The following is a 122,058-nucleotide window of genomic DNA, read 5'->3' on the forward strand; positions in this document are numbered from 1 at the left end:
TTTGGGTAACTGTCCCTTCCTGTTCTTAGTAAAGATAGATGTGAAGTAACAGTGTTTTATGTTATTTCAATGTCCTGAATTCCTGTATTCTCAGTGTCATTTTTCAGGGAAGACCTTTGTTTAACCCTTTGTTTACAGCAGATACATTTGAAAAACCCTTCAATGTTCCTTGACCTGATCCAGACTCCAAGGCAATCACACACTCTCTTTCTCGCTCTTGGCTTCTCAGATTATCTTAATTTTTAAAACTTTCTTTTGCTTGTCTTTATAATTTGCCAATCCTCTATACCAGATCCCTTGTAGCAGTGTTTTGAAAGCCTCTTTATTCCTAATACTATTTTTATCCCTACTTAACCGCATTTGCCTCATTAATCCGTTTTGCTTTGGTTGTAATGAACATTATATCAACTGGTGTTATATCCTTAATTTTGGCCGCTTTGGTAACTGTTCTTGTGTCTTATTTTTCAGGTCTCCTTCGTGATTTGTACTGCCTTCAACTTGGCCTGGTCTCCCACCCCATCCCCCACCCCGCCCGCCCATGCAGTTATCTCGATGTGGTCTGCTTGTGGTTACAATGTCCAGGTCATCATCAGTAGTTCTGTCTGCCTCATCACCATTTCTGCCAGCATTTATATCCCCATCATCTACTTTGGCACGAGCCCCAAATTCCGCACGAATGTTCCAGCTCTCTTCTATTGCTTGAAAGAAGAGAACAACACAAGCTTTGTTAAGCCAGTAAACCACATCAATGAAAGGATGAAGACAGATCCGCTTAACCAAGCTGACAAGCACCAGGTTCCTAAAGTCCCTGTAGCACCTACTATGGCTGAGAACCCAGACTTGCCTGAGATGCCTGCTTCAAATACTAATACCCCAAACATTGGCCTAACCTCTGGTCAATGTGATCTGCACTTATCAAGGATGGAGGGTGATTCCGACCTTTGATCCAGAAAGTGTTATTTTCAACTTGAGCTTGACTTTAAAATCTGTGCAAGATCTGTGATAATTGCATTGTGTTTTAGAATAAATGGAAAAAGTAATATTTCTTCCGTTTAATGCCTATGTTTAGGTAGAATTTTAGTAAAACAATCATATGGTTAAATGTGACCTGATTAAGTTTGCGTCTGTGTGATTTAAAAAAAAATGTATTGGCTGGGCACCTGCTGCAGAGCCATATACCGGTCAGCAACACACACCTGAGAGGCAATATTGCTGTGTTGGGTACCAACACTGTGAAAATAAGTGTGGCTACTTTATTGCGATGATACACCTGCGAGTTAATTGTCTCACTGTAGATGGAAATCACAAGGTATTGGTCCACAGTGTTGTACACGCAAATAAGGCGTAATTATATAATATATAATAATAATAATCCTTGCATTTGATATAGCGCTTTTCACATCGGGAGGACGTCCCAAAGCGCTTCACAGAACACACTGTAAAGTGAATTGACTGCATATTTGTGGGCGAACGCGGCAGCCAATTGCGCACAGCAATGTCCCACAAACAGTCATGGATTGAAAATGACCAATTTATTATTGTTTTGGATTTTTGGAGGGATTATTATTAGGCTCTGTGTGGAGTAAGGAAACTTGCCCAAGGTTTCGCCCTCTGCCTGGAATTGAACTCAGGTCTCTCGCTTGCAAAGCGAGTGCTCTAACCATGAGCTACAGGACTCCACTAATTAGTACTTGTGTTACTGAAAAGCAGATCACAGAATATAGAGGTGCATTTTAGAAAAAATATAAAATAGCTATAAATGTCACCGTAAACATTGGGCAGATTTGCTCCTGCAACAAGTCACTCGCCAGGAACCAAGGCGACGTTCTGAAGGGAACATGAAAGGTTTCTGTCCACTTTGGGCTGCAAAAGCAGAACGGAAACCCCTCTGTTTGAGAAGTGCATTGAAAGAAGTGAGTTCACAGTATACTGGAGCAAACCAGAGGAACGTGTCTTCCCTCCTGTCTTTCCCCGTGTGGACGAGAGAAAAAAAAACCGACCAAAAAGTGAAACTGCGTGTCATTTAACGTCCATTGCCTCCTGGTCTCTGTGATGGGACGATCCATCTCACATGCTCTAAGCAATGGAAATGTTTCTGAAACACAGTGATCCAATTACTTTAGAGAGAGGCAGAGACAGAGAGATGTGATGTGTCTTTTTTTTCTTCTTCTTCTTCTTCTTCTTCTTGTTCTCGTTCTCTGATTGTGCTTCTGTAAACCTTTGCTTAAAATCTCCAGTGGAGTTCATCGCATCAGTGTTATTTGGCAAAGGCTGAGAAAGGAGGGGGTGAGTGAGCAGAGTGGCTGGTGGGCACCACTGGAAATAAACAGGACAGGCAACTTGGGTTGGAATTAAATAATAGAAAGTGACTGTTTCAAGAAAAGAAAACCGATGGTTTCCCCGAGCTGCCGTGACTCTGGCAGCACTTGTTCAAAGGTTGCCTGGGTCGGTGTGTTAAGAATAATAATAATAATAATAATAATTATTATTATTATTGTTATTATTGTCATAATGTGGTGCACCATGCACACCAACCCAGGTGGTCCAGGCGCCTTCACAGTGCGGTTCAGTGTCAGTGTTTGAGCCGCAGTCGGTCTTAATGTTGCTCAAACCGATGTATCTCAAGACCCTTCATATCCCCAGAAGCCTTAACCATGAGCCGCAGCCTTCTCACCCCAACACACAACCTTTTGCATTTCAAACGTAGGCTCATATATATATAGTCACCCCCTGAACATGCAAACGCCCTGTAGGCAAATGAGTATGAGCGCGTTGTTTTGCAAGTTGGTGTAAGCGTATGACCCAAGTCCACAGGAGATCCAACTCCAAACCCAGGGAGATGATGGGCAGCCTGGTGACTGGCTGCCAGCCATTAACATGAAAATCCAGTCATTCGCAAAATTGCGCCTTTCGTAACGCCTCGGCGTGACGCAACCAGACGTATTTAGGTGAATTTGAGAAGTTTGGGTTGAAGTTGACTTGCTGCCCGCAGTCCAGCAGTGCCTGTGGAGGTTCAAGCATCCATCTGTCTGCTCAGTGCATTTCAGAAGCTCCTGTCCTGTGTCTGTCTCCCTTGCGGTGGAAGTCCTGTACACCTGTAAGTAGGATTGTGTTCCTCGGGCATTTGTGCTGTGGAAGCCTTGACCTGGGTGTTGTTTCCAGTTAACAAGATTCTGCAGTGTGTGTGTGTGTGTGTGTGTGTGTGTGTACAGTGAGTGGGTGGGTGGGTGGGTGGCTTTGAGGAGAGGATGCAAACTTTCTAGGAAAAAAAAGTGAGTGTCTTTGCAGTGGCTATTTCGTTCGTTTTTGCTTTGGGGGTGGGGTGGGGGGGGGGGGGGGGGGAGCAAGATTTCGTGTCAGTGCAGCTAAATAAAGCAGCTGAGAGCGAAATAAACACAGCAAACTTGCTCCTGAGTGTAAAAGCAAGGGCAGTGCATTGCTCACAGCTCCTGGTCTGTTCAGAAACAGTAAAGCTCAAAGCTGCTCAGTTCTGCCCCACAGATTGGTTTCCATCCCACAGCTCCTGTGCTGGAGATATTTAACACAGGGGGACTGTTATTGCTGCATCTTATTTGGAGAGAGAGAGAGAGATACACTAGATATCTATTTTTCCCATCTGTTTCCGATCACGAAGGATCTGTGCTCTGGGTGTTATTGTCACATTGAGGAAGTGTGCTGGTGTCCTGGTTGTAAGGTGTTTTGAGCAGAGAGTCTCTGGAATATCACTTAATGGCTAATCCATGCAACCGTTGCATTTTTCATATTATTAGTAGTAATTATTATTTTGCTTGCACAGTACAGTGTTTGAGCAGAGGGTGTCTGTATGTAAGATCGCTTAATATCAACAACAACAACAACAACAACAAGATTCCATTTATAAAGCGCCTTTCACGTCAGGACGACGTCCCAGTGAATGTTTCCCAGTGAAATGGCTTGTTCACACTCTGAGATTTCTGTGTGTTTTTTTCACACACTCACTCTCTCCTTCCCTCCTTCTCTCTAGCTCTAAAGACTTCGAACTGTGAGCACCATGCCAGTGCTCGCCACTGCGATTCTCTTTCTTGTCGGTAAGTGTCTTGATCCAGTGTTGTCAGCGAGTGAGGACCGTGTTTCTGAACCTGGTTCAGTGAGAGGCTGCAGGTAAACCAACAGCTGCCAAAGATCTGAACGCTTGAACAAACCAGGTCCAGGTTCTGCTGTGTAAAATCAACCATCGAATCCGCATGGGATAGGCTCAGGGATGGATTTGACAAAATATACAGTCAATTCACTTGACCGTAGATTTTGTGAAGCGCTTTGAGACGTCTCGAAGAAGCGATAAGGCGCTGTATTATTATTATTTGGGTGTAAGGGGTCCCGTATTATTATCCGTTTCCAAATAATACTGTACCATCCAGCTGAGGAGAGACAACACAGCACAGGGCAGCACATTCCACCCAAGAACCTAGGAAAATCAGGTACTTTTTCTTGAAATTAGACACAGATCACCTGGAACTCACCAGTAAAGTGTTAAAAGAAAAGTAATGGGACCTCACAGGGCCTAGAAATGCTAGACAGGCCGAATTATTGGTGGAAAAAGAATACATCCAGTGTATTATTTTTCAGCAATAATTAATTATTATTGCTTATTGTTAAAACAATACATGTTGACTCATGGATGAAGCTGAGATTTTCCCATCGAGTTGCCTTTACATTGGAAGAGTTCTGGACCAAGCGTTAAGTGTTGTGGCTCACTTTTGCTCGTTTGTATGAAATGCATTACTGATACCTCCCCGGAATTATAACATCTCTCTTAATGTGTGCAGGAGTCCTCACACTTACCTCATCAGCAAGAGGACATCAGGAATCAGGTAAGTCGAAACTCGACTTCCAAACTCACACCTATTATAACATTTTTTTCTGTTGCTTATCTAGTGAACAATATAAAAAATAATATAACTTTTAATATAAAAATGTAATGTATTCTATATATTCAATCATATTTATTAAATCTATATATAATGATATATATTTAATATCTATGTTACATAATATATATTTAATATCTATACACTTAAAGTATAGACCTATCCTAACATTCACTAGGTGTATACTTTCCCCCTATTGACTCAGGCAATATAAACATATTGCGAACAACACTGGACAATTTAAATAATCAACAGCATGGTTATGTTGAGACGTCTCAACTACGTGATAAGGTGCTGTATCAGATGCAAGGATTATTATTATTATGTGTGCAGATGTTGTAACTTTGTGCTGGTTTGTTTGGGGACATTACTTTCCTTTATTTTAACGTTTTAAAAATGCTTTGCTCTTTTAAATTCCATTATCAGTGATTCTTACAGAAATATTTTGTTCTTTAAAGTGCCGGTTTCCATTGAATGTACCACCAGAGGTGCTCGCCTTAAGGAGAAGGTGGTGACCGTGCTGTGCCCACCTGGTTGTGCCTACCCCCAACTCTCAGTCTGGGGATCTGGAGTGTACGCCTCAGTCTCCAGTGTCTGCGCAGCTGCCGTGCACAGGTGAGGTCTTAGTTACATCTGAAGGAAATTTCTTAAAGTGACTGCAATGAACACACAGTATTGTCTCATAATGCACATGAGTTATATCTGAAAGAAACGCTCGCTGTCGTAGGCAGTATCTTTGGAAGAATGTTAAGATCTGCAAGGCAATCCCGTCGTGTAGTTGTTTGCTCGCTCTGTTTACCTAGCAGTAAGTAGGAACCTGGTTGTTAGTCGATTGGCCGATCACTCTCCAGAGGTGGTAATCCCTCAAAAAAAATATTGTTCACTAAATCCACGACTGTTTATGGGACACTGCTGTGCGCAATTGGCTGTCGTGTTTCATCCACAATATTACAGTCAATCCACTTTACAGTATATTCCTTGAAGCATTGTGAAACGTTATCCTATGCGAGGGGCTATATAAATGCAAGTTGTTGTGGTTGTTAAATGAATGGCTTTTCAAAAATGCAGTTTCAGTTAACTATTAGGGATTGAATTGTTGAATTTTTAACCATTCGTGGGAATTTTTTTGAAAATACAGTATCTACATATTCATATTCATAATTTTCTCCCATTGAAATAATGAGTTTTGTGACTAAATGTCCTTCAGTGTACTGCATGGAAATTTAAGAAATTCAGTTCACTGAGCTCATTCTGCCACAGACATTTCCAGCCCGTATTTTATCATCAAAATACATTACTTTACATTTAGTTACATTTAACAGCATCTGCCATATATCTGCCCATTCGCCTAATTACCACCATGTAACAAACTCTTGGTGTGTAGTTTGCAGATCACTGCATCACTGCTACTAATGTCATTCTTTTATCAGACTGCAGTAAGGCATGATTTAAGTAGGTCAACCTCCGTAACATAAGATTTTTCCCTTTTACACTCATTCTCTTCAACCCCCTCCTTGAAAAGAAAAACAAAATCCACCCACCAGACCAACTGTAAACCAAAACAAACTGAAACAAATCAAGATGAAATTATTGAGTATCAATGGTGTGCAGCCCTGGAACTCAATCCTTTATATTTAAAAGATTTGAGTCAAATGATCAACAGCTTGAATTGTCCCCATTAATATTATATCCTCACAGCTAGCAATTGCATAGTCAAGTGATTCCAACTGTCTAATCGTTTAAATCTTTAGACACCAATCTACGAAGGTACTGGAGTATGAACCACAGGAAAGTCACCAAGGGAACATTAAGGACACCTGATTCCACATTAACTTAATAATAATAATCCTTGCATTTGATATCGCGCTTTTCACGTCGGACGGATGTACCAAAGCGCTTCACAGACACACTGAAAAGTGAATTGACTGTATATTTGTGGGCGAACGCGGCAGCCAATTGCGCACAGCAATGTCCCACAAACAGTCGTAGATGGAAAATGACCAATTTATCATTGTTTTTGGTTTTGGAGGGATTATTATTAGGTGTGTGGAGTAAGGAAACTTGCCCAAGGTTTCGCCCTGCCTGGAATTGAACTCAGGTCTCTCGCTTGCAAAGCGAGTGCTCTAACCACTGAGCTACAGGACTTGCAGCGTTTTGGAACGTCCTCCCAACGTGAAAGGTGTTATACCATGTAATTTGTTGTTGTTTAAAGGGAAGCCCCAAATATTCCTCCTGCAAGAAGTAAATGTTAGTAACGCTTCCTGCGCACAATGTGAAAGAAGTGACAGTAGCAATGACCTGACAACCAGAAGTTGGATATTTTTTCTTGCCCTGTAACATGGCTGCTGAGACATTGGACCTTTAGTGATATTTCCCTGTATTTATTTCCTACTCAAGGTTCATTTTCAGTTGGCATTTAACCTTTTGGTTACAGCAGCTCTCAAGAAGCTACAGTCTCCCAAGCATGCTATTTTCAAGAGCCTTCATTTCACACATTGCAATAAAAGTTGCATTGGAACTTGTGTGTTTCCTTTATGGGGTATGGTTATATACTTTGGCATCTTAGAGATGTAAAAATCTACTGCCAACATGTAAAGCAAGCTTGCCAACCGCAGGTGAGCTGAACCTCTGTACTTTATATCCCACTGGCTTCTTTATTCTGTTTCAGTAATACACATGGTTAAAACAACAGCAAATTACATTTGTATAGCACCTTTCACATCAGGAGGATGTCCCAAGGCACTGAAAAAGGGAAATATAGGGTTTGGTAATAGTGTACTTATTTTTAACATATTGCAGATTATTCTTTGCTAGCAACCACTGTAGGCTTACATCCAGCTGCTAAGCTCACTGAAAAATAAATACAAGCATAAGTAGGTTTTGTCATTGGAATGAACACTTCTATGTACATCAACATGGCTCTAAGATTAGTGGAACTGAAAGGGAACTGTGTAAGGATTCATTAAGGCGTAGCACAGAACTTTCTTTAACATTGCCGGTGACACAAGTCTGCTTTTCCTCTGTATTGACACCCAGTTTCTGGTAATTCTGTGGATCTCCGTAGAAGTGTCTAGAAAATTCTAAGATTTAAAAAAAAAGGGTGAAATTTATAAAACTCAGATTGTCCAATTGTTCTTTTTTTAAATATTGGACAAAGTCATAAATGTGGATTTCCCATACCTCAGTCATCAACTAGTGAATTCTGGATTGATTGATTGATTAATAAATGGACAAGTTAAGATCACAAATATGAATGTCCTCTTAAACATCATTTGTATAGTATTAAACAGTGGAACAGTCCAAATATCTTGCAGAGCAAAACTGTTTGATTTCATGGTCAAATGCTTCTAAAGGTAAGCTTTGGAAGGATGTATTGCAGTTCTCTTGACAGGCCACTGGAGGGAGCAAGAGAGGTCAGCAGAGTGTTTGATTAGAGGATCACAAATGTTGGGATTAAGCAGTGCTGGACAGACTGTGCTGGACAGACTGTGCTGGACAGACGGTGCTGGACTATCGGTGCTGGACAGACAATGCTGGACAGACGGTGCTGGCCTGAAGCGTACCGGTGAAGCTGATGTAAAATAAATCTGATTAGATCCCAGTATAGTGATGGCTGAGTCATATAATCCGACTTCATTTGAATCAGTCAATTGGCTGATCACTTTCTGGGGGTAATAACTCCTCCCCCCAAAAATAAAAAAATGGTCATCCAATCCGCAACTGTTTGTTGGACACTCCTATGCGCAATTGTGTACACAGTCAATTCACTTTACGGTACATTCAGTGAAGTGCTTTGAGATGTCTCTAATAACATGATAAGGCACTATACCAAATGCAAGGATTTTTATAATTATCTTTAAGGATCAGTTTGATGAGGTGGATTTCTGGCAAACTAGACTTCACCAACTCACACAAACTGTCTGCTCTATGTTACTGATATAAGAGTGAACTGGATCCCAATTTTCTTTTCAATAGCAGTATTCTTACAGAAGCTTTTGTGTGAAGTTCACTCAATTGAAACGGTGGGAATTGTCCTATTGGCATGGACTAGTCCAATCTATTTACATATACAATCTATAATCTTGAATAGTCCGTGTTTTAGACAATCGCTATTGTCAGTCACTTCAGGTAGTTCATTTTTTTTTCCCAGCGATGGCCTTTCAGATGAAAGAATTGGAATAGGATCTAATACATAACCATGGAAATATGTTATAGATGGAATGTAGAGAGTGTCAAGAGTCTTAGAGCTAGGATGATTTTTTTTTAAAAAGCAGAAGAGCGTTCACTTCTATACAGACCTTTTTATATACGATTCGATTTCATATATAAATGATACAATTTTATACACAATGGATATAATCTTCCATTTTCTGTTCAGACAGTGTTTTTGCCAGTAGCACAATGTTCAGTATCGTATGTGTGAGACATTTTATTCTTTCACAATTGATGGATGCTTGTTTGGGTTTTCCACTGGCAATAGACACCCTGAGCTCCTTTTCCCCCTGCTGCTCCTGGCAATTACTGTAACATTATACATGGGAAATGATATTCAGAATTGTCTTTGGTTGCCACAGAAACGGAAATAACAAGCTGTTCAAAGCTGTTATTGTAAAATGTTAAAAATAAAAATATTACATTATTTTCCTTTTTGGCTAGCTCTGAAGCCGAATCGAAATCGAATTTCATGTTAAGGAAGGAGTGTTGCCATGAGAAACAACATGCCTTTTAAAAATATGCAGAAAAGACATGATCGACTTTGCCATATTCTGAAAATAATATGTTAAGTATTTTTGCTATTAAAGGTGTCACTAGGGATTGAAGTAACATACACAGCTGAATGACAAAGTTAGTACTTTAGTTTTCCTTGGCTTCAGTAACATTTCCAAGCTGTTTACCCAATGTTTCAACTAAATATACAGAAAAACAGGAGAAGCATTAAATTAGACTATTCAGCAGGGGATGTACAGGTCACATAGACTCAGAAGGAGTCTATTTTGCAGAATGTTAGTCAGACGCCATTGAAAATGAATTTTTGAGTCTGATGTGTGGTTTGAAGTGCCGTTGTCACCCTCTAGATGTCTCCCTAATGCAATGGCCCGTACATCTAACTGCTGTACCACTAAAGATTATATTATGGTCTGAGTGTTGGATTTAGCCTTCAGGAGGGGAAAAGTTCATATCTCTGTTCACTGCAATAGATCAAATTGAATTTGTTTTTGTTTTCTTTACAAAATTTAAAGTAAATTACACAACAATTAGGCCATAAAAAAAATCCAATTTCTCAATTGTAAATTCCCTTCTTATGACCTCTGAAAAATGATTTTTTAAAAAACAAAGTAAATAAAATGTAATTGATCTTAAACATACTGTAAAAATTTTGTGAAGTTGGTTTCAGGAAGTTGGAAAGCAATTTGACCTTAAAATGTTACCATTGCCTGCAGACTGACACTCAATTGAAAGTTTATCTGGAAGAGTTCAGTATTTTAACAATGCAAAGAGTTTGTTTATGGCAGTAATATCAAATGTCAGGATAAACTGAAGTGCTGCTATTAATAATGATGGTATCATTTAGTTACTGTCTATTTGATGGTCTTTAATTAAACAGCAAGTGCGTCGTGATTTGTACCATCCAGATATTATTTCCCTCAATTTAACCTCAATGGAAATTAGAACCTGTCCAGGTTGATGTATTTAAGGTTCTCCTCCAGTAAACTAGTACTCAGTAAACTAATTAATTGCTTTTTATGGTCTCTTCCAGTGGTGTGATTCCCAGCTCGGGTGGAGCAGTTCACGTTCAGAAATTAGAAGGAAAAGCAAGCTATCAGTCTTCATTCGCAAATGGCGTGCAATCTCTTCCACTCTCTCAATGGATCGGCTCCTTTTCTGTTTCCAGTAGGTGGTGCTGTTTTCCTCTCCAGACTTTCATATCATTCATGAACAAGTGAAATGCATTTATACCTTTTCACTCCAGGTGTGCCTTTACTATACAAAGAAGCAATATGCTATCATCCGTGAAAAGGCATCGCTTAGTAATACATACACATAAGGTTGGCTATCATGAAGCATACCAATCACCAAGACATTAGCCTGTAAATCAGAGAAACCTATCTCAGGATTTGAACTTGTACTTTATAAATACACACGAGGGACGTAGAACAACAGCAAATTATGTGCCAAGAACAGGCTTAATGCGATGAATAACCTCCTCCTGTTCCCACAAGGTAAATGTATTTCATGCAGATGAAAACTGCCATTTGATGTGTTGCATTTCTTTTAGTTGGACACTGAAGTTTTACTTTAATTGGTTCTGCAGAGGTCCAGACGATAGCACTTGAAGTATCTGGGCCCCCAAGAGCAACAGCAATTCCAGCTTCAGGTCTGTGATGTTTCACTTCAAATTTCATGATCTCCCATCTTGTCAGTCTTTAAGTCGGCCCTGATATTATTAGGTACATTGATTGTATTGCTTGATCGACCAATTCATCTCGACATGAATTTGTCCAAGTTTAATGCTTATCTTAAACTTATACAGTATTTTCCCTTTTTCTAGTATATGCAGATAATTTTTTCAGCACTAGCCCAATGTCAATAAAATATAGCAGAAGTCAGGTTAACAGTGCTTTTATCCAGTTTAATGGGCGATGAAGAAAAATTGCCTGTTGCTCCTGGATTCAGTACATCCAAAACTATGCAGACGAGTGGATTGGATGACAATCATTGTTCCTTGCCAGAGTTCACTAACTGCAAATCAGAGTTGTGGCCGGTGTGAAATCCATGAACAGAGATGCACTACATGTGTTCTGGTGGTTATTCCAGACCTTCACGTTGAGACTGGGAACTAAGGAGCTGTCGCAGTTTGTTAATTCTGTTTCTGTACATCGTCTCAAACTGTGAATAATATAGCATTGCAAGTAATATTGTCCTTTATTGGAATATTTTAGCAAAAAAGACAAAGAAAAGATCTGGGAAAAATCATTCAGCACGTGGAAACAAGGGTAAGGATTCCCACCTTCTTTTAAGACTGTATGTTTTAAGACATAACCATCGAACAGATTGGAAAATAATCCTTTTTCTATCACAGATTGCAAGGCTGATATTGTTTTCTTGCTCGATGGAAGCTGGAACCTTGGTAAACGCAGGTTTAACTTGCAGAAGAACTTTGTCATTCGGATTGCTCAGTTGCTTGGCATTGGACCAGAGGGACCCCTTGTAGGAATGGTACAAATCAGGTAAACAGAAGTAGCGAGAAACAGCGCAGAATCTCTTCTTTTGTCGTTGATTACGTCTTCTTGTGATATCAAAGGTATTTACCCTCAATACAGCTGATGTAGCAATTTTGCCTTTATATAGAAATAATTGTAATTTTAGCCACCAAATATGACCTTGCAATACGAGATATAAAAAATGTAATACTGTATGCTAAAGACATACATTGTGTATCTAGCTCAGATATACAATGTGGAAATGCTACCACCATTTGATCAGAACAATTTATTCAGACCTAAATTTAATCTGTCTGATCAGACTTTTGATCACCAGCTCCTCTCCTGTTGATAATGAAAGTCCAAAGCAGAGCCTTTTTTAAAAAAAATGAAGTGTGACAACTAATCACAAGAGTGGTGTTTCCATACTTGCTTTGTGTTCTTTATGTTCATGCAGCGATAACCCTAAAAATGAGTTTAATCTCAAGAACTTTACAACTTCAAAGGGCGTCATTAGTGCCATCAAAAATGTAACCTTTAGAGGAGGGAGCACAAATGTCGGTGAGTGACTCTTTCAGATAAGTCTTTATATATTCTTGTCTTTTTATACTTGTGTTTGTAGGGATCTTTGAATGCTCCTAGCGTAGAGTGGCTGATCCACTCTGCAATTAACTGCTTCACCTCGACTCCATACAAGTCCATGTGGGTGCTTAGCATTGGAGTAGCACTGGACCAGCACTATCTGTACCCATTTCCAACATAACCGTTGGAGAGAGTGACTCAGTCACTCATGCACTACATAAAATCCAAGCAAGCATGTATTGAAACCATACCATTGACTTACTAGCAGAACCCTTCTACCACAGGTACATGAATGTAATATCTGAATAGCAGGGTGGAATGAGTGCTGAAACAGAACATTTCTTTCCCTCCTCACAATGCACAGGTACATGATATAACCTCAGCAAAAAAGTTACATTGTCTGCAGATGACAAGATCTGGTTGGTTTGAATGAGGTTCAGTTGTTTAATGCATGTTCCTTGTACTTCATTCCACCATGCATTATTATTTTCTCCCATTAGATTCACCCACAGCATCCACTACTCTCTGACAACCAAGAGAGGACCATGCTGTATGATAATGACATTCTAACCAGCTCTTGGGAAGTGTAGACTTTTTCTACACTATGATCCCCCCGGGAGTACATCCTCTCTGTTTGGTATGTCTTGCATGTAGTCTAGCTGTAGCAAGGAATTACTCTGTGGAGAAATATGATGTTACTCTATGGCACAATAAAGGTTTGATTTACATTAGAGCTTCATAGATTGTAGGTAAGGGCTGTAGTCTTAATGTTCTGGGAAACATTGAGTAAGAATAGCTGACAACATGATGGGACTTTTGATTTCAGAACAGTGAACAGGAAAAATTGTTTTTATTTTAGGGGAGGATGTGTTCAGCAAAACTGAATTGTGACTTAATAGTCCTGTCTGAGTGGTACAGTTTCTCCTGGTGCCTGATTACAGGGGGCATTGCCATAAGTCTAGAGCAGGTAGAAACATGGTGGGGGTAGGGAATTGATTGAAAGTGTTCCTCATGTGGGAGTTTCTGGAACTATTCTCAGAAATCTATTGAAAGTATTGGCTTCATACACCAGGTAAAGCATTAATCTACACAACGGAAACCTTTTTCACTCGTGAGAAAGGCATACGTGCCGGATATCCAAAGGTTGTCATTGTTCTGGTGGACGGGTGGCCCACAGACAATATGGAAGAAGCTGCACATCTGGCCAAAAAATCCGGCATCAATGTTTTCATTGTCTCCGTTGCAAAGCCCCTTCCTGAAGAGCAGAAGATGGTCTCAGACCCCAATTACATTGAAAAGGTAAGAGTAGATTTCTGGCTGCTCTTCAAATAGAGTACAAAATAGGGCCCGTTGCTTTCTGCTTAAATTCTGCATTAACTAGTTCACAAATACACAAGTCTGATTTAATTAAATGTCTGCTCAAAAGATGCACCAAAATATCTGAATTAAAATTGGTTATTCAGTGGGTCATATAATTCTAGATATACCAGTTTTGTGGTGATACATTTTAGATTTAGCTTTACTGCATTACATCTACCCCAGACGTTGTCTGGATTCAGTACTTGATTTCTCAAACACCCAGATAAAATTGTCTTGCACAAGAACTTTACTCTCGCAACTGTGAATTGGTTTGACTTGATTGTTTTTTTTTCCCCTCTTTCCCCAGAGTGTTTGTAGAAACAATGGATTATTTTCCTACAATATCCCCAACTGGTTTGGCATGTACAAATATCTCAAACCTTTAGCACAAAGAATGTGCTCCTACGAGCAGATGGTTTGCAGTAGAACATGCTTCAATTCAGTCAATTTAGGTTTCCTCATCGATGGGTCAAGCAGTGTTGGCGATGCCAACTATCAAACCGTTCTGAAGTTTGTGGCTGAAATTGTGGAAGCTTTCGATATTTATGAAATCGGGGCAAGAGTTGGGGCTGTGCAGTTCACATATGAGCAGAGAACTGAATTCGAATTTGAGCAAAATTTGACGAAGGAAGACGCCCTCTCTGCTGTCAGTCGTATCCGTTACTGGAGCGGAGGTACAGCCACTGGTGAAGCGCTCACTTACACCAGAAAGAACCTGTTTGGCAAAGTCAAGAACACGAACATGAAAGTGCTGATTGTTATCACTGATGGGCAATCCTATGATGATGTGAGGGGTCCAGCTGCTGAAGCTCACCAGTCAGGTAACATCTATTAGACAATAAAATCCTCTCAAAATCAAGATAGGCACAGCAGTAAGTATGTTCCTTACAATAAATCAATACACACTGGGGCCCAATTAGGCAGCAATTTATAAATCTTTAATAAGGAAATCAGAAGTACATCATGGGTGCTTTGCTCTGAGATGATCTACATTCAGAGGGTCATTTCTGTGCTTCTGCAGAACTGGTGAGACATACTTCCAGTTACCAGGAGTTCCTATTCCCTTATTAAGGAATCCCATTAGAAATTGTTGCATATTCAACACCATGTTCATAATCGTATTTTTTAATATTCCGGTTTCTTTTTTTTGTTCATTCTCTGCTACGTATCATTGACCAATTGAAGTGGTCTGTAGGCTATCAGTTCCTGAAGATTTGACAATACAAACACAAGGCTTAATTCCTGTGCACTTTCCCGTTATTCGGAAAGCACCTGGCTTCGTTGCCTTCCCTTGAACAGCAAGGTCCAAATTGGGAAGTTCTCATGTGGGAATTCTGGGAATGGCTTGAATCCTGGCACCACCTAGTGCTGCAGTGATTGAGCCTAAACGAGTGGAGATAAGTGCTGTTAATTCCTGTGTAAAGGATGTCTACAGTCAGCTTCAGTAAAAATGTTTGCAAGGAGTGGAGCATGTTTTAGAAGAGTGTTTTTTCACACTGTGCTGTTTATATTAGTTGCTGATTTTTTTTTCAAAAACAACTTTCTTTTATAGGTATCACAATATTTTCTGTTGGCATTTCATGGGCAATAGAAGCAGAACTCAAAGCAATGGCATCCGAGCCCAAAGAATCCCACTCTTTCTTTGTGCGAGATTTCCCAATGGTCAGCAAGCTTGTACCTGACATCATTAAAGGCATTTGCACAGATTATTCAGCAAAACAGCAGTGAAGAAGTGGATACTTCCACTTGTTATCCAAAGAGAAGAAATTGCCTTAATGTCAACATATTAAATCTCTTATGACAATACTAACAAACATGCTAGTGCAACATTTTGTAGAAACGTAGACACAACTAATATACAGAACTGCATGTGCTTTTCTACTACTATACAGATTATCCAACAGGAAAGGGAAGTCTTGTTCTCCAAGATATGATGTAAGAAAGTACCTTTATATCACAGCTTGTTATGTTTAACACATTTTAAAAAATTGATAATACTGGTTCAGTGAGTGATCTGTCAAAAAGCACTGTGTTGGCTATTTGATTTTGGTGACAAGTAACCTCAACTCAAAACTGGCAATGTAAGATGGAAGCTTATAATGTGTTTTAAATATGCACCTTTTGACAAAATGTTGTTTCCTAAGTTAATTTGCAAATACCTTGCAATTTAAAATGAAATGAATCCTCAGAGTGTTATGAGATTTGATTAAGAAAGTGGGACATTGTATTTTTCTATGGATTTGGTTCTGGGCAATTCAGAACAATTGCAAATGTATTGTTTTTTGCTGAACAGAAAACGAGCCTGGGGAACTGATGTCCAAGTGCAGAAAAAATAAATCCCAGCACTAAGCAGCCACCAGGAATGGAGCACTGTTTTACACTCAGTATACATCACCATTTGTTGTATTCTTACTATGTGAAGCAATTTTTTTTTCCTAAACGCAATTTAAATAGCTATGGTGGCATGGTTTATTTTTCTTAGCACTGAAACTATGTAATTCCTATGTATACTTTTGGAATAGGACTGGTTATGTGTAAACTACATATGCAGCCAAACGTTACAATAACCTAATTAATTGATTGCTAAATATGTTCATAATAAAGTAAGTTTGGTAGATTAAAGGAGCAGTTCCTCTCTTTTTTTCTTTATGTGGCAGATGTATTCAGGGCCATATGTATGAAGTGATTCCCTATAGCACTAGAGAAATGACTAACACTCATTAACATTCGCCCACAAAACACAGTCACTACAGTATTTTCTGTGAAGTGCTTTGAGACGTCTGAAAGACATGATAAGGCACTATATCAAATGCAAGGATTATTATACATTACATAATATTATCAGGAAACTATTTTCAAATTCTATAATCTAAATATAATTTCACATCATATTAGGATATTTTAAGATAGTTTGATACAGCAATACATACATCTATAAAGTTAGAGACATAAGTATTTTTAAGATTGCATAATTTAGGTACAAATATAAAATTAACCAAAATGATGGAACACCAATATATACTATATCCCATTTTATTCCACATTGTGAATCAGTCTGATTCAAACTTAAGGTAAAAGAACTGAACGTCAATGTTTTACATTGAAAACAATAGTAAGCAGTTTCACTGTGACTGCCTATGAGTGTTGGGGATGTATTCTAAAGGAATGGTTTTCTCAAAGTGTTTAAAATTATGAAAAGGATAGATACGCGAGGATAAAATATTAAAGGAAATGGTTTGAAGGAGGTGGTAGAAGTAGGAGAGGTTGTAGTTTATGGTGAAGCAGATTCGATCAGCCAACTTATCTTTTGTTTCTAATTACTTTGATTCAAGGCTGCATCTTGAGACAATAAAAAAAACAGGTGTCGACATATTAAGAGTCCTGAAGATTGACCACTTTGTATAAACAACTCATATACTTTAATTTGACCTCAATAAAGATGGCTTGTCTTTTTCTATTTACTTGACAACCAAACCATCACAATTAAAAGTAATCAGAACTTTGTGAAGAGATTTTAAACAGGCATTTGACAGATATTTGGACATCTTGGGGACTGACAATGCTCCAAGAACTAGTTGGCATTGACACAGGATATGAGTTATACAGATGTGTACAAACTCTGAATCCTGTAGCAAGCTGGCACATTCTACTTCAATGGCAGAACACATGCTAGCATGACCACTTTGATATGCGCTGAGGAATTTCTACTGAGTTTGGTACAAAGGACAATTTTCCCCTTAAAAAGCAAACATTTGAATATCTCCAAAGCAGATATCAACCTGAAAATGAGTAAGGTTTCCCCATAAGAGAAAATAATAAAATAATTTAATGAGAAATGCAATAAAATAGTCATTTAGAATAGAATATGAATGGTTTAGAACCGCAAGCCTTATCTAAAAAATCGTATTAGCAATTGATGTAAGCAGTTTAAAGAAAGCAGCTTACCTGCTTCTTGCCTTTTAAATGCTAATATCTCTTGGGTTCCTTGTGCACACTGACTTCTTAGTCAAAATGAACAAGGAATCCTAGAGACCTATTAATTTGACATTTTATAAGGCAAAAAGCAGGTAACTGCTTTCACTGAAGTAGCAGAGTGAAACCAAATTGTCTGCACAAATTAACAAATGAAAAAGATAAATTTCTATGAAAAATCCAATAAGCTGCCAAGAGCAATAATTTGTCATAAACACAACTTCAATGAACAACTATTTCAATACAAGTTTTAATTTATATCTTTGACTAAGTTTCCAAAAGGGAATTGTAATACAGTAGAGAACATTAGGTAAGGAGATAGCTTCCTGTCTGTTGAAAAGTTTAGAAGCCAACCAGAAAGTTTTAACCAATCTTATATCTTACTGAAGTCAAGCAGTCACAAAATGATTAGAATCATAGATCATTTACAGTACACAAGGCCATTCGGTCCCTGATATCTGTGCTGATGCCAGCAACTTCACTGCAACTCTTTGCTCTAATACCCCTTCTCTTTCTGAGTACACCTGAATACTTTTTCCCCAGTATTTATCCATACCTCTCCTCCACAGAATTGGTGGTAGATTTATTAAGTACTTTGTAATATTATTGGCTTAGAGCAGGGTGGTCTAATCTTTTGGCTGCTGAGATTTGATGCTGGGTTTGAGAAATGTCTGTAGGCTGCATCATCAATATTTTTGTGTTTCCCTTCCAAAAACATAACCTGTAAGATTCATATAGAAATCCTGGGTTTTAAATTGTCCAAAGGAGATTCACAAGGATGATCCCAGAACTGAGAGGTTATACCTATCAGGAAAGACTGAACATGCTTGGACCCTTTTCTCTTGAAAAGGAGAGAGTAAGGGGTGACCTGATAGAGGTCTTTAACATTAGGAAAGGTTTTGATACGGTAGACATAGGGAAGATGTTCCCACGTGGGGGAGACCAAAACCAGGGGCCTACAATATAAAATAGTCACAAATAGATCAAATAGGGATGTTAGAAGAAATGTCTTCACACAAAGAGTAGTGGGAATGTGGAACATGCAACCACAAGGAGTTGCTGAGGCAAATAGCATAGATGTATTTAAGGGAAAGCTGGATATGTACATGAGGGAGAAAGGAATAGAAGGTTATGCTTGAAGGCTTAGCTGAGGAAGGGCAGGAGGCGGCTCATGGGAGCATAAACACCGGTATAGACCAGTTGGGCCGAATGGCTTGTTTCTGTGCTGTATATTCTAATGTATTCTAACTGTATTGCTTAATTTTCACTATATTTTAGTTAAATGCTAACTTTAAATAGGAAATGTAAAAATTCATAGAAATTTTAAACCAATATAGCCAGTGACAAGGTATCTGTCTCCGTATTTCTGTGTGTGGGTGTCTCTGTATCTTTCTGTGTATCTCTCGTTGTGTGTGTGTGTCTCTGTATCTCTTGCTCTGTGTCTGTTCTTTTATCTTTCTTGTTACTTGTGTGAAAGTGACTGACAGGTCTGCTGCTAACCAGCGCCTTGCACAGCTGTTTTTCCCGCTGGGTCAGTCTAAGCCTGGGTTCCAGACACACAATGTGACTATGTTCTCGGGCCAGATGGAATCATCCCCCGGGCCAAATGAGACCTACGGACCACCCTAGGTTAGTTTCTTCAAAATAATTTTTTAGCCAACAAGTCTTCACTGGCTAATAAATATAAAATATGTGTCAGATTGGTGAAATGAGCTGCTTGCTGACAATTTCCTGGATACTTCACCGAAAATCCCCTTTTAATACATGCCAAAGTCATTTACAGGCAGAAAATAATCTTTCATTTTCCACTGCTTGGTAAATTTACCAAGCTTGTGCATTTATAATAATGGAAAAATCTTATGAACACAGCAGTTAAAACGATCAACGTATCTGTGAGAATTATAATATATATAGTCATGTTAAAAATGTGATAACTAGTAATACAATATTCCAAAATCAGCAAGACCAAACTGTAAAAACACAAAGTTTAGCTCAACTCTTATCGTTTGGGTATCTACTCACTTTGATTTTTTTGGTAGGGATATAAACATACACCATTGTGAAAATTATGAATGGTTCTTAATGCAATCCAGAAACCTATCAGATTTAAACCACTAACCAGAACCTATAATGACAAATTAAAAGCCTCCTGACTTGTCTAGATTTAATTACACATGTAGCAGAGGGCCAGGATAAATAAGATAGGTTTGTTATTCCAAGAAGATGGAACTACACAGCACTGATTACATCCTGCCACAACCCTAAAGTACCCATTAGAGTTAAGTGGACTAAAGCCCCCCGAGTCCAATATAGAATGTTTACCAAGAAATGGATACAGATCACAGCCCACACCACATGGTTAAATGATAAATTATAAAATTGTTTAAAATTCTACACCAATCCAATCTGACCTCTAAGAGGGTTATAGACAACGAGCAAGAGTGATGAATAGATAATGCAAGCGGTAACCCTCATCTATTACACATGCTGTGAATGAGGACAGTTATCAATGGATTGTGGTAAGATGAGGTCGCATTACTAAACATGTTCTTGTGTTAAACAATGGCATATTCTAAGTTAGCAAACGGAGGGAGGATCAAATTCATTTATCCAATAATGAGGAAGTGGTTTGGAGCATGGTTTACCGTAAAATGGGTAGCATCCCCTTCTGCATAAAGTGCTTCATGCAAGGGTCTGTAAACCTTAATCTCAGATCTGGAGTTACTAAATGGTAATGATTACAATGCATAGGTGATTTTAAATTTGCCTAACCCTAGTTAACAGCTGGCTTTCGCTTTTTAAAAAAAATGTTGTCAGTTTATTTTTTGAAAATATGTGACTCTGGTTTCCTGTTTAATGGATCAACGAACACTGATAATCTTTTGTATCTCATTCAAGTGCCATTATTCATAAAGATGCATCACGCTTTTTGACCATGACATGAAGAGGTGGGAGATGAGAGCATTACAGGCAAGTCTGATTCTGTCCAAATCCCCATGAGGGATCAATTACCAAGTTAGGGAGAGGAATCAATTAATTTTGCACTCTCCATTGCAGCAAGCTTTAGTCAATGGTAGCCCCTCTAGTGTCACTAGGCTGACATCATTAACAATTGAATCTGGGATCTTCTTCATTAATCTTTTTGCCTCCCAATAACCTGGAGAAAATGTGTTAGCAGAGAGTAAAGGTTCAATACTTAAAAGCTTTATTTTCCTTTAAATCTCAAAATTGTGAATTGAACAACAGAGATTAATCTCTTGATCAGTTTATTTCCACACAGACAGTATTTGTGCTAATCACCTACAGTTGTGGCTGTAGATAGCAGTATTGTGGGATTCTATAAATTTTCCAGTTAGGTCTTGCTATAATGGTTGAGTACCATTATAAAATTGGCAACAGAACACATTTACTATACCAAATAAGAAAACATGCATACCTTAGATTAGAACAGCAACACCACTATCTGCAAAAGCTTGAGTGAATTACCTGCATCTTTGGACACAAAGAAAACAGCAAAGGTAACTGATCTTCAGTTTATCCACACTTATAATGAAGGGTGAACTGTCATCTGAAATTGGTTTTCTTTTCTATGGAACCCAATTTTTACACCAAACATTATGAAAAGACTGGAGCAGATTATAACAATTTTTAAGAATTTGTGAGGGATATTTCAAATTTGCTTTTTTTTCAAAAAGAACAGATGGTGCTTCTCCAAACCACTACAGTATACAACAATTTCATTAAAATAGATTTATCAATGTACATAAATGAAAATGCAGTTACACCCAGAAGATATATTTTTATTTCCAAATCCCCTTTCTAAGTAGATAGATGATAAAAGAAGGGACATCATTTCAACATGATCTTATTTTACACAATTAGGACACTCGGGATTCCACAAAATACTAAGGAAAGCATTTTTGAAGCTATACAACTCAAGTAATGTAACAAACACTAATTTACAGGTACACCATTTAATATTTATTATATGCATTTTATATACATTACTTTTAAACAGCTGTATTTTAGCTATGTGGTACAATCTTAAAAATTTACTTAATCATGTATTTAAAACAAAAACCTTACAAAACTCATCAGAACTCGCAAACTCATCAGAAATCTTTCCGTGGAAGACTAGAAAAAATACTTTATTGTATTAATCATGCATTACACAAACAAAATCTTTAGTTACACCATAAAGTGAAGCACTTCTGTAAAGCAGGGGTAGCTAGACCAAACACAGCAGATTTCTGAATCTTGATTTGGCTATTTCTGTATCCTATATTTTAATTCAAAATAAAACCTTTTTCACTCCAGATTTCACACAAATTCTTCAGTTCCACGGATTAGGGTCAACCCCTAAAAACAAGTAAATCGGACAGGAAATCTTGGGCTGTGATATAAACAATGTTCCATCTTAAGCCTATATTTAGAACTCTCTAGTCTTCTCCCAGAGTCCCATGTTAGACAAAGATATACAGGGTCTGTTAACACACACAATACATGTAGGATATAAAGACCAACAGAAAAGTGAAATAAATAACAGTAGGCCAATAGCATTAAGATGGCTAACCCTTGATAAATAAACTTGTAAATACAGTAAGATGTACAAAATATCACATAGTGATAGGATGCTATAATTTTTTTAAAAGAGTTAATAATGGGCAATAAACCCTCTGTGTTCCATTTCAACACATTTTACAGTTTTCAATGATTACATTTAACAGCTTTTATTACTGATGTTAAAGTAGCATCCACGTGGAAGGACTCACTGAGGATTTTTTTNCTATTTAAGCTGGAGAATGGAAGAATGAGGTTACATAATAGTGGGTCAGTGAGGGTGGTTTGATTGTGTTTAAAGCCAATGAAACATTCAGTATTAACCCTGTTTGGAGCATTATTCTGACAGGAAAAATATACAAAAGACTTATAAAAACTAGACATCCTGTCAAAAAATTCTGTAAAATTAAGGTTAAAATATATTTTAATTTCTATTTTCTTTTTAATGTTGAAAGTTGATTAAAAGTATGCTTGGTGCTGCAAAACTAATAAAGGAATTGAAGGATGGCATTCTATGGTTTATCTGAAAGCTCACTCCCCACCATTGCACCACAATCCTAACCATAAGGCAGGACACAAGAGCCCAAAGAATTTACTGCTGTAAGAATAAATTCCACATGACTTTGAATACACCTACATAACAGTAAATTAGCTCAGTTCAAATCCAGTCAAGGCTACAAATACTGGTTTATTTTTTAATTACAGTAATTACAGGTAAATGAGTTAGCCTGACATTATTCGAGGATTTGCTGATACTTGACCACTCAGCACCTGCCCATACTGGTCTACAATGAAGACCATTGTTCAGGCAGAACATACGGTACTTAGTGTCGCACGATAACCGGGTAACTAATGGCAGTGAAATGATTCCTGTTCATTTCCAGCTCACCGCTGTTATGGAGGCAGACGTTTTTAGCAATTGTTACACAAACACTTTAGCAAGGGCATCTGCTCCTGCACTAGCAATATACGCCTTGGATGGATGAAAGGCTACATCATAAATAGATTCATCACACTTCTTCCGATGGGCAGTAATTTCTTGAACACATGTCTTGCTATCCAAGTTCCATAAGCGAATAGAACAGTCATGACCTGGGTACATTTGGAAAGAAAATAATGTTACTTTTTCAGTTATTAAGCATAGTTTAGTGTGAATAACTAGTCACACGTTTTTAGATAGATATGTTGAATTCAAAAACACATTCAGAAACTGGCCAGAACATTTAATAAACAGCAAATGGTATTTTAAAGGCTTTTAAGGAAATATCTTTAGAAACAATGCAGTTATAGGTGAAGAATGTACTATTTGTTGAGATTTCAGATATTTTGAAAACTTTGAAGGTTGATTTAGAACAAAAAGGAACACAATCTAAACTTACGGAAAAATACTATATCTCAATTTACTAGACATATTATTAAAGAACAAGTCACATACTTCCCGACATCAAATAGATTCCATTCGGATCCACTGCCAGACTTGTTACAGCATCCAGGTGAGCGACCATAGCATGAATCAATTTACCTAAATAAAATGAATCATGTGTTCAGAGAGAGAGAAGATTTTGTAACTTTATACTCATATTCCTCGCAAATTTTTTAATAACTACTAACTTGGCTGTCATTTTGTTAAACTAACTTACCAAACTAAGTAAAGTATTCCTGCTTCAGTCTGAAGAATCATAATTTTTAAGAAAAAACCTTTAACGTTTATAAATCCATATTTATTTCACACACCTAGATCTGTTTTTGTTCAGCCAAGTATCTGACACATATGGAACACATCATCATGCTTAGGAGCCTCCGAACTAATGAAAGTTCTACATATGCATGATTTCCATTTGACTGGAAAAAGTGGGCAAGAGGGTATATAATCCTCTGTACTATTGATAATTTTCAGAACTAAAACATCACCACAATTACAGTAAGTGTTTGCACAATTGTTTAAATAAAATATTACTCAGAAAGGATAATAGGTGATCATATTTTTTGATATTTGTAATGTTAGCATACATATTTATAGGCTTACTCTCTGCATCCTGTATGAGAGACAAAGCAAAAGCGACAGATTACATGAACATGAATTAGTTAAGAGAATACTATAATCAGCCATTGAAGCAGTTTGACACATTAAGAACTATAAAGCAGACCCACAGTTTTAGCGTGCGTCAGATCCAAAATGTGCTAATATTACAATATTAAAGTTTGAGAAAATGCCATTTTATATTAAACACATTAGACTTAGACTTTCTGGAATAACGAAACTGAAATTGTAAAACTTATAAGAAGTTGCATGGGTAATTAGGATACTAATGTTAGCTGGCTCGGGTAAACTAATAGACCTAGAAATGGTATGGTTCTCAACTTTTAATTACTTACCCGTTTTATTGTCAAAAAACTTAATGTGCCTGTCTTCATGAGCAGTGATGGTAACAGGCAGGGTGGGATGGCTGACAACCCTATTGATCTGATTGGCTAAAGGAGAAGCTGTAAAAACAGAGCAAGACAAAAACTGAACAAAACCAATTTAGTCAAAAAATAAGAAAGTTACAAATAATACCAACACTGTCTCATATTATAACTACATCAGGAAATTGCTGATGGATATTTTGACAAAGTATGAAAAATGCAAAAATAATCAAATTCAGTTGCAATAACAGCCTCAGAATTGAAACGTTCTAATAAATTATACAGTTTTATTTAAGCAAGGGAAGAACCTATTTCAATCTTAAGGCAGTGTTCCTCAGACTGACCTTTTTAAAGCTGAAGTGAATTGAACACTTAGTGTCCTGTCTAAATGAATGAATTCAAAGGAATACTATTTATCCAAAGCCCATTCCACTATTTTCTTTACTAGGAAAGCAACCAAAGATTTCAGAACTTATTTTTATTTGTATAAGCAGTTATTGCAATCTTCCAACAGGATTGTGTTTGTGTAGTAAGTGAATTGGAATGTAGAAAATTTCTAACCAAAAACAATGTAATGACAAAATGGCTTCAGATTGAATTGCTGAAATGTACTGTAAGAGAAGTGATCGAGCATTTTGAAAAGTATGCTTCTCCATAAGGTGGAAATGCAAACAGTAGAGAAAGTCATCCACCCATCTTTCCACAACCCCAAATAGCTGGATACATAACTATTAGTCAGTGCTCAAGCTATCCACTCATTCACATCCAAGAGATGACATAAGGTGTAGAAATGAAATGCACAATTCTATCAGGGCTGAGGCAACAACAAAATTACATTTGTAAAGCGCCTTTTACGTCGGGAGGACGTTCCAAGGCGCTGGACAGACAGAGTTATGGACCTGAGCTGGGGGTCAGGAAGGATGGAGGGCAGCGGGGGAAGGCAGTCTACAAAAAGTGAAGCAAACATATTTTGTAGAATTTCTCTTTGGTTAGGGGGTAAACGTTAAAAAAGTGAAACTTTAAAATGCGTGGACTTATGCTTTCATGATTCAACAGGATAGGAATTAAGTGAAAGTAAATAAAAACAGGCCTGAGATCCAGCTGTTTGATGGCTGGCAAACCCACTCTCATTAGTCGAATGACATCAAGCCACCACAAACCAACACTTGAGATGATTCAATTGGGAAAATTAAATGATACCACCCAAAGAAGGTTCTCTATTCAATCAGCAAGGGAATGAAAACTTACAAGCAGTACCCTTAATACCACAATGTTAGTGATTTAAATATTTTTTAGGATGGTCAGGGGAAACAAAATGAAACAGTCCCTCTTCTTATCATTCTCCTCACTGGTTAACTTGGCTTATCTAATTAGTATGTAAAGGATACTGTAGTAAAGAACATGTGTGTCAAAATTGATAAGAATTCTTCAAAGTCTTTTAAAACAGGCTCATGCTGAATATCTGTTTATTTTCCGTGCACTCACCAGCATCCACCTGGGATTCTAGTTTGACCAAAGGCTGAGATGTTTCCAAGTCATAAATTGTTGTGTTGCCGGTATTGAAAGAGCTCACAACCTGGGCAGGATCCGCACCTACAAAGTCAACTGATGTAGGAATTCCATTCTCTGAAAAATAAATTGAAACAGATTAACTGCTTAGCGTGGACATTACTTCAAAAATAAATTAAATGTAAACTGCAATATACCACTCAGCACTTTGCCAAGAGATCCATCATATTTAAATTATGGTATTGTGTTATTTCTATTTAAAAAAAGAAAATCGGTCCAACCAACACGCACATACTGTGACTGAAAGAGTGGACATTACTAAAATTGCATAATCTTAAAATTATTCTGGAACGCTATACCTCCAATTGCACTCAGAGAGAGGACTTTATACATCCATCAGTCAACAATGGCCTAACGAGTCATTGCTTTAAGTCTAAATTTAGCTTTTTAATATTTCAACTAGAATCCAGAGAATACAGTATTCTACTTTGATTTTTTCCTCTTATGCTTATAAATATAAAGACTCAAGTACTGAAAATATTATTATACTTACCCTTTTCTACATTGTAAGTGCTGAGGCAGGGTGTCTTCTCAGTTGGGTTCCATAACCTGATAGTGCCATCTGCTGAGCAAGATAGCAACCTGTTCTTTATACCACTAAATGAAAGACCCCATACTGCATCTTTATGAGCCACCAATGTGTTTAATATAACATTTGGATCTGCAGACAAAGAAGAAACAAAAGAAGTAACAATCTGTCAGAATTATTTAATGTTTACTTGAAATAATTCTTGGGACCATAGCCTCATGAACGTGGTATTTAGATTCAAATATCGATTTCAAGTGAATGTGACCTTGGTAATGGGTCATTGGAGTTTTAAACATTTGTAATATGTTGCAATAATGAAACAAACGTTTTTAGCGTGCTAACCAAAACGAGAATAGTCACAACCTTTTTTGTCCCTATAAAGATGACGCTATTTTAGGATTCCAAATAAAAATACTCCAGGAATGTCAGGCTAATTGAAAAGTAGGACGGCCTAAAGAACATTTTCCTGTTTGTAGTATGTTCGTACAAGCTACTTGAATCAATAAGAGTCAATGCCAAGTTTATATGTGGGAACTAAGCAAGATTGTCTACATCCTTCAATTTGCAAACAGGCTGAAAAATGGAACCAACTTTGCCTATCCATGAAAGCTATTTTTTTTCAATCATAAGGCATCCAAAATTATTATGCCCTGTTATTGTGTCCTGGAATCTTCAGCTTTCCCAAAATGTGGGAAACTTAACCAGAAGGTGACAATACTTGATTATAATGTCCATCGGATTTTTTAATCTTCATAATTTTGTTGATACTGACCACTTTCATCTGGCTTATATGTAGAATGCAATGTTGTTATGCATTCACTAAGGCAAAGCTGCCATTGCGCTGCCTCAGTTTCAAATTCTGCATTACACTTTATGGCACTAATAACTATTAGAAAGTCACATTAACAGTTAAAAAAGCATTTCAGTTAAAACTTTCTTTCTTTAGTGATAGATTGTACGTGTATTTTTAATAAAAATAATAATCCTTGCAAAATGAATAGAACTACAGTCTGCCTAAAGCTGCTAAAACATTAGGCTTCAAATATATTTCTGTGTACGCTGATGTATCAGCAAGTTCAAACCTAACCTCCAGTGCATGGAATAATTTGATTCACAATATGAATTACATTATGTGCATGCAGCTAAATGCTCACTTTTTAAATGATTATTTATAAATAAATGAATTGAAAATCCTCTTATCTCTCCACCCTTGCCCTCTTTGACTTTTTGAGCAATTATTCCTATCAATGGGTAATTCTTACAATATTCATTAAAATTCACTCAACTACACAATAAGAAAATTGCACACTGGATGATGTTCAAATGTATTGTTGGCTACCCTTAAGAAATATTATGAATGTATTAGAATAAAACAAGTATAGCTGCTGACCTTAGTTCACACAAACTCAAAGTGTTTTCTTATCTTTCCATGTTTCAGTAAAATTCCACTTGATTGAGCCTATGAATTTAGTTTGAGGAAGCAGCAGCAAAAGCTATAAGGGCAGATGCTATATTTGGAAAAAATGCTTACAATCCAAACCCGAGGAATTGCACACATTTTTCTTTCCCAGCTATGGGGAAAAGTAGCATATGCTTTAGGCTTATCGGTCTCATAAACCCTGCTGACCGAATTACCTGACCTTTCAAAACTAGGAGCTTGAATCATTTGTTATATTTATAAACTGCTCATATTGAATCTTGAAAATGTATCAAACAAAACTAATTCTCAAACCACTAAACAAAATGGGCATGTTACAATTGAGAGAGAAATTTATAACTCCCTACTTACTAGAACAGCACCTATCAGTCGGATGAGAGTCTTTTTGTTTATCTAATTTCGTTGCTTGAAAATACCAAACTATTCCAGAATAAAGATCATTCCTAAATACATCCTGTGTGCTGACCACAAAGACTCTTCCAGGTAACCAGTTCCTGGTTACAAATAAATACTTAAGGATGCCTTTCCCAATTTGCGGTTTACAACCCTAAATTGGTATGCTTTCAGAGAGGTAGGCCAGACATGCCAACAGTTGAACAGTTATGTCAAGCCTTTTAAAAACAAATGAAAAGAATGTTTTGATTTTAAAAACACAATTTTTCAATCAGTACCTACCGTATGTATCATACGGATCAACATTGGGGCTAGGCATGTTCCAGCATCGTATAGTTGCATCAATTCCACCACTGAAACACTGTTCACCATTAGGACTGACAGCCAAAGATAATACAGGTCCACTAAAAAACAAACAATAGGAGTTAGAAGAGTGTACACAATAATTTTATTTATTTATCCTTGCATTTGATTATTATTATTATTGACATTGCTGTCACTGTACTATGTGCTCTGTGTGACCACATAAATTACAGATTTTTTTAAAAATCCTACTATATCTCAGCAAAGGCTGTTGCAAGTGAGGCATTATTCAGTCATATTGTTGAGTTACTGTTACAACAGGGAGAATGAACATAAATATATGGAGCTCATGATCTTGTAATGCCTAACTAAATTTGGAAGAATTAACAGAAAGATTGAAGTTATCAGTCATTCAGGGTTTGGTTTGGAAGTCTCAAGTTATAAAGAGCTGTCTGTTCAAGTTTTCAAATATTAAACTCAACTTTCTAATAAAGGATAAAGATTGCTGGGTTACACTACTCTAGACAAACCACCAGTTGATAAATAATGAAGATGTCTTTACATTAGGGTTATTTTGTTTCACATTTTTGTTCTTACTTATTTACTGCTTTAAGTTTATAATCTGAACCTTTATACTTGCTATATATTAGTTTTCTGAATATCCAAGTAAAAATAAGAGTATAAGTATTTACATGCATTTTTGAATCACAAAACTAATTTCACTTACATATGGGCTCTGAATGTGTAAATTGGCTCCACATCTAAAGAGGCACTCCTGAAACAAAGATCAGCATTTTTAGTTAAAACACCATATGGTTTCAGATTATTATAGTTATGCAGGCAGAAATTATAATCCAATTCTATACCCTTTACTTTATTATAGATTTAATAAGTTCTACAGATGTTAATGGATCTAGAGATTACCCACAATCTATAGATCTATTAAGATTATCACAGAATCATAGAATTAAAACCCATGAACTTCAATAGGTTATGTTTAATGTAGTGCAATGTTACCATGTATCCCCTTCCTGGTAAACAAGTGTTAAAAACAGTGTGTGTAATCTAATGGATTTTATAAATAATGTTTTCAAAATTAAGTTACTGTTTTATACCAAATATTTACTCTATTTTGGGAATAACATTTGCAGAAGCAAGGATAACGTAATGTTGGCTAAGGTGGCAGAGCAAACTGTGTTTGACTTCATGCTTCATAAATGTAGAGAACAGTTTTGTGAGAAAGGTCAAGAGCAAGAGATGAGAGGGGAATGACAGAAAAAGGTGAATCAAGACAGAAGACATGAATAGAGTAGGGCAGACTGAAGTAAATCACCATACTGTTCACGCAGTACACATCATGTTTTACTGTCCTACGTATTGGAAGATTTACAAACTATTACTACATAGGCTTTTGATCCTTAGGATATGATATCAAAGCTTTTAATGTAATGTGTGTAACTCTGCATTATTTCAACTGCTTTCAGATGTCAAAGCTTATCTTAGCAGGAATTTGGTAACATGGAAATATATGAGCTGCAGGCTGGCAGCTCAAGCAGCACAGGATTCTGACCAGATTCTCCCGGTTTTAGCCTCAACTAACTTGCTTTGGGTGGGTAAGTTTTGACAGACATTGGCTTTGTTGCTGCTTAGGGACCTTGCACCTGCCCCATCTGCTTTGGGGCAGGTGCAACATAAATTGAGCACAGTGCTCCAGTTAAATCACGTCTCTTAACTGATGCTGAAATAATATTGACAGTAAAACATGTTAAGGTCCAGTTACAGACTTCATTCTTGTAACGAGAGGGACAAGATGTGGTTGCAAGCAGCAGTAAGGAGGGGGGAGGAAAAAAATTGAAGCAAGAAAAGTTGAGTTGAGGAAATCATATCCAGCTCTGTAATAGGTGTGTGCAAAAAGTGCCTTATATACATGGAAACATTATAAATGTATATAATTATACACTATAGACAACTTTAAAATATCCTTACTTTTTGGCAGGGACAGTTTTTTGCAAGTTCCAAAGCTTTAGGGTATGGTCTTCAGAGGCTGTAACCAGCACAGGCTCCACAGGATGAAAAGCTAATGAGCGAACTCCATCAAAGTGACTACGAAGTGTGTACTTGGGATTCCATGTCTTCCTAAACGCATCCTTATTAGATGGTAACTGAAAGTGAAGATAAAAAATAATGACATGACTACATGTTGTATAAAAAGATAGAAAAGTAGAAAAACGAGCAATCCTAACAACCCATCCCTGCAAAAGTGTCCACAAAGTACTTGATATCTAGAAATCAATTAGTACCAACTCCATTACACAAGAACAGGAAGGAATGTTAGAATAGAATTCTAACGGTGTTGCAGTGCCTTAGATCATCCTGATGTGAAAGGAGCTACACAAATGTAATTTGTTATTGTTACTCTTCTATTATGCCACTGAAGGTACTTGCTTGACTCCTCTCTTATCAGAGCTGGAGATATCTGGGTGGCAGGTAAGTCACTGCAAAGCTGTACCAGAGTATACACCAGTTTCAATAAGACCAGAAGCAATCAAATTCAGTCTGCTCTAATTGAAATTGTGTGTAATATTTTGGTTTCTCCTTCAGCATCACAACACATTCTAATATAGGAACTGATATTCCCAGAAGTTGTTTGTTTTAGATAGATTAAAAATTATTTCACCTTTAAGCTGTGTGTAACATCTAACCCTGAGTGTGTCATGAAGAACCATAATTAGCACAGCACAAAGTATTGGTTTGTAGGTACAGAAATGTGCAGTCAAAATCTACTTTGCCTCATATACTGTACCTATCCACCTTGAGTGGTTGGGTGGGGGGGGTAAGTGAGGTCTCCTTGGAACAGAACTGGCTCCAAGGTGACATGCCTGGCAATGGAATGTCAGAATCGAGCCTTGTGGCAGTCTCGGTAGTCTGATTCCTGAGCTAGTTCACAGTATTCCAGGGCACTGCTGATGACAGCACAGTGGTTCATCATTAGGACCTGGGAGGGCAAACCATCATCCCACTCAGCTCCTGTTAACCCAAAGCCCTAACAGGTAGGATGATCCTAGCTGGAAAAGCAGCGGGAAAGCTTGCCGGACAGCCATATCAATGGCAAGCTATGCAGTTTTAGCTGGTTAGACTCCAGCAGTTACCCCAACACTCACTCTGGGGTCCCCAAGCCTTGGCTCTTGCCAACCGGCGCCTAATACTTTCCGGAATCACTCCAGAGAGAGTGTGCATTCCATTCCAACATCTATCTCTGGGATTTCTATGCGCAGGTGGAACGCATGGAAATATCAGCTTGGTTTGGATACTCTTAACCATGGCGATGGTTTTCTGAATGTATCAGACACAAATAAAATACCTACATCATAGCTGAAATCTGCATCATTCGCCACAGTCAAGTCTGCGAGGTCACCAAGGCCCAGAACACTTTCCAGCACGTCATCTGAACCCATAATAAAGGATTTCCCCGTTCCAGAAGGAAACGTCAATGGTTCAGCTATTTAAAAAAAACGAGATAATTCAATCCAAAGGATATTATAAATCAAAAACTGGAACTGTATAGATATAAACATACCGCAGAACTGTTCTCAACTCCTTTTAATTTGCAAACAGACTATTTTCTTAATGCATCTTTAGCAAAATGGTGGTGGAGAGTAGAGTCCAGGCAGTTATCCACAGAAAGCAATGAAGACAGGAGGAAAAGTCAACCCAATCAATGGTACAAGCATGCATAAAATGGCAAACCTGAACAGGATATGAAAAGGTTTCTATACTTCAATAAATAATTCATGCAATATGTTATTGCTGTTGGTTTTTCAATCTCTGTGTGATGTGAATACCCTAATTTGCCTCCAAAACTTCACAACATTTCAGACACATCCCAATCATTATTTAATTAAGGATTTTACATCCTCCCTTCTAATTTTTGAATATTTTATATGTGTACCCCTCTACAACTGTTACTCAACTCCTGCTAAAATATTTTAAACCAAGAAAGTAATACCAAATGACAAAAGAATAAATAATACAATCAAATGGAGAAGTTAGGTAGAATAATGAAAGCACAGATAGGAAAGATTGAAAATGTAACATTGCGAATCAAAAAATGATTCCAAGTCAAACTAGAAAACAATTCCATATTAATGTGTCAATGACAGACCCCACATTTAGAAAATATAACACTGCAAATGTAAACCTTCAGTTGGTCTCCTGATTTTAAATAAAAGAAATTAAGATTATTTGAACCGAACAAATAGCAGGCCTAAGTGGAAGTATATACTCAACGCACACAAAGTTTATGTAGCAATGTGGTGAAACACTAATTACCAGAAACAGATTTGCACCGATTCTCCAAGTGTTGAATTGCTAATCTCAGTTAGTTTGGGGTGGGGAGTGTGGAAGCAGGAAGAAAGGAAGAGGAAACAGTTGCCTCACAAAGGAAGGATGCCTCGTCTGAGGATTTTTAGAAAAATATGCAAAACAAGAGAACTAGTCATGTATCAACAAAGGCCAGTTGCATCCGCATTCTAGGAACCAATTACAAGGTGGCATTGAAACAGGTCAACAGTCTGTCCACTCCGAAGTAGAAGAGTATGGGGCATAAACTAAATAGCAAAAATGAAATGGTTTCACTGAAGTATAAGTGACATGTTTTAGTATAATATTTTGCTCAAAGCATATATTATGATTATTGTAAATACATTTTGATGATCATGTACAGCTCCTTGTAAAAATAATTTACATTTTGTTTGGTCAGATGGGTGTCTGGTACATACAGAAACCTATCATCTTGCTTTACAGTATCTAAACCAGAGAGAGTTCCTCATAAGTACTCCACTTGCACATAGAAATTTCGCTGTCTGGAATGGATTGCACACACTCCCTGGAGGGAGGCACCTTGCATACCTAATTCCGGAATTTAAGGCACAGGTTGGCAAGAACCAACCAGTCTTTGGGAGCACAAACCGAGTTTAACCAGCTAATACCTATAGATTGCCATTACGAATACTAGCATGCTTCCAGCTAGGATTACCCTACTGGTTAGGGCTTTGGCTTGCAGGGTTAACATGAACTGCGTAGGAAAGAGTCCTTGCACCCAGTGACCAGTCTGCCATTCCACGTCCTGCCAATGAACCAATCGGGCTGGTCTCTCACTTCAGCAGTGTCTTAGAGGACTGTGGACCTGTATGGTTCAGAAACCAGACTCCATCTTGGAGGACTGACTCGATTCCAATAGTTTGTTACCAAGTACGTCATCTTCGAGCCAGCCCAGCTCCAAGTAGAACCTGATAAACCTCACCACTGCCATCCCTCAATGGAGTATAATCAAAGTTATACATACGTCAATTCTTCACATTTGGTTAGTAATACAGATAATACTGCCACTCATCTGCTTTCACACAGCTATTAAAGTATGTTATTAGTCACTTAGAAGTTACAAAAATTCACTTAAGCTTCACATTCAAATACAAAGAGGAAACAAACTGGATCCGAGCATCTGAACATCCAGCATTTTCAAATGGAGAAAAGCACTGCCTATTTTCTCTCTCATTTCCTGAAGGTTTCAACTAATGCTGGACTAGTATTTGCCTACAAATATACTCACTACAGTTGCAGTAAAAATCCTAAAAATCACCCTGATATATTTCAACAGCACAAAGGCTTTAGTAAACGCAAGAATTATTACTCAGAAGTACAGCTCCACAGGTTTCCAGTTCCCTCTTGTACTTCACCCAAGTGGGCATTCTTTACTTATTTCACTGTATGGGAACTTACTAAACAGTGGGGTGGAAGTATTCTTCATCGAGTCTGATTCTGTTCACCAATATCAACACATGTGCATTTTGCTGCAGTATTCACTGAATAGCAATTAAGAGCACAGCCCAGATATCCTTTTGGGACCAGAATTTTAGCCCCGCTGTGTCTTCATTCCCAATTCTGTTGTTAATGGCTCAATATGACCATATACATTTCAATGTTTTTCCATTGATTATTTGCTTCAATAATCTCACCAGTTGGATCTTGTCGAGATCCATTTCATTTGATTTTTCACAGAATGTGTTTAAATGTCAGTCATTTTGGTCAACAGAACCATCCCAAAATCCTTAACTTACCAGACAATTTATTTGAATACATAATTCTACAGCAGACGCTGAAAGGTTATTCTCCCCCAACCAACTGAGCAAGAATTCAAACTGAAAGATCCTGACTGATATTTCGTGTAATATTGCCACATGTTGATTATTGTTCAGTTGTTTGATTTGACATCTTCAAAATTCCATTTTATTTTTACAAGAGTTCCAACATCCTTCAAGATGCATCTTTCAAGTAGAGTTCAGCCAACAAACTGGATTCGCATGGCGCACAAATTCTTTCCAACAGAGTATTTTTTTTTAATGGAACATGTCAAAGCATTATACCTAAACCAGCATCTATAATTTTATATGTTGTTTTTGCAAATAGGTAAGGAAAATAGATTGGGCTATTTTAAAAACAGAGAAAATCTGAGTTTTAATTACCAACGATCTTATTTATGCTATCCACATAAACACTGTAAAAGTTCATTCTGACACTCACACTTCAAATTTGGATAGATACATCTTTAGGCTTGCCTAGAATCAATTAAAAAATGCAGAAACATTAATGTTCACTGTTTATCACAATATTCGGCAATCTGACCAAATCAATTTACATCAAAAAAATTAAGAGTTGTGAAAAACAAATCAAAATATGGCTAAAGCCTTGGAAATGTGTGTAATGGGTTCAAAGGTGAGCATAGGGGAAGGAGACAAAAATGCATGCTTGCAGTGAGTGACTCACCAACGGGGTCTGATACAAATGTGCCCTTGGACTATTGATTCAGAGAAGGATTGGCGGGTGAGCGATTGACCCAGATAAGAGCCACAGGCGTCCAATAGAAATTCGAGCATGGACTATTTCAGAGGAATACATGTGTAATTGATTCAGTACAAGAGCCAGGTGTCCTTAGCCAGTGAAGGTGCCATGAACATCCATTTGTAGTGGAGGAGGAAAGAGTGCCCTACACAGTTACATAATTGCATAATTGTAATTGTGTCAGTGGAGGAGTCCAACATTTGTTCAAGTCTTTTTTTGTGGAAGAAAGCAAAATCTAATAATAATCCTTGCATTTGATATAGTGCCTTATCACGTCTTCGAGACGTCTCAAAGCGCTTCACAGAAGATACTGCAAAGTGAATTGACTGAATATTTTGTGGGCGAAATGCGGAAGCCAATTGCGTGCAGCAGTGTCCCCAGACAGTCGTGGATTAAGTGACCAAATTTTTTTTTTGAAGGAATTATTAATCTCGGAAAAGTTATCTGCCAATCAACTAACAACCAGGTTCCTACTTTACTGCTAGGTAAACAGAGGTTTGTGGAGTAAGGAAACTTTTCATTTCACTCTGCCAAGAATCAAACCCAGGTCTCTCATTTGCAAGGCAAGTGCACTAACCACTGAGCTACAGGACTCCAATCTGTAGTGATTAAGGTTTTTATATTTGTGATCTCCAATTCTTCATTCATTACAAATTAAACAAGTTGTTTATGCCTTGCTTATCAATTCTTCTCGAAGAGCTTTACCTTTTCCAGCCTTGCAAAACCAGAACATTTCATGACGGAAAAGGAAGAGCAGGATGAGCTCATTTCACACCACTGCACTAGAATACATGGTCCTTGAGTAAATCAAGCCCAGCTATTTATTCAAATCAAAGGCAAACAACAAATGATCCGAAGTAATTCACAGTTATAAGCTATAGAGTCACCTTTGTTAAAATGTATTTATTTGGTCTAACCCTGCTGAAAACGGTATTGCATTCCAGATGCTAGTTATTGAAAACAACCTGGTCCTTTATGTTTAAACTTACTATTTCAAGGCTGTCAAATGCCTCACCACCTATACTGGATACGGCTTCCATGGCAGCCCAACTCTCGGAAGGAAATTCTGCCTGGAAACAAGAATGCAGTGGACGTATCCTCCAAAGCTGTTTCATGCTGGCCAGCATGATGGAATAATGCTTTGACCCAACACCCATGGCAAGGCTACTCAGACAGCAGCACAGTTGTCAGAGATGATTTACGTCTCGGATCTGGCGCAAAGACCTCCTTCAAATGATTTTTCCAGCTGAATCAGTTTCCATGAGAAGACATTGCAAATGAAGGGATCTTTATATCAAAAGAACCACATTGGTTAATTTAGTTTTAATAATGCTACCGAATCATAAAAAGTTCTTTGCTTTTACTCCTCTTAAAAAAAATGCAGCATAATTCATTTCAGTTCATAGTGGCAAGTTAGCGGAAGATGCAGACTCATAGTGTCTCTGGAAGATGTCACAGGAACACTGTTTTCAAGACTTGACTTTGGTAAACAAGCACTGAGACCAGCTAACTCAGCACTGACCAAAAACTGAACCTTGGACTGGAATATTTTCAACTTTTGGGGGGAAAAATTCAAAGAAGAAACATATTCTTCCCTAGTGAGATGTGTTTACAACAGACACGGCATCTGCTGTGCTGATGCCACTGCTAACTAGTTTTGTTTTGGGCAATTTTTGGTCAGCAGTAATTAGCACATGGCCAACGACAGCTGGTGTGCTCTGCATTGTTGATTTGCATTGAACTGTGCACAAAGATTAACAATTGTAGTGCAATCACTGAAAGTTTACCAAATGAGACTGATCATCAAGTTGATTACCTAGAATAACAATAAATATAAATGCTAGCTAATTTGACAATGGCAACTGCAACAGGCGGAAATACACCATAAACTAATCTGGAGTTTCCTTTGTGCCATTAAGATCCAATGCACTCTGATCCTCATTGTTGCATTGATTCAGATACACAAAATTAAAATGAGGTATGTAGCCTGCAATGCCGTGCTTAAGCCAGATTTAGTCAAATTAGATATTTTAATGCTGCTAGTACGTAATGAATCTTGCTGGGGAAAGTTTCCAATCCAGATATAAAAATTACAGAGATATTAAAAATATTTATGTGGATATTTAGACATTTGGCATTAATTCAAAAAAAAAGGAGGGAGTTCCTCTTGGTGTCCTGGCCAACAATCCCCACAGCTAAAATTGGACGTTCACTTCATGGTTATTTGTGGAACATTGCTGTACACAAATTGGTTGCCACGTTCACTTTACAGTAAAATTGATAGGATTCATTTATGTAATGGGACACTATATAAAATACAATTATTTTCCAAAATCATCACAGAAATTGGTTTACAATCTTGAACTTTTATAATAATTAGGGAACTCTATTGAAGGAAGCAGGAATACTGAAGGAAGAATCCAATCAGAGAAATTGAAGCATTTAGAAATCTAATTATGTATTTAAAAATGTATAAAGCTAGATTAGAACCTGAAAAGATTTAACTTAATCGACATATTTACTTCTAAATAAAGGATATTCATTATCTGCAATGAAGTACTTCACTTGAAACGTAGCTCTATGCATTGTTAAGACTATTAATGTTGCCCCTTTGCAGGGTCTTGGATCAAAATAAATCCATCAATCCTTTTTTTATTTTTGTGACTCAGATTGGAGCTGAAATAGATATGGCTGCCAACATGATTATGCTGGGATTAAAGGCAAGTATTGGGATGTGAGATTCTGACAGCCCAACAGAGAGATACAGTAACAGCTTTAATTATACCTTCTTCTGCTCTTGAGCTGTCATGATCAGCCATTCTGGAAGAGGTTGGTCTGGACTGATTGATGGTTCCAGATGGGATGTGAGGCAGCTCATCATCTCTGAGATCTGCAATCATATCCTGTAGTTTTGACCTGTTTACCCCTGTAAATGAAAGCCATCAGTAGCTAATCAGTGAGATACCAAGCAGTCTCGTTAGTCTAAAATAGGTTCTTCAATTCGGGGTGTTTTAGGGGTTCATTGTAGCCAAAGGAAATCATTTGAAATCATTGTTATCCACAAGATCCAACCAGCCTTAGATAATTTATATATACAGTATATGCATGCTGTGCATACCACAATCTAGCTGATCATTAAGCAGTCTGATTTTCTGCTGGCAAGAAGCAGTAATTCAAATGCATGATATGATCACTGCTGAGATATTTTAATATAAAATGTAGTTAAAGAGAAAATAAATTTGCATATTTTCCCGCTTTCATCTAACAAAGTACATTCCATATTGAAACCGGATTTCAGATGATCAGGTTTCAAAATCAAACTGCAGGAGAGGAAAGGAAAAAGAATAGAGAATCAAGGAAATGGTTCTTTAAACAACGTGAATGGAAAAAGATTTAAAAATTAGGATGTTTACACTAGGGGTGCAACAAACTAGCACTTGAAATACATTTGCAAATTGAATTGACAAAAGTTTTGTTCATGTTAATTTAAAATTTTAATATCATCATCATTATATAATCCAGTTAAAAACATCTTGGAACATAAGAATGGGAGCAAAAATGTGGAAATAAACTCTCTTCTTAAGACCTAGATGTTTCAGTACAAGATTCTCCAGCTACCTCCAATTTTCATCCAAGAACACATCAAAAGTTCAGATTATAACAGGAGACACTCTGATGTTAATTGTTTTTAATTTGAACATTTTCAGATAGTAATTTCTTACCACAGTAATTCTTGTTCTCTGAAGGAGTTCATTCAGACAAGCCTGTTTCACACCAATTAATATTGCAGTCTGCTTGAAAAATCTCATTGTCCATTTATAGAATTGTTACCCCTTTTGCAAATGTTCAAAGATCAGAGAAAATTTGTCCACTGCAAGATATGTAGAAATCTTTCTCATGCTTCAACCAGTCCCGCACCATGAGATATATCAAAATAAGTTTCTTCAACCTTATAGAAGGCCATTTGTAACACTGAAGAGAGAGACCTCTACCAACTAATAATATTATTATTATTAACACCAAAGGATTGCTCCATTTAGATCAGAGGAGTGGCATTCATCACATCTAGACTTGACTACGCCAACCCCCCTGCTTTGTCAGCCTTCCTAACTCTTCCCTCCATAAGCTGCAAAACATCCAGAACTCTGCAGCTCGTGTCCTCTCCCGCACCAGGATCTGCGACACCATCACCCCCACCTTCGCCCTGCTCCCCTTCTCCCAGAGTTCAAAATCCTCATCCTCGCCTACAAGGCCCTCGACTGCCTTGCCCCTCCCTCCCTCTGCAACCTGTTTTGACCCCATATCAGCCTGTCCACTCCTCTGCTCAGCAGGCTCTGGCCCGCTCAACGTCCCCTGCCCGGCCCACTCTACCTACGGAACTGCATCCCACAGTCCCTTCGTCTCACTCCCTCCCTTGCCTCCTTTAACATGTGTCTCAAAATCCTACTCTTCGACCAAGCCTTCAGCCAACCTCCCACCCTCCCTACCCTCCCCGATCCCAATCCCAGTTCAAGCCCAAATTCCTGACTGTCCAGTGCCGCGGCACAATCTTCCGACATGAAATTACACAAATGTAATTTTATTGTATTTAAGTGGCACAGAATATAAGCAAGAATACTCTACTTGCAGCAACAGCTGGCAAATGACAAACAAGAGAAAATACTGTCTAATTAGTCAAGAAGCAGGTTCTTTTATGGAGTGTCTAGTGCCAATTCATCCTTAAAGTGTAGCTAACATATGACTCAGTGAAATCTCACACCATGTGAAAGGAAGCATAAAATGCTATTCATTTAATTGGATGCACTTACATTTACTAAATTAAACTAGTCTCACTATAAATTTCATTAAATATTGTAATAGGTAATTTTGCAGCTACTAATATTAATATCCAAAGATGACTTAACGGGTATAATTAGAATGTAATCAAACTGAACCATACAAAAGTGAAAAGGTCCCAGATTTAATACAAAACATAGGTGAAAAACTAATATAATTCAGACATATTTGAAAAGGCCTTCCAATCAGGTTCCTCTGGTCTTAGAATTATGGTTTGAAATCCCACTTGAGCAGTTAATACGTGCACAATCCAGCAGTTTGATATCCTTTTGTTGATCATGCTTAAATATACATTTTAAACATGGATGCAAAGCCAGATGACTGCATTATACAGTAATCAAAAGACAAATCCTAGTGAAACCACTTGAAGTGCATAGAGTAAACTGACTGGACACCTAAACTATAAGACACCTGTTTATCTAACTGAACATTAAAAGACAGGGTGGGTGAGAGAAAGTCAATGAACACAACTTAGAAAGGAAAGGCTATTACAAAGATACTGTTCTGATGCAAGTGGTTATTTGAAAGTTCAAAACACACAGTAGGAACAATACCATTGGTCTATGACATTGGTGGTCAGTTAAATATCTCAAGGAATTGTTTTTAGATATTTTTAAACCAGGGATCACAGTTTACAGAATCACAGAAGTGTACCAAATGTCTCAGCACTCAACAAACCATCACACTGCTGCCTGCCCCAATATTTGTGTTCAGCTAGGTGTCTGACTCTTGTGGAAACCCATCACTCTGCTTAAGGGTATCCAAACCAAAGTGAGAATTCCATTCACGCCACCTTTCCATGGAAATGCCAGAGATGTTTATTGGAATGGATTGCGCACTCTCTCCCTGGAGGGACGCATCCTGTTTACCTAGTTCCGGGAAGTATTAGACCCCACTTTCGTGGAGGATAGACTGCTGACCCATTTACCATCCTTAACACAGAGAGGGCTTGACAGGATGTTTCATGTGTCACTCACTCTGCACACCAAGCCAACAAGACTAGAAATGACAACTACCGCCCATCTGTCTTGTTCTAAAGTTTGAAACCTATAAATACGATCCTCTCACTCTTTTATCACTCAATCACTTATTTTACCAAAACTTTATCCAGTTCTCTTAAATGTGCTAATATATCAGTCTTCAACTGCTCTGTGAGCATGAGCTTCCAATCTGTCAGTTTATGTTTAAAGATCATGGGTCACGATTTTGAACAAAAGCAGGAAGATTGCTCAGTGGTTGGGCCAATATTCCTTCATCATCCAAATTCACCAACAAAAAATAATTATGGTTACTCATATCATTGCTTTTGTAGCCACGACTGCATATTAGCTGCCACATTTCTCTACACAACAGTCACTACACTTCAACAACAACTTGGACGGCATCAAAGTCACTCATTGTGTGAACTGCTCGAGACGTTTTAACTTTGGCAAATATTAAACTTCTAAGAGAAACTGATCATTGTAACGTTTCCTGTAAACACTAAACCACACACTTCAATTAGAAATAAACATTAGCAAACCTGCATGCTCTTCCATTTGGTTAGCATAAAATACCATTATACCTATTATATTTCTCTTCGACCGTGCCTTCGGTTGCCCCCCCACCTCTCTGCCTTCCCTCACCCCTACACCACCCCTCCCCCATGCTCGGGCCCCGACACCTGACTGTTCAGTGCTTTGGGACGTCCTCCTGACGTGAAAGACGCTCTATAAATGTAATTTTGTTGTTGTTATTATTATCATTATGCAGCTTTTTGTTAGTTTTAATGCAATTGTTGAAATTAGTCAGTTAATCCTGAAATTATCATGGTAAAAATCTCTCTCCTCTCCTGCCTTTGCAAAGATTCAAAATATAACATTTCCACCATATCCATAAATGTTGCTTCTTTATAATATTGAGAACTTGATCATAAACTTAATATTCAGAATAATTTAATCATTTTATGCAAACATCAAAATAAGTACTCGAGGAAAATACAGGAAGGTCCCACATTTGACTTTGTTAACGTAGCTGAGGCTGTGAAAGGTAATAATCATTCTTGCATTTGACATAGCGCCTTATCACATCTTCGAGACATCTCAAAGCGCTTCAAAGAATATACCGTAAAGTGAATTGACTGTATATTTTGTGAGCGAACCAAAAAAAACTATATTTGTAATGCTCCTTCTCCCATCTCCCACAAGATGGGAGAAGGAGTATTATAAATGGCCTCAACACTCCTGATTTGGGAAGAGGACAATCAACCAGATCCCATTTGTGATCAACATTCAGCATTCTCTACTGGAAAAGCATCTATATGAACGTTACACAGGATGCGACTGAGCTGTGATGGCACCCACAGTAGAAGATGGCTACTATACTCAGTGTCAAGGCTCACTAATAAATAATGGTTGCTTAAACAAGGTATAGAAGGACAACCAGCATCCATGGCATCACAGCCATAGAAGAGGAGACGAGGGAAAATTATCCAGAACATCTGGCGAGTTTAAAAAAAAGTGAACTACTTAATGTTTACAACTAACCAAAGTACACTGAACATATCAGCAGACTCGCTCAGTCAGTCACAATACAGTGATTATAATTTACACATTCTGCAAAGAAAAAATAATATTGGATATTTTTTTGAATTGTATGTTTGCTCTCTTAAACATTCTGGACTTTGGCCAATCTCATTAAACTTTTATTGACTGGTGGAGTTAAAAGCTGTCAACCATATACACAAGGATAACGTTTTGGCTAGAATTCAAATTCTTCCAGCAATCAAAATTAAAACTGAAGTAGTCAAAAACAAATTTCCATGAGCGAATTAATCATTAATGGCAAGTCAAGTGAACTCACCACATTGTCAGTGTAAACTGTCCCTTCCCACTTTTACAGATGTAAAAGTTGACAATATGGCAGATGACTAATGTTTATACGGACTGCAAATATTAGCATTTTACACAGCCATGCTTTATTCTTATAAAATGCCACCATAAATCTTTTCAGTTAATGCACTTTTTCCAAAGTGGCTTTCAAAACCAATATCAAAACCTCCCATTGTGTTTGTTGCACCCCTAATTCAGAAACTGGGATTTTAGAGAAAAAGGAAAGAAAAATATTGGAGAAACAGAAATATAGCTCTTAAGAGACAAGTACTTAGTAAAATTTAAAAAAAGTGGGGTGTGTGGAAAGCATTTTTAAGTAGAAGGGAAAGTTCTACATGATTCAGAATCATCTGCACTTACTCTTCACCCCCTTCTTGCCCTTCCGTTCCTTCGTGTACTGATCCTTCAGTTTACTTATTAGTCCCTGGTCTACAGCCCAAAGCTCCGAAGATGGGCTCAGGTCATCTTTGTCTACATGCAGCACATCATTGAAAAATCAGCAGGTGGGAATGCAAGCAGTCACTGTTGCCATTTCAGACAGTTAGTATTTTAATTAGTCTTTAAAAATCACTAAAGTCAGTGTTATTTATTCTTTAAAACACATTTTTAAATTATAGCAACTCGTTCAGAAGTAAAAGATTAATTACAAATGTAACTTCACAGCCAATGCAAGTTTTTTTAAAAAAACAGAGAGCAATTACATGCAACTGCACCAAAGACAACAAAGAACAACATTAAGCCAGTGTGAATATAAAGCAGCATTTTCCTTCCAGGAAATAAGAGAATATAAAGTAACAAGGAGGTTCTCCCTTCACCCCACTTACAGAAGTCACCAGAGGTAATTATCAGTCAATGTCTCTCATGAGAGTTAGTCCTTTGACAGATTTTCTTGATTAAGAATCAAGCAGAAGAAAAAAATCTAATGATTCTGAGGCTCCCCTCATTGTGTTAAGGAGATTTCCAGTTCTGTTTGGGAGATTTCCTTTAGAACTGTACCCAAACATTGTAGTAAATTATTAAATCCATCAATACTACTGTGAACAGACACACACTCAAATTAGTGAATATCTTAGTCTAAGAAAGATAATTGTAACAAAGCACCGAACTGCCCAAAGGGGTATTAAATGCATTAGACTCTTCATGCATTGGAGATCTCACATCACCCAATATGTTTAAGACTTCAGATTCCATTCCTGGGTATCCCCAAGCTCCAATTCCTCTTTTATGATCTGATAATCTTATTACCAATCTGTCCTGTTAAAGGGCTCATTCATTTTGTTATAATAGACTCTTATTGCTCAGCAAGAGGGAAACCATTTTATACTTCCAGTCATTACATTCTTTCTCAGCAACACTAAATTTCAACTCCATCAACTTTCAAAGCTTGTGGTAAAAAGAGATGATAGGATTGACTGCATTAGTATTTTGGACCAACAGATTTAATTCATCAAATACCAAGAAATAACCTGAGCATAGGTGAAGGAAAACGGAGATTATGAAGGGACAATAGCAGTAAAAACAAGGAAGAAAATCTAGGTGTCAAAGATATACAAACAGGAAGTTATATATAGAAATATAGAAATGAGGCAAAGAATGAAAAATGAAAGAGAGGAGATTGCTGGCATGACAGATGATGGCGCCCACTCAGGTAATAGTGCCAACCATTATCCTGTCCTGAATAGCCAGCAACAAATCTGTACCATTTCCAATTTGTTTCAAACAACAGTAGTTAAGAGAAATTTCTGGCTAATTTTGATCAATTCAAAAATCAGTTCTTAGCCATATACGGTGAACCCACAATTGAAGAGTACAAATCAAACAATCCATTTCACTCAATGCTCTCACACGTCAAAAGAAAATGTCAAATGATATTATATGCAACTGAAAATCAAACCATCAGAACTATCGAAGAAATAAACTATGGTTCAAAGTCAGGATTCATTCAATTCCGAGGAGCTAATGAGGTAACAGTGTACGAATCCTGAAGCACATTTTCTACACAAAATATGCAGCTTTCATTAAAGGAGTTAAAACTTTGGAAAACATCAGCATTCTTCTTCAATATCCAAAGCAAAATAAAGCATTCTTAACATCAATTCACAGGTTTTATTTGTCTATGATGAGTCACTTCCTTCTGTAATATTTTGTGTAATGTTGCAGTTAGATTGGAAGCTGAAGACATCTGTGCCTGAGTGAGCATCAGGCTCCGGATCCCATCACTCCCACCCTCGCCCGACTCCACTGGCTCCCCATCCCTTGGAGGATCGAGTTCAAGATCCTCGTCCTCACTTTCAAGGCCATTCGTGGCCTTGCCCCCTCCTATCTCTCTGACTTGCTGACTCCCTACCAACCTACCCGCTCCCTCCGCTCAACGGGCTCCGGTCTGCTCCATGTCTCCCACCCGACCCGCCCTACCATCGGTGGCCGGGCTTTCAGCCTCTGTGCCCCCACACTCTGGAACTCCAACCCACAGTCCCTTCGCCTTGCTTCCTTGCTTGCCTCCTTCAAGGCCGGTCTCAAGACCCATCTCTTCGACTATGCATTTGGTCAGCCTCCCACCTCTCTGCCTTCCCTCACCCCTACACGACCCCTTCCCCATGCTTGGGCCCCGACATCTGACTGTTCAGCAATTTGGGACGTCCTCCCGACGTGAAAGGCGCTCTGTAAATGTCATCTTGTTGTTGTTGCTGAGGATAACAGTAGGTATCGTCCGTTAGCTGATCTGAGTGACGGTAACAGTAGATATCATACAAGTGGTCCCAGCGCCCGAAGAAAGGGAGTGAGGGAATGGGGGGGGGCATTTAATGTTTCCACTTCTGATCACCACCCATTGATCGCTGCTGGGAATTATGCACACCTGGATGTCAGCTGTTATCGAGCTTGGGTGCAATGGTTTAGCTTTTCTACCTAAAACTAATTTTATTTGGTAAAATTCCAATACAAATGAAGTACAAAACAACTTCAAATAATCTATGTGCAAGAGAAGCTGAATTTTAACTACTATACAGGGCAGCAGGGAGAACTCCTCCAAGCAAGTAAAGAAAAAAGCAAGGTTGAAAAACATCCCAGAATGACACAAAGAAGCCATAGACAACGTAGATTCAAGTTAAGACTTGACACACAGCTATTTTGCTGTTATTACACCAACCTGCAAAACTGAACATTGGTCATTTGCTGTTCCAGAACTGCATGGACTGCCTGCCATAATCTTGACATAAGCTTACATTATAACTACTGACCCAAGTGAAAATATTTCCTGGATTACAGATGAAGAATTCTGCCATAGCTTAGTGTTAAACTCAGTGGCTTTTTTTAAACCATCAATGAATTATTTAGAAATTTACAAACAATTGGAAAAAATTAAAGATGCTTCTTGTTTGTCTTAGTGTGAAAGTGTACCAGAAACAAATAAATAACACTGGATATATTCATCGATTTCGAAAGAACCTATTATCCTAGACAGCTGACACATGTCAGTAAAACAGGAACAATCAGCTCAACCAAACAGCAGCGAATGTCAGAGCACATATAAACAAATAAACAGACCGTAGAAGTGGTTTGCCATGGACTCCACCAATTTTCTTACCCCATTCTGTTCCATCCCCAGAGCTTCTGGCTTCCCCAGCTCCTTCTCCATCTTCTGTTGTTACTAAGAAATCAAACTCTTTCAAAGCTTCTTCAGTGTCAGGATCATCAGGCAAGTCAGCAGCCAGCCCCTCGTTACCAATCTAAAAGCGGTGAGAAGTAAAGTTTGACATTTATTCAGTAAAGATTGAAGAATTGTATGATCAACTTTAGAGATAACATTCAATAATTTAATAGCTCTGACTGATATAGACCCTCTCAAATGAGCGCAGGAGAGAATCAAGCTATACCATAGGAGAAATCAAAAATGTTCTTTAAGAAAGGTGAGCACAATGGGGACGGGCAAGTTATCAAAAGCAGCCAGGTGAGGCTATAGATAGAATAACTTTGGAAAGATTATAAGCAGAACAAAAACAAAAGATGAACTGAAAATTGGAAAAGCAACAGGAATATTGAAAACTTAGAAAAAATGAAGTCAAGAGAGTAAAGGTACATAAACAATAACAAGAGATTGCAAAGCCTTCTGAAATATTGAAATGCCATCTACCACAAGTTATATAAATCCTACACATATAGTGAAGGATTTTTAAAAAAAATTATGGCCAGTCCACCATATTCTGTAAAATAATTGTACTTCATTTGCTTACAACCAAGGTGAGTTTAACGGAAATTATAGTGGAGGAAAACAAATTTAGCAGTCTGATGTTGAGGTAATATTTCAAATTAGCTTCAAAATGGAAATCAAAATAGAAAGATCAGAAAAGGGGGAGAATGAAGTCCTGAATAGTGAAAAGTTAATTGAAAAGGGATGACTGATACAAGTGCATAAAAAGAAATAGAAAAGTCAAAGAAAAAAGTGATAAACAGCTCAGTTTTTCATAAAGCGAACCTTTCATTTAAAAAAGAATGTAATCACTGGAATTTGTTTCATCTGTTTATAAACACGTCAATTTTATTATGTGAATGGAGATCCTCAAGTCATGTCCCCTTCATTGAGCAACTCAATGGAAAACATCAGGGATGCACTTTATACCTGGAGCTTGAAGGTCGATCTGGAGCCACAGTAACAGTTCAGGATACAGATTTCCCAGCAATTATTTAAAGTTATTCCTTACTGTAGTTTTATTGGATCTTTTGGCATTGAATAGTTTAATACCAAAACACATTGCACTAATGATATTTTTAGGACAAGCGAACAGGCAACAGAGGGACTTAATTATCCTATAGTGTAGTCAAGAAAAATACATATAATCTTCAAGAAGTTACAATACAGTGACTGAATACAGAGAGAAGGGAACCAATATTATTATGGAAGCAGGTTTAAAAAATATCTCTAAACAAAATTTTAAAGTTGTCTCTAACATATTCTATCATTTTAGGCTGCTCTATATGCAGCAGGAAGAATTATACATTTGTGCCTGGGACACTAGCCCCCATGAAGAGCGCAATATAAAAGCAAGTGGTTATTGTTGCCCCATATTCTCCAAAGAGTAAATTGTTGATCTCACCAACTATTAATATAATATTATAACTATATTGTGGCGATGTGTAGAGTAAGGATCAGCGTCTTCCCAATGGGGATACAGGAACAAAGGGGGAGAGCTATCAATGACCAGTCAAATGACAAAACACCATCTGTTCCAACTTTTTCTCATGAATTGTTTAGCAAAAACAAGTACATGGGGAGAGGGAAAATTTCAATATAACATTAAAGACAAAGAAAAAGCACCTGATTTCAGAACAGGAAGATCAGGTCAAAGTTACTTTGGACAGTCGATGAGAAAACTATGCCCTGAAACTCCCACAAACTATAATTTGTGCTGCTAAATAGTTAGGATAAATTCAAACCTTTACTTTATGTTTCTTGTTTATTCTGTGCTTTTCTTTGCCATCTGTGATGTCCTCCACCATGTCTCCTTCCTCTTCGTCGTCTTCATCACTGTCATCATCTGCATTTTCTAAGAAATTAAACGTTTCAGCGTCTGCAACCCTTGGTTTATCTCCTGAGTTCCTATTTTAGGAGAAGACGGTAAGAAAAATACATTACCATGCCTTTAAGTACTACATTTTGCTTCAGTACATTTTACAAAAAAATTGTATTACAAATTCAAGAAATGTATTTTTATATTAAAGGTTTCTTTGTGTCCTTTAACTCTTCAAACCCAGATGAACTGAAGATGGGAGGATTAAATGTAATAAAAAATTATATACAAACACACACACGCATTTATGATGCATTTATGTAGGTTATGTACACACAATTATATTTTTTAAAGTTTATGGTTTGAAAAGTTTCCTTTTAATTTGCTCTTCTTCGTACTAATTATTTCTCATCTGTTGTTGCCAAGAAGAACATCGCTATATGCCAGGAGTGCTAAGGATCAGTTTGACTTTCTCCTCAGATTTTTTTCTCACTCCCTCCCACTAGTGAGACAACTCCTGCTTGGCACTTTCCAACTCTCAGAGCAAACTAATCAGAGTAGGGTTTGAACTAGGCTGATCCAAATTCCAAACGCTTGGTACCACCATGCCTTTTATAATGTTTAGAATTTTGAGAGGCTGCTAATAATCTTTGGTATGGAATTCTATAAGGACTAAATTAAATCAGTTTATTTTTATTTCCACTTCGTCTTCCAGGCTATTCCAATCTTGGCCAAGAGGATGGTCTAGGCAACAGGTATGCCATGCTGTGATTGAATGACAATTCAAACACAATAGGTTTTATGTAGTAGATCATCCTTCCTCCAAAGATGAATGCTTTGCCTCCATCACACACTCTGCCCAGCAGTAAAGCTAATGACAAGTGAAAACTATCAAGAATAAGTGAATTAATTTTACTGCAATTGCTGCAAGAAAAACATACAATTTTTAAACATACCTTTTAACTTCTTGTCCCTTTTGTTTAGATGGAGAGTCTCCACCATTAAGAATCTGTTCCAAATTTTTTGTTTCTACTGATCCATTCTGCTCAGAGCCAGAAAGCCCTAGCAACGACCGCACCCTCTGGGACCGTACATCTAGTATTGTGTCTGTGTAACCAACTTCTTGTAAATACCTGAGATTTAAAAGATGCATTTAAGTACGTATCTGATTTCATCTTTCACAATAATATTTGAGCAGCAAACTAAAGTTTTCATTATCAAGATTATACATGAGAATAACTGGAAAAGTTCCATATATCTTTGATAATTCAATATAATTAATTGTACAGATTAAAATATGACACTGCAGAATACTGTATTTATGAGTGCTCTAACCACTGAGCTACAGGACTCCACAAAAGCTTCCAGAAACGTGGGACTCCGAGCTTCCAGTGCTGACTTCCCTAAAAAAAAGCTTCTAGGCTGTCAGGTCACTTCTAAGTCAACTGCTATGCATTGCTGTTAATGTTCACTTCATGCATGCTATGAACAGGAACTGCAATGAAATCACTTGGCAAAGGAAGTGACGCAAGAAGCATGTCTTGCACACAGTGGAGGAAATGGCACAGCGGTTCTTCCTCTGCAGGAAAAGACATCAGCAGCAACCCAATAATGCAGTAAATATAAATTTGAACAACTCCAAAAATGAAGGAAATGAGCAAAAGTTTTAAGACTGACATAATTATTTGTTTCAAATCCTGCCAACAAACACTAAGAACAAATTAAAATTCATATCACTTACTGTCTGAGTAACTGTCTGCCTTGTTTCCAGGTCAGCTGGCTGTTCTGAGGTACGCTTGGCACCTCTGTATCTTTGGTTTCTTCTAGAAAAGCAAGCAAACACAATCACAAAATTATAACAGCAAAAATATATAATAATTTTATCAGCTGATTTATAATATTGGAATTCAAAAAACTAATACATAGATAAGTTACTTAATGCTAAAGACGTTAGCCAGGTTTCGGAGGAAATTCATTTTACTTCTTAATATTCCAGGAATGGGAAATGTTTTGTGCTGCACTACTAACTTTAAGGAGGAAAAAAAGATTAAAAAGAAATGTTTAATATATATTAATTCAGGAGTCAAACCCATAAAGTTGCAAGCAGAATCATAAAATCTAAAACAGTGGACTAACTTTATGAAACTTTTATATCTTACTATAGACTATATAATTTCAATTAAATCTGACCAAGTTAGACACATTTAAGATAACTGTTCACTTTATATTAGCTGGCACAGGGCCGTCTCAGTTAAAATGCCTGGAAACTCTGCAGTGCAGTTTACAACTTTTCTTCTCAATCAAAGTTTAAAACTACCATACAACAAAACAAAAATCCTTTAAAATAATTTGAAACTACATTCAATCAGCAAAAATTTTAAATCTTCATTAATTACCTGATTCAAATGCTGGCATCTTTAAGTCACCTTGATTCAACTCTGTGCCATATTTTAATTTATGATATTTTGCCCTAAAAGAAAAATAAAAGCGTTCTTAAAAGAGTGCATATGCAGTTGTTAAAATTTCAAAATGGCATTGAAATCAAGAAATTTACCAAAAGCAGTGGGGAAGGTTTTTTTACATATTACACTTCAGTATTTACAAGTACTCAATGTTGGTAGTAACATGTATCTTATAGATTATAATTACATAAAATCATAAGAGAGATACGAGTGAATATGGTCTATTTGATTTAATCCTTCCGAAAAACGACTCCTTATGTTTCCTGTTGCAGAATCAAGTGGATTCTTAAATGAATTCAGTATCCTGACCTCTACCACCCTTCCCGGTAGCCCATTCCAGCTGTTGATAACCATCTGTGTAAAGATATACTTCCTAGTATCTGTCCTAAAATTGCTCTTTTACAACTCGAATCCTATGTCCTCTTGGAATACAAAACACACCACATTGTGCACTAGGTTAAACTTAAACTGGAACAGACTGTTCATCTAACACAATTCTACATTTGTTTTAATGTGCTCTAAGACACAGAGACTGGTTCTTGTTAGGTTTATACTGCAAAGATGCCCACAACCTTTTCAGTGCCAACACAAACACAATTTTCACATTTTGTTTCTGGAAATACTTTGAGAGTACTGCAAACGTCTAAACCCAAAGAAATAAAACTGCAGTACAAAAAGCACAGTACGACAAATTACTATAAGAGTTAGAAGAGAAAAATGTTACATGAAATGAAATGTGTGCAAATCTGAGATTGTACTGCAACTCCAAACCTAATACAAAGATTCCCATACTATACGATTTAAGTTTGTCTATAATTTTGAACATCGTTCCCATTCTCTTCAAATTGCTCTTCTTCTCAAGGCAGTGGATTATGGGGTATTCAGTCCTTCACTGTGAATCTAGGCAAATTTCTATAGGCTGTTAGAAGGTATTGGAGTGAAGCTGAGTCCTGTCTTCCTTTAGTGTTCACATGCTGCACAATAATTACAATATATTGATGAAAGACCCTGATTGATTTACCCTCACCTAAACCAGTCATACTGAGAGAATGGTTAATGGCCTTGCCATAAATGTAACGGAGATGAAATTCAGCATAGACAGTGGAGAGAATCTGGTACTTTCCGAGTTAAATAGTTTCACTAAAACTCTGCGCTGTGCGTTAGTGAAGCCCTGCAATTCATTACTGCAATTTCATCTGTAGTAAACAAACAAAAAAAATCGGTAAACTTGATAGTTTAATAAAACATAGTGACTAAATATATATATAATCCTTGCATTTGATATAATGCCTATTACATTGAGAACTTTGTGTCACAAAGTTTCTGTAAAGTGTTTGACTATATTCGTAGGCAAACATATTGTGGGTAGTGGATTTGACAAGAGGAAGAAAACACCAATACAAATGTGTATAAATACATGTACACATACAGACCATAAGCATCCAACAGAGAAATACCTCGATCGGCAGGGTAAATAGCCCTGCTTCACTCATTTTTCCTCACTTACACAAAAGAAGATCGACAATACTGCCACATCCACACTCAACAAAGCCTACCTAACATAGATCAAATCTAGGCTAACCAAAAATAGAAAACACAATTAGGTAGTAATGTAATAACCTCACTGTCATACTTAGGGACCTGGACTGACCCTTAGAGGCTTAGTTGCTCCACAAAAAGTGGATAATTTCCGACTCAAATATCTGAGTTTGGTATGCAGAATCTAAACCAGAACTATTGCATCAAGTATGATATTCTAAGCAGTGCACTAATTTTATAAACATTAGCACTGCACAAGGCAACCTTCAAGAAGATGACTTTTGACAGTTTGTAGGATGAACAACTGAAGTGAAAGGCATCTCAAATTGTAAAGAAGCAAATGGTTTCATGTCAAAAGATTGGTCTTCGGGATACGTTATTCCGTACCCTATTAGCAATGATGATATGAAAAAATACAGATTTAAAAATACAGCAAGGCATCAGCTGCTTAAAATAATATTGTGTTCTAACTCAAGTTCGAATCTCATGTCCACTCAGAAACTTAAGTCTACACATGAAGTGGCCTGAGGATAAATCCTACTTTAGGCTGTGAATGGTAAGAGAAGTGCTGTCCAAATAGAGGCACAAGCAACAGAATGGCACTGTATCTTCTTGCTTATTTTACGTACTGAAATGCATATTACGCCATTCTTTGCCTAAATAATAAATGGAGCCCTCCAGCATATTTATATACATCACTACCAGAAATGCTAACAATGTAAATCTCTTGAATATTTGGACTCTACATCAGGCACACTAGCATGTTCAGGGAGCTCCTGTTTCTATAGCAGATCGGAGCAGTTGGAAATCAAATAGCACAATGTTTTCATTATTGCCCTTGTGATGTTTGTCCTTGGTTTTGATCCGTTGGCACCTTAAGTGTTCTGCAGAGAATGTTCAGAACGAAGAAGGATCACAAACATCAACTAAAATGAAATTTAAAGCTCTAATTGCAGATAATTTAAAGCCCACACTCTTTCATGCCTTTTATTAACTTTTCTCTGTGACATTTAATAGTAAGAACATTGACATTTAATAGAAAGAAAATAGAATCTTACAAATTAGAACATAAGAGAAGCTTCTGGTTAGATTGTAGTATGTTGTTCAAATGCTTATGGTGTTGATAAAAGTGCTTACTTTATAAAAACATTATGTAGTTGAAAATGTTTTGGAACAAGACACAAAACACTCACCTTTCTTGTTTTAAAGCATATTCTAACATTTTTATTCTTCTTACTAGGTCCTTCTTTAAATTTTCCTGACCTTTCCTCTCTCCTTGTAAAAATGCTATCCGAGCCTGTAGAAAGAAAAAGCAAAATGAACTAAACCATTACTGCAATCCTTTGGTGCCCTTAAGCACACATATCTCAAATCTAAAATATGATAGGTTGATCTATGTTTACAAAACACTGCTACTCATGTCAATTTGATGTCATATTGTGAAAATGGCCATTTCATCTACAACTGAGGTTGCAGCAATTATTTGATAAATGTGTAAGTTCCTGCAATTTATCCAACTCTAATTCTGTTGACGTGTGTTGATTAATCCAAATTCAAGCTGATCTTTCTTATATTTGTGCACTGCTTTTATTGACCATCTCCACCAAAATATAAAATTATTTTATTTAACAAACTCCTGTATTTAGGGATAGTTTTGTCATATTAATATATAGGAACGAATGGGCATTTGGAACACCATTGACTTTCCTTTGTGTATCTATCATCCACTTTAAAAAAATACAAGACCTTGAAATCACTGTTATACCAGCGCCTATGCTCAGTTTTGGAAAACTTCTATGAGTAATGAGAACAACCAGGAATGAGGGAGTGGTGGGAAAAAGAACAAGCTTTGGCTAGGCATCAAGCCTTTGCTACATAAATACAAGATGAGACAAGCACAACTATCACTAGGTAGCCCTCCAGGCAGACACTAATGCAGCAACCATTAATGACCATGTTAAGAACATAAAACAGAGTTTTATCTTGAAACATTCTTGAGTACTTACTCATCAAATAAGTGATCCAACAAAAATGTGCTCACACAGTAATTGAACATAGAAAATTTTGTTTTTAAACGTTTTAAAATAAATATTTGTGCAGCTATGTTTTCCTTTCATTTAATAAAAACTGTGTGTGGACCACAGGTAACATCAGAATCAGGCTTAGCTGTGAATCCCCGTCTCAAAACCATGCCATAATCCTTGCATTTCAAACAATGTTTTATCACATCAAAACATCAAAAAGCATGTAATGCATCTAATATAGCGACTGTATATTTGTAGGCAAACATGGCAGCTAACTTTTCATACAATATACCACAAACAATCTTGATATGAATGATTTTTTTTATCCGGGAGCCTACTGGAAAGGATACCAAAAGAAATTCTCTTTTTTTTTAAATAGTGCTACGAGATCTTTAATGTTCATATTAACACACTGGTGGGACCTTGGTTTAATGCATCTCCTCTACACTGTTAAGATGTGGATAGCACCTCTAACAGTTAGAGAAGAATAGCAGCACCTCTAACTTGAGAAAGTGCTAGCAACTGAGCCAGGCTGACATCAATCAAATATTACCAGCTAGGATTTTGAATCAAGCCAAAAAGGTTGAGGCAAACAAACCACCAGAGGGTACATCAATGGAGCAGTTTTTTAGAAAAAATTAAAACTCAATTCATATTGCAAATAAGGCTCCTTGTTTAAATAAATAGCTTTTTTTCTGCAAAAATGCAATCCACCATAAAAATATTTTTAATATAAATACAAACTATTAACTTATTTTCACCTTTTCCTTTCACCGCTTATTCTCTCTTCATATTCCTTCTAGTTTAGAGTGAAAGCCACATCAAAATAATCAGCTTCTAACTGGCTGAAAACTGTCTCCTGTGCACAATCAGGCCTGGAACTGAATATTGACAGGGTCATGTCATAGACCCAAGTGGATCAATCATTGGCATGAATTTTCCATGTCAAATGCAAGCGAAATTCAGCTGGACAAATTAATCCATCTTTGGAGAGTGCAGCGCAATAGTACCAAGAAAATAACTTGCCCACAGCAAATGGAAGTATTAATTTACATGCTAGATTATTTTAGAGCGATAAGATACAAGATAAACCCAAAAAAGACCATTGGACAAAATATGGGGAAAAAATCCGATCAAGTCCAAATAGTTTGATCAATTTGTTCAATTTATTGACTATTGCACTTTATTTCAGATCATAAAATATACATTTCCACTTCCACTCCAGAGACATCACTCTCTTGAAGCCAAAATTGGGGCATGTGACATCGGTAAGACTGAGTAATATATAGTGTTACTGCTAAGATAAAACATCTCATGAGGAAGAATAAAGAAAAAGATAAGACTTCAAGGATTCTACTTTAATGAAAACATAAGCTTTTACTAATTAATATTTAACAGTCACCCTACTGTGAGTAAACATTATTCATTAGCACAGCAAGCAGGTCTAAAAGATAAAAGCTATACTGAAGAAAACACAAAGCTCTCTGTAAACATTGCAATACCATTAATTCTCCAGCCTCACTATGCACACCAGTGAGTTCATGCCAGAGAATTGCTTTGGCATTAAATTATTGTAACTTTCTTCCTGTAATTAACTTCTGAACTTATTTGTAAATGTTCCAAGTAGCAGAAAGCAAACGTGGCAACAGATCATTGGATTTAAGAGAGTATATAAGTGAATAGAGTTCTTTAATTCTGCTCTTATGCTATCACAAATCTAACAATTTAATAAAATGCAGCAACACAGAATGAAGTACTCCGATCAGGAACAAGTACATAGTGTCCAAGTGAACTTTACACGTATGCATGTTTGAAAATAGAGAAATACACAAAAAAGGCAACTGTGATTTTTGTATTCTGATCAAGCATTTATCCACAAGGGAAAGTGACTTTGTTTTATTAACATATTTTTTCATATTCACTGTGGAAAAATGGTGCACGTACAACAATTGAAAATCTGGATAAAGCAAGCTAAGCTGTAAAGGAATTTCATTATACATTCCATTAAAATTTATAAAATTTACAGTTGAATTATGCAAGTTATTATTGCTGTGAACTTCAAAGATAATCCCAGAATACAAAATTATTCATGAATTTGTATCCATTGCAAGATTAAAAACTGCAGTTGTGTTCTAGTTGTATTACTTGCACTAAAAAAAGTAAGAGAATTGCACAATTCTCAGAAATGTGATAGGACCAGGGAGAGAGAAACAATCAACCTTCTTCTTTGGAGTTACAAAGGAAACTTATCCCCTTCAACCATATTCAAAATCATTCCCGATTTTGGAACCACACAGCATTAGATGTATAAATATACAAATTCGATGCCACGATTCACTGTGTTGGAAAACCAAAATCTAATTTCATCAAAGCTCTTGCTCAACCCAATTGATCCAAAAAGCAGCCAAAAATAATCTAATTGAGGAAAGTTAAAAAGCATGACAAGTTCAATTTAATTTTGTGATTTATAATGAATTTAAGCATTCGTGTACGCTTAACACACACACCTACAGCTAAAAAATGCCTCATGACACTAAAGATAGTGACATGACAATGTGCATTCTACTACTGTTAAGTGTTAGTGACTAATGTCTACATATGCAGTTAATTCTAATTGTCCAATTATCACATCTATTTTAATCCTTACTGTGTAATATCGGTTTCCTTGCAATATTGTGGTTTCATCTGATTCTTCAGTTCATTCCCCCTACCCTTAAAACTCTTATTCGTTTTCCGATTAGACCTATAATTATCAAGTAGAGAAGGAACAAACACACTTAAGCTTTATTCCAATGGAAACTGAGCTGTCAGCTGGGAAAGATGAAAATCAACAGCTGTTCTAATCCAACTGCTATCCAAAATCTACATCTGTTGTATAGACTGAAATCACTCTCCACATTTACACCATCGTGTAAATGAAAACATATTTCCTTGACTTTCATAAACCGTGCAGGAGGGCAGATTTCATAACATGACTGGAGTCTCTTGAATACAGAACAGAACAAAGCATTCAAAAAGCTAATCATTGGTAACATATTTATTAAGACTCCAAGTCGCATTTAGTTCAGGTGACTGAACATTCTTTTTACATATCTTCTATGTCCACCCACAAAGGCTTCAACTCATGTTGTGGTATAGTTTCATGGGTGCTGACCACGCTCTGGTGAATTGCCAAGTCGTTCTTCATATCCATAATGTTAACATTTTATAAGGAAAAACATTTTGATCCATCACAGCATTATTTTACATTATAGTTTAAAAATAGTTTTCATAGAGATGCATTAGATGCCTCAATTCCCCAAAGCCCTCTGAGAACTCAAGAAGTTTCACATTTTAAACTAGTAATCAACATTTTGCTCCTTAACATACTGGGAGTTTTGCCTATAAATTGGATTCCAACAATTAAAGTATAGCGGAAATACAAGGGAATGAAAATGTCAGTGGAGTTTAACAGAATAAAAAAACTGCCAAAATGAAAATCAAGGCTCTAAGAAAGTAAACATGTATTGGATTATTCAAATTCTATTCTTGCAGTCAATACATTTGAGTCATCTTCTTAAATATCACTCTCATCTTACAGGGTGCAATGTGAAGTAATGATTCATCACATCCTAGAACTTATTGGCACTTTTTTTTATTAAACCAGCAGGTGCCACACAGGAAGAAAATGTAAGATGGCGAGACTCCAAACAAATGACATTACTAACTATACAAAGTTCAAACTAAGCCCTGAGCAATACCAATAATAGTCATCAACATTATTTCTTGCCAACAATGTGATAGTAGAATTAACTGTTGCCTGTTGTGATGCAAACCCATCTGGATCAGATTCAGGTACTTTCCCTTTGGAATATATGTTTCAATTCTACATTATATCAAGGCTTCACATGACTGAAATAGTTAGCAGGGGAGCCATATCTTTAGCTTTCCTTAATGTGGCTCTGACAATTTAAAAACATTTCCAGCACATTTCAAGCTCAATTTACAGAGAAATGTGACCAAACATGAATTACGTATGCAGGAAAGTCTGAAACATACCTGAGCATAAAATTATGATTCCAAGGTTCAATTACATAAAGTACAAAAAATAATTATTTAGATTTACTGCAAAACATTGCAAACACATTGTTGCGGTAGCACTCTTGCCTCAGAAGTTTGTAGGTCAAGCCCCACATTGGGACTTGGGGATAAGGCAGGGTTAGGTTATTAGCTGGAGTTAGATTAGAAGATCAGCCATGATTGAATGGCGGGGCAGGCTCGAAGAGCCGAATGGCCTACTCCTGCTCCTACATGTTATGTTATGGAATCACATAGCCTAAGATATTAACCTTGCTTTTGATATAGCACTTTACCATGTCAAAGTGCTTAGAATATATTGTAAAGTGTAGTGACACTCCAATGCCGTTCCGGGGTGGGGGGGGGTTGCAATGCCAGAGGTCCCGTCGTTTACGTTAAACCACAACCCCGTCTGCCTGTTCAGGTGGACGTTAAAATCCCATGACACTATTCGAAAAGAGAAGGGAGTTTCTCCCAATGCCCTGGCAATTATCCCTCCAAATGAAACCGGTCAATCCTTCTGTATCCATTTGTGGGGCACTGCTGTATGCAAATTGGCTGCCGCATTTTGTCTACAGATTACACAAATACAGTGCAGCAGATCCCCCAGCTCACCAGACTCCAGGTATCTGGAATTTGAACCTAAAGTGACCGGGCCTGAAATCTAAATGTTAGCTAGGGATATCAACTTTAATGACTCAGATTGTTTGAATCCTGCGAGCAGGATAACTTATTCGCTGTCTTCTGTTCACGGGATTCAAACAATTACAATGCCAGTATCAACATTTATGAAAAATGGCAGTAAATGCCTGTATCAGCAATTGTAATTACGCTTTAATCAGAAATTTCAAGTCACTAGACCAGATCTCCCCTCTCCCTTATTAGCTAGCCTAGGTTTAAATGTATATCCTGTGAAGCACTTTAAGACATCTTGAGAAGTTGCTATATCAAATGCAAGGATATTATTATTATAACCAGTTACCTCTGCTGGAAGGCACACATATGTGCAAGTCATAGGCTAGCGTATCACGCAATAACAGAAGGTTGGAGAGGACATTAAATCAAGTTAGGCTGCAAAGGCATTTACAATTAAATAGCCTGCCAATATTTGCAAGAGAATAATTGCCACCAGGATCATATGGTTTAATGATTTTGAGAGGCGAAATAAATGACTTGCTAATTGGTCTTCCAATTCTGTCATTTGCATGACATTGAAGGAGATTAAAATGCAGTTACATCTAGAGGCACAACAAATTTGGGTAAAGAATCTTTAAACAGGATTCAAATCTTAAACCACCTTAGTTGGTGGTCCTGCAAGTATGCAGCTGGTGGTTAGCCTTGACCCAGAACAGTATGTTTCAAACTGCATTTGATCAGTTGATGAGGGAATACTGCAAGTTAATGACTCAGCAATCAAATAAATTGGAAGGAGGAAAGGGAGGGAAGAGTAAAGAGAAAGAGGCATAACGAGAGAGAAGATGGGATGGAGGTGTAAGAGGGGGGTGGAAAGGGAAGGAGACAAAGAGGGAATGTAAAGAGAGGGAAAGACGAAGCATAAAGAGAGATAGAATTCAGACGCCAGTGGCTGTGCTGCGAGTGTGGCTGGAAGACCCTATAGCTCTTGGAAAGCAGTGGCCAGAAGGCAGAAATCTCTGTTCCTATTTTTGAAATTAACAGATCTTCATTCATTTACTTGATCAATATCCATTATTTGAGGACTTCGGCTGTATAGGAATCAGGAGCAGGAAACTTGGGGAATTTCTATGTTTCCAATGCCAAAATTGACCCAATAATGAGATCAGCTAACTCAGTAAAGGGCAGAGATCAAACTTTGCCTGGGATGTTCGGTTCAGAGCCATGCAATGTAGTCTATTTATCCTAGATACAATAGGGCAATGTCTATGCCACAATCATAGGGTCACCTGCTCCCTTTCTACTAATCGAAAACTACATCAGTTTCAAACAACTATAAAAGTACACAACTAAGTTACCTTTGCGAAAATTAGCTGATCTTTGTTGGGGCAGCTTTACTAGCATTACGATTTGACTTAGCAACCATGGGCTTGAGAGGAAAATATTGTCTGGTTGGTGCTCCTGATCGCTATCAAGCAAGGTTCACTGTTGAACAGCTTTGAGCAGTGACTGACTAGACTCCTGTAGGAAGACGTTCTGGTATAATCTAAGGAATTGTGCTCCAACTTGAGTCAGTGCATTCAGGATGGGAGTGTGAGAAAAATGGAGATGGGAATAGAAAAATTAAGGAAAACACTTTATTCCAATCACCATTTTTAACTCCAAATTTCTTAGAGACTTCAGCAATAAACTACCCAATAAACTACCCAATAAAATGACTATGTTTGTGCAAACAATAATTAAGATAAAAAGATATTGCCCAAATATTACTAATATAGGGTGACCAAAAAATAATGAAGCTACCCTATCATCTAAAAAAAATTATAATTTCTTTAAGACTTATTAGACATTGTAATGGTATCACAATTTTTTGGTCACCTTGCAGGATTGACTTTTGTTAATATGGTACAAAAATTCTGAAGATAGCTTTGACACAAATATAATACGTGCACTTTAAACCTCCTTAATAACTATTAAGTAAGTCATTTCTACACTGGACTTTACTATGGTTAGCAGAGGATAATAAATCAACAATGGCAGGTTTTGTGATAACATTTTAATAATACTTAGAGCGCTACATAAACTAATACCAGCTCTATTTTAAAGTCTAATTTCATTTTGATATTGAATGAACAAGAATTTTTTCAAAGTACTGTAGTTATGCATGTTTTGCAATGCAAAGTGGAAGCTGCCTGCAATCACAGCCTCTTGGAAAATTCCAACATTTGCTGGCAACTAAGTTACTTGATGTGTAGGAAACACCTGAATTCTACTAAAGTTGCTCAATCACGACTTTGGGCATTTCCTTCCACAAGGAAGATTCCACCCAAATCACACTGCAATATAATAATGGGCAAACTCAAAAAGCTGACTTTCACAGTTGGCTGTACATAAGTAGGCAGAATCTCTCTTTCCTCCTTCCCATCACTCACACACAGACATACATATATCAGATATACTGTTCATAGTGTAATAGCATGAAAAAAATATTTGTCACCAGGTAGCAGCAATATATTAGCTGTACCCTAGAACAAATGAATGTGGAATCAATATCAAAGGTGTGAACAGCTAACAGTATTTTACATCACCTAATAGAATCACTCAAATGTTAGTTTGTGAAGATTAATTGCCTCTGATGAAAAGCACTTTTAGGTACACCCCTTCACATTCAAGCCTTCTTTACTTCTGTAGAAATATGAGACTTTATACCAAAAACATTACTTCTTCAGGGTGGTAAATCTCACATAAAATCACTCTTAAAAGCTGCAATTTGTGGTTTTTTAAAAAAACTCAGATGACTAATGGTGGAAAATAATTTATACAAATACAATCCAAATTGCTCAGGAAAGGCCAATTTGTCTTGAATGCTAGACCCAAAAGAGAAATTAATTACAAATGGAAAGCTCTCTAGTTGACATCATGTGTTTTTGGGAACTGTTCGTTGATTGAGCAGCACCAATCATATTATGTGATCCCGATTGCTGGCTGTATTCTATATTTCACCTGATATTGAAACAGTTTAACTCTTTCAACCCTCTCTCCAAGAGAACCATGAGATGGAATTACAAATCAATCACCTAGATTTAAAGCAATCAGCAAATAAAAGATTTGGGGTTTTAGCGCTTTGTGAAATTACTACCATTTGTATAATTTAACACACATACACACACATGCATTGTTACCTTTCAAAATTCAAGGTGCTTAAAAACAGGTTGTCCTTATTTACCACTCTAAGTAAACTACTACTGTACATTCAATCTAAACTACCTTCTCTTTTCTGCGTTCAGCATAGAGCTAGGATGTTGAAATATTGTTTATGTATCACAGATAACCTGGAACACAAAGTTTGGGAACTTCTTACATATACAGTATGTAATATAAACATAAATTGCTGCCTTTTTCTGGCGAAAAATGCTGCACTGAGAAAATTGGGCACTTTGAAAGCTTACGTGCTTTATAAGTGCAAATTGGAAATAATAAATAAATGTTAGTGCTTAATTTATTAGGATAGTAATACGTTTGGAAATAAATACAATTATATTAATGTAGGTATTTGCAACTAATGTTCTTGCTAAGTTTCGTATACAAAACCTTACTGCACAATAAGATGTACCTCCAGTCTTTTAGCAGCTAGCGTAAACCTGGTTTCCCTTTGAATCCCACAGATTGTTTCTTTCCTGTAAACTAAATATGGCCACTTGATTCTATTCTTCCTGTTTCCAGCATTATTCCACAACCAGACGTGTGAATTGTAACTAAGTACCAGCGCATACAATATGTCACTAAAATGCAGTGGCAGTGTTTTGAATTTTTTGATACGTTGTACCAGAAGTATCAGATATCTGATTTTTGCCTCTTCGGGAATTTCTGGAACTGATGAGGCAGTCAAATTCCCTTAGGACCTGGAATCCCTTTAAAGGGCACTGATCCAGCTTTTGTTTGTATGCTTGTCCCACAGAAAAACAAACAGAAGTAGATTTAAACCATAGGCCAAGTAACACATAGTTCTATAAGAGCTATTCTTTGCTGTCAATAGCAAGATTCCGCATCTGATGCCATGAATTTCAGTTTAGATCAGCTGCAAAACCCATCAAATCAACATCTCTTGCTGTTGATATGAGTGGGGCTCGAGTCAGCTGGTCAGGGACACAGCCAGAAAATCACAGGGCCACTCGTTCATTCAAAAGTTCATAGTTCTAGTTCCATCTATATTTGAATCCTACACTTTTCATTTCAAAGTCAAAATGGACTTTTCATTTCAAAGTGGAGTCCTGTGGCTCAGTGGTTAGAGCACTCGCTTTGCAAGCGAGAGACCCGGGTTCAATTCCAGGCAGAGGGCGAAACCTTGGGCAAGTTTCCTTACTCCACACAGAGCCTAATAATAATCCCTCCAAAACCCAAAACAATAATAAATTGGTCATTTTCAATCCACGACTGTTTGTGGGACATTGCTGTGCCCAATTGGCTGCCGCGTTCGCCCACAAATATATACAGTCAATTCACTTTACAGTGTGTTCTGTGAAGCGCTTTGGGATGTCCTCCTGACGTGAAAAGCGCTATATCAAATGCAAGGATTATTATTATTATTATTAAAATGTTTATGCTTTGGATATATTATGGCAGGAAATGGGCATGGCTGTGAACTGCACTGTAGCTTTCAACTACAATATGTCCTTGTTTTCTGCCCATTTTTCTCTCCACTTTCTTTTCTTGCTTGATTTCCTCTTCACCTATTCCGAACTAACTTGTTTTTCACGTTTCATTAATTTCTTACCTATTCTCCTTGTCCTCTAATTTGATCTGCCAGCTTGTATGAGCTGATCATTACTACTTGCTACTTTACTTCTAATTGTCTCCAACCCAGCATCTCTCACAATTCCATAATACGCCTCTACTGCAAAGCTCTATAGACTCTGTTTCACGGTAAGCTCAACATACTCCTTCAATGAAAATGCATGTACGTCTATTTTAAGTCATGGAGTAGTTTCATTCTTGCTGAGCAATATGATAAGCTCTGTTTCCATTAGTATGATGCAAACCTGCCCTATAATCTTTGCAATTAGAGAAATTTAGAATATGAAAGTGGAGAAGACAGTGAGGCTCAATCCTCTCCAATAATCGGTGTAACCTAAAGACTTGAAATTTGGGCAATCCGGGTTGGTTTCTAAGATGAAATGTGTGATGATGTTGTTGATCTCATTCCAGCATAACCAGTAGCTGCTTGAACCACTTCTCTTAGGTTTGGAACCTGTGCCTGGCAGATTTTAAGATCAATATGCTCCACCTTCAAATGGAAATTCCTGTGTCTGGAATTCAAAACGTTTCCCAGAGGGATGCTTCCTGCTTACATAAATTACCTAATTCCAGCAAGTATTAGGCACAGTTTGGCATGAAACAAGGCTTTGGAGATCACAAAGTTTGCAACGGTGTACTTCTGGAGTTTAACCAGCTAAAATTATATAGCTTGCCATTGAAAGCATTATATGGCAAGTTTCCTGCTGTTGTCTAACTAGGACCAACCTACCTTTGAGATTTTGACTTGCAAGATTAACAGGAGCTGGGTATGAAGAATTACTGGCCCCAAGATGTATCCAGAATCCCTGTCTGCTGGATATCTATCTAACCTGGGTGCACAGAACCAATCTGTGCTACAATAACAATATCACATATATCACATAATCCTTGCCATCCCATTACAAGGTCTTGTTCTGACAATGCTATTCAGTTTAAAAAGTGACAAAAACAGTGAGTTGATAAAAAGAGAAATAAATAATGAAGGCAGAAAGTCAGAGAACACCAAAAAGAGTGATCATGGAAATAGATTACATTCAAAGTTTTAAGAAAATCATAACTAAGCTAAAGATTCAAAATTCTACTTTCATTTGTTCGATTGATACACTCAGGCTCATCGAGTACTAGTACACTCTAGATAAACCAAACACTCCATAAAACAATCTGATACATGACTCAACTATGCACCTAGCTGATAGACCTTGTACAGAGTGGTATTGTTTCTCCCAGTTAAGGGTCAGTTTCCACCAAATGACGTAGTCTTACCACATTCCTGAACAATGGGTCAGCAATTCTAGGATATAAAGTGGTTTCACTTTTGTTAAACATTAACTGCAAAATCAAATTTATAAATTTTCCTTTTGATATCTACCAATGACTAATATTACAACACAAGAAATGAGAAAGAGTCCTTCAGTCCATTAAAATGGCATTTAATCTTGTGAGGAAATGTTTCGTAAGCTTCTCTCCCACCCCCCCATAATCAAATAAAACTGCAGATTCTAATCTTACATCCTACATGATTCAGTGTTCACCAATGCCTTCTATCATCTATCACATGACATTTGCCAAAGAGAGCTCAAGTTCCCTGTTTATATGGATCTTTACAAACCTCAATTCTCTTCCAAGCAAACATTTACCTAGTTCTTTTCAAGTTGGCAAAACAATTTGCTTCACCATAATGAATTAAGACATCTTTTATAAGAGACAGTATGTTTTGTTGTTACTACATGCACTAATCCAATGTATTATTAAACCTGAAAGTTAGATCACTTTATGCAAATATACTGTACTTGTATAAATTCATTTCAACACTCAATATGTTGTGCTCAACAAACATTGGAACCTCCTGGTTTGTCCAACTCAGCACCATAGCAAGCAGTGCATATAACGACTAGGTCATCATGAGAGCTCCTCCGTACAACTTTTGAGTTAGTTATTTCTGGAGATAGATGGTAAGGAGTAACAGCTGCTTCACCCTCCCCCCGTTTTAGATTTCTTCCCACACAAGTCATCCCCCAACACAGAAGCCAAACTGGTAACCCAGCCAAAATCAGAAACAGTCCATGTGGACACGGGTGAAGATACTTTGGTGTAGTTCCCATGGAGTAGCCTATCTTGCCAATTCTCACTGTCTAATCCCACACAAGGAAAATAACTGTTTTAAGTGAAGTACCAGAGTTATAGCACCCTGGAACCACACCCAAGTAAATAAAGTGCATGCCCACATTTTGTTTATTTTGTCAAAATTGTGCTTGCCTGTGTAATATTTGGTCTAGTGTGATATTTTTGTTCTGGCAGAGTATACTGTAAGATAAAACCTAGAGTGTTTACTAGCAGTCACCATTCCAGCGATCCCTGGCAAGTGATCAAAAAGGATGCAATGAAGATGTATGTGCACCAATTAATAGGAAATAACTGGGAAGTTTATTTAACTGAATTATGCAAATGTTCAGTAACTATTTGAAGGCAGGCAAATTTGGTAATTTGTCTTAATTCATTTTACAATTTTAATTGTGCTGAATAATAAATAGGAAGAGTGAATTAAATTGACAGTAACACTAACATATCCTACATTCAGGTTCTAGAAATGTACACAATACACGCATTAAACATTTTAAAACTGGAAAATTGCTAAGGGCTAAATGTTTGTTTTAAAATTACTTATTAATGGGATATTGAAAAGTTGTTTCCTGTCATTTGATTTTGAACGTTTTTTGCTGCAGAAATGTCTCATCGTTTGTATGTGGAAATTTTCACAGATGGAGTGATCAGAAAAATATGACGCTTCGGGTGGCAGTAATAAAGCGGTTGAAGTAACGTATTCCTGTTGTTTTTTTAGCTGGCATCACATTTGCTACTTTGTGATACACTTTTTCTGTTAACTTGAAATAGGTGCCTTATGTGTGCACAATATAATGGTTGTTTTCAGTGAATTCATGTCCCACATACTTTTTGGAAGCGTCACTGGTGTACGAGTAAGAATTATTTTTAAATCAGGAAGTAAGAAGTATAGTTCCATGTTTCAGGTTGTCATGCAAGTATGAAATGTTGAGTGCATTTCCCATTGGCACCTGCCATTTATTTTAACTCATGTTACAGTTTTAATTTGTGTCCTTTTAAGTATTGTGAATAGTGTATGAATTGTTCTGAGTTTTTCATCACTTCTTCATCTCTCCACAAGATAATATTTTTCCGCTATATCTGGCATAGCAAAGTCAAAGACAATGGCTAAACCTAAAAGATTTAGTATGGTTCTTCAAATGTATGCTCAAGATAGTTTATCAGTTCTTCCCTCCCCTCCATTATTATACTCTGTGTGCATTTGTCTGCAACCTTTTTTTTCCAATGTGCAGAAAAGTCTGTGAACTGTTTCTACTTGGATTTCAGCCGCTTTGCTGAAGTATTTATGTGTTGCGATCTAGGATGGGTAGTTCCTCTGTTTTAGTTCTTTTCAAAGACTAATATACACTACAGTATTAGTTTGTGTATAAGCTATTGTAAAAGGGAAAAAATGTACCAAGGTGTATGGTGGTATTAAGCAGAGTTTCCCAAACATTCCCTCAAGATACAATGCAATATTACATTTGTAAAGCGGCTTTCGAGGCAAGAGGGGAGCTGAAGGCACGGTCGAAAAGGAGGGTCCTGAGGCGTGCCTTGAAGCAGGCAAGGGGGGAAGCGAGGTGAAGGGAATATGGGATGGAGTTCCAGAGGATGGGAGCAAAGAGGCTAAAGGATTTGATGAGGTCACGGAACCTGGTGTGGGAGAGAACACGAACTGCAGAGTTCTGGATGATCTGCAGCTTCTGGAGGGAAGAGTTGGAAAGGCCAACAAGTAGGCCTGGTTGTAATGAAGGCATTTATGAGGGCTTCGGCAGCCTGAGGCATTGGTTCAATGTTGCAGAGGTGGGGGAAGGCAGAGTGGGTCATGGCACAGATGTGGGGGAGATAGAACAGTTGAGGGTCGAACAGCACACTGACTGGCTTGGTGAGGTGGAGTGTGCATCCTTGGATGCTGGTGCTGCCAGTGACCGAGGTTCGGAGGCGCTGGCACAAGCCAATCAGGAGAGCCTCTGTCTTGCTGACGTTCAACTGTAGAAAGGTGGCTCTCATCCAGGACTTGATGTCTGACAGGCAGTCTGTCGGGACATCGATGATCCTGGGGTCGATGCATAAATATTTCCTTAATCAGGTTCACTTTAGTTCAAAATAGAAAGAAAAAAACATGATTCTTTATTAGCTGTTTGACTATCAGTTCACGATGGGAAAAGTATTTTCATTTAGGTTTTCAGCTGGTGTATATGTAAATATGTACATCATGTATTACGTTAGCTAATTATCGATGACACTGCCTCACTGAACATGTTTTACAAAAGTGGTTCAAACTTATAATCGAGGAATTCACGTAATTGATCAGAATTCAAATGAAGTAGAAACATCTGCACTAAAAATTAGAATGCAACTTTATTTTGTTGATACATTTTTAGAATAGAAGGCAAGAATACAGTCTTGAAGATGAATTAACATCCTAATTAAGTTTACAATGTCTGATATGTCCTGGTTAACACTAATAATTTGTGGAAATCCAAGCCAGGTGGACTTCCCAAAACATTGTGCATTTTAAAAATGGTGTATTGTCAAACTGATCTGACAATGCTTAAAAAATTATAAAACCTTCACCTATTTTCACAACATGCATATCAGTCATTCTACATTCATTCACTGCACCCCAAGGATTATAAATCATGAAAAATGCAAGTCCATGTTAATTTTTTAAAAACACATACATACATACATGGACTTGGATTTCTCATGATTTATCAAAATATAGCATATTTGCATATAGCATATTTGCATATAGCATTGGAGTCCTGTAGCTCAGTGGTTAGAGCACTCGCTTTGTAAGCGAGAGACCCGAGTTCAATTCCAGGCAGGTCAGGGCGAAACCTTGGGCAAGTTTCCTTACTCCACACGCCTAATAATAATCCCTCCAAAACCAAAAACAATAATAAATTGGTCATTTTCAATCCACGACTGTTTGTGGGACATTGCTGTGCGCAATTGGCTGCCGCGTTCGCCCACAAATATACAGTCAATTCACTTTACAGTGTGTTCTGTGAAGCGCTTTGGGACGTCCTCCCGACGTGAAAAGCGCTATATCAAATGCAAGGATTATTATTGTAGGTTGGGTATATTTGGCGATATTTACAAATGTCAACTGTTAAAGACAAAGGCATAAAATAAATGCTCAAAAATAATTTGAGTAAAAATTAAAACTCTCCACATCTTAGTTCTATTTTGGTGTGAGAGTTAAAAGAGTTTAAAAAAAATCAATGTTTCACCACAATTTTAAAATGTCTAATGCTAAAATAATTCACAAATCAAGATCAAATGTTTACAAACGTACATGGCAATTCCACTATCAACCAGTGGTCACCCACAAGACAGGAATCCTTTGGTGAGTGTACAGATTAAGATGCTACAGTCAGAGGTTCAAGTTCACAACCAAACTCAGACCTGATCAAGTCAGTACCAATTCCAATATTACAGCAAATGTTTGACAAATGATGGTTTCAACAATCTAACACTCTTCGGTAAAATAAGCTTTTAACATCAATATTCGTGAGAAACTATACTGGAATTTAAACACAATGAGCACACATGAAAGCTTAAAAAAAAACTTGCTTCAAAATATATTCTCTTAAAATAATTTCACAGACTGCAATTTAAAAATACAATGCCATATACATAGGCCACTTATAGAAGCGGATCAACTGCTCCAAATTGGATGGTTATGTGTTTGAGTCCCAAGTAGTTCATCACTCAAACTCACTTGGCACCAGTGGTAGAGTGTTTACTCAGTCCTCAGTAAAGCCAACGGATGAAGACACTCAGAAGTGAGGTGTTCCATCTGAGTGGAGAAATAAAAATCACGAGTTGTCTCATCCTCCTGTAAGTATGCAGTCATTACATTGCAGCACATCATAGAACATCAGAGCTCACAAAACTCATTTTGTCCTTGCCTCCTCATTAAAGGAAGCCCTGTGGCTAGATGAAATGTCTGCAGAGAAATTAAAATGGCAACAAGAAAAACTGAAATAAAGATGATTTTTTTTTGAAAATCACTTTTAAGAAACCTGACAAAATAGCTGCTGCACAACATTTTCTGAAGATTAATAATGATCGAATATATCACTTCAATCAAATTTAAAAATTTTAAAACAATGAAATAAGCCAATACCTTGTTGTTAACTTTATTCCTGAATACTTAATAATACTTGCATTTGATATATCGCGTTATCACATCTTCAAGATGTCTCAAAGCGCTACACAGAATTCGCTGTAAACTGAATAGACTGTATATATTGTGTGCTAATTTATCACACTTTAAGTAGGCATCTACTAGTCATTAGCCCAGTATTACTCAACGCCTAAGTTACTCATCTTGAATGCATTCTCTTGTGAAATAGTCTTTGTTCATCTGTCATCTGCTAGCTACTCACCACCCATCACTGACAGTGCACACCAAAGTGCAAGTGGTGCAAACACTTTAAATTAACAAAAATAGCAGGTTTTCTCAAAAAGAACAACAAAACTACATTTGTAAAGCGCCTTTCACACCGAGAGGATGTCCCAAAGCGCTGAACAGTCAGGGATCAGGACCCGAGCATGGGAGGCAGAGTTGAAATGAGGGAGGGCAGAGGAGGTGGGAGGGCAGCTGAAGGCACGATCAAAAAGGAGAGTTTTGAGTCGTACCTTGAAGGAGGCAAGAGGGAGCAAGGAAAAGGGATTTTGGGATGGAGTTCCAGAGAGTAGGGACAGAGAGGCTGAAAGCCTGGCGCCGATGGTAGGGCAGTTCGAGCGGGACACCTGCAGCAGACTGGAGCCGGCTAAGCAGAGGGAGCGGACGGGTTGATAGGTCAGCAGGTCAGAGGTGCAGGAGGGGGCAAGGCCGTGGGGGGCTTGAAAGTGAGGACGAGGATTTGGAATTCTATCTTCTAAGGGATAGCCATGCGAGAGTGGGGATGATTGGGTCATGGGTGGCTTTTCCCTCATTTTAACTTTCAACAAAATTATAAATTAAATGACCAGTTATTTGTTAACTTATTCAGAAAGCAAGACCACAATCAATAAAAAACATTTACTCATTCATATCAGTATCGAGACTTCATTGAAGTAGCTTTAAATAATTTAATGCAATGTATAATAATAATATCCTTGCATTTGATATAGCGCCTTATCACATCTTCGAAACATCTCAAAGAGCTTCACAGAATATACTGTAAAGGGAACTGACTGTATATTTTGTGGGTGAAACCAGGCAGCCAATACTGCTAGGTAAACAGAGGTGTGTGGAGTAAGGAAACTTGGCTAATGTTTTGCCCTGCCAGGAATTGATCCCAGATCTCTCACTTGCGAGGCGAGTGCTTTAACCACAGAGCTACAGGACTAGGACTGTCAATTAATACGCATGAGTTAGGGTTAATCTAGCTATTAATTTGCCAATTGTTAGTCTAGTTTGAAGAAAAACTTACATTTGTTTAATAAATCAGAAAAACATAGTAAATGATAAGATTTATTCTTGCTCCTTTTTAATTTATATATCAAAATAGCGAATTCACACTGAAATGTATCAAATACCCATGGCAAATCCACTATGACACTATCTGTAATTCTCCTACTAGTGCAGAGTACTGTTAATCCATCACACAAAGGATCAGTTTCTACTTTTGTTTTCAGTAAAGGTAAAATTTCATACCGATGACAAAAATGAATATAATGGATGGTTCTCAAAATTATGTCACAATGAGCATCAATAACTAGTCAGACCCAGTCAACATTTTACTCGGGTCAACACCCCTTTATCTTTTTAAAGAAAACAAAATCAAATAGAAAAAGTACTCTATAAGCAAAGTATCTCTATTGTCTTGTTTTCTTTGTCTCAATTATAGCACTAATACAAACACAGGACATGCGTAACCAAGAGTAAATAGCCTTCCTGCCAATAGCCTTCTGCTGTATTATTAATGAAACAATGAAACAAAAGACAGATAGCGCCTGATAGAAAATGGCACAATTGAGCAAACATTCTAACCATGAAACAACCAGCACAAAATAACCTACATGCTACAAATTCATAAAACCATATCAAGCTGTTAATCACTTAACTACTGCTGCAGACAAGAAAAATTGGTTCATTACTATTGATCTAATAAGTTCACTGTTCATTATAGATTATGTCTCTTTCATCTATTAAATATGCAGACATAATGAAACAAGGTAAATGGGCCAATTGTAAACATTAGATTAAAAACGGACTGAAAATGAAATTACTTTCCTGTGCCAAAAATGAACTGCTTTATTTTAAAATAGATGCTGTTCAGTTATTCAAAATACTATTTAATTTCATTACAATACTGTGAAGCAGCACACTCATAGAGAAACTGTAAAATACATGTGGGTCAACACATCAAGTGCAGTGCAGAACAGAATACTGTACTGCTAAAAATGCCACAATATAATTAAATACTAAGTATTTGGTTTGCTATTTCATAAGTCAAGTACTGTGTAATCACATTATAAAATTGGGAAGATAGTCAATAGAAGCAAAGTACTGGACATCATGTTTCACACAGCACAATTTTAACAGCACACTCATTTCAGGAGTGATGGAAGTAACATGTGAATCTGTAATTTCTTATTTCATAAACTATGAAGTAGGCTTAACTGATACATTTGTACTGGCTGAAATTAAGCAATGACATCCCTTCTATTGGTTGCCATCAAGACGTCCGCCCGACGTGAAAGGCGCTCTATAAATGGAATCTTGTTGTTGTTGTTTCCTTTCTTAGGTATATGTTACTGAACAGCTCTTTTTGTGAGTATCCACTGACATTTAAAAACTGTTCATAACGTCTAAAATTAAATGCAATACAATTGAATTAAAATACAATTTAGACACGGTATGGAAAACAAACTTCATGACCAGTTAACTCTGATTCACCAACGCGATTAAAGCTTGTTTACTTTTGGTCTTCCACCCATCAGGCTGTACAATCCCTTAGGTAAATGTACTTTTTAAATCTTAGCTGCCAATTGTCGGTGCTGTGCTTCAGAAACGTGAATTTAAGTGTTATAATTTATACACAGAAAGCACTGGGCAAACAGATCAGCAATTTCAAAACAACTACAATTTGGCTGACACCTCTGGCGAAACTACACCATTCGCTGTGGCAAAACTTTGCCGTCACTTTCCCCACTTCCCAGATCGTGACGGAACGGTTCGAAGCAGAAGTTTAATTAGTTAACACCGAGTTTCAGGTAAAACTGCAGAATTGGGAGCCCTGCGTCACACGGACGGTTTGCCAAATGCGGACCAAGCCAGGATCACACAAACAACCCACATCAGACAGGTACCCTGCAATCACAGCCATTGTAACCCAATAAAAACACGCCGCGCGAATATACCGCTGCTCCGTTACCTCGCGCAGTACAGACCGGGGAGCTCGGCAGCATGAGAATCAAGCGAATAAAGTTAACACATTGGGGGGAATACGAAAGTAAAGAGCAGTCGAGGGTAAGGCCTGCGAGCGCCCACACAAAAATGTTACCAGCTATTTACAGTGAACAGGCTGACGCCATATTGGAAAGCAAAATGGCGGCGGCGGCGGCGGCCAGGACGCTTCCACATTTGGGTAAATAGCAACTCGCTGTTGCTCGTTTCTCTCGCTGACCGGTCGTTTCACCCGAGAGCTGCGCGACCTTCCTCAACAGCTGTCTCTGCCTGAACTTATCTCACATCTTCCCTCCCCCCGAGAGAGAGAGAGAGAGAGAGGGAGCGCGCGCGAGCGAGCGAGCGAGCGGGGGTGGCTTTGACTCCCAGCCTCTGTGTGTGTGTGTGTGTGTGTTGCGCGCTCACTGCCTCTTCAGTCAGTACCTGCAGCTCGGCCTTCTCCACCTCCCAGTGCGCTCTCTCCATCTCGAAGCGGGCCCACTCGTGCTGGATATAGTGTAAGATGCCGGGGATGGTGTACTGCGGCCGCTGCAGCTCGCCTTCCTGTCCCTGTAGCGTTAGCGGCGGCGGCTGCTGCTGCTGTGGCTGCGGCTGCCTTAAACCACCACCACCTCCTCCTCCTCCTCCACCGCCGTTATTATTCCCGCTCCCCGGACCCAGCGGCGGGCCGCCCGAGTTGTTATGCGACCCCATTCCTCCGGCGAGCTCGTCCATGGTGTCTGGCAGCCCCCGCCGCGATCGAATGGGGGGGGTGGGGGGGGGGAGAGAGGATGGCGCCGGCGCGTCAAGTAAATGGGAGAGAAGAGCCCGAGCGAACGAGACTCTCAACGCCGCGAGCGAGCCGCCATTTTACATTCTTTCTGCCGAGACGGAGCCGCGATGCATGGTGGGGGATGGGGAGGAGGAGGAGGGAGGGAGGGGGGGGGGCGAAAGGCTGTCACCCAGTGCGCAGGCGCGGCGCACACCTGCCCCCACCCCATACCCCCCCCCCCCACACACAGATGCTCCAGTGCTCTCCTGCAGCTACAAGCCCCCGCCCCCGCCCCAGATGCGTACCTGGAATTCCACAGCACGAAATGCAACAAAACAAACTCGATTTAATCTCTTTCCCACACACCTCCTCCACTCCCCAGTCGCCCCGAGTTCAAAGCGCGCGTTGCTTTTCTGCTTTTTTTTTTCCGCCCCCCCCCACACACACACACACACACTTTTTACAAGGCGAAGCTCGCCCGGAATCTATTGCCGAAATTAACAGATTAGCGTGAACGGCTTCGGTGGCTGATGATTAATGACCCGCACGTTTCGTCGTATGGCGTTGTCCAGATGTCTGAAAAGCGCTTCGCGGGAGCTTTTTTACGGCGGCTGCGCAGTAGGCAGGCGAATGTGGATGCGCTGGAACGATGATACAACTTGGATTTAGCAAAACATTTGGAACGCGGTTTATGCTGACACCGTGACATTATTCAAAAGGAGAAGGGCATTTCTCCCAGTGTTCTGGCCAACAATCCCCGGATGGAAAATTGGTCATTCGCTTCATGGTTTTTTGTGGGACATTACAGAGTGCAAATTGGCTGCATCTTTGCCTACAAAATACACATGGATGGGATAGAACTTGCCAAGAGAGAAGCTGAAAGAGATCGAGGTGTGTTAATTGACTCATCACTCGCAATGTCAAAACTGTGCAAGGCCATGATAAACAAAGCAAACAGGATGTTGGGCTATATTGCTAAACCAGTTGAATTTAGATCTCCAGACATCATACTCAGCCCGTATCGTGAATGTTCTGTTCAGACCACATATTGAATACTGTACACAGTTCTGGTCTAGAGGCAGTGCAGAGGAGAGCAATGAGGATGATCCCCAGTTTAGAGTATTGAGCTATGATTGAGCCAGATTAGAGATGCTGAGGCTCTTCAACCTTGAGGGAAACAACGCAGAGATAACTTCATAGAGATATATACATTTAAATGAGTTTGAAAAAGTAAACCCAGAATACCTTAGTATGCTCCAAGACAGTAGAACAAGAGAACATAGGTTTAGAGTTGCAAAGGGCAATTTCAGGAAATATACCAGGAAGTTTTTTTCTTTACTCGGAGGGTATTTAATAACTGGACCAGGTTGTCAGGAAGGGTGGTTGAGGCCAGGACACTGGACTAATTTAAAAAGCAGCTTGATGCTGGGATGGGAGGATGGATATTCTAGAGGGATGGAATAATAATAATATTAATAATAATATGGTTGAGAATCAGATGGGTCAAAGGGCCTTCTTCATCAGAACTAATCTTGTGAGTTTACCTGACATGAACACATTTTACAGCAGGAGTCTCAAGGCAACAATCAGGATCCACAATCTGGGCTGAATTTCTTTCACTCAGTAGCACAAGGACAAGAAGCTGTAGAAGCTCCCCCAGTACAGCGCTAGCTCAGATTGGGTCACTTAGCATAGATTATTAATCAAACCTGAGACCTCCCTCATCAGTATAAACTACTATTATTCATTGGTTTCCTAAAGCTGACAGTCTTCTTTTTATTACGTCTTTTGCAGTTCCAACTTTTTTTTAAAGTAACCATACGCACTGGATGCTATCACTTTGTGTGAAGGCCTAGAAATTGATAGTTTTTTTTTGAATTGGGAGAGAAGGAAGGAGAGAGTCTGGACATGTGCACAGTGATGACTAAGTATTTAACATATCTGCAGAATTTGGCAGGAATGCAACTACAAGGAGAACTGGAATGAAAGTCACAATAACCATGAGTTACATTCAAACCTGCCTAAGGCAGCTGTTAATGTCTATACAAGTTACCCTTCTAATTGCCTGGGAGATAGTGTGTGGTAGGTCAAAGGATGGTGGGAATCAGAACATTGTTCCTTTGTATCAACTAACCAGTCAGGAATGTCTTGAGGGTGTTTATTTCATACTAGTGCATGCATATTACATTTTTCTGTGTTTTGTTGAAAAAAAATAGGAACTTACTCACTGCACTTATAAAAACTGGTTAGTAGAACTCTTCCAATAATTCAGTTGCAAATCCACAAAGCTCTACTTGGCTCCTTTGAATGTGAATTTGGAGTGGAAACTGTAGTATAAAGGTAGTTATCCACTCTGAATGGCTTTCCTGCTGTAAATAATAAATTGATCCCTGCAATATAAACTGGGGATTAAAAGCTCTTTTCACTTAACTATGTACTGTGCTTGACAAAAGCTGTTGCTGAAACATTGAGAACATTGAATCATAAAAAGGAATAAAATGCATCTTTGTTGCAGATGAGTAAGTAGCCAAATGGTAGAGAAAGCTACAACAGACGACATCGCTGCAGCAAGTAAACAGAGAATATATTTGTTGAAAGACAGGTAAGGAGAGTCTTAATTGCAAGCTGGGAAATTTCTTTGTTTTTCAGCTTGGAATAGCTCAAAACAAATTAGTCCCTGGCTTGTTGAATTTTCTGTCCTTGCAGGATGCTGGATATCAGAAAGAACTCCAGTGAAGGCTACAAGATATTTACTTACTGTGAAGAGATATTGTTGTTGCACATTTTGGTGATGTTTTAAAATATCAAACCTATTAACTCAAAAATACCCCCAAACAATACAAAATAAATATGTTCTTATTTTCTAAACCAGAGTCTTTGTTTCCAGTATAGCTTTGTTGAGATATCTCTTTGTTTCTTTTCAGGAATACGCTGAACCACAAAGAACAGGATCATTTCCCTCAGTTCAAACATTTTTCGAACATTGCGCCAAGATGATTAAGTTTTTCCTTCTAGTGAACAAGCAAGGACAAACAAGACTCTGTAGATACTATGAAACTATGGAGATCCACAAAAGGACCCTGTTAGAGGCTGATGTCATTAAGAAGTGCCTGTCACGTTCAAAGGACCAGGTAAAAATTAAATGAGATTCAAACTTTGCTGAATCTCCTTTTGCGTGAATGGAGGAATCTTTCTTAAAAAGGCAATCAATGTCTGCTGCTCAAGTGCTCCAGGACTCTACCTTGTGTGAAGGGCGCTATATAAAAGCAAGTTGTTGCTGTTGTTGTAGTGCATCGTAAACCATGATCTCCTTCAGCTACGGTCTTCGAGCATGAGATTCTCACCTGGGACAATCCCTTTCTCAATGAATATTCAAACTAAAGGTTTTGTCCTTATGGGTGAGTTCGGTATGAAGTTTGGGACTCTTTCCCCACCACTTACATGTAGTGTCTGCTATGTTGATTGCTATATTGGGAAGCTGAGGCATTTGTAGAGATTTCCCTGGTTTCATCAATGCTTTTGAGATGAGTACAGTGTGGGTGAACGCCATGGGGAAGGAAAATTACAACATCAAATTATCTCTTAAAAAAAATAACAACACAGGTCTTCTCCAGAGGGTAGGTTGAGTCAGCCTGGGTTTCTCTTCTGCGGATCCTCTCTGTCCACTTCTAGATTACTACAGGCAAAAGGCTGAATGCTGGACAGCTTGCCTCTTGATAAAGGAATGGTTCATGGCTCAAAGGGATCGAAAGAGGGGAAAACATATTAAAACAAAACACCTTTTTTTTAACAAAAGTCTTAAAAATAAACGTTTTTTTTAATTAACAGAATAGTTAATACAGATTCCAACATCTCTAAAGTCTTTTCTTTTTTCCATAGTGTTCCTTTGTTGAATACAAAGATTTCAAACTTGTGTATCGTCAATATGCCGCCCTCTTTGTTGTGATTGGAATTGATGCGACAGAGGTAAGCAGCACTCGTCATTCTTTTGTAACTACATACAGGAACTTCAATGGCTCAAGACTGAGAGGACCACTTAGGTCCAATGCTAGGATGCTAGAATACGCAATTGGCTGCCGCATTTCGCCCACAAATATACGGTCAATTCACTTTACAGTCTATTCTGTGAAGCGCTTTGAGACATCCAGAAGACGTGAAAAGCACTACATCAAATGCAAGGATAATTATTATTATTATGCATCGTCTACATCTCTATCTATCCAAATTAGGTTAAGTAATAGGCCAAACACTACAGAAATATGTGTCAGTGAATTTGTGTGTGATGCAGAATGTGCATTAGGCTCTATGTTTTGTCGACCCTCTTTTACATAGATCCAGATTCATTTTGATCCATATTTAGTCCAACAATTACAGATATCAGAAATTGAAATGTAATCATTTGATATCCAGTTACCTGTTTTGAAGCGTCCTAAGTGGATCTAAAGTTGGAAAAGGCACATAAATGATGTGGTGCTGCTTCTAATTGAAAATGATTAATATGATCACCTTCTATATAGCAAGTAGCTTCCAGAGCCCCGAGAGAGCACCATCATTCTGACACCAATGTCCAAAGTAATTTGTAAAGTCATCATTTGTAAAGATGTAGTAGTAAGTGCTTCCGTGGGTCACAGCACCATCTCTTTCATATTACAGCACAGCTACTTAAGGCAGGCTGCCATCAGCAGCATCTGTGTAATATAAACGGTGTACGAGACTCAGCACTGAGTCTGCCCTTTATTACACCAGCATATGTTTTCAATCTCATTTCCATCTTGTGCATATTTGGCCAATATAATATACAGCAATTCGGGCATCTAATTTCTGCACTCACATACAAAATGCGTTGATGCAAACATCTGTATCGCAAATGCGCCAAGGCACAAAGATAAATTAGCCCATTTTTAAAAAAAAGACATTTTATATGTGATATCAGAGGTAATAGAAAATATTTTTATGAAGTCAAATGCTACCAGATGTCACTCCATCTTGGAGCTGTTATCAATCAATTAGACAGAACGACAAACAGAGAAGCAAAAAAGCGCTCAGGCTACTTTTTGGACCTTAATGGTAATTTGGAAAAATAAGCAACACCAGACAAACAGTCACTATTGTTGCTCGACTCTTGTACATTTTGACAGTAAAACTGACAAAACAATTATTCCGATTTTGATTTTCAGAATGAACTGGCTGTGTATGAACTTATACACAATTTTGTAGAGGTTCTGGATAAATACTTCAGTAGAGTGGTGAGTTAATCAAATTTATATTATTCAACACTTTTTAACTTATTCTGTAGCTCTCATTCCAGCCTTGGTGGGCACTGCAGCATAGGTATGCACACCTTTAGCTCGGGTCTCAATTAAAAAAATGCAATGAAGGTTCTTCCAACAGTGATGTGGTATCACAAAGGTTAGTGAAGGACTGCTTTGGACGACGTGAATCAATCAAACCACATAAATCAAGTAGGGAAAGAAGCAGCATTGACATAAAAGTAATGTATTTACAAAATATTTTATGTAGTGAAACCTGTTCTCACCCAAAATTAACATAGATGCACTTTCTTACAAGGGTCACCGTACAGCAACCAGGAACATTGGCTAACTTTCCCCTCCCTCACCCAAGGCGCTAAGGCTAATTGCGGTGCACAAACTGTTGGGAGTTTGTCTTTCCAGACTGAAATTCTCAGCATGGCAGTTGTGCGCATTTGATACTGTATTTGTCCATAAGGGCATTGGGTAGCCATTCTGTGACTTAGTCAAAGTCTAAATAACAATTGTAAAGTTTATGTAATGTATTTTCAACACTGAGTTGGGGGAGGAGACAATGTTACTTTTGGCATGTTAACAGTATCTATATTTTCTTTTGCAGTGCGAGTTGGATGTATCCTTTTCCAAATTCTGTTGTTGAAAGTTATTTATTTGTAATAGACTGTATATCAAAAACTATTGCTTTTGTCACTTAGTTGTATCCAGTGAATGCCTGATTCGTTGTTTGAAAATAAACTACTTTAGTACATGGATTAAAAACATGGAAACGGTTTTTTTGCAAATATACAGACATTTGCGGCAACTAATGCTCTCGGGTTCTCATAAATAGCAACATGTGCATTTTGCAGTAAGTATTAAAAGATATGATCGCAATTTGTGTGTGGCCCTCTTGTTTGAGTTGCAGTTACCAAAACTAGTTTGGAAGAAATTTGTGCTCTGCTGTGAAATGTGATTTGTTTCTGCTCGTCATACTGAACTTACCTCAGTAAGTTCATACTGAACATAAATATTTAATGGTTGGCCACAGTATGCCTTCTGTTCAACATCTATGAAACATTCTGTTGCTTTCTGTGACTCCTTCAGGTATGGAGACTAAGTGCAGATGTTTTATACAGAGCCAAATACATCCTAACAACAGTTTAACCTTGTGAATTAGTGTCTCAGAGTATATGGATATTTTCCAAGAACCAGTGGACAATCTGATCCAAAGCTTTTCCCTGCTCCTTTGTCTTCAATCAAACTTAATTTTTTTTTCTATTAATGTATTTAAATGTGATTAAATACATGAATAGAAGCTGATTTTTTTTAAAAAAATTGTGCAGCCCATACTCTTTTCTCTTAAGTTATTTTAGAAACTATGATTCCTCCTTTCCTAAAGGTATTTAACATGTTTTTCCTTTTACTGTCAAACAGTGCTACAATCCTCTGGTTTTACAATATATATAGTGTATTAACCCAATAGGCCATCAAGAAACTATTTCTAAATGTTAACTAGATACACAGTAATAATAATAATAATAATCCTTGCATTTGATATAGCGCTTTTTACGTCGGGAGGACGTCCCAAAGCGCTTCACAGAACACACTGTAAAGTGAATTGACTGTATATTTGTGGGCGAACGCGGCAGCCAATTGCGCACAGCAATGTCCCACAAACAGTCGTGGGTTGAAAATGACCAATTTATTATTGGTTTTGGTTTTGGAGGGATTATTATCAGGCTCTGTGTGGAGTAAGGAAACTTGCCCAAGGTTTCGCCCTCTGCCTGGAATTGAACTCAGGTCTCTCGCTTGCAAAGCGAGTGCTCTAACCACTGAGCTACAGTACTTACTTATCCAAAACCTGTTGCATTTTGTATTGAGAAATATGATAACCATTATTTCAAACTGAAGTGCTTCAGCTCGGCAATGTATGCTCTTTAACCTGTGAATCATTCAGATCATGTTTAATTTAGATAAAGTCCACATCATCCTGGATGAAATGATTTTAAATGGCCGTGTCGTGGAGACAAACAAGACCAGGATCCTTGCTCCTCTGGTTGCCCTGGACAAAATGACTGAAAGCTAAAAGAGGAAATGGCTAAATGCTTGAAGATTGCAATCCTATTACAACAGGATGATACTTGTTTTATGCCCCTCCCCCCATGAATGTATTATCATCATCGAGGCTTTGTTTTACTACCTGAGATGAGACAATATTGGAGTTATCTTTGAGTGACATGTTTATACTTTTTGTGCTATTGTACATTAATAGCTATGTATTTATGCTGAAATATAGCATTTGCCATTTTTCTTGGTTTAATTGCTGCAGCTTCCTACATTCATCAAAGGATGAATATGTCAAAATCTATAACATTTTACTTGTACTTGTCTTTTCACATTAAAAAATAAAAATAATCTTGCATTTGATATAGCGCCTTATCACGTCTCAAAGCACTTCACAAAATATGTCAAGCGAATTAACTGTATATTTTGTGGGTGAATGCCTCAAAAGAGATTGATAAATGGAATGGTGGGTATCGCAAGGGAACAGAAGACCTGAAGCGATACATTTTTTAAGAAGGTCTTGAAAGCAGGCAGAAAAGGCAACATACATTAGATGTTGTGGAACAGAACATTTATTAACATGATGCATGTAATAGGATGCATTTGGAAAGGAAAATAGAGAAAGCAGGAAATGTAAAAACTAAATGAAGTGAATCCTGTGGCCTAACCACAAATCCATTATTGTAGTGAAGTCGAAACTGGGAGATGACAGACATGTGTGACACAGACAAGCCTAGCCTGTCTACATCCTCTCCAGAGACAAAGGCAGGTGCAAACAAATTTCCATGAATGGGCATATTGCAGAGTAAGTTAATGAGCTTTGCTGGTCACAACAAAATGCTGGTGTTGTGTTTCTTTGCTATTCAATAAATTAGGCAACAGCTGAATTCTTCCTTCCCCAGATCTTTAACTCTCACAGACACCAACAGAAAACCACAGCAAAAGTGGCAAGAATATAAAAAGGAAACCAGCATCTCTGCAGGAAAAATGATTACAATCAGAGATCACAGCCGATTTTTTTTATTCCTTTTCCTGGAGGCTTCACTTGGAAGCCCGACTGTTATGATTTGTTTGTGAGTTTGTCCATGTGAGTGAGTGTCTCTCTCTATGCGTTTGTGTCTATGTGACCCACATCAATCAGCACAGATAATCACAATCTTAAGTCTCCTTACCATTGTATCTAAAGTTATAAACTTTACAAACAGGTTTATGTAAAACTGTTAATTTAAAATTCAAAAGCAGGTACCTGAACCACATGATGTAAAAATTGAGCTACTGAGGAGTACATTTCTTGGTTATCCCTGGACTGAATTTCTGCTAATAATCTCATTTGGGGTGGGGGGGAGAAATCAGGATTGGCTTCAGTGTCAATTGGCTGATGGAAAAAAACAGCCAAAGTTTTCATTTTGATCACTATCATGATGTTACTCTGCCAAAAAATCCCTGACTGTGGATGTTGGGTGAGGACAGGATTGGACTTGGCTAAGACATTTGGTATTTTCTGTCTAAGCTCAGACATGAACAGCATTTGGCCAAGATACCAGAGAACTAATTGTTGCTCTTGGAATTATACACCAGAATTCGTCACCAACTTTGCAGAAGGGTGGGGGGAGCAAATCAGAAACCTGTACTTTGTTCAGCAGCAAGGTGTAAATTACTCTATTTAAAATTTCAATTCTTCCTGTCCCAGACCTTTAACTTTTGTACTCTTAATTCTGAAATCTGAAACTTATTAATCAATTTACAAGAAAGCAGCATTGGGAAAAGGTGTCCGTCCCACTGTAATTTGCAATTTGTAAACTTGCAACACAGTAGTAACTCTTCAGAGATCAAAAAAACTAAGCTAATACATGAGAATAGAATTGGGTTGAGGCTCAGACACAAACGAGTTGGGCCAGATGGCTTCTTTTGGTTCTGTAGATTCTGTCATTCTTATGTAAGGTGCATCTAACTCGCAATCAAATGTGTCTGACTGTATTGCAGAATACAAGGTCTCACTTTAGATAAATGTTTACACCAGCAACATATATCTTACCCGCTTGAAAACCTCTATCTCTGGACAGAATCCCTGAAGTTAACTTAATACTTCTATATATGAGATATAAAAATCTTAACATACCAAACCCCAAGTGTACAATATACAGGGATTAAAGCAGGACACAGTATTATTGAAATGAATGTCATTGAATAGTTGGGAAGACAGGTTCAAACTTGTAATTCATCATATCGCAACTTCCTGATAGCCAGGCCATCAAGGGTTGGATTCAATTACAAGTAGTCATAATGTTTTCCTGCACATAGGGAGATAAACCATACTTAATCAGTTTGAGTTGCTCTGATACAGCCCCTTCACACTGGTGTTCCACCATAGCATTTGTGGTGATTTGGTTTGATCAGTCTTCCTTTCCCTACCCGAGACAAATAAGAAGTTGTCTTTTTTGAGTGGGGAAAGGAAGACTGGAAAATCTTGTTTCTTATAAATACACAAATTAGCTATTAATTCCCAAAGAAGTTTTAAAAAATGCATCATATAAACTTCAGTGTGACATTATTATAGCTACATAACTTGTCACAAGAAACCTTAGGCTTTACACAAAATCTTGTGTAGATTAGCTAGATTCACTGGATCCAGTGTAGGTATTATATTCTATCCTTTCATTTTACTGCACACAACTAATTTAACAGTTGCTGTTATCACAGCACACCCATGAAGCATTGCAGCCTGCAATTGTTAGGAATGTCTTAATGTTTGATGCCAATGTCTTAATGTATAGGCTGTCAAGGTACCCTGAAGGCATTGGCTCTCCAAACTCAATGGTTCAAGAGGTAATGCCAAAAAAAATATTTTATCTCAATAGTGCAGGTCTTTCATTCTGAAGTTTTAGAAGTAAAAAATAACATTTATAATTAGCTGGCTAGCAGTTAATAAGAGGGTTCATTCTATTTTGCTTTTAACTTTCTCTACACTTGGTCTGGAATAAATTACTTTAGCGGATTCAGAAAAGCAACACTCCAAGAAACAATATCCAATTTAGATCGATTCCAGCTGGGGCAACCAGGCAAGAAAAATTTCCCACCAACTAAAATAAATCTGATCCCACCTTTAGCCCCTTAGCCACAACTAACATTATACATGGACAAATCGAACTTCAACTTCTAAAATTAAAACAGCACATGCGCCACCCAGTGTTTGTTTTATATAATGGTTTCTTTCCTCCAGTGAAACATGCTCACAAAATCCTTGTGAAATACATAGCTGTAAAGCGTAGTGACTATTTGTAGGTTAAAGGCACAGGCAATTTGCACACAGCAATGTCCCACAAACATGAATTGAATGACCAATTTTATTTGAGGGATTGTTGACAGGACATCGGGAGAAACTCCCTTCACTTCACGAGTTGTACCATGGGACTGTTAGGTCTTCCTAAATCGCCAGACGGGACCTCAGTTTAATGAAGGATGACAGCTCAAACAATGCAGCACACCCTAAGCGCTACATTGGAGTGTGAGCTCAAAGTCCCAGTGTGGAGCTTGAACCCACAACCTTCTAAACGGAAGCGAGTGATACTCACTGAAGGTGGACATTTATCAGCCTTTAGATATTACAGGAAAACTTAATAGTAGTAAGAAGCCACCAGCAGGGACAACGCCAGCAGACAATACAGCTTTCTCTAAATCCATTTAGCTTTTACAATTGAGGCAAAGCAATGCTGCTTTGATAACTCGTAAAAGCAATGGTTTGGGCCAACTATAGTAATAATAATCCTTGCATTTCATATAGTGCCTTACCACTTCTGTCTCAAAGCACTTCAAAGAATATATCTTATGAAGTGAATTGACTGTATATATTGTGGACGAAACACAGCAGCCAATTGTGGACAATTTGCAGCAAGGGTCACAAGTGGTGGCCTGGTGACAATGAGGAGTAATCTTAATGACCTCTTATGGTAAACCTTTTAGGAAGAATGTATAGTCTATGGATTGCCTAAGCAATTGCTGTAAGCAGTGACACCCAGAAACAAAATTAGAGCCCTGCAGCCCAATCTTCAGGGATGTCAATTTAGGCTTCTTTCAATTCTTGTTCTCAGTTCAGTTTCAAAAATGTTCTTTAGAACAGATAAAATGTGTTCCTGGTGAAATTTCAGAGTAGCAGATTTTTAAAGGTTTTAGAATCTTAAATTAACTCATGGTGTATGCAGTTTTAAGCAGATTAAGAATTTGCATCAACATTACGACCTTATGTTCAATTCACTGAGTGTTCCTAAACTCCTGAGTCGATCAAACGCTCACAGAAAAGACAACAGTTAATTACTTTGCAAACATTTTAATGATTATTTTGAGCATACACATTTGAAAATATTTTGTATGACTTCAAACTGCAACTTGAGTTAAATAAATGTTTATAATATACAAAGAAATACAGGGAAAAGCTTAGCTTGCTTTCAAGTGTGCATTGCACCTAGAACCAGCGTTTCTAGCTTTACTGTAAAATTGCACAAAATGCACTCAAGGATTTGATCTTCACAGCAGGGCATTAAAGAATCAAAACATACTCACTGTAACAGGGAGGAGAAAATAGGGGGAAAAGCTTATTCATGATTGTATAATAAAACTTAAGAGCAAGGAAAACTTTTAATACTCCAATAAACAGTGCAGGAACTAGTAAATGGGAAATGCTGTTGGGAGAAATGCCCATTTGCTCTCTACATTACAATTCTACAGAAGCAGGCTCTTGACCAGATAGCATAAGGCTAGCAAAGGGAGGGGCTGGAAAATGGCATTTGTAGTGAACTAAAAGTACCAACTGCTGTGTGCATAATAAAATTAAATATGACACAATGCACTGTCAGAAATTAAACAGTAAACACTGAAACCACAACAAAAACTGCCCTTGGAACATCCAGAGGTCTGTCCCAGCTTCCAGTCTCGTAAGCCCTTGAAGCAGCACACAGTGCTCTGTGCCGTTATTTGCTGGCTTTGTAATTATTAACAGAAGGCATTTGTTCCTGCCAAAACATTAGCAGCTAACAGTTATTTGTTATGTTTCTTTTTCTCTAAAGCCTCAAAAAGGCAAACTGTACCAGAGCACAGTTGGAGATCAATATTTTTCCACACAAATAAAGAGGTTTTCTAGTTTCAAATTCAGTGTCCACTATCCATCAACATCCAGACCGTTCAATTAAGATGAAAGCCCTTCTCCATTGTTGCAGCTAGTAATCGTTCTCTCATGATTTCCTCAGAGGAATACTCGGGCAACTTAAGATAGTGGACACATGTATTTACTGATGGGTAACTTGCATCTGTTGCATCAACCTAATTGGAAAGAAAAGCATATTAATTTTATTATATGAAGTCACATAGTGATAAGGCACGGAGAGTTCGCACCACTGTTTTTCCTCCAACCTTCCAATTTTACTTCCTAGGGTATCCATCAAGTTCTCTTGGAATACTTATTAATGATGCATTATCTTCAACAATGTATTTGACAGGCCTAACAGAATTCCTTGCAACTGCAGTAAGGAACACTGGAAAAGACTGTTGGAATATTATACATACTTACATTATAAACATGTGGCAATAATTTGTGAAAAATTAGCAAATGCATGGCTGGTGAGCAAGTAAAATATTACAGGTGTGTAAGTATAGGAATGCTCTTCTAGAATTAGGATAAGTTATTCCTTTCAGCAATGATACAATCCTTTTAAAAGACGTAAAATAACTGCATCTTGGTGATTATTGGTAACATCAAAAAAAACTCTCCATTTAAGCCATTTGCAAGTTCTCTAATCGCAATTAGCTTAAGCGTTTGTAGCATGTGAATGGTCTATCTAGATTACGGAGGCTTTATAAGCATGAAGCAACATTTACAGATTAAGAAGACTTTACTTCTATACACAAGTAATCCAAATGCCAAGTGCTTGTATTGAGCTCTGGTTGGAGATTGGTCAAAAGTTCTATGAATACCATTACAGATCTAGAGTTCTCCCAAATCATCCAGAATAGCTGGACATACCTTGCGGACAATTGTGAGCCTTGGGTGAAGGTTGGCTAAACCACCTGGTGGGAGGGTAGAACATCCAGTGGTAAACTGCAGGAATGCCTTCCTCTCATCCGATGACATGCCACATAGAACTCTCACAAATCGAATGAATCCCGGACTGACATGAAGAGTGAACATTTGATCAATACAACATTGTAGGAAAGGGCACATTTCTTAATATGTTTAGAATAAATTGAGCAAAATTTAAACAAAATCACTCATAGAGAAGTAAAAACTAAGCAAAATAGGTTTAATAAAAATAAAATTTATCTTTGTCATAAAAAATCCTGAAACACATCAGACTTCAAATTATTTCCTTTATTAAAATTCAGATATTTTATTTCAACAGTAACACAAGACAGTTTGTTGTCAAGTTGTGAGGAAGTTTTAATTATATGCAAGTCTATATATTAAGTGACCATATTGATGGAACAGAGGGGAGTTGCACTTAATTATTCTAGAATAAATTTGTTAATTTTAACAATAATTTTACGTACCTGTCACGAGTATAACCCAATTTGGGTTCAGTGTAGCTGATGATATCTTCTGCAGTCCAAGATGGTGACTGGTTCCCACAAAGTATCATTTGGACTTCCTCATGGCTGAAGGAGCTCAGTTTCTCCATAGGAAAGACACGGTTAAATCCATCTTTAAGAGAAAAATACAGATACCGACTTCGGAAGTGTCTCAAATACAACTTTCATCTGCAGAACTGGTTGATTTTTTNAAATGCCTCTTATTTTTTGTAACGAGTATTTCTTTTTTAGGATTACATTCACCTACTAAAGACATGAAACATCAATCCATATGTTGGTTTACAATTTAAATTTTGCTCATGTTCTTATTCCTCCTCAGATTAATTCTTTCATAACATGGGAAACTATTCAGGCACATTCCCAGTGCTTTCTAAAATTTTCTCCATGAGTTTTACTCCACAGAACATTTTACACATATTTTACATATTCAGTGAACTTGCAGAATAAAGGAAAGTCATATCCAAATTTGATTACATTTTTTGATATGATTTTAGGTTAAAGAGTACATTACCTCTGAAAGCGTCCATCTGTTTCTGTATTCCGGTGTGCATGCAGAAATCAAACATCAGGTCTACATATTCTTCCGCATTGTCAATCGTTACCATCTGCAAGGAAAAAAAGTTTAGACAAACACCCAAAAATTAAACTTTTTTAAAAAAATGTCTAAGCACAAAATAACACTAACTTTGACTTGCCGTGGAAATTTAAAAAAAAATTGGAATAGCTTTTTATACACGTCTCTTAGTGAATTATCTCAATCTCCAAGATTAGGCAAATCCTGCAAGTTATTACTAGTTCTTATTAACATATGGTTAAATCACAGTAAGGCGCTGCTGTGTGGGGTGTGTGGAGAAATTATTCAAATTCTGAATTTATTTTTCAAAGAATCAATTACAAAGACTGACTGACCTCATCATCACCATTAGGTTTCAGGTCAACAGCTGTGAATCCATGTACTTTGGAAGAAGGACAGAACTGGAAATTCAACCTGCAAGATTTGAACAAAGATGATTAAGCATTTAAATTCCTAAATATAAACAGCAAGTCTGAAATGGACGATGGCTAAAATACTTATATTTGTTAAAACAATCTTATTCCCATTTCAAAATTTTCCTCAAAGTGGTTTCAAATTAATTCCGCCATCCCCCCTTCTGTCATATCAATAGACTGATACATTGTTATATATATCTCCAATCCCATCCATACCAGTCCTTGACTGATCAATCTAGATAACATTCAAACTACTCTGTGATTGAGCAATCAAGAGAGTTGTATTTAACATACGCTGAAAGGAGTCACTCCCTTTAACCACCTGAATCATGCACAATCTTCAAAAAAATAGAAGCTAAAATGCCATTGATTCAAGAGGATTGGAAATTTGATGAAAATAAGCATCCAATTCTCTGCCATAAATTATTCATATCTGGTCACCTAATGTATTAAAGCACAGACCTACTGTGTTTTGTAATGCTTTAATGTAGATCAACTTCCACTTACAAAGATGATTTTTTAAGGAGAGGGGGAAAGAGAATTTACTGTTACTTTAAGAAAATGGCTCTATCCCCAAGTGCACCTCAATTCTGTTGAGAGGTCAGAAAATGGCTGAATTGATACCAGGAAGTTGAATACCAGAAACAGGAAGCTACAAGTACCACAAAGTCATAAAAGAACTGAAGGGTAGAAAGGAAGGAAGCTTTACATGTATTGACGAAAGCACATTTAAAGATTGAGAAAGATTCTGTTCACAAAACCTTCAAAGACCACACACAAAATCCTACTTCTCCTACTGTACAAAAAAACATGAGCTGGTGAAGTGCATATATAGCAATCTTGAGGTCAGCTTAGAGCACAGTATCAAAGCTGTTTCAAGCTGTCAGATCAAATTAGTACTAACAGGTATGCAGCCTCATCCAGCTGCCGTGCAGCAATTAAACAGAAACACAAAGAATTAATTAATAATTGCAGATAATTCCTGATCACATAATAAGAAATATAGCGGCGATGCCAAACAATCTACTGAGACGTGGGAAACTATTCAACACTATCTTGATTGAATACTTGGTACTTTGAGCATCATTGACGTGGTGCTTCCTTTCAGAGGAAGTGCATGTGGTGGCAGAATACAACTGCATTCAAAAACTTCACACATGAATTCAGATTTGGTTACACATGCCCAACTTGCAAAATAAGGCAAAACTATAACCATGAAGCTTATTAATCCTGCAACTTACTTTTATTTGCCCATTTATAGAACAGGCTCTTTCATCATCCAGCTGAACTATTTTTTATTTATAGGACAGAATGATTTTAACGGTAGGGGAGAATAAATGGCTTGTGCTTGCAAACAAAGTGCTTTTTAACAAGGAGGCAAAACATTGAGGCTTTCTTTTCAAACACTCACTCCTAATAAGACCAGCACTTTTCCAGTTAAATCATTACAATGAAGTAATTTTAGGTCAGAATTTACAAGTTGTAGTTTGGGAGAACTAGGATTCCATCACTAATCCAGTTATTTCAGTCATTTCTAGGGACCATATTGAAGTATGATGAACCACCGTATAAGTGACAAAACAAATGCATACCCCAAATCCTCTATCCCAAGTGGTGGCCCTGATCCTGATCGGTTCTTCAGCATCAACTCCTGCAGTTGTGTGTTCTTCTCATCTTCTGAAAGAGTTTTGTTGCTTAGGATTTGACGTCTCTTTACTGCCAGTTCCTTTATTTCCTTCAGAAACCTCGCTCGATGTGGATTTACCAACTCAAAATCGTCCCAAGTCAAGATTCCATGGAACCAACCAGGGGGTTTTGGTTTAGGAGGATCAAGAATAAACTCGGATTTTGAGTCTTCATCAAAGCTTCCAACAGATATGGAATCATGACCTTCTTCTGTTGAAGCTTCAGATTGACTTTCAGTGTAATGTAGGTCTCCTTCTATCCGAGTTCCATATTCATATAATAGTTTGCTCATATTGCTTTTGATGTCTCCCATGCACATTAGTTTGAAGAAAGGTTTAGAAATAGGAATATCCACCAGTCTGTTGTCTTGAATACACTTGGCCAAGAAAATTCCCAGGAAATGGAAGAGTTTGGTTAATCTGTCCATTTCCTCACTGTCCTGTGGGAATGCTGCAGAGAAAAGTCCGCAAGATCGTTGCACATAATATCCAGGTGGTTTAAGTCCACCTCCCAAATCAACCTGTTTTGATTAGAAAAGTTGCACGTGAAAGCATATAAACCTTTGGAAAGTTAACTTTTATGTTAAACAAAATACACCAATATTACCAAGCTAACTTGAGTAATTTAATAAGCAATCAGCAATAATTTCCATACAATAATGCTTTCCTTGAATTAAATTACGTACCTGTCGAGACTCATCATCAGGAAAGTCATCATCACAGAGCCAAACCCCAAGTTCTTTCTTTTGAAACTCTGCCGCCACAAGCGCGTAGAATTCTAAAGTAGGACCAAGACCAGTTCCCTCCTCACCTAAAAATTCAACCTGGAAACACAGTCAGTGTGAGGTGCTTTTTAAGATCAGTGTGGAGACCTTTTTAAAACAATGCGCACAATTATGTTTTTCTATTGGTGCAGATTAACAATAGGTAATACATTTAAAATATCACCGATCGAAAAACACTTGAATACCATGTGCACACGCAGCTTATAACAAAACATTTGTTCAACTGGTTTCCCCTTGAGATATTCCACAGAATTTAAATAGAATGGATTAGAATTATGTTGCAATTACCATCTCTGTTCACACAACTCTTTCCTATCCCTCCTCCATTACCTCTATTCACTCAATTCATTCTCTCCCTTCCTCGATACAAGAGTCCAAATAAACAGATTAGATTCTTCAGGTTAGAGGCATGTTTTACTTACCTCAAGAACAGACTTCCTGTCAGCGTGAATCTGCATGACATTCTCTGCCCATTCCATCAACATATCCCCACGAGGAACCTTGACCCGTTCGTGCTTTAGTCTCCCTACACGAAATTCTCCAGGGTCATCTCGTCTCACTGTTGTGGTTGTTCGGGTACGTTCCATGGTGGCTTCTCGTCTATTTTGCAGCCAAACTATTGCTCTACGTAAACAGAAATCAGTATGAAGATCGCACAAACACACAAACACAAAATAATGAATTGAGGTTAGAATTTCAAGTCATTTCACATTGGAAAGGCTTAACATGTCCGTCATGCTGTGTGTGTCTGGATAAAATTTCTTCAAAGTGAACAGCAATGTTCAGAGTTTATCATACTTTAGATCAATGAATGCAATAATGGCAAGAGTTCCTACTTCAGTACACTTCTTACCTTGATGCTCCAAACGCTGTACACGTGAAGTACAATTGTCTGGTTTCAAAAGGAATCAAAAATGGGCACTTGCTTGTCAGTTGCTCACACCAATCTGGTAATGCACTGCTAGCCAAGGCCAATGGCTCCTGCATTTAATTAAACACAGTATTACTACACAACAGTCAAAAATACAAAAATATCCTAAGTAACCCTATAGAGCACAACTAAAACAGCCTGAAAACTTCTGGCATTAGAAGGTTAAGTAAACGACCAACGAATATAAAACGAACTTCATTTTTTTCTTAACATCCCAACAGGCATAATCTCTTCTACTTTAAATGTTATTTAGAAATGACACTGCCTCAATTTGATTCATGAGCACTGAACTCCAAAAACACCCTGATGGATTGAATCCACCTTCTAGTTATTACCTCAATTTGCTGCAATATTTTTGTTGTGACCTTTTTGCTTGTGAATTCTTCCGGAGAAACATTGAACTGAAGTTGATCATCCCCTTCTTTTAATATTGGCAGGGAGGGAAAGAGAGAGGACAAAAAAAAGCAATAAAAAAATTAAAGTCAAATTAGAAGCAAAAATTATTTCAAAGGCTCTAGCATTTTGAGCAAGAAGATATTTCCATTCTAACCTTCTTGACCTCTCCATGTAGAGTATGGATCACTAGCAATAATATAAAGAATGCGAAGTAACTGAAGAAGATCCTCCACACTGCAGGCATTCTGTCCACTCCCAGCCTTGGCTTGTGGCTGTTCTCGTGTTCCACTGACAATTTCACAACTATGTAACGATGAAATAGACCCATGGCTCAGTCCTGATGATTTTGATCCGTGCTCACAAAATTCCTTGAGAAAACAGTTGAAAGAAAATTATAACTGCTTCTGAAAAAAAATGTACTTAAGCAGTCAAAAAATGCCTTAACATTTCATTTTGCATAAGGTCACTTAAAACCTGATTATAAGCGGCACTATCATACATGTATTTCAATACTATTTTTGTAACAGCAAATGCATTAATGTTACAGCACAATAAACCCAAATCAAGCAAACATTACAGTGCAAGCAAGGCTTTTACTTCTCTAGGTGCTTATTTACACTTTATCCAGGATAAATACTTTGCGCAGTCATATACCTTGTATGCAGCTATGAGCTGAGAACAATTTCTGTTTTTCCTAATACTTTTATTAGTGCCGGTTAATTTCCAGTGCCGTAGGAAAGCTGAATCTGCATTCTTCTGCAGGTAGGTTATCAAGTCATTCTTTGGTAATTCATCAGTGCCAAGGTATTGTTCCACATGCTCTACAGACCAGCAACCCTACAACAGGAAGAACCAAACATTGGTCTTTCCTGATTGTAAAGTCTTATGGGTTTGTACATGCATTAAAACATTTGAACTTCTATATTATTCATGCTTCTTAGTTTTTTAAAAAAAATCTATTTCATATCAGAATTCGGTTAGTACTCTTCAATTTTACCACAGTGCAAAAACGTTTTAGCTTAGTCTGTTATTCTTAGCAGGAAAAACATTTACAGACATGAAAGCAGAAAGAAGAGGGAATTGATTACTTACCACCTTTCCATTTTCTCCTTTTTCTTTATCTGAATCTTTCATTTCCCTGTACATAATCCTGGAGCAAGTACAGGAATGCTTATTAGGTATCATCATTAAAAGTTTCTGGTCTGCAACTAAATTCATATTTATTTTGCATTTTTGAACTCAAAGTGAAAATTATCAACAATGGGGAATGCAAATGAATTCCTACTTATTGTAGCCAGTCTGAGCACTAAGCATTCTAAGGACAATGTAAATGTACGGCAAGTAACAGAATTTAAAAAAGTTCACCAGCACCATAAACTTTAGCCTAGACCACCACCTACAGCTTTTGAAGGAGATGTACGTGTCCATAACATTCAGAACTACTTTGAAATGAACAATATAGATATGAGATTACAAAAAGTCCACAACATTTTTGTAAATTAAAAAAAGGCATTTGATATGCACCCATTTGTGTCGTAATTGCTGCAATTAAATGTAGTACATTCAGCGACCTATGCTGAGAATAACTAAATCAGATCCTTCCTTGTTTGGGTATCTTACTATCACTGTGCACAAATGGACCTCTTTTTCCTACAAACATGAGGAAAGGGAAACCTAACACGTAAAAAAAAATTTAAAAGGCAGCTTAGGAATTCTGTATTTCAGGAAATGTGAGCAAATAAAAGGTGAACAATGCTCTGCTTTAAATAATTATTCTTAACCAATAAAACAATTTCACGTCTATTGGCAATAGTTTTACATACGTGTATGTTGGCTCCCAAATACGCCGAAGTTTATCAGATTTCACGCTTCCATTGCAGGAAAGCTGCAGCAGTTTTTGCACATAGCAGAAGATGGTTGCTCTGTAGTTTGAAAGTGGTAGTTCCACCTCCCGGGACGTTCCCAGACCTGCTACCTTGAGAATCAGTGCCAAATGTGGTGAAGGAGCACACTCCACTTCCTCTAGCAGCTCTGATTGAGGTGTCCCTAAAAAAAATTTTTTTTGAAAGCCTGTGTAAACATTTCTGCACAACAAACTAAGGCAGACCGGGATGAAAATACATTTTCTACAATGTTATCAGCACAAGAATTACTTGGGTATTCTGAAAGTTCTGTGGAGTCCTGTAGCCCAGTGGTTACAGCACTCGCCTCGTAAGCGAGAGGCCCTGGGTTTGATTCCCGGCAGGGTGAAAAGCTGAGCAAGTTTCCTTACTCCACATGCCTCAGTTTACCTAGTAGTAAGTAGGATGTTAGTCAATTGACAGATCGCTTCTATGGGGGTAATAATTACTTTAAAAATAATAAATTGATCACTCAATCCATGACTGTTTATGCGTCACTGCTGTATGTAACTGCCTGCTGCGTTCTGCCCACAAATATACAGTTAATTCACTTTACACTATATTCTGTGAAGTGCTTTGAGATATCTAGAAGATGTGATAAGGCACTATATCAAAAGCAAGGATTATTATTATATATAACTTCAAGAATGGTCCATCATACACCACTCTCATTTTGAGTGCCAAAGAAACCACCATACCTTAACCCAATAGAAGAATAAGCCACCAAAACAAAGGAAATGAAAGAAAATTAATGTGCACTTCATATTAAAAAGAGGGCCATCATTACTAAACCAGTATATAGGAGGTTTATAAAGTAAATTTACCTGGGGGGGGGATTTCCAAATCTGTTGTCTGCTGAACATTTGTACGACCAGGGCGTGGATCAAAAGCAGGAACTAAAGCAGAGAACTGTCGCTTTAGGACAAAATCATCATCCCATGTTCGACGACGGCCTCCTTTCGTTTCATACTCCTCTTCCTCCTAAGTTAAGGTTCAAAACATTTTTTTTTGAAAAAACTAAAGAAACGTTCTTTCACTTAAAGTAAAACAATGCACTACATTTGCTTATTTTTCTCATACTAGAACCAAACACCACTAATTTCCACTGTGAATGATTTATTACACACTCAATGCTACACATTATCATATGGCAGTAATTCTAACAATTCTAATGAGAGCAAAATCATACCAAAACTTCCTCATATTCTTGATCTTCTTGATTGTCATCTTCATTTTCATCATCTTCTTCATCTGGTTCAGGTAAATCCTCATCATCCTCCAGCTCTGCCAACAAAGTACTTGCGCGGCAGCTATCCAAAAAGTCTGTGAAGTACAAACGAGGGTAACATTAGGTTTCAAAAAAAAGATTGCAGATCAAGTTTGAAATGAATGGTATGTCGAAAAGCAAATTGTGTTCCACTTCAAGGGACAGAATGATATAAAAGCATTCCCTAAAGAGCCAAATGGTCAAAATAAATTGTGCATGCATCATAGATGCAAAATGCAGTTGCCCGCAAAATACAGTCAATCCACTTTGTAGCATATCCTGACAAGTGCTTTGAGATGTCTCAATGATATGATGTGGCTATATCAAATACAACTATTATCATTATAGGTGACAAATATTAAATGACCCCAGATTATAAGCATGGCTATGGGAGGTATTCTAAACTGTAAAGTGCTCTGAGACGAAGTCCGGCATGGAGGGCGCAATATAAGTCCAAGTTGTTGTTATTCCAACCTCTATATAAGATTTGCTGCCATTCAGAGAGCAATCATTGAGGCGATTTTCTGAAGTACAGGGACCCTCACTTAGGTTAAATGAACTTTTGCCATTGTTTTATATAAATGCAGGAGAAAAGATATCCCATCTGGTATAAAACCAGATAGGAGGAAAACCGAGCTGCAGAAGTATGGATAACTTATCCAGTGCCAAACCACCGCTGAATGAGTGAGGACACGTCATTCATTGAAAAAGTAATTTAAGTTCCTGCCAAATTCTAAAAAAAAGGCAAATAAGTGAAAAAAAGTTTGAAAAAGATTCATTCTGGAAACTAAGTACAACAGGAAATTTACAATTTCTCAAGGTCTGAAGCCCAGCAAATATAATCACAAATAGGCAATGGATTTTCATCAAATTAAATATCTATTATTTGAAGCTTCTGAAGGTAGTCAATCATTTATGAACTTCAGTAGGCACAAGAAACCATGTTGTGATTAAATTGATAAAGTAAATATAAAGAATTGGGAGGAGTATGCGGGAATCTCTGCAAGAAAGGCATAACAGTAAAATGTAAACAGTTCATTTTTTTCAGTTCTAGATATAACCTACCATATAAGGAAAATTCTGCTTCCTGACCCGTGTCACTCTCACTAGACGTGGATGTCAGGCTGGTTGTCAGAGTGTTACTGAGCGACTGGCCTACTGTTAAACCTGTGGTTGCTGTGGCTACGTTATTGCTGCTGGTGACGCTGGAAGTCGACATAGTAACAGTTGATGTAGTACCAGTCGTTGTAAGGTTCGGAAAACTCTGAGCACCCATGAGAGGAGAAGCTGTTACAAAAAGAGTTTAAAATCATTCACATTTTTAATAATAGTACAAAATCTTAGTATAAATCTCAATCTCGATAAAAATATTAAAACTACAAATTCCTTATATATTTACAAGGAAACATTTGCGAAAGTTAAACATCTGCTTGGAATCTCAATTTTCTATAGGGGATTAAAGTAAACAGTTACAAACCAGGGTATTATATACAATATAGTATAACGTATGGTATGCTCCAAGGGAGGAAAACAAAACAAAACTGTTGAACAAGAACACTACCATTTAGTTGGTCTAAATAGAAAAAATGTTACCCATCAAAGAAATCACACACCTCATTTTAGAATCCTCATTCTAAAAGTCACTGAACAGCAACCACAAAAATCATGGGAGAAAGGCGGATGGAATAAAAGGTGGGCAAGAAGTAATTACATGCAATATGAATAAGAAGATGTGAACATAAAAAACATTGAGGCCCACCCACAAGATCACATTATCTAACATTCTGCACATTGCTCTGCATCCATCTCCCATGGCCCAACCCACCAAAAACAACCATAATTGCATTCAGCAGTATAGCTATGGGGACAGCTCCAGAAAGAGGATTACAGCAGAATAAATTCCATGGACTACAACTAATATTAGTCTGGACTGGTCTGAAGATTTTACTGCAATCAGCATGAGCTGGTAATGTGGAGCATCTAGCTGTCTGCACATTGAATGGAATACAATTCATTAATACAAATTACTTACTTGCACTCATTACATTTCGTCCCAGAGTATTAGTGTTGTTATCGCTGCTACTGCGGCTCAGGTTCATGTTATTGGTGGCGTTGGTGCGGGCTATATTTGCAACTCGCCTCACAAAGGATTCCATGAGGCTGGATGCTTCCCGCGAGGAGAGGTTTGGTACACTAGCACTTGAGCTCATAGGAGCCCCAGCTGCGAGCAGCGAACTGACAGAGAGTCTGTTACTTGCCGAAGAACTAAGTGGACGCTGTGAAGCCGCCTCCTTATTTGACGATTCAGCGACGGAGCTCACATCAGGGGAGCTCACACTGACAATACCCATCGATATTGCCCCAGATTCTCCGGAATTCCGCATCGAAGCCTCGGGAACAGACTTCCGGTCTATATTTTCACTCGCTGTGTCCGCAGTCAAGGTGCTCGTGCTGGCGCTTGAAGCAGACCCTACTTCGGCATGGGGCAAAATATCAGTGGCAGAGAGGACAACAATAGGTTCAGCAGCTGTCTGTTCCATTACACTCTCAGATCTGCGTTCCATTTTAGATGAACTCAAGCTTATATCGCTGCTACTAGCCACGCTACACACCGAGCTGCTGCTTCCTTTTCGGCTGGAGGAGCCCGGGGCAGCAGCCATCTTGTCTGGACAGTTGTTTTTCACCAAGCTGCTCCATGCCTGCGCTGTGCCTGAAACAGTGGATGAAACAGGTTTGGGTGACGGCGCTGAATCAGGGTCGTACCCTGGCGCAAGCTTGAGGTCAAACTTTCCTTCTGCGCCCATACGGTAAGAGTTAGAGCCACCAGCATCCCAGGTGACATCAATCCAGCCTGGAAAGGGACAGGAGTTTATCAGACCCAGCAGAAAGCAGACAGAAGCTATTTGGACACCAGTTCCACAGGGACCAGACTACTGCACTTCTACACTGATCACCTGTACAAATAGCCATGGTGTTTTCAGAGCTGCTAACACACTTCATAACTTTCTTTTTTTTTTTAAATGTTTGTTTCAAAGATTACAAGACAAAAAAACTACTAGATGGCATTGTTGCCAAAAATATACCAGTATGGATCAATTTAATCAAAAAGCATCACTACATTGTCAGTGATAATTTAGCTCCTGTGCTTGTCGGACTTCCTAACAAAATTGTAGTCTGGTCTCAGTGAAATGGTGTGAAAAGGAAAATTGAGTAAGAAAGATAAAGGAAATGTACTGCAAATGCCAAGTTGAAAGCCACATGGAAATCAGTATATTTTACAGAAAATGTACAAATATACTAATGTAGTTATAAATTAATAAATTAAAAAATAAATAATAAATAATTTATTCTTTCATTTTAAAAAATTGCTAAAATGCTTCTAAGGATCCAACCAAAAAGGCAAAACATCAACCAAAATTCTGGCTAAAATGTCAAAGGGTGCGTCACAGAACGACACGGGGAAATTGCAGGTTCTATTCCCAAATTAGCTGATGTCAGTATCTGGGTTTAGGGGAGGAGGGAGAAGAAAATTAGCTTGGTTTTCTGCTCCTCATTGTTGTCGTGGAAAAAGCAGACTCGACTGCAATGCACTCCACAATGGCCTGTAAACACGAGCTGTGCATAACCATAAGATTTGGTGGAGAATCGCACTTTTAATCCTCTGGGAACATCAGCCAGAAAATTGTGTGGATTTTAATATTTATTGGTCAATTTTCAGACAGGAACAATATTACATATTTCTTTTCTGAAATGCTTTACCTTTTCACCTTTTTGATTTGAACCCCATTAAAAAGTACAAGTGAAATCAAATTAGACCCAATGGTTTCGTTTTACATATGCAGCATTTCCCACAAGTTTAACCCAAATTAATTAATGTTTATTCCAAGCCATTTAAAAAAGTCCACACTATAAAATATCACAGCAAGACTTAAACAAAATAAATTTGTATAATGCCTAAGTTCTTTGAATTAGTATTCTTAGTGATTTGAGAAGCATATTGTTTTTTTTCACTAAAATTAGGTTATCATAGAAGACTCATTGGCCCCTACAAAGTATTCAAGGACAAACGCACAATTAAGATTCATGAGTGGTAATTTAAAATAGAAAGTTGCAATGAATCAAATCAGCCCCTGGGACTCTCACAGGCTCAAGTGGGTCACACTACTTTGATATTTGTCCTCATGTCTTTTTCATCTTCAAAGGATGTTTCAGTAAAGATGTAATTTGTTTAACCAAAAACAACAAAAACAATGAATAATCATTTCACTAACAATGTCTCAACTGTAGAAAACAATTTTTCCCAGTCATAGTCTACTTATAGATAAAAAGCTATGTATAACCATATAAATCTATTTGCTTAGCTCTCACAACAAAAGAAACTCCATACCATGAACCATGTTTAATAGTGTTACCAGCTGGAGGATTAAAAGCAGTCATATTAGTTTACCATTATGCAGCTCTCCTGTGATTGTTCCCTCGCCTGGTGGATTTCCGTCCTGGTCTCTCCATTTCCAATCAATGCCTCGAACCACACGTGCACCTGGCACCATGTACTTTAGAACCTGAGAGCGCACCAGGCGCCTTTGCTTCCTCAAGTTGGCTTCTGCCTCTTTTGCTGCCTTTCCTAGTGGTAAAACAGAAAACTCAACAATTAAGTCACAATTAGTTTACGATTTGGATGGGAACAAGCAGAAAGGTGAGAAGGAGGGAGCTCTGGGTAGCTTGTAAGGAAGCACTACAAACTAGTGACTACCTTAAGCTCAAAAGCAACGATTACCATGATATAGAATTTCTATGTTCATCACAACAACCTGTTGAAACCTATTATTTCCATAGATTGTTTTCTTGTGATTAAGTCAGAAACTACTTTTCAACCAGTACAGTTTGAGTATTTTTGCTAATTGAATTCACAGAAAGCTTATGCAGTAGGATCATGAATTTACAAACATTTATAAATTATTCTTTTCAAACTGCAGAGACTGAATACACAAATAGTTTAAAACCTAAATTACCTTTCTCTGAATATAATCTCAACAGCAATATTTTGAAACCATTCTGAGAATAACAAATTTCTTACCCAATTGGTCTTCGCATACACCAGAGACTGTCCCATATAGCTCAAAGCCAGAGAGGGAGAGATAGTGTGTTTGTCCACTGGCATTTTTACCCATCTGTTTAATTCTTATGTGTCTCCATCCCTGCTTCTCATCCTTTTGAGGGTCCAGAGGCCATGTTGCTGTGGACCTAAAAAAATTATTTTATTTTTAAGAACAAAGATTGAATTCATGCCAAAAACAAACGTTTATGAAAATATTAATGTTACATGTACAAACTGAGAAACTTAATCTCTTCTATCCACAAGTGCTATTTTTCAACTCTTAATGGATTGTAAACTAAAATGTGCAACGTACACATCCCATTTTAGCTGAATTGAACCATTAAACAAAATTGTTAACCAAAACTTCATTTCAGAATTAAACTCAGTTCAAGAATCAAACTCATGGGGAGAAAAAAAACACAGGGTCTCTTTCATTGATGATCCTTTTGAACTTAACAGTGAATAGTTAACACTGGACATTTTCTAAATGTCACATAAACCAAGTAGATATGCTGAATCATACTAAAAAAGTTTTCAGTAATATTTAAACCTGTTACACAAAAAAAATTAAGTTGCTTTTGTCTCGTTTCAGATGGACAGAATAATCTTCTATAATGTGAAAACACAATCCTATCATCTTTTAACCTGGATTCATCTTCCCCACACAGTACAAAAATGTGAAATGCAATTTGTGTGAACTCAAATGACTCACCCTGGTTCATTCAAGCTGCAGTCATCCACATGAGTGTACAAGGTTGTCCAGTTCTGCCCATCTTTGGAAACTTGAAAAACCCAGTTCCTAAGGGCAGACCTACCATAACCACGTGCGTGTCGTAAAGTATAAGCTGATGGGATCACCCAGAGCCCAAGATCAATAGCAAACCAAGCATTCTTATCATCATTAGTGTGACAGTTGAGAGCCGAGCTGTCACGACTCAAAATGTCTTCCAACCGGCCATATGGTAAATTTCTTCCCTCTGAAGAAGTCACAACCACCAAGCCATAGGCTGCAGGGTTTACCCACTCATAGGCAGTTCTGCAATTAAGCAACGAACACATTTTTTTTAAGTGAAGGAGCAAGTGACAAAACATCCATCAATTTCATCATTGAAACATTTCTCAAGGCAGTTTATTTTTTTTTGGAGGAAAGTCAACATGCACTTTGGCTGATCCACAGAGTTCACGTGAGAGTGGACAGAGATGGACACTACTGTTTTTCTTCCACCTCAGTTAATATAAGAGCACAAGATCTTGTTTCAAAGCCAAGACAGAAAGGCCTCATTCTAACTTTGATGACTACAAACTACAAAGCAAAATTTAAGATGCTCAGCTATAATACTTGGAATTTGATATAATGCCCTTTCATATCAAACCACCAAAGCACTTCAGCATTTTTGCAAAGACCACTATGTATTTTTAGGCAAACAATATCCCAAGAACAGCAATAAAGTGACCTTTTTTTCTGATGGATTGTGGCCAGACCCCAGAAGAAAACCCTCCTCTTTTTGTATAGTGCGATGGGATGCTTAACATCCACCAGGACAAGCAGGCAAAAACTTGCATTATCCGAAGGAAGCCCCAACGCTGCACTGCAGTCTCAGTTGAGACTGAATCTCAAAGTCCCAAAACATGGGCTTAAACCCACAAGCTTCAGACTTGGAGTAACCAACTGAACCAGGCTGACAAATATGGTAAGGAGAATGGCTGCTTAACTCAGGGGAAAAACAATCTGGTAGATCTTCAAACAGGTACACCTACACATCTTCCCATGATTTGGGAGGGGGGTAGGAAAAGGGGCAGAGAACACTTTATTCAGCTCATCATTATCAAACTGAATAGGAATCCCCCCCCAACCCCCCCAGAATAAAATATACCACTACTTTGAGAGACTTAGTGATTTCAAAATTGTGCAATTGAGAATCTTACTTTGCATTGGTTCCAGTCCAGTAGATTATACCATTTTCATCAAAATTATGTTGGTGTCGGAAGGTGAATGTTTGCCCTTCGCGTAGTTTACGCACAAATACAAAGGTTGATCGGTCAAAGTCATACCATTGCTTTGCCACCTAAGTAAAAGAAAGAATTGATTGGAAATCCAAGATACCGGTTTCAGATCAACACACGTGCTTTTGAACCTCAAATGGTGATAAATCAAATCACAATCCTACCATTTTAAGAAGATACTGCTCTAAGGATTCTACAGTAGCTAACGGTTCCATTTTGAGCATTCGGCCTGTTCTATCTATTAAGGAAGTCTCTCCGGGGGCTCGTTCCAATCGAAACCTTAGCCTTCTTGTGAGGATCTGCAAAACAACCACCAACTTTATAATCAAATTAGTATACTTCAACTCCAGTTTTAAAACAAGAAGTTACAACAATCACTAACTTAAATAACTGAAGTTTTCTCACATTTGAGCCAGTATTCTCAGGAACTTTACCAACAATCAAGTGATGAACCTAATTTTCAATGCTTGTTAAAAGAATAGTGAACACAACCCAAGAAATAAATTGTAATAGCAATTTTCATATAAATCATGTATTGTAGTGAAAATCTATTGTCCTGGCTCAGGCTTCTTACTGCCAGATATTCTGTTCCATACCTGTAAGTTGTATGATGAGCCAGGTGTATCATACAGGTGAAGAGGCAGCCTTTCAATAGATTCTAACACCGCGATCAGCTTACGAACCAGAGCAACTGCCGGTCGACTGAAAGGGAAATACAATGTTTTAACGCGTCACAAAATAAATTTGGGGATAACTGCATTTTAAATGAAAACAAATATAAAATTTATGAAAAGCACCTTTCTTCATCTTCATTTTCACTGAATGCAGTTTTAAAGACATTTATCCGCTCTATCAGTTGGCTACAATCTTGTTTCACATCCAAGTCCACATTCTAAAGAAAAATAGATAGAAATAAATATTGTATTTGAGCCAACTAGAATAAGTATGTATTTTTTGGAGAATACTAACATTGTTGAGAACAGTCAGAAGTGCTTGCACCAGCCCGCTACTGCACATCTCATAGGGAGAGATTGTTGTCTCATCCTTGAGTAGAACAATTAAGTTTTCCAATGCAGTTTTCATTAAGTCGCGCCATGTGGCTTCCCCTTCCATGCCCTGCAACACAAAAGAAATTCATCCTCAATGAGAACATGTTCATTTGAATGAAGTCTTCTAGTGTATAGATTACAACAACAAATCACATTTATATAGCACCTTTCAAGTCGGGAGGACGACCCAAGGCGATGGGACAGTGAAGGGTTTGCACCCAAGTTGGCGGTTGGAATCAAGAGTGTTGGAGAGCAAGGATGGTGAGCGTGGGAAGATGACTGAAGGCACATTTGAAGAGGAAGGTCTTAAGACAAGCATTGAAAGAGGCAAGGGAGGGGGTCAAGCAGAGGGATTCAAGGATAGCGTTCCAGACAATGGAGGCAGAAAGGCTGTACAGGAAAAGTGAGTTAACTTGCCTGTCTGTTAGCATGAAGTTCCCAAGCTGACTCTAGCTGCGTAGCTATGTTCCGCAGTGTGACAACCACTCCTCGAGGCATACTTTCCACAGCTTTGAAGTGATCATCATACAAGTCTCTTGCCATGGTTCGCACCTGCAACCATATATTTAGATGTTTTTATGTCACATTTCCACAAAGCAAAAAGGTTCACTGTTGAATACTATTTTTTCTCAGGAGGGAAGAAAACTTATTATGATGGAAGTAAATGAATCTGATTCTATACCTTCTTTCAGTTTCATCATATCAATTTCTTTTCACTTCATTGAAAAATATAAAAATTGCCCGACTGAGTTCACCAATAAGTGAAGCAAAGTTGAAGTAATACAGTAAACCCTTGATAACTCAACCCTGGTGGTAACTTGTCGCAATAACTTAAGTCATCATCCTGTCAATATTTCAGCTGCATTTATTTGTGTATTTATACATATGCCTAACTCGCCACTCCAGCTTACTCATCACTGAGCCCTTTTCCCTTGGAGTGATGACAAGTTATCAGGAATTTACTGCATATGATCAAATTTGGTTCACCGTCCAAACATACCTTTTGTTTGGTTTTCTCTAGCTTTGATTTCAGCTTTCTTCCTCTTTTGCCAGTCCAGCCAGCCACAAATTCTGATCCTGGAAAAGAGTAAACAATCTTCAATACAGAACATTCCTATTCCACAATAAATAATTAAGCACATAAGCATACAAGGCAATTGATCTAGATGTTTACCAAGGGAGGTTTCTGCAGTAAATGAATGCTTGGTTCCTCTGTTGGATTCGAACACAAATCCAGGAAGATCCTCCTTTAATATAGTAGCCTGCTGACCATCAGAGTTGTGTATTGCAATTTCCCCTTCTTTCAAACAGGTAAGAGACCAGTTGCCTACAGTAAGCTTTGTCGGCCCAGGTGTGGACAGAATGGGCTGGCTGGTGGTAGCTGGTTTAACTTGACTGCGAGCCCTCTGCAACTTTTCCAGGAATTCACTTCTGCTTTCTGCCAACAGAAAGATACAAATATTTCATATAACCATCACAAATATTACAGCTACAAATAATTGACCAAAACAGTTACTCTATTCCTCTTCATTGTTACTCATGAAAAGGGACTTAACAGAAAGGGTTGATTAGATTTATCCTTTTTGGCAGCTGAGTGTCTGATACATGTAGAAACCCATTGGCACGTTTACGACTGTTCAAATGACACAGAGTTCCAACTATAGATGTCATCTATATAAGTATATCCATCTTCTGGATATATTCACTGCTGACGGGACATATCCAAGTTACCCAATTCCAGCAATTATTGGATGCTGGTTGGCAAAAGTATGGGGGTACTGTTGGAGTTTAACCAGCTACAACAGAGCACCATTGTGAAAACTGTCACATGGCCTCATGTTGCTCATGCAGCCAGGACTAACGTACTAGTTAAGTCTACGGCTGGCATGGTTAACAAAAACAGGGAAGAATCACTGCCTCAATGACTGGTCTACCCCTTGAAATCCTGCCACATACTTCAGACCACCCGGCTCAGGCTTCCGAGATTGCCACAGAGGATCGACTGAATTTTCCAATATTGCACTGCCAGACGCATCATCTTGGGAGCCATTACAGCCTCAAGGAGACCTGACTTACCACCCCTCAAGGAAGATATCGACAATGTCAGGTTTGAGCCCCAACTTGGTGGACAGCACGAGTGCACACATTTTCCTATTCAAATGCACATGCGTGCGTACACACACACACAAACAAGCACACTTTACCTGAGCTGTCAGAACCACCTTCTGGACTTCCACTTGAATACATTGTTGCTAACTTCCCATCTAAGATGAATCGGAACCATCCGTTACTGCCATTGGACAACTCCAAGGCAGCCGCGTCACTCCAGATGTACAAGCAGTCTCTCCCTCGGATGATGGACCAATCTCTCCAGTGGTATGGCTTGCCCTGCTGAATTTCTTTTGCATCTTCTTGCGGCTCATCATCCTGAAAATAAAATGATAATCATTCAAAATGGCTAGACCTTTATGCAATTAAAAATACTTTAAAAACTCAGGTTTTTAAATTGCGTACCCCCCACCGTGGATTTGACTAGAGTCCTGATCAATTCAATCACTCTTTTCAGATAGACAGTAATTGTAGATCACCACACACTATTTCACAAAAAATACAAAACATTCAGTTCTGCTAGCAATATCAGTTTTGCAATGTTAATTGCAATGTTAATCGCAGAACTCAAGAGTAATCTTGCATCCAATAGAATTACACCTTACGTCATTGAAATGTCTTAAAGCACTTGACAGGATTTAATGTAAAGCACAGCAATTGGTTATTTGTAGGAAAACTTGGTGGCATTTAATAACAAAAACCTGAAGTCGATTAATTATCACACCTTATCAGGCTTGCAATCCTCTTCATTTTCATCATCTGAAGAGGGTCCTGCTAAGGTGGACACTTTGTTGATTACGCCGAGCCTTGCAAGCTGGTCCAAGAAGAGGTCCCCTCCTTTGTCCACCAAATCCCTTATGATCTGCAAAGCTAGTAAATGGCCATCATCATCATCCTACATCAAAAGGAAAGGAGACGAGGACACCTTTAATAAAAAATCACCTGATAACGAAACTTGCCTTTGCCACTTAGATTTGGGTGACAAACAGCCAACAAACACTGGAATGAGAACATTCATACTCGGTTGACTAAACTTTATGAAAATAACCCATCACCAAATCCACATTAGGAAAGAATTCTAAACTGAGACACGTAGACATTGGGCACTGGTTCAGTATAAACGTCAGTTGCCCCCAAAGTACAACGCATCCTCAGCTCCTTGCTGGAACCTGCTTGGCAATGCTCACTATCAACATGCTCAGGATTAAAACCCCAACTTGACTTTACCCACTCTGCAGCACAGTGTATGACAAATTGCATCACTGTTCTTTCCAATCAAAAACTTAAATATTTACTCAAAGTTTCAAAAGTTTAAGATGTTTTATTACTTCTCTGACAACACGAATACTTTGGAACAAATCTCACTAATAATGCTCCAGAATCTTGTACTGCATCTTAAAGATGCCATTTGTTACCTTGATAGAATATTATGCTAACAGCTAATACAACTCAAGTCGTTACCACCATGGGTGACAACAGGTAAAAATGGTTTCAGCAATGAATCTTCACCATGAACTTCTGCAATAAAGCATTTCAAAAAAACTGACCCAACACTGGATACCCCCAAATGTCACCAGTTTAGAAACGGGACTCAAGATGGCCATCAAAAGCCATCAAACTATTATCACTTTAATAGAAGTTAAATGTTACCTTTTCTATTTCAATATGAAGACTAACCTCTTGATCCAGGACTGTAGCTGTAATTTCCACCAGCACTGTGGGCAGGTTATGGCCAGCGTCTGAATCACAGACTTCTTTCAGAAGTGCTTCAGAACAATAATGTACCATCTTTCTAACAAGAGCAAGGCTAGCTTTTCTGCAATTAAATGCAATGTGGGGGAGGGTGCGTGGGAGGGGAAAAAGAGGGGGGACAGAAATTGAATTATAATCGAAAAACAAAGCTGAATATTAGACGCCACAAATTTAAGGATAAAAACTACTGCAGACACATTGCTCCAAGATTTAATTTTAATCGAGTGTTCATCCAAAAGTAACAAAGCATACCACAATCTCGATAAATATCAGTAAAAACTGACAAAAGAATCAGCCAGTGTCAGACACAATTTTAACATCACATTTTCTTATAAATCCCAAACATGATATACATTTTTTCCCCAGTTAATTAATATCTACCTGATAGATGGCAGCATTGTTTGCTGAAATGTCTGTGCAAAGACTGGTAATAACCTCTTCAAATATAATGGTGCCATTTCAGGGTCTCCCTTTGGTTCACTACCATCTTCATCTTCTCTGTTGGCATCTTTCTTTTTCTTGTCTTCTCCTTTATTTACAGGACACATCCAGTCTCCTAAAACATTAAAATCCAAGTATTTTGCTGTAGTATTACACATTCCTGAGTTTTTCCCCCGTTGTGATTTGTTTTGTAATGCCTTGGCATCAATTTAAGCACCTATGTTATTTCCCTGGCTAACATCAATTTATACCATAGATCAGGAATGAATCTGGGATTTCATACTGGACTTTATCAACTCAGTCAAATCATTGCAAAAGTGGTGTTAAAATCCCAGGAAGGTTAGTCACAGGCCTTTTGTGGTGGCAGCAAAATACAGTGCAAAAAAAAAAAGCTTTGTTCAGACTCGCTGATTTTTGGAAAGTTTAACAACTTCCTTTTTTATTGAAGTAAATAATATTATCAATTAAATAAAAATACAGTGTCTTGAAATTCTAGCCTTAAATAATTCTGCACTTACAACTTAAAATACTTTTTTTTTTCCCCATTGGTAAAAAATAATCCAACACTTCTGAGCAGGTTTGGAAAGGACACTGAATATTGAGGAATTAAAATTGGAACTTACTATGCCTTGTGCTCAGTGAAATATTTAGCAACTCAATATTTCCCACAAATACAGTTTTTTGGCACAATCTACTCACTGACCTGATCTAAGTGTTTGCTTGAAATTTAAAACGGCATCCAAGTGATTCCAGGCTATGGGATTGTAAGTGTGAAAACGAAGGGGGTAAAAGGTTCTAAAGAGCCTTGAATCCCAAGCAAGCAATTTACATTTTAAATCTGACATTTAGTGGCATGCTTATTAAAATAAACTGCAACATTAGAATTAGGAAAAGGAAACTAAAACATGACTAATACAGAAAACAAAACTCAAGAAGCAGTTTTCACTACTGATACAACATCCACTCTGTCAGATTTCTTAATCTTTTCCAAATAGTATTTTATAAGTCATTTTCTTCGTAACCTTACATTCACCGGAAGACAGAAATAATTTATATTAAAGCCACGGAAAAGTTTATCAGTAGGTGGGAGTGGTAAAATAATTTAAACAAATTTGCAACTACTATCATTGTAAAGAGTATGGATTTTAAACTCGGTGATGAAAGCAAAAACTAAAGTTTCTTACCTGGAGATTGCAAAATAGCCACCACCTCACTGTGACCTCTCTCACGAGCTTTATCCAGAGGAGTTTTACCATCTTCATCTCGAAGATCTGGGTTTGCTCCATGCCTCAATAGTGTCTATGAAAATTAATTCAATGCAAGTCAAACTTAAGAAGTTCCATAATAAGAGCAGCCTTATTTCACACAAAATTCTTCATTCAGTTATCCCATTAACTGAACACTAAATTGGAGTACTGAACACTAAATTGGAGGTGGAATACTTTATAATGAAATACTCAAGCACAAAAGAGGACATGATTATTAGTGCCAAGGTTGTGTTGACAAATGCAATCATGCCCTCAGAATAGAACTACATAAGAACTCCAGCTGACTTCATCGATACCACCATTAAATAAAAATAGTTCTATGTAAAGGGTCAGTACTTGCACAAACATCAAAACGATGCACTTACAAAACTACAATAGGCAAAAACAGGACAATGATATTCTATACCTTCGCAACCTGTGGCCTTCCAAAACAAGCTGCATAGTGCAAGGATGAGGACCTCTGACCCCTGTTAACATCAGCACCCCTCTCGCATAGAAATTCCACCTAAAAATACAATGCAGCTTCTTAGACCATACATGTGGAACCATTAAAATGAAAGTTTGTTCGATTGATAACAAATGACCGTTACAAAATAACATACTATACTGCATTTAATGACAAGAGAACCGCAGATTTCCATTACCAAGTTAACAGTTTTACTTACCATTTCCTGAGTTCCAAAGGCTGAAGCCCAGTTTAAGAGAGTTTGGCCCACATCATCCATAAAGTTTACTTCAAAGGCTACAAAATAAAATAATTCATGAGAAAAAGCATTCTACATTAGGAAGTAATGAGTGGTCGAGGGGAGAAGAGTTAAACATCAACCTACCTCCAGTATCAATAGCATCTATTAATGCATCTGTGTCTTTACTACGGATACAATCAATAAGCTGGCGATGGGAACGCTCCCCAGAACTATCCAGTCTCCGCAAACCAGGAATCCTCCCTGTAGAACCAGCACTGGACTTTGGCAAAGCTTTTCGACCCTCAAAAAGTAGCACCAGAAGTAGATCCACCAACCGCATTGTATCTAGTACACACCTTTCATCACCTTGGAGTGCACTCTCAATCGAGTCTGGCAGTTCTGATCTTAACAAATCCTAGAAGGAAAACATATTCATTATTATTGAGATGGATGGAAATGAATACAAGATCATTACAAATGGATTTTTAAGACATGATTCTAGCCAATGCCATTTCCAGAGTTTGGCTCAGGAAACAAAACTCAACAATTTACAGTACCCAAGTTCACCAATTCTTATTTCAGTGAGGTTCCAAATTTATCTGATGTGAAACAAGAACTGGTGAAATCAGGACAAAATGTTAACTTCAGGACTTTACCTTCATTCTAAAATGTTATAGGGTGAAGAACCAATCAGAAATTATGATCTGCTACATTTGTAAGGTTACATATTTTAATGGTTACAAAATGTAAGGACAAAATGGTCCAATTACATGTGCTAACAACGAGGTGAAAACAACTTGATGACTGCAGTCGGTTTGAACTCAAGTTACAGCATATTTTCCTCAGTTCGATCTATTCCAGCTGCAGAACCAGATGTAAAAAAAGTTTATATTCTTACATGTGTAACAACAGGAGAGCCTCTGCAAAGTGTTGAAAGCAGGCTGACAATTGTTGATACTTGGTTGCTCAGTTTAGAGTCCGCTGCATTGGGACCTGCTCCCGTGGATGTCCGGCCTGGTTTGCAAGCTGACGATGACCCGCCTGAAACCAACCCCCCAGCTGCTGCCATGCGAGAAAGCAGTTCTTCAGTCAAGCCGTGCTTTGCTAAAGGAGCAGGATCAACCCCACGGCGAGTGAATCTGTCTGCCAGAGAGGCAAAACAACGCAGAGCCCCATCGGACACCTAAAATAAACAAAAAATAAAACTAGCAATCACAAGAACAAATGTACTTTGCAGACCCAGTATGTTTTAAAATTTTATAGACCATTACAAGCTAGAGAAAAAAGAATAAAGTATTTAATTTAAAGGAGGACTAGACTTATGAAAGGAAAAGATGTGCAAAACCAAACTTCTGAATAACCGGTCTTAACTGACAGAACTTCCCATTTTTCAGAGCGAAAGTCTTGCAATGAACAGCGACAATAGGCTTTTCTAGAACCAAAAAAGGAATAAAACCCAGAAGAAACCATAAATTATTAAGCCTGCAACATGAAACTGAATGATGGTTCCCATCTCCTTTTACCTGTGGATCTTCGTGTTTCAATAAACTAGAAAGAGATTCCACACAAGTTTCAAGTGATGAATCCTGAGGTTCCATTTTCCCACAAAGTCTGGAGACAACGGACATTGCAGAATGCAGTGTGTCTTTGTGAACAAGATGACCACTATCACGTATAAAGGTTAGCACGCAGTTTAAACCTCCTGCCTCAAACACCGCTCCTGATTCTCGAGTACAGATAAGTTCCAGAACCTGTAAAATAGGATGAAATTTAATGAAGCTTCCGATAGATGTTGCAGATACTACCATGGGAAGAGAGGGCAAACAACAAACAGCTCCGAATAGAAAAATATTCTTTTTTTACGTTCTCCATATCAAACGTATAGCTTCTGATTATTTTTACAAACACACACAGTTCCTTCTCAAAAACACAGAATTATGCATCTAATCAATAGCATCTCTTTGCCCCAAATACAGGTTAAAGAAACAACTTCAGGAGAGGTGGTGGATGGGAATGGAGAAATGACAAAAACATGGGGTGAAAAAAGGTGGACTTATTATTTAGCCTGTTATTGTTGCTTTTCAAATAGCGCAGTGCATAAGAGTAACACAAGTGTACGCCTCTTGCAATTTCTTCCACTAACTATAACGGCTGAGAATTGGTGATTTCAAAGCAGTACTTAACACACATGATGTTACTTGGCAGTAATATTCTGATAGTCACCTAAAAGTTAACTTTTATTTAATTTTTTTTGAGTCAAGTTGATTATTCAACGAAATTTCAACTTGAACACCATTGTTTTTTTCAGTACACACATATCTACATTACGGACATAACAATTACTAAATACTACATTAGGGTTTAGAAAAATAAATGGGATTAAATTCAACAGTTGTTTAGAAGACATTGATTACCTTCACACACTGTTCAGCCAAGTCCCTGCTGGTCCTATTGTTGAGTTCGACTACGACCAACCGGTTACAAAGTGCTTTAATGGCTCCATCCACTCCCACAATCCTCCGTGTACACTCAGCTGACACATCCAGGTAGTATGTTATTGCACGTGCTGTAACTTCCAACACGTTGTCAGGAGCACTTTCATCCAGAAAAATTTTGCATAGAGCTGGCAGAAAGGTACGTGGAGGGCACCTACAGCAATAAAACAGAAAAGATTTTTTAAACCGCAATTCTAATCCTTAGATTATTGCTTTCTCATCAAAAGGGAGTCACAGGGATAAATGTTGGCACTAAACAATGACAAACTCAATGCTAACCTCAGAGCAAGACATTTACAATTTCCCAATCTTTGCAGGGTGGATTTTTTTAGTTTAGCATAAACATATTTAAAGAGGTATTGTCTCAAAAGTGAATTGACTGTCTTGTGTGGGAGAAATAAGGCAGCCAATTGCGCACAGCAAGAAGGTTTGCAAGATATTAAATAATAAAGCAGCCATTTGATATTTTTGAATCTTGCTCCTGCATTTTTAAAATCAGTTTTTTTTTGTATTCTTTCCCAAGTAGAACACTGATGTGAAGCATGTGATAGAATACTGTGGTGAAAGGAACAATAAAACCAATGAATGGAAACTATGGAAGTTTTTGTTTATTTAATACTCTGGATATGTTGGCTATTTCTCTCCCATGCCGAGGAAAGAATTGGCTTGGGTGACCACAATGATCGACCGGTTTCAACATTGCCTTTGCTACTCTCACCTGGTAACTCACAAGCAAATTCCTCCTCATCACTTTCGCACAGCAATCTGTCAGACAGACCCAATGCAGAATAGACCACAACAAGAACCACATCCCAACACTCCACAGTGCTCCGAGTCAAGTTTATGACACAGCATTACTTTTTAAAAAAACTTTCACTCAAGCACTTTTTTTAAAAAAGATAAATGGTTCAAAGTGGCTAAAGTATTTACTACTTTATTACTATTTAGGGATCCGCTTTGTTAAAAAGCATTTTTTTAAAAAAACTAATTGGTAACTCACCAAGTTATCTTTTTTCAATGTAAAACTGTGTGTGCAAAAGTCCACATTGAAAACTAAAACTGAAGTCTAAACTAAAAAGGGTAACTTGGTAAAGATTTTTTTTAAAAAATGGGACTTCAATTTCTTTGTAGCACACAAAGTAGTTCCCAACATACAGTTTAGGTCTGTTTCTTATTATAGTTCAGTATTATTTAAAACTGACTGAACCTTATGTTGACAACATCAAAGCTTATAATCAATCACAGCTGAACTACTCACGTGATTCTCAGTCATAATGCTCAGAAATCTACTGCACAAGTGATTTGCAGTAAACATAGCCTGCTTCAATAAGGCTAATTCATAACAACTCATTCTGAACATTCACTTCTTCTAATGAAGCATTACAAAAAAAGTATTTTTAGGGAGGGAAAAAGTAGCCTCATCTGACACCTATCCAGAGACCACAACTGGTGGTACAAGGCTGCTGACATCAAGCAAGGACAGGATTAGGCTTAGTGTTAATGCCCTTTGCAGTCAAATCATCTGTTGGTGCTTACTGTAAAGACGTGCATAGACAATGGAGGAGGTACCAGACTTGGAGGACATAGTACCAGAGGGCACCCAGCACCCACATAAATGTGCACCAAGCAGGGAGCCTTGGAGGAAGGTACAGGAGAAAGGATTTTGAGAAATACAGTAACCCAAGGGAAATAGCTCAAATAACTATTATCAGAGTTGCATCATTAAAAACAAACTACATGCCAGGGCAACCAAGGAACTGTAACATTGTCATCTGTGCAGCTGCCAGTAGCCTGGACTATCAAATCACCCACCCAAGAACATTGCATTTTCTTAAAATGGTCGTAAGAACAACTAGGCATGCTTCTGTTCATTACTTTACAACTGGTAAAAGTACCAAATCATGTGATTTTCTATATTTAAAAGACTATGCACTATTCAAAATGGTAAACCAAAATAGATTATTCATGACCATCTATCACATGTTGCTGTGCTTAGAAAATACAAATACCAACACTTTTAATTACCAAGCGTACTCCTTTCTTCCACTGACTTGCAATGTTGTGCCAGTATTCTGCAGCTGTGCTGACCAGGGGTAGAAATTAGCAGCATTGCACAACTCTGGGCACAGAAATAGAACATGGTACACAAATATGCTACGATTTCACAAGGCATGCCAGGTCCAACCTCAGATACTGCCATCTCCACAAATACTTATCCTATAACACTGGCATTCTATATTCCATATAAAATTGACAAGCTTAAATTCCAGCTCTGATAGCTTTCCACAAAATTCTGGCAAAGGAAAAAAGAGGCTTATTTACACACCAAAATTCCTTGAAAAAATTCAGCTTAACTGGTCCCCATACAGGGTAGGCCACGGTACTGGGATGCTCCTGATTGACCTCTTAGATTGACTTCTTGTATTAAAGCCCAATTTCAGTTGCACCACAAAAACAAAATACCAAGAAAAACCTAATCGCTCTTCATAATTTTTGGAGGAGAATCAAAACCAAGATAACAAGTGACCTGGAATCTATGTGCAATCATCCCTGTATTCATCTCAGTGGTGACAGATGCTCGGGAGGATGAGGAAGAAAAGAAGAGGAAAGAGAACAAATGAGGGAAAGAAACGAAACAAGAGCAGCTCCAGAGAAAAACATCCTCCAACCCATAAGACAAGTGATGTCATCAATCTGCTGGTGGATTTCCCACCACCCCCAGCTGATTTCCCCAATTCACACTGGAACATGGATCCATTGGCACTGAAGCCCTCTAGTACTTCAGACGTGTTGGCAGCAACTCTAGGCAAGCTATAGAACTCAAGATCATGACAGCTGAGTGAGAGCAGAACTTCACCAACACCCACACATGGGTACTTTCCAGGAAGGAACCATGGATAAACAGAATCACAAAAAAGCACCAACTTACTGCAAGAGAGGCATATTTCATGAATTGTACCATTAATTTTCAGTCACTCTGATTTCATTCAGTGAACACTGACATATGTTAAATTGGTCTCATCAGTGATCATTGTACTGTACTTCTGAATAAAGGTTAAAACTCAGCAACCTGCTGAAACAGTGAATACTGGTGCATGTTTAACAGCATGTATTTCTATGAAAAATGCTAAATTTATCTCTTGTCAATGGTCACTATACTGTGTTACTGTAAAATTTGGAATATTACCCTCTTGAGCAAATACTTGCACAAAAGTTCAATATTCTCCAGACTTCACTGTAATAGAAGCCAAGACAGCTTTCAATGAGAACCAATGATGTAACTTTCACTTCATCAAAAACAGATTGCTGGAAGTGCACTGGAGACCCAAACATGCTCCCAATTACATTTCAAAGATCCACAGAACTCAGAATTTCAGGTTAAGTTGCTTATTGCATGAGCTGCGTCAACACAACTGCTGCCAATGTTCTGCCCTGTGGTCAGATAGGGTTATAAAATACCCTGTTCCATTAAGGAGACACAGAGCAAGTCTCAAAGGTCACAACAGAAGCTCCAAGGAAAACCAATGACATTGAAACTCAAAGGCTTAAAATCAATTTTTTTAAAATAGAACACTTAGGAACTATGTTCAGGGACATACTCCACTCTAGTTCTGAAGAACTGTGCTACCCATTTAAGTATAATTACCACAGGTCAGGATATTATCTAAATAAAGTTTACGGTGTCAAAGGAATATTTTACAGCCTTGTAAACAAATAGCCAATAGTCTATCCATCATTTAACAGATTCAACCATCTACCTCTTCGGCATGAATGTTTATGAATTTTTTTTAAAGGAGTTAAACTGGATTATTAAACCTCCTGGAGTTCCTGGATTTCATGAAGCTAACAGAAGTCATGCCTCGGGATCACAATAGAAAAAAANCACAAATTATACTTACGTTTCAAAACAACGGTCCACGTTATCAGACATCAAAAGCAACATGCACAGCTGTTCCAGTGCAATTAACTGCATGTCCCTTTCGTCCCCTTGTCCCATCTGCAGCCACTCCAACAGCGTATCGGGGTCCACGTCTGCCATGGTCAGGCCTTTTTATTCTCAAAGCTTGAAAAACGTCCGACTCCCCCCTCCTCCCCTCTTGAGCTTCGAGAGGTCGAAAGCAGTTAAAAAAAAAGAAGTCACTGGGGGGAAAATTGTATTTCCACAAATGGCCTGAACGAACCCCTTCACCTGATCAAAAGAAAAGTAAACGTTAACATCTGCCACTCACAGACAGTCGGTTATTACTTAAAATACACACATCCCTTTGTCCCCCGAATTGAAAGGGGGGTATAAAGAGTCCTGGGCTACTCTCACCGAGGTACATACAGCAGAGCATTTAACCAGAGAAGCACCAATCGGGAACGCCACGACTCGCAAATTAAAGCGGATTACCAGAATCCAGCCCGGTCTGGTCTGGTCGGAACAACACGGGTTCTGGTCCCAGTATTTATTCAAAAACAAAACGCTCACATTTCGAGAAAAAGCGGAATTAAATCGACACCACCGCAGTTGTGCGTGTGTCGGTCCGTCTGTCTGACAAAGCGCTCTGAGGCGCTAACCACCCACCGGGAGGGGACGCTATATAAACCCAAGCTGCTGGTATCCTGCCCTGCTCTGGGGGGGGGTAGTTTCGGTGGCCATCAGACACAGACAGTGTTTAGGTGGCGGTTGGCACCCGACGGACTGGTTTCAGGTTAAACAAAAACAACTGAGTCACTGAAGCTGAAGGTGCTTCTCTCTCTCAGTCCCTCACCGCCCCGGGAGGTCCGGCCCAACCCGGCCTCGCTTTCCCGGGAACCGGCCGGTTTGGTATTTATTGACTTGGCGATCCCCCCCCCCTCTCCCCCTCTCCTCCTCCCCCTCTCCCCTCACCCTGGCCCCCGGCTTCCCCTCCCCCTCACCGCGGCCTTCACTCCCTGTCCCTCCCCCGCTATTTCCTCCGAGACGGTCGCCTTTTCCCACACAAGCAGCGGTCGTCGCTGCTAAATATATACCCGCGCACACACACACACATATATATATACACACACACAGATTATATATACATATCTCCGCAACCCGTCGTCGTCCCCACACCGGCTCCCAGTCAAACGCCGCACCGAACAACCCCTCCCCTCCGACATCAGGCCGCCCGAGGCCTACGCACGGCCATGGAAGCCTGGGACTAAATTTTAAAGCAACCCGCCACGTAAGGCCATGTCAGACCAGGTGGGCTCGCCGCTTCTCTCTCTCTCTCTCCCCCCCCCACCAACACACACACACACACACACAAACACCCCCCCACTCCCCACAATATCATCTCCCTTTTTTTTTGGAAAAAAAAATCAGCCGCTTTTATTTTTGTTTCCAGCCGCCGCCGCACTCAACTCAACTCACCGACGCTCGGCCTCAACTGAACTCGGGCCGCCCCCCCCCACCCCCGGAACCTTAACGGCGGCGGCGGAGCAACAGCGACCAGAGAGAGAGAGAGAGAGGCCACATCCTCCTCCTCCTCCTCCTCGCGCACGCGCACGTACGGGCACACGCACGCGCGCGCGCCCGCCCTCCCTCCCTCGGCGGCAGCTCCTCCTCGACCGCAAACGTCTCCCAACAGCGCGAGGAGGAGAGAGAACAGAGAGAAAAAGAAAGAAAAGAGAGAGCGAGAGGAGGAGGAGGAGGAAGAGAGGAGGAGAGGGAGAGGGAGTCGAGAGGTGTGTGTTGGGCGGAGGGAGAGAGGGAGGGAGAGAGAGGGAGGTGAGAGGGTCTCTCACACGCACGTATCTCGCCGCCGTCCCATTGGCTCCGCGTTGCTCGGGTTGAGGGGGGGGAGGGGGGAGGATGAGCCTCGGGGAACGTCTCTAAACCGCTGCCCTCCAACACAGGCGTTTGTTTGTTTACACGCGAGTTATTCCACACGGCTGTTGGGTGGGAATGGGAAGTCACTCTGTCACTCTCTCTCTCTCTCTCTCACGCTTCAAAATCGGGAAAACACGAGAGGGACAATGGGAGGAGGGAGGGAGGGAGGGAGGGAGGAGGCGGCCACGGGTGGGGGGGGGTTTGGTCTGGGGGGGGTTTTTTAATCGATTCCCGGCGGCTCCGCTAACGCGGTCCCCTATTAAGTGGTCCCCGGTGGTTGTCTGTGTGTCTCTGTCTGTCTGTGTCTCTGTCTCTCTCTCACTGTGTGTCGGTGTTTTTTTTCGGGGCTGTGAAGGTGCGATCCATTATTGTTTCGCCACAAACAGAAACCGGACCCTCGGCCGCGGGTTCCAAGTTCCCTGCGGTTAATATGCAAATTCTCAACGACCGTCTCTTTTTTTTTCCCTTTCTCCCCCTCCTCCTCAACTTCTAAACTTTTTTTATTCACAAACCCCCCCCCCACCCCCCCCCCACCCCGTGCATTGCATTGCATTGTTTGTTTTGTTTTGTTTGTTTAGCAAAAAATGCCCATCCGATATAAATTTCTTTTCTCTCCCTCTCTCCTCCCACACACACACACACACACCATCATCACCACCACCACCACCACCAGGACATGTCAAGGTCAACAGCTCCACGTTGGCTCATCCACTTCAACTCGTGTTGAGTTGGTTGCTGGGGGTGGGGGGGAAGGGTGAGGGTGTGTGTGTGTGGGTTGGTATTTGAACAAAAAAAAATTGACTTGAATTGGCTGAAATCATCCCCAGTCCTAATGGGGGTGGGGGTGGGGGGGGAGTTCAACGTGTGGCTGTCACAACAGTTAGTTACGTTGCTGGGATAAATACACTTAAATTCACATGAGTCATCAATACAATTGTTTCTTCAAACAGGTTGTTTCACCATCCTCTCCAGCAAACCGGGTGAGACAGGCGTGCAGGTATTCCCCCCCACCCCAACCCACCACTCACAAAGGCGTGACATTTTTTTTTGGCCAAGCTTTAACACGCACCGGTTTCATTTATAGCAACAATTTGGGAGCTGAGTCAGTGTACAGTTTCACTCGTACCGAATAACCTCTCTCAGTACTGTCACCACAGCAATGCAAAACCGTTCAGTGGAACTGAGGTTGACTTTTACTGTCTTCTGGTAACATGTGTTCTTCACAGGGGGTTTTAATTCATATTTCATGACAGCGGTGTGCACCGTGTGGTGCGCCAAATGAATGCCCCGGTTTGCATTTCCTCGCAAAACAAACCTCTTTCGGTCATGTTGGAGTAGTGATGTTTATTTTGTGGGCAGAGAGAATATTGACAGACCCAAGCCAGCAGTCTGCAACCCCAAGAGGAAATGGTGTAATGTTGATCTTATAGGGTGGGGGCGAAACGAAAGGGGACTGGAGGGGAAAAAATGATTATATCTGACTCAGGAGAGACCACATGATAGAGATAAAAAATGACCATGTGATTATGATGTTGGAACCAAACTTCTGCTTGTCAACTCTTGCAACATTGCCCCCTTCACCTGTATAAAAAGGAGGGCTGATGCCCTCTCCTCACATCACTTAATTTGGTTTGTTGTTGGGGAATGGCATGTGGGATGGAGAAAAATGTTAGTTAAAAATAAAACCTTTAAAAACAGCTTTTCACAAAACTTAGATGACCAATACAGTATATCAAATAATCCCTATACCTTGTAAACAATCCTTTTTCCAGGCAATTTTCTCTAGCTTCCTCCTCTTCTGCTGAAGGCATTTGACTCCTTTTTCCTTCTTGACAGGTACAGTTCAAAAGGCAACCGGCACTCTCTGATATCTTGCCATTATTTATGTCTGAGCCTTGACAGTGACTGTTGCCAGGGTACTTGACAGTGGGGAAGCATCACAGCCGAGCCTGATCCTGTCTTTACCCAACATCCTTGCATATACAGGCAATTCACTTTATAGTATATTCTGTGAAGCGCTTTGAGATGTCTCAATAACGTGATAAGCCGCTATATCAAATGCAAGGATTATTATTATTATATGCACCTTGCGGCAAGGGTTTTGAGATTGCAATCCAGAGTGGAAAATCTATCTGATTTACTCCTTAACTCAGAGGAACTGAATCTAATTGAAGCACGACAATTGCTGTCCAATCTAAGATTAGCTAATTCAGAACAAGACAGGATTTGAACCAGCAACATTTTAGGCTTTATGGCCTAGTGCTGCACCATTGCATGCATGAGATCATTAGAGAATTTACATAAACCTTAGTTTTAAAAAAAATCTTTCTATTCTAAGTCCCCTTTAAAGCTAATGCAGTTTAAACCAGGTTTGAGTTC

The 122,058-nt window shown here is 38.3% G+C and overlaps 5 protein-coding genes and 1 non-coding gene across 17 annotated transcripts in view; 4 read left to right on the top strand and 2 right to left on the bottom strand.

Annotated features, from left to right (window-relative positions):
* opn6b (opsin 6, group member b) overlaps positions 1–1,045 on the top strand; it is an 11,111-nt gene extending 10,066 nt beyond the window's left edge. Inside the window, exon 2 of the mRNA XM_007893438.2 lies at positions 469–1,045. Coding sequence (XP_007891629.2) covers positions 553–945 — 393 coding nt within the window. The 5' untranslated portion in view covers positions 469–552 and the 3' untranslated portion in view covers positions 946–1,045. The remainder of the gene's footprint in view (positions 1–468) is intronic.
* A 2,965-nt stretch (positions 1,046–4,010) lies between these two features.
* coch (coagulation factor C homolog, cochlin (Limulus polyphemus)) lies at positions 4,011–16,589 on the top strand. The gene is made up of 11 exons (XM_042338352.1): positions 4,011–4,067; positions 4,806–4,850; positions 5,366–5,522; positions 10,666–10,799; positions 11,221–11,283; positions 11,849–11,902; positions 11,989–12,136; positions 12,567–12,670; positions 13,764–13,990; positions 14,358–14,871; positions 15,603–16,589. Exons 1-11 carry the CDS (start codon positions 4,031–4,033, stop codon positions 15,776–15,778), a joined length of 1,659 nt encoding a protein of 552 aa, XP_042194286.1. The 5' UTR covers positions 4,011–4,030; the 3' UTR covers positions 15,779–16,589.
* A 5,201-nt stretch (positions 16,590–21,790) lies between these two features.
* strn3 (striatin, calmodulin binding protein 3) lies at positions 21,791–75,204 on the bottom strand. 6 transcript variants are annotated; one of them, XM_007893404.2, is made up of 18 exons: positions 74,773–75,199; positions 54,525–54,628; positions 51,727–51,800; positions 51,072–51,153; positions 50,287–50,463; positions 49,263–49,419; positions 47,410–47,551; positions 44,184–44,294; positions 38,903–39,043; positions 32,586–32,719; positions 31,207–31,382; positions 29,948–29,995; positions 29,200–29,321; positions 27,051–27,218; positions 26,474–26,614; positions 24,959–25,066; positions 24,018–24,104; positions 21,791–23,674 (listed from the first exon to the last, which is right to left on the bottom strand). In XM_007893404.2, exons 1-18 carry the CDS (start codon positions 75,061–75,063, stop codon positions 23,505–23,507), a joined length of 2,433 nt encoding a protein of 810 aa, XP_007891595.1. In that variant the 5' UTR covers positions 75,064–75,199; the 3' UTR covers positions 21,791–23,504.
* On the top strand, positions 73,809–82,721 carry ap4s1 (adaptor related protein complex 4 subunit sigma 1). Of its 3 annotated transcripts, none has more exons than XM_007893406.2 (7): positions 73,809–74,248; positions 77,616–77,702; positions 78,025–78,231; positions 78,980–79,066; positions 80,278–80,346; positions 80,969–80,980; positions 82,304–82,721. In XM_007893406.2, exons 3-7 carry the CDS (start codon positions 78,094–78,096, stop codon positions 82,430–82,432), a joined length of 435 nt encoding a protein of 144 aa, XP_007891597.1. In that variant the 5' UTR covers positions 73,809–74,248; positions 77,616–77,702; positions 78,025–78,093; the 3' UTR covers positions 82,433–82,721. The 3 variants fall into 3 exon arrangements, with proteins under 3 accessions (XP_007891597.1, XP_007891596.1, XP_042194285.1); XM_007893405.2 differs by lacking the exon at positions 73,809–74,248 and adding an exon at positions 74,462–74,530; XM_042338351.1 differs by lacking the exon at positions 73,809–74,248 and adding an exon at positions 74,793–74,846.
* A 3,997-nt stretch (positions 82,722–86,718) lies between these two features.
* Positions 86,719–119,265, bottom strand: hectd1 (HECT domain containing 1). Of its 5 annotated transcripts, none has more exons than XM_007893398.2 (42): positions 119,221–119,265; positions 117,743–118,032; positions 113,763–113,997; positions 112,872–113,099; positions 112,247–112,531; positions 111,493–111,763; positions 111,328–111,404; positions 111,069–111,167; positions 110,579–110,693; positions 109,335–109,509; positions 108,879–109,008; positions 107,926–108,096; positions 107,297–107,519; positions 106,267–106,530; positions 106,093–106,169; positions 105,510–105,644; positions 105,013–105,159; positions 104,841–104,935; positions 104,640–104,745; positions 104,208–104,342; positions 103,966–104,105; positions 102,752–103,075; positions 102,019–102,185; positions 101,389–101,565; positions 98,974–99,792; positions 98,007–98,228; positions 96,864–96,997; positions 96,499–96,655; positions 95,597–95,819; positions 94,866–94,923; positions 94,428–94,610; positions 93,928–94,141; positions 93,713–93,798; positions 93,300–93,427; positions 92,869–93,070; positions 92,348–92,485; positions 91,569–92,182; positions 89,896–89,974; positions 89,498–89,591; positions 88,948–89,098; positions 88,424–88,568; positions 86,719–87,723 (listed from the first exon to the last, which is right to left on the bottom strand). In XM_007893398.2, the coding sequence occupies exons 2-42, from the start codon at positions 117,880–117,882 to the stop codon at positions 87,586–87,588; spliced, it is 7,701 nt and encodes a 2,566-aa protein (XP_007891589.1). In that variant the 5' UTR covers positions 117,883–118,032; positions 119,221–119,265; the 3' UTR covers positions 86,719–87,585. The 5 variants fall into 5 exon arrangements, with proteins under 5 accessions (XP_007891589.1, XP_007891591.1, XP_007891587.1 ...); XM_007893400.2 differs by having other exon boundaries at positions 98,974–99,651; positions 108,879–109,017; XM_007893396.2 differs by having other exon boundaries at positions 108,879–109,017.
* On the top strand, positions 95,951–96,023 carry trnat-cgu. The gene has a single exon. It is a non-coding gene; the product is annotated as a tRNA-Thr (tRNA).
* Positions 119,266–122,058: the final 2,793 nt, after the last annotated feature.

The sequence above is a fragment of the Callorhinchus milii genome, unplaced genomic scaffold (genome assembly GCF_018977255.1).
Source record: "Callorhinchus milii isolate IMCB2004 unplaced genomic scaffold, IMCB_Cmil_1.0 Scaffold9, whole genome shotgun sequence".
NCBI lineage: Eukaryota > Metazoa > Chordata > Chondrichthyes > Chimaeriformes > Callorhinchidae > Callorhinchus > Callorhinchus milii.

Bases quoted from the DNA above. Each gene is read 5' to 3' on its own strand.
- coch (XM_042338352.1), top strand. From the start codon at position 4,031: ATGCCAGTGCTCGCCACTGCGATTCTCTTTCTTGTCG. The intron at 12,137-12,566 runs GTAAACAGAAGT...ATGTTCATGCAG, and splicing joins GTAGGAATGGTACAAATCAG to CGATAACCCTAAAAATGAGT. The intron at 14,872-15,602 runs GTAACATCTATT...TTTCTTTTATAG, and splicing joins TGCTGAAGCTCACCAGTCAG to GTATCACAATATTTTCTGTT.
- strn3 (XM_042337856.1), bottom strand. From the start codon at position 75,063: ATGGACGAGCTCGCCGGAGGAATGGGGTCGCATAACAACTCGGGCGGC. The intron at 25,067-26,473 runs GTGAGTGCACGG...CTGTTTTTACAG, and splicing joins AGAATCCCAGGTGGATGCTG to CTTCTCCTTTAGCCAATCAG. The intron at 24,105-24,958 runs GTAAGTAATTAA...CATTTTATTTAG, and splicing joins GTTTTTTGACAATAAAACGG to GTAAATTGATTCATGCTATG.
- ap4s1 (XM_007893406.2), top strand. From the start codon at position 78,094: ATGATTAAGTTTTTCCTTCTAGTGAACAAGCAAGGACAAACAAGACTC. The intron at 78,232-78,979 runs GTAAAAATTAAA...TTTTTTCCATAG, and splicing joins TGTCACGTTCAAAGGACCAG to TGTTCCTTTGTTGAATACAA. The intron at 79,067-80,277 runs GTAAGCAGCACT...TTTGATTTTCAG, and splicing joins TTGGAATTGATGCGACAGAG to AATGAACTGGCTGTGTATGA.
- hectd1 (XM_007893396.2), bottom strand. From the start codon at position 117,882: ATGGCAGACGTGGACCCCGATACGCTGTTGGAGTGGCTGCAGATGGGA. The intron at 113,998-117,742 runs GTAAGTATAATT...TTATTGCTGTAG, and splicing joins GTGGACCGTTGTTTTGAAAC to GTGCCCTCCACGTACCTTTC. The intron at 108,097-108,878 runs GTTAGTCTTCAT...CTTTTGATGTAG, and splicing joins CTACAGTCCTGGATCAAGAG to GATGATGATGATGGCCATTT.